We start from the raw sequence: 121,896 nt of genomic DNA, 5'->3' as shown, positions 1-121,896 counted from the left end.
TTCGAGATTAATTTACGAAAGGCTCTGGCTTCCATCTTGCTCTCTGATGGAAGCCACCTGCCATGCTGAGCTGACCTAAGGAGGCCCACAGGCCGAGGAACTGAGGGAGGACTCTGACCAATAGCCAGTGAGGAACTGAGGCCTCAATCCAACAAGCCACAAGGAACTGAATCCTGCCCCAAACCAGCCGAGTGGTTTTGAAAGCCTGTCAAGCCCTAAGATGAATGCAACCCTGGCCAACACCTTGATCTCAGGGTGAGGCTGAGCCAGAGGAGCCAGCAAAGCCAAATCCAGTGGTCGGCAAACTCATTAGCCAACAGAGCCAAGTATCCACAGTACAACGATCGAAATTTCTTTTGAGCCAAATTTTTTAAACTTAAACTTCTTCTAACGCCACTTCTTCAAAATAGACTTGCCCAGGCCATGGTATTTTGTGGAAGAGCCACACTCAAGGGGCCAAAGAGCCTCAGTTTGCCGACCACTGGCAAATCCAACATCCTGACCAACAGAAACTGTGAGATAAGAAATGTGTTTCAAGCTGCTATGTTTTAAGGTAATTTTTTTAACAGCAATAGAGAACCAATACACCTGGGACAAATGAGGCATTACTGCATCACAGCCTGAAAACTGTCTAGCTGCAGTTACACCTTGGGCAAGTTACTTAACCTACGAGGGCTTTAGTTCCTTATCTTCAAATGGGAAGAGCCCGCTCCACCTAATGGATTAGGAAGGCATCTGTTCACAGACAAAAACTGCTTGATATGAACTCAACATATAAAATTTGGTCAAGGAGCAGTTTCAATTGAACTTTTCATAATTTATATTTCCCTACATCAAAAACATGTTCAACCAGTAAAAAGAAAGGATACATTCAAAATCAGGTAAAACCGTGCTCTCCTTTTAATTTATGTTTCCTTCTTGGTCACTACTTTGGTAACATGTAGGTCCCCACCTCTCAAGAATATTGCATCTGAACAGGCTGAGCCAGAGCCAGTGTGAACACAGGCCCCAACCAGGTCTTCTGGAATAACAAGAACAGCAAAACCAGCTTCTTCTTTTAAGAAAGTGTCTGTGAGTCGAGGGTCCAAAGCTCCACTCGCTAGAAAGAAAACCTGGGACTCAATATAAAAACGGAAACCAAAATGTATCAGAAATGAAGCATAATACCTCATATACTCAAGGTCAAGATAGTTTCTGAGAAATAAGTATCTGATTATCTGGCCTCTTGTATTAGGAATGGCCCCATTCCAGCATTTTTAAAGGAAGATGTTTTTATTTCTATTTCATTTCCCAAACGGGTATAAAATCTACTAAAAGGGAAATAATGAATCAGAATAAATCAGCTCACTCACAAGAGACACTGCTAGATAATGATTTTTAGTTGCTGAGAGTATTCAGCACATTATTTCAAAGTGGCAAACTTAGAGGTAATCTCAGAGGAGAATTCGAAAGCAGTAGCCACAGTCACTGGTAGAGTTATGTGAGATACACAGACATATAACCCCATGTTTTTCAGTGTATATGTCAAGGGGCCAAAACCCCTGATCATCAAAATAAGTTATTTTGTACATTGCAGTGCACAGAACCATAGAGGGAAAGACTTTCTTGGAGAGTGACCGAAAGGCATCTGCAAAAGGTTCATGTCACTCTGAGTGGAAGGCCAGGAGCCAGCGCTGCAGCACGGCCTTCATTAGCTTGACCCCTTCTCTTCTTTGGTTGCAGTGGCCTCAGCGGGAGCTGCCTTTTCTAAACGTTCTGCTGGCTTCTTCTCTTCCCCTTCCTCTTCCTCCTCATCTTGGGGATAGAGATCTGGGTACTTCTGCATGCATTCCTGCATGGCCCGGAACTGGTCTACACAGTCTGATCCCTTGAGATCCTCCGTGCTATAGTGGAAGCAGGAAAAGGCTGACTTGAATTGTTCCCCACAGGGGCCACTAGCCATTCCCCCAAGGCACGGGCAGTTCCAGTTAATGTCTCCATTGGGCAGGATCAATCCTGGAACAGGAAGGTGGGTAAGGAAAATGTGAGAGATGCTCTTGAAGGTTTCAGAACAAGCAAAACCAAGTCCTGTCCTCCCAGGCCACGTAAGAGCTGAACAGTATGAACTGTTGCCTGGCAGGCACTTGCCTGAGGACCTATCTCTTATATCGGGTTCAAATGCCTGGAGCAAATCCAGCAATCCGGGCTCAGCTGGAGAAAAGCCACCATCGGCTACTTTCTCCACGTGCAACACTAACCTATATTCTAAGCCACGTCCCATACTGTGGCTGTGCTCTAAGAACTACCTACTGGAATCCATTTAGTCCAAAGTAGAAGCCATCACTTGGATGGTTAATGAGAACCTTTGGAAAGCCCAAACACTTTAACAGGCTGAGGCCACAGCTGACCTCCTCCTTCCAATCTCTGCTCCCCGCCCATGGGTGCTGCTCCTCAAGCCCCTCTGGCTCTGTGGCTGCTCTCAGAAGTCACACACAGTGTGAGGACTGGTAAAAACCAGAAGTTTGATCCTTCTGTGCTGACTGGGAAGATGTCCAGGACATGTTTTACAAGGAAAAGGCTAGTGGCGTACCAAAGTGGTTCCATTCTTATAAAAATGAGAAACTTGGAGGGAGACTAACTACATTAACCAAATTGTTGCATTGTATACGTGTTGGGGAGAGTTTGAGGTTTCAGACGGATTTTCACTTAACTTTTTAACTTTACATTTTTTCTCATCTTTGAACTTTGTCCACATCTAAATAGTATTTCCTAGTTTTCCAAAATGCTTTCAAGATGATGGCTTAACTTCAGCTTTGTGACAGACATGGACAGAAATATGATTCATATAGAATTCTCTTACATAAGTTGACTACAGAGACTGAGAGCACTCTTTAAGAAAGACTTGCTCAGCTGGTGTGGCTCAGTGGTTGAGCGTCGACACCTATGAACCAGGAGGTCACGGTTCGACTCCTGGTCAGGGCACATGCCGGATTGTGCACTCAATCCCCAGTAGGAGGTGTGTGGGAGGCAGCTGATCGATGATTCTCTCGCATCGTTGATATATCTACCTGTCTCCCCTTCTCTGAAATCAATAAAGATATATTAAAAAAAAAAAAAAAAAAAAAGACTCTTAAGGGCCCAGTGAAATCACACATGATTTTTCACTCCAGGGAAATACCCAGGTCTGGCGCTCTGAGCTAGTGTCCGAAGTCCTAGGCCCAGGCTGAACCCTGTCTCTTAATTCTACCTTAGAAACTTCAGTGATCAACAGATCTGCTGCTGCGGCTCCTCACTAGTAAACAGGCTAACAGAAAGGATGGCAATGAGACTGGCAGGCAGTTCACCACTGGCACCAACGACAGCTGCGATGCACATTTTTGTGCATTAAGTTACATGTGGTTAATCACATGATCCTTTTGGCAACCTGCTGCAGTGGGTGTTTCTAATTCTAGTTTACACATGAGGTTTCTAGGGTTCAGTGGGGTCTAAGTCAGGACTACAGCGAGGGCCCTTAGGATCCCAGAGCCCATGCTCTTTGCTCCATATCTCACCACCGCTCCCAATTTCGCAGGCCTTGTCAGCGCTGGAAGCATATACAAATGCTGCCCCCTGGATGCTCAACAATGCTAACACACCTGCACAAAGAGTTTGCAAAAGATATATATCATAATGCTAACATTAAAAGCAATAGTTCAGCCCCGCTGGTGTGGCTCAATGGTTGAGCGTCAACCTATGAACCAGAAGGTCAGGGTTCGATTCCTGGTCAGGGCACATGCCTGGGTTGTAGGCTCGATCCCGTGTGAGTGTGCAGGAGGCAGCCGATTGATGATTTTCTCTCATCATTGGTGTTTCTATCTCTCTCCCTCTCTGAAATCAATAAAAATATATTAAAAAAAAAAAAGTAATAGTTCAGGCCCTGGCTCGTTAGCTCATTTGGTTAGAGTGTCGTCCCTATGTGCCATGGCTGTGCGATTGATCCCTGGTCAGGGCACATACAAGAAACAACCAATGAATGCATAGATAAGTGGTACAACAAATTGATGTTTCTCTCTCTCTGTCTCCTTTCCTCTCTATCTAGTTAATTTAAAAAAGGACTATTACTATTCTTTAAAAAAAGAAGTAATAATTAGGTCTGAAGGAGTCCTTGTACCACTGTTTATCAGAGGAAGGTGAGCTAGAATGCATTAGTTCTTCAGAGGACACTATGAAGCCAATTTGCACTTCAGGAAACACTGTAAAAACACATCATTGGTAGCTTCAACATGTTAAATTAAGCGTAGATGCAGCATGTTTTAAAACTAGTAATTTTGCAACTGAGAGCTCAGAACCTGGGTCCCAGAGTTCTCTGTTTTATATACCTCCTCACACAATTATTCACAAGAAGGGGTTGCAAAGGCAAATACCTATAGGGTCCAAGCAAGCATACTGTCAAGAAAGCATGACAAGCGGGTAGGAGAAAAAAACAAGTGTAATGGTAAAGAAATATTATCATAATGCTAACATTAAAAGTAATAGTTCAGGAAGTACGGGAATGCACAATCTAAAAGCAGACACATTCAGTTTTTATAAAAACACTATGAGGCAGACAAAACCAAACCTGATTTATCCTGCAGGCCCTACAGAGTCTCAATCAATTAAAGAAATGTACTTAACCAATATGGACCTAAAGACAGGCAAAGGACTAGAATTTATGTGATTTACTTTTCTTTATAAGAGTACTAGTGACCCAGTGTACGAAATTTGTGCACATTAAAAGGGAATTAATTAGAAGAAATATTTTAATATTGCTATTTGGTCCCTTTCTCTATAATATAAGTGTCAGAGATCAAAGAAAATTAGTAAATTGTATATGAAAATCTTCCTTCTGTCAGAGTCTGGGGCACACCATGGGAATCAGAGTCGACCCCGCCCACCCACATGCGCCTCAAAATAGTGCAAGACCCAGACCCGGCTGGCCCACCTCCATTGGGCTAGATCCAGACCCGGCCAGCTCCACCCCAATTAAGCCCCACCGGGTGGGGGGTGCGGCCTGAGGTCCCCCAGCATGGGCTGGGGCAAGGGGCATGCCTTGAGGTCCCTGTCAAGCCCTGGTCCCCCGTCAAACCCTACCAGGCGGGGGGCACAGCATGAGGTCCCCTGTCAAGCCCCACCAGGCTGGGGGTGCAGCCTCAGGTCTCCGCTGATTGCTCATTAAGGCTCGTTATGGGAACTCAGCCTCCGCTGTGGGCGCAGCCATCTTGTGTTACGGGATCCCTGCCTCTGCTGTGGGCACAGCCATCTTGTGTTATGGAATCCCTGCCTCTGCTGTGGGCGTGGCCATTTTGTTATGGCATAACGGTCAATTTGCGTATCCCCTCTTTATCAGATAGGATGATTTAAGATTACTCCTATATCTGTGATTCTCAGAAATCTAACACTTTGTATAATGTTTGCACTTCCCACTGTCCCCTTAAGCTGCTAGATAACGCCTACTGAGCTTTCCTCTAATCCCTAGGAGCAGGCTGGGTAGTAAACAGTGACCTACCTAAGAACATACACTTTATTCTTAGCATTTGAAAAATTCCAATCAGGAGCCCATACTCTACAGGCAGCTCCTTCAAGCTCTTTCAACCATGTGTATCACCAATCAACACTAAAGGCTTGTTTGTTATCACCAGGGATGTCAGAAAAGGCTTTAGATTGGTGGAGTGAGTACTATTTATGAAACTTGGACTATGTATGAATACTGCACCTACACAGCTGTCTTACACACAGGCTGGGTAAGTCCTAGTGAGTCCAACGGTCCAAAGTCTTTGGAGTGATACCCAAGTGACCATTAACCGAGTTGTGTGTAACTAGTTAGCTGAATCCTGCTGCTAGAACAATGTCCCTCTATCTCAAGTGAGTTTTTCGGGCAAGGTGCTTATTGGGGAACTTACCAGGAGAAAGTACCTCACAGAACAAGGTGTGTGGCTATTAGGTACTTGCTTGCTAATAGTCTGCAGATGTGGCAGAATTCAGTGCGGTAACTTGTTTGAACAGGGGGATTCCTGTCACCTTAACCTACCTGGAACTGCTAAAATCCACTGACACCCTTTCCCCAAACATAGTCACTGGGAAGCATCCAACCAGCAGCTTTAGCCAATGCAAAAACTAAGAAAAAGAAGCAGAAGACTTCAGTAAGGAGAAAATCTTAGGTTTTAGCCTAATGGCCAGGGAAGTGCATCAGAACAAGGGCCCAAAACAGCCCCTTACAATTCTGAGAAAGATGAACCCACTGTCCTGAGAGATGGTCCATGGCTGAGATGCATACCTGCCTTGGCTAGGGCAAAATGGGAGAACATTTTTGAACAATGAACTTTTCCCTCAGTACATGTCCGTGGGTGCCTGGGAGGCCCCACGTCACTCACCATGCTCCTCATATGGATCATTGGGATCGTCAGCCACCAGCTCTGCATTGCTTGGAGTTTCATGGTCTTCTTTGGTCACAAATATAATTCGATCCTTCCCTAGTGTTTGAGGGCAGAGGAAGAAACTTTCACTCAAGAGCAGTGAAATCAGCCCTACATCCAAAACAGGCAAGCACACCAAGTTTGAAGAATGTCCCAAGTGAAACCCCAAAGTTAGGTGACCATCGAACTGCTCTCCCTGGGCCGAGTCACTGACTGCACAATGCACAGTTTAGCAGCTGCTTTTACTGAGTACCTGTGGCTGGAACGAAAACTCCACCAAGGTCTTGGGTGAGGATGATAGCAAACCCTGCCCACCATAGGTATCCTCCACGTGGGAGATGAGATGCCCCAATCCTAACAAATGCAGCTGCTTTTAGTCCCCAAATTGGCTGACATTCCAGTGATGCAACAAATCTTTCTTCTTCCCATCAAGAAAGGAGCAGTCTAACTGTCCATGTTATTTCCCATCAACCTGTGAGCCCCTCCTCTACTTCAACTTTGTCCACATCTAAATAGTATTTCCCCCTCCTCCCAGACCTTGCAGGGATCTTCGAGCAGCCGGCGTTCAGATAATACTTGTGGCATGATGACGGCTTACTAGTTCAGGGATGCTGGGAATGCCTGCTGCTGGGCACCTCCACCTGATACACAAGCTGCTCTCACTGTGCAGGGGTGTGGGTGTGAATGGGTGGAGCATGAGGGCCAGAAAAAAAGCCAAAGAAAAAGAAGAGGGTTCAAGATGATGATATAGAAAGAGTCTGAACTCTCCTTCCCCCATGGACATACTGAATCTACAGGTTCATGTGGAACAATTTCCTTTTTAAAAAACCTGGGCTGGAAAACAAAAACAAAAACAAACCTAGGCTGGCCTAGCCAGTTTGGCTCAGTAGATAGAACGTTGGCCTGTGGACTGAAGGCTCTATTCCGGTCAAGGGCACATGCCGAATTGTGGGCTCGATCCCCAGTAGGGGGCGTGCAGGAGGCAGCCGATCAATGATTCTCATCATTGATGTTTCTCTCCCTTCCTCTCCGAAATGAATAAAATATATATATATATATATATATATGTGTATTTTCAATAAAAATACACTAAAAACACACACTGAAAAACCTAGGCTGGCTGGTGACAACTGCACATTGGGCAAAGAGAAGAAAACTGCATCTAAGTGAGCAGGAGAGGCAGAGAGGCCTGGACACAATCTCGCCATAAATCCTGCCCCCATCACAGTGACCCACAACAGGGAGAGAACTCAAAACCCAGAGTTTCTCCTTGAGGAGCGAAGGGATGGACCCACACTGAGCATCCCAACTTGTAAGACACACACTTGAGAGATGAGCCCTCCAACATCTAACTTTGAAAACCAACAGGGCTCACCCATGTCCCAAGACCCATAAGATTATAGTGTCTGAGAAACTACTCTTTAAAACCTGCAACCCGGGCATGTGCCCTGACCTCGAACCGGTGGCCTCTGGTTTCCTGGGTGGATGCTCAACTGCTGAGCTACACCGGTCGGGCCAAATGCATTTTATATGAGGTTCTCCTCAAGGGAAGCACAGAAAAGAAGATCAGAATGAACCAGGATGGGTGTATTCCATGGTTCACTTCAACTAACCTTTTGGTGAACCTATAAAGTTTTATGGCCCTGATTTTACAGCATAAAAAGCAAAGCCCAGAGTGGTGACTCAAAATCAACCAGCAAGGCAGGGACCTCACCTACTGGACTCCTTCCTCTACGCCTTGTAGCTGCTGGCACTTGACCTCACTTTCCTAAAACCTGTGGCCATCAGCTAACTACACAGCAGGTATCTCTCCGATATTCCCATGGTGAGTGGGGAGCACCTTCTCCTTAGAGCCACACATGCTGCATGGTCATCAGTTGGCTCTGCAGTCCCTGGAGGGCTGGCCCCTCTGGGTCTTACATGTCAGCTAGCTCCTGCCATCTTGTCATTACCTCACAGGAGACAGCAGGAGCCCCATTTAAAAAAAAACAACCAATGTATTTTTATTGATTTCAGAGAGGAAGGGAGAGGGAGAGAGAGAAACATCAATGATGAGGGAGAATCATTGATCAGCTGCCTCCTGCACGCCCCCTACTGGGGATCGAGCCCACAACCTGGGCATGTGCCCTTGACCAGAATCGTACCTGGACCCTTCAGTCTGTAGGCTGACGGCTCTATCCATTGAGCCATACAGGCTAGGGAAGGAGCCCCATTTTAAGGTGAGAAGTGATTTGCTCATACAGGACTGGAATTTGAATACAGCTCTGCGACTCCAAAAGCCACACTGTGGAGATCCTTTCCACACACCTACACTGTCCCCAAACACACAAACATAAGAATAGTAATGACAGCCTGACACTGAGTACTCAGCATCACTTGGACTCTATCCTGAGATCTGTGTGCTTTGGGCAGGAATAAATGTTCTGCACAATAAATACTGACCCAATTCCTGACCAAGAAGCTTAGAATTAAGTCAATGAATGTTTGCTGAGTGCATAAATAAGTTTTTTTCTAAGCTACTGGTACCCACCTGCTGAAGGGAAAGACAAATTCTATAGCCCTAACTACCCCCCGTGACCCAGGAGATCTGAGGGAATGGGAGATGCCTGGCATTTAAGACTTCTCCAGGCACCATCCAAATGTGCCCTTGGACAAGCCTTAGTCAGTGGCCTGGAGTGAATTAGCTACTGTGGGAGCAGAGGCCAGGCCTGCAGAAATGTGGCTCTCTGAGAGCTGCTGGCATTTTCTCTTACTATTTCATACTTTTATTTGGGGGTGGGGGCAAGCTTGGGCTGCCACATTTAAGAAAGAGGCTTGGGGTGACAGCAGGAAGCAGAACACTTCCAGGGAAAAGGACAGTTGAGGGGACAGAGGAAGGCACCTGGGTGCTTCACATCCTTTCCACACGGGGTAACAGTACCAACAGGTGACCCTCGGCGTGCAGAGGGACTGGACCTCAGCCTACCTGAAGTTTCCATGCCCAGAGCTGGTCTCTGCCTCCACACCTCACATTTTATCCCAGAGAAGACTGCTTTCCCCACGTGGCCTGGGAAAGGATCTGGGCCAAGCATCCAGGGCACATTAACTAACGACCCTGGTGGTCCTGTCGTTTTCAAAACACTGGAAAGCAACCTGCAAAAATGCTGAATGCTAAGCAGAATAAGCTGACAGCAAATTGCTCAGCTCAGCTCTGACAGTTTTGTTTGCCAAGACCTCAACTAGACCCAGACCAATAATGAGGTCCAGAGGCCAGGCCTCACCCACGAAAATTAAATCAAGCTCTCTGGCATGTTCACATTGCTCCCTAGCTTCACAGGTAGCTGTGATACACAGCCAGTGTGGGAGTCCCAGGCCTAGTACAGTCCCACTGAGAATGTTCCAGGTCCCTCCCACAGGGCTGAGTCCTCGCAAGCATCTTCTTGGACATCCCTCTTAGAGAGGTTATGCTGGATGGACGGATGTGATACTGTGATTTATAATAAGAAATATACATGTTCCCAGGCCTTTCGCTTCCTGGAATGTTTAAAAGTGAATGCCAGGACAATGCTTACTTACTCCTAACAGTCCTAACTGTGAAAGAAAGAGCCAAGCCTGAGCATGCCAACTTAAAACCAGTCCCAAGAATGCCAACTAGTGGGGTAATCAGGCACCTCCTTCGGGGATTCAGAAAAACAGGCCCCTCACCAGCTCAGCCTACCTACCATGGTAAAAAAGAAAGTGAAACAAGTTTCTGCTTTCAACTGAAGTCCCACTCAAATGACAAGGATAAAATGGCCAGGAAAAGAGGCAATCAGAGGCGAGAGATGTCAGTAGTTTTAGACATGGACAAGCTGACAGAGAGTGTCTCTGGCGCAATAAATGGAGACGCTAGACCCAAGGCTCACAAGGAGAGGCAGTCAACTAGAAGAAAATCAATCCCCACTCCAGGACCCTAGGAAGGGTGGGAATCCAAGGACCCAGGGGTCTCTCTGAAAGCAGGACTTTAGAGTGGGGCTGAGAACAGGCCTGGTCAAGCAGTTGGATACCAAGATACCCTAACTCTGGAGTTTTACTCTGTACAGCCACCCTCGACTCCTGTCTTCTCTCACAATTCCATCATCAAATGAGGTTGGTTCTAGCTTTAGTACCAATATGTCTAGAAAGATCTGCATCCCTCACATGACCTCATCTTTTTTTTTAAAAAAATATATATTTTATTGATTTTTTACAGAGAGGAAGGGAGAGGGAAAGAGTTAGAAACATCGATGAGAGAGAAACATTGATCAGCTGCCTCTTGTACACCTCCTACTGGGGATGTGCCCACAACCAAGGTACGTGCTCTTTTTTTTTTTTTAAAAAAAAATATATTTTATTGATTTTTTTACAGAGAGGAAGGGAGAGGGATAGAGAGTTAGAAACATCGATGAGAGAGAAACATCGATCAGCTGCCTCCTGCACGCCCCCCACTGGGGATGTGCCCGCAACCAAGGTACATGCCCCTGACCGGAATTGAACCTGGGACCCTTCAGTCCGCAGGCCAACGCTCTATCCACTGAGCCAAACCGGTTAGGGCCGTGCTCTTGACTGGAATCGAACCTGAGACCCTTCAGTCTGCAGGCCAACACTCTATCCACTGAGCCAAACTGGTTAGGGCATGACCTCATCTTCCACTACTTGCTCCCACATTCCAGCACCTTCCTGCATTTACTTGAATATGCGGAGCACACACATCCCTCTGGGCCTTTTGCACAGGCTCCCTCCTCCACTAGCACCTCCCTCGCATGTCTTCATACCACCTGCTAGGATGCCACCTTCCCTGACCATTCTGCATCTCTGTAATCCTGCTTTATTTTTCTCCAAAGCACTTTTCCTCCCCTAACATGTTATATATTTATTTACCACCCATCTCCCTCAGTGAAATGTCAGCTCCTTAGGGACAAGGGTTTGTCTTTTCCATTCATTGCAGTACCCCCAGAGCCTGGAACAGTGCCCAGAACATAGTGGGTAATCAATATTTGTTGAAAGAGTTAAGTGGAGAAACTGAACTCTGGATTAGAACATGCAGCAGAGGGACAGGAAGACAGAACGATTATCACCATTAAGCACCTAGACAACCTATTGGGTGGGTGGCCTCATCTTTCCCCGGAAGGGGAGCATGGATATGCATTGGATCATTGCATCAGAATCTCTGAGCATATCCAATCCAGGAGTGTCCACCAGGCCATGGAGGCAGATTTTGTCACCTGTGGTCACTCACTACTAACATGAAGTAGATGGCATGTCACAGGGGTTCAGTAAATGCTTGCTGACTGAACAGGAGAGGGCAGGCTTAGTGTTAGAAAAGGAGGAAACTAAAGAAAGAACAGGCAAGTGTGGGCTGAGCCATGCTGTGAATGCCTTGAATGCAAGCGAAGGCCTTTAACCTAAGGCTGGGAGGTGAAGTAAAATTGCACAGGCAAGTGATTCAATAAGAACAGAGTGCAGGTATGTGCATGAGTTTATTCGATAAACATTTGAGCACCCATTTATAGACCAGGCCATGTGCTAGATCTTGGGAATATGGCGAATATAGCCCACCTAAATTCTCTTAGCTTTTAAGGCCTTACAGGGCAAGGAGTTGGTGATCATTTTTCTAAGTCCCAGGAGAAGCATAAAAAAAATTGGTGGGTAGAAAAACCCCAAAAAGTTGGGGATTTAGAGACAGTGGGTATGGATAAGATAAAAACTAGATTAAGAGTGCTTTTAATTCTCATCCCTAAACTAAGAGATCTTTGAACTCAGAAAGGATAAGGATCGATGCTTTGGTGGAAGAAGGAACCTACCTCTCCTTCCCAGATAACCTGTGATTCCTAGAAATCCTCAAGGGCAAGGAGGGGTTTTAATCTGCACAGCCTCATCATACCCAAAGGCTCAAAATTACTTGAAATGAGAGATTCAGAGAAAGAAAATTAAGAACAGGAGACCCATTGTTTAACGGAGTGGCAAGGGCAGTGGACTTTTATCCACAGCACAGTTAAGCACTAGTCTACTTAAATCGTACTCATTAGCAACATCAATGATTATCATGGCTTTATGACCCAGGAAAGAAGGAGGAATCTAGAAGCAAGGTGGGGTGAGGAAAAAGGCTTAACATTTTAGACTGTTTCCCTAACTTGATTTATGACCTTGGGTAGGTCATCTTCTCTGGGCTCGATTCCCCGAATTAAACTGAAGGAGCCGGACTATTTATTCATTCACCAAAGAATTTCTGGGTGAGTTCCAACTCTTTCTGTAGCTTCTCAGGTGTCCACCATCCCCATCACCTGGGATCAAGAAGGTTCTTCATGAATATCTGCTGAATGAATGAAGACCAACTTCTTTTAACTTCTCATTTTACAAGTTTGGAAACAGGCTTGGAGGCTTCTGAACTCTAACTCTGTGTGTGTGTGTGTGTGTGTGTGTGTGTGTGTGTGGATGGGGTGTGGGGGGTGTCCTCCCAGAAGAGGGCTCCCTGGAATCCACTGGGCACCAGATTGGATGGTGCAGTTCTGGAACCAGACTGCTAGGGCTTAAACCCCAGCTCCAGGACTTACCCATCACGTGGCTTTAGCCAAGTCACTCTCGGTCTTAACTGAGCCTGACTTACAAAGGTCGCTGCGAGATCAATGATAAACCTATAAAGCTCCTTGAAGAATGCCGGATAAGTAGTTGGGACTCAAAAAAATGTTCTTGTTGTCCTAGCCGTATAGTTCAGTGGACAGAGTGTCCGCCTGCGGACTGAAGGGTCCCGGGTTTGATTCCGCTCAAGGGCACATGCCGGGTTGCGGGCTCGGTCCCTGGTAGGGGCGTGCAGGAGGCAGAGGATCAATGATTCTCTCTCATCATTGATGTTTCTATCTCTCTCTATCCCCTTCTCCCTTCCTCTCTGAAATCAATAAAAATATATTTTAAAAATGTTTTTGTTGCCGGTACTTCTACCACTCTATCACACCTAACCCGAATGACTTTTCAGGACAGTTACAAGGCGCGTGCAAATGGTAACACGTGGTGTGTGGTAAGAGTGACAATAAATTCCCAATCTCGAGCCAGAGGAAACGTGCTCAGCACTCCCCTTACCCGCTCGGGTCTAGTTTATGAACTCTCCCGCGAGCCGGCACCTCTGAGGTCCGGGTTCGAGCCTCTGTGTGACCTTGGAACAGCCTCGTTCCTCCCAGTCTCGATTTTCTCATCTGCAAAACGGGGGTGTCAACCCCGCCGCCCAGCCAGCTCCTAAGGTCCCCAGGAGGATACCCCGGGCAGCCTCGGGTTGCCCGCACCGGCAGTGAGGTCGCCGGGTGCCCAAGCGTGCGAAGGCAGCAGACCCCGGCAGGCCCTCGTAGGCCGGTCTCCTCGGCAGCTCACCCTCCCTACCTTCCTGCCGGCAGTAGGCCATGGCTGCAGCCTAGCGCTCAGACCTCGCGGTGGTAGCGGCGGCAGCGGCAGCGGCGGCTTCACGCCGTGACCTCTTCTCTGGTAGGGCGGGAGGCTCCGAGGCCCACGTGAACCCGCCCCCTCCAGGCCTGCCCGCCGCGCGCCTGCCTCCGCGCCTTTCCAGCCCCAGCCTGGAGACTCCTCAGCAGGAACTACAATATCCAGCAGGCCGCGCGCCGACGGGCACTCTCCGGGCAGTAGGAACTACACTTCCCAGAAAGCCTTGCGATACGCAGGCGTATCAGTGACATACAATGCATTTTGCAACTTTGTGGAGAAAGTACCTGACCCCGGACTACGTTTTCCAAAAGACCTTGCGGCGCGCATGTGCAGAGAGGCTGGAGATCACGGGGCGGTAACATTGTAGTACATCCCCTCCGGTTCTGGGCTTCACGCGCGTTTTCGCAATTCAGGCAGACAAGAGGCCCTCCGCACTCTGGCCGTAAATCCCTTTCCTACCTGAGCAGAGCGAGCCGGGGCGGCGAGCCCGGCCCCACCATGGCCGCGAATGTGAGTGTCCCCTGGTCTGTCGGGCCACACCCAAGCTTCGCCGTCACGGGGCCTCTTTCCTCCCGTGGGTCCATTTTGCTTGTCCGACTGACCCTTGTCTGTGCGCCCCGCTGGCTCCCTCTGCATGCTGTTCCTATGCCTTCCGGCAGCTAATCCGTCTATTCGTTTCTCTTAGCCTGTCCAGACTCCAGGCTCCTTTTGTCCGTATTCTTTGGGCGCCCTTTTTTTGGGGAGGGAGACTCAGGAGGTGTTGCCCCGGACATTGGGATCTACTTGCGTGCGGCACCTCCCAGCAGCCCCTCCTTCATCCCAGTTACCGCCAGGGGCCCTTGTTCCCAGATTTAAAAAGCTAGACGTGACCTCAGAGAGAGGGGCCAGTCCGTGGGAAGGGTGGGGAAGCCGATGCCGCCCAGGCGGAGCTGTCCAGCAGGGACATACAGGGCTTTCTGCGCTGGCGGTGAGCTCCCGCCCTAGGAGGGGTATGTGAACCGAGGCTGTGATGCTGCAGAGGGGCACAGGTCTTGCTGGGAGCGGAGGAGTTAGGATGACCGTAGGAGGGCGCATTTCCCTACTGTCTGGCCCCTCAACCTCCTAGCGTGGGTTTGGTTAGAGAGGTCCTGAATGAAGGGGATTCCAAAGGCCGCTGGCCTCTTCTCCCCGCAGCCAGCTTTTCTCAAGAACCAGTCTACTTAAGTCCAACATTCATTCAACAAATCGAGTGGCCCTTTCCACCAGGGTGCTGCATATGGGAGAAGCTAGTGACTCACCACGCCCTTCCTCCGTGAGAGTGCTTCTGGAGCCAGCTGGGGAACCCAGCCAGCCCCAGACACTCCCTCCCCCTGGCCCTCCCTCTGTGGTGGAGTGTCCTACCCACTCTCTCCTGGCCTGTCACACCCTCTTTCCAGGCCCCTGCTCTGTCTCCAAGGATCCTCTCTACCTCCCACACCCTCTGAGAGGCAGAGTTTGTGTCACTCACAGCCCTAGCCACTCTGCCCCAGATTAGAGTTGTCTTTGAGGCCTAGAGGCCTTGAATGCTGCAGCTAGAAAAGCCTCAGAGGTGGTCCATGAGACCCAGGGTCTGCCAGTGGAGAGGGCAGTCAGGAGACTCACTTGCCCCCAAGGGTGGACTCCTATCTGCCCCATACCCCCACCACCACATTTTACAGATGGGGACTTTCCCCAGCAGGGGAAGGCACTTGCCCAGGTCTCACAGCCAGCTTGGCAGGTTACATCAGGGGAAGGTGCCGAAAATGGCAGGCTTTGGAGTTAGGCAGACCTGGGGGCAAATCCACTTTCCTGCTCTCTGTAGTGGTGTGGCCCTAATCTCTAGTGGGATGAGTTACTGGGAAGTTTAAGGGAGGCTATGCTTTCAACAGTGCCTGGTGTGAAGTAGGAACTTAATAAATGAAAAAAATTCTTCACAGTGTAGGATGGTCCATCCTGGTGGGCAGAGACCATCTTGGGTATGTTGGGACCTGACCCTTGCCAAGGAATGTCGATGAATTTGGGTATCCTCTATTGCCAAGTCTTTGTTGCTTCTAGAGGTTACCCAAATTCATCAACATTCCTTGGCAAGGGTCAGGTCCCAACATACCCAAGATGGGTCTCTGCCCACCAGGATGGACCATCCTACACTGTGAAGAATTTTTTTGTAGCCTGGTGTGTATTTAGGGGAGGAGCCACCAAGCCCTGATGGGGTGGAGCAGGGAGGACACAAGAGTTTTTAATCAGTGTAACCACTGTCCTGTCACAGGTACGGTTTACCATCTCCATTATATAAACTAGTAAACAGGATCAGAGAGGTAGAGCAACTTATCCAGGGTTTCACAGCGAGTGATTTTCAGGGCCTGTATGTTGACCTCTGTTCCCACCTCTCATTACTTTTGAGCCCAGAGTGCTGGGACTGGAAGGGTATGTGTCACTGAGGATACATAGAGGTATTCAGCACACATTATGCAGCCAACATCAAGATGACTTTGAAGGGAAGGAAGAAGGCTCGGGAAGGTGCCCTTCAGGTTAGGATAGGTGTAGGGGTGGGTAGTGAGGATGAGCAGAGGAAGTCTCCATCATCCTGTTCATAGGGAATTTGATTCAGAATGTGGACTGGGGGTGTCATATCTCTACTCACCTTACCAACAAATAGTAGTTAACTCTGGGAGGTGGAGAGAGGGAGTATTGGCCAGAAAGGGACCCAAAGAAACTTTTTAGGGTGATAGACATGTTCTGTATCTTGTCCAGGATGTTGGTCAGATGGGGTATGTATTTGTCAAAACGCATCAAACTGTACACTTATTTACCATATATATTAAAATGAAAACTGAGTATAAATAATGAAATTTAATTTATTTTAAAAACTAAATTTTATTCTTTTTTTTTTTTCTTCAGTATTCTACTACGAGTAATAGAAGAGAACATGTCAAAATTACGACTGACCCCCAGCCAGGCTTCCTGGAGCGGCTGAGCGAGACCTCGGGTGGGATGTTTGTGGGGCTCGTGACCTTCCTACTCTCCTTCTACTTAATTTTTACCAATGAGGTAAATTGTTCAGGGTCTGTGCAGAGTGAGGGTCCCCATAGCGTCAGGGGGCAAAGGCTGTGATCCAGAGGCTGGATTTAGTAATAAGGACTTAGATTTTACACTAGAGAGAGGGGGATGTTGAACTCACCAGAATTCTTTGTGATTTGACACACACATCCCACCCCAACCGAGATAAGCGAGAAGGGAGTGGATAGGTTAACACACCTGATATACGGGGAGCAGCACCAGCTTTAGGCATGGTTGCATCCAAGCATTTATGCTGGGTCACCAGGAATCTCCATTTCTTCATCTGCTGCCTGTGTTTCTCGTTGTGGATTTTTTTTTTTTTGGCAGGCTCTTCCTTTGTGGTGGCAAAGGAATTCCAGGGTAATATCCAGTCAGCTTAGCGGCCCCAGAGAACGAAGGAATCATCTTCTGAATGATTTTAGCAACAGTTGCAGGGAGATTTCTGAGTCCTGGCTTGGGTCTCAATGTTCACTCTGAACCAGTCCCTGTGGCCAATGAACAAATGTTCTGATTGGCTAGGCCTGGGTCATGTGATTTGGACTGACACCCAAGTAAATCACATGGACTGAGTAGCGAAGGGGAGGAGAAAGCAGAGGAAAATGGGGAAAAGGGTACCAGACAGACAAAACGGCCGCTAGCTCTAGTATGGAGGCCGTGGGGTGGTGGGAAGAGCTCTGCCTGGGAAGGCAGGAACCTGGGTTTCAGTCCCAACACCGCCGCTTGGTAGACCTCAGTTTTCCAACTGCAAAAGGGGAAGGTCAGTCTCAGTGCTCTCTGAGGCCCATGCGGCCCTGAGATGCTGTGTCAGGCTGCGCCTGAGCTGTTGAAATGCTCACTCGCCTTTGCTCACAGGGCCGCGCGTTGAAGACAGCAACCGCTCTGGCTGAGGGGCTCTCACTTGTGGTGTCCCCTGACAGCATCCACAGTGTGGCTCCGGAGAACGAGGGGAGGCTGGTGCACATCATTGGAGCCCTGCGGACATCCAAGGTGCGTTTCACGATGGTTGCTGACCCCCTGGAGGCGTGCGGCACATCACTAGATATTCTTCGATTGAGGATTTTGAAAGCATGGACCCACATGGGTGTGATTACTGACCCCACACTCAGCAGCTGTATGGACCCATCACTTCTGAGTCTCAACATCTTCATCTGTAAATTGGGGAGAAAAATTGTAACAAATCGGGGGGCCAGTTTTGAAGATTTGGTGGGATTAAGTAGCTAACGTCCTGGCACAGTGCCTGGCATGTGGCATAAGCTTTACAAATAGGTGCTTTAATGATTATGATTGGCATGTGTGTCTAGTGCAAGGCTATGAAGGTACTCCGGTTATTGGACCTTTCCAGGGCTGTGAGGCACATGTCACAGTCACTGCGTGTTTAGAACTTGGGGAAGGCAGCTTCACTCCATTCTCCTACATGAAGCAGCCATAGAGTTCCGTGTCCTGTCCCGTCCTGGTCTTCTATCTGTTTCTTTTCTAGTCCAGCTTCCCCTGAGCCAGGCATTCTGGGCTGGTGTGTGTTTTGTTCTTTATGTATTCATTTTTGGTTTGTTTGATTCTTTTTGAAGCTCTTGTCTGATCCAAACTATGGGGTCCACATTCCGGCTGTGAAGCTGCGGCGGCACGTGGAGATGTACCAGTGGGTAGAAACCGAGGAGTCCAGGTGAGGTACCAGTGAGTGAAAATCAGCTGGGGTTAGAAGAGGTGCAGATGTTAGGATGAAATGCAGGTGACTTTCATTTTGACACTTCTGAAATTTAAAGTATGAAATCTATCAGAGAAATGTCAAATTATCCCAAAGTTATTAGTGAATTATCTTTTGTTTGGAGGTGGCAGAAATCCAGTGCAGAGTGGCCTAAGCTTAAGGCATTACTGGTTTCAGGCCACAAACAATTTTTTCCCATGTGTTAATTCCATCTTCTCTCCCATGAGGGGACAGAAGTGGCCTCCTGACTTACATCCTATAAGTTAAAAAAATGTTATTTTTAATCCTCACCTGAGGATATGTTTTTATTGATTTTTAGAGAGAGGAACTGGGGGGGCAGAGAGAGAGAGAGAGAGAGAGAGAGAGAGAGAAACATACATCCCTTGGTTGCCTCCTATACGCACCCTGACCAGGGATGGAACCCGCAACCTAAGTATGTTTCCTGACCGGGAATCGAACCCACAACTTTTTTAGTGCACGGGACACCACTCCAACCAACTGAACCACCCAGCTGGCAACATTCCATCAGGTTTTTAAAAAATATATATTTTTATTGAATTCACAGAGGAAGGAAGAGGGAGAGCGAGAGATAGAAACATCAATGATGAGAGAGAATCATTGATTGGCTGTCTCCTGCACGCCCCCCTCTGGGGATTGAGCCCACAACTTGGGCATGTGCCGTTGGCCAGAATCGAACCTGGGACCCTTCAGTCCATAGGCCGATGCTCTATCCACTGAGCCAAACTGGTTAGGCCAACATCCTATCAGTTTTAACAGACGTCTTAGGGGAGAATCTCATTGGCCATGGTGGGGGTCACCTGGAGCTATGGTTGGGGTCAGCCCCACCTGAGCCAAATGGACCATGAGTTGAGGGGTGGAGAGGTGGCTGGGTGAGCCGGAGCAGCTCAAGCTCAGCCTGGCGCAGGGCACCTGCAGAGGGTCTCCATGGGGCTGTCCTGGAGCAGAAGGGTACAGCCAGATCTCTGAGTCCAGAGAGAGGAACTGTGACCCTTGGTGTGAGCCAGGCAGAGGCAGATTTCAGCTCCAGATGAGAAAGCACTTTTCTCGGGTCAGGGCCTTCAAGGGCTGGAGCTGGCTGTCTGCCAGGGAGTGAGCATCCTGTCTGGGCTGGTGCAGACAAGGCCTGCTCCATTTGGGCAGTTTGACTGGGTAGCCCCAAGTTGCTTCAGCTGGAGATGCTTAGAGATGGGAATGTCTCAGGAGGGATGGGCTGACTCTGGAACTGCTGTGCTTTCCCTGCAGAGATTATACTGAGGACGGGCAGGTGAAAACAGAGAGGAAGTACTCCTACAGTGAGTATAGGCCCCTGTTCTCCAGGGCCACATCCCAGGCCTGTGGGCAGATGCTGGGCACATCCCCGCAGTGGGGAAGGGCACGGAACCAGGTGTCGGGACCCCTGGGTGCTGGTGCTCAGAGCCCTGCTCTCCCATCCATCCAGCGAGGCTCCAGGAGCTGCCTCTCCAGCCCTAGAATGGTCACAGGCTTGGATAAGTGGACCTTGGACATGTGACCACTGCTACCACAGTTGCTGAGTTATTCCCTCTTCCCACAACAGACCCTGAATGGAGGTCGGAAATCGTCAACAGCAGAAACTTCGACCGAGAGATTGGCCACAAAAACCCTAGGTGAGGTTTGGGCCCCCAGGCCTGAGTGCAGCCTTGGCTGTCACTGGCATGTCTGCAGCCTCAGCTTCCTCATCTGAGTAATGGGACTGAGTTACTTCTGCCTCATGAGTTGATTAAAGTGTTGGACATGTGGGCTACACTGTGGTCTGGGATGACCGCCCACTCCCTGGCACAAGTCTGGGTGCCAGGTGGGACAGCTCCTGGGCACCAGGAACAGAGGCGTGACCCAACTTCCCTGACCCCAAACAAGCTACCCTCAAACAAGTCATGAATTTAAGACCTGGGCTGAGTGCCCGAAAGGATTTGCATGTGTAGTACCAGGGAAGCCTTTGTTAACCGTTAACCATGTTAACCATGGAGTAGGAGGACAGTCAGGAAGGGCTTTCAGGAGCAGTGGCATTTGATCTGGGCCTTTGTAGGTTTTTGGCAGGTGGAGGTTAGCTCAGGGACATGGGGGTGGAGCAGGCCTGATGTGAATGTGCACAGTGGGCTTAGATACTACCTGGGGCTGGGGTCAATGAGGGTGTGAAGTCCATGGAAGGTCCATTTGAGGGCTGGGGGTGGGACAGGCTGGTAGGGGTCTAGGCAAGCGGGTATGAGCTCTGGGAACAGGAGACAGAATGAGGATGTTCCATCCAGGGAAGGGGGACTTGAGATCATCCAGGGGGTGCAGTTGCTGGTAAAGACAGATGTCTGCAGTGCCTGGCTGGTCTGGACTTGCAGGAGCCCCCTGGGTAGGGACTCTCCCCAGCACAACCCAAAGGAACTCAGATACTCCCACCTGGTGTCCTGCTTCACTGATAGCTCCCTCTCTCCCACAGTGCGATGGCCGTGGAGTCGTTCACGGCAACAGCGCCCTTCGTCCAGATTGGCAGGTTTTTCCTCTCGGCAGGTAAGTCTCTGGCCCCTTCGGGTGAGCCATTGCCAGCCCAGAGGTTCTGTGCTTCCATTTAGCCACTGGTGCCTCCAGCACTCAGCCCTTTGGTGGTTAAAGTGGCTCTGCTGCCCTGGACATGGGATCAACCAGAACCTTTCCAAGGATCATGTTTTGGGCTGGGGTCAGAGAGAAGGCAAATCTCTAGGAGGCAGGGACTCATGTAGAACACCCCCACCTCGTGCAGGTTCCTCTGACACCTGGATTATTCCAGAGAATGACTGCCAGGCACTGCTGTGGTGCTGGTGCCTGTTCTGACCAGACAAAGCCGAGAGCCCTTTCCCAAGGGGTCCTGAGCCAGTAGTAGAGCCAAGGCTCTCCCTGAGGGCTCCACTGCTGAGCCCCACATGGCAGCTAGCCCTGTGCCAAGGAGTGTGTGGTTCATCCCCCGCCCTGCCAAGTTATTCCAAAGAGTGTATTTCAAGGGACAAGGCAGTATCACGAGCCCCTAGTAACTCCTGGGGCTCTGTCCCTGAGCTTGACCCAGGAAGGTGGGAGAGAAGACACTGAGGACCCAAATAACCAAGGTGAGGGAGGAGAGGCTGGGATCGAGGGCTTGGCCTGCTGCCATCTGCTCTGTTGCTCAGCTAGTGCCACCAGCCTGGCTTCCAGTGGTCTCCGTGCAGCTTGGGAGCCAGGCTTGGGCATGGGTAAGAGCGGGGGCTGGAGAAGGGCATTCTGCATGGGGGTCGTGCGCTGAAGGCCCTGAGGAGAATGAGCCAGGAGGGGGCAGCTGGGCATGGCTGTGTGAGGGTGCGGTGGGAAGGATGTCAGGCTGAGGGGTTTGCAGATCAGGGGTGTTTCAAATTGCACACCATCATCTCTAAACACCCTGTTTCTCTCAGGCCTCATTGACAAAGTTGACAACTTCAAGCCACTGAGCCTGTCCAAGCTGGAGGACCCACACGTGGACATCATTCGCCGGGGAGACTATTTCTACCACAGTGAAAACCCCAAGTACCCAGAGGTGCACAGAGGGACTTGGATAGTTCAGACAGTACAGATCAGGCCATCTCCCAGGAATACACAGCAGTCAAGTTCTCGCTTAAGACTGATTCGGTTTGGTGGAATCCACAGCTGCACTTGGCCAAATGAATTGGAGGGGAGGGAGTTCTAGGTGATGCAACCACCTGGGAAAAGCTATAGGGGTGGGAAAAGAGGGTGAGTGTAGGGGCTTAACAGTGCCATGGACCCAGGCCCAGGCTGACTGCTCCTGGCCTCACTCACCCCACTTTCTTCCACCCCCCAGGTCGGAGACGTGCGAGTTTCCTTCTCCTATGCCGGGCTGAGCAGTGATGACCCTGACCTGGGTCCAGCTCATGTGGTAATGTAACTTCTCCAGGGCAGACTAAGGCAGGGCTTCCCAGTCTCCCTGGGCATGGACACAGTGGACAGCGTTGGGAATGTGGCTTTGGACCCTCCCTCTAGGAACTGTGTTCGTATTCACAGTGAGGCATGCCTTTGAGCAGTTCCAGAGGTCTGTGTCCCCTGAAGCCATCCATGGATATTCGTAGACTCCAGGTTTAAGAACGGGGATGGCATCGGTCTCCTCACTCATTTCCCTAGTAGGCACACAGTGTAGAGGGGTGCTGGAGCGGGTGGGCTGGTCACTGTCTCAGCTCTAACACTAAATTCTCTGACCAGGTCACTGTGATTGCCCGGCAGCGGGGTGACCAGCTAGTCCCATATTCCACCAAGTCTGGGGACACCTTGCTTCTCCTGCACCATGGGGACTTCTCAGCCGAGGTGAGTTGCTGCTGTCTGCCTCTGTGATGGAGGGACTGGTGTTTCCCTCTCTGCCACTTTTAAAAAGGTTATTAAATAAGCACCTACTTCTAGAGGTCATAGCCAGTAGTACACTGGGCAAAGCAGATTCCTTCACTGGCATCCAGTCTTGTGGGGGAGAGTGAGTCACCAGTAAAACAAGTAAGGGCACCTTGTGCCGAGTATCATGAAGGGGAGGCAGATGCTTGGAGATAAAAGGGCATAATGGGAAATCTGCTTTGACAGTGTCTAGAAAGGCCTCTCTGAGTAACATTTCTGCTGAGTGCCGAGTGAAGAGAGGGGGTCAGTGCTGAAAGTCGTCCAGGCAGGTCAGAGTTCACCTTGTTGGGAACATCAAGAGTGTCCGTGTGGCCAGCACCCAGAGAGAGTGGTCAGGGGAAGAAGACTACTGAGCAGGCAGGACCCCTTGTGAGGGGGTGGATTAGGTGGGCAGTGAAGGGATTTGAGCTGCGGAGTCTCAGGACCAGGTGAGGGCAGGCACCCCCTTCCCCTCTGTAGAAGGAAGAGGGTCATGCTTCTCAAGTCCCAAGGAGAAGGGGTACAAAGATGTACCAGTTAGTTCAGTTAGCCACTCTTCTCTAAGCAGGAAGTCCTTCTCTTTAACAGAAAGATACAGCTTTTCCATTGTTGAACATAGTGTATCACTGTACACAGTCTGTGCTTGCTTTGAATAGGATTGCTGGGTTTTGCATCCAGAAGGTCTTGAAAAGGGTAGTGGCAGGTGTTGGCTTAGGCCCTCAGCTGTCATGCCTCTCACTTTAGCACCCAGCCCTGGAGTGTTGCATGGGCCCAGCCTTCACTAGCCAGGACTAGGGTGTGGTTGGGCTGCAGCTCAGGAGCCCGGTTACCAACCTCAGGGTGGAGCTGCCACCTCCCAGCCTGACATGGCATGAGTCACCCTTTCCTCCAGCAACTCTCAGGGCCCCCTGGGTAGTTTCTAATATTAGGAAGCCCTGTCCAGGCCTTTCCCTCTCTCCCAGAGCGCCATCCCTGTCCCCAGGCTTCCATCCTCCTGCAGGCAAAGGCGGGTGTGAGCTGCCCCCAGAGGAGTGGTGGGCTCATGGCTTAGATAACTCCCCAGGAGGGAAGACGGTGACAGTGGAGATGGGCAGGAGCTTCCTGATCATCCTGGGCCTCCAGCACAGGGTCTGGGGTCTGTTAAGCAGGGAGAGAAGGCCCTGAGCCAAGGAGGCATCCTGGGCCCTTATAAAGAAACCCTGGGAGTCAGGCTGTCCAGCTTTTAGTCTGGGGACAGGAGAGTGCAGTGAGGACAAGCATGGGCACTGGAGATGGCCCCATCTCAAGCCCTGCTCTGCCTTCCGCTGGCTACGGGACCTTGAGCCAGTTGATTATCCTCTCAGCCTGTTGGCCCCTCTGTAAAATGGAAATTAAAAAAAAAGATTATTGCAATTATTCCTACCTTATTTGGTTGTTGTGAAGATGATCCATTTTATTGAGCACCACGGACATAGGGACAAAACAGACATGTCCTCAAGCTCATAGCTTAGTTAACTGCTTGGGTGAGACCCTGGGCATGTCACTTACCCTCTCAGATCCTCAGTAAAATGGAGATAAGTGTGCCTACCTCATCAAGTTATTTTGAAGATTAAGTAATACTTGTAAAGCACTTAGGACAGTGACTGATAAATAGTAAGCAGTAAGTGCTAGCTATCAGTTAGCTATCATAATATTATTATAGATAATGACTAGGTAGGCTCTCTGAAGAAATGGCATTTCAGCCAAGACTAGAATAATGTGTAGGAGCTGGCCAGGCATAACTGGGCAAACATGCTCTCAGCAGAGCAACCGCATGTGCAAAGGCCCCAAGGCAGAAGGAGTTTTGACCTGTGTCCCAATGGGGCTGAGGTGCAGCTGGCTGCATGGAGAAGGTGGTGGTGGTGGCAGAAGCAGGGAGGCCCATGGGGAGGAGGCTACTGAAGGGGCCCTGGTGAGAGGGGTTGACGGTGGTGAGAGAGGATTTGAGGAAATGTGGATGAGAGATGGTGAGGGGAGGAACAAGCCAAGTTTGACACCCAGGTTTTGGCTTATGCAGGTGGGTGGGTGGTACCATTTGCTGAGATGGAGATGACAGAGAACAGGTTGGGTGGAAACTCCAGTGTCGGTGTCAGATGTGTCAAGACATGTAGTGGAGATGTCACATAGGCTGTGGGAGCCATGGGGGTGAGGCCCAGAAAGATACACTCCTGGGAGAGGGTGTGGACTGAAGCAGCCAGAGAATTTCAGCATTTGCAGGGGTCCTCAAACTTTTTAAACAGGGGGCCAGTTCAGTGTCCCTCAGACCGTTGGAGGGCCAGACTATAGTTTTAAAAAAAAACTATGAACAAATTCCTATGCGCACTGCAGGCCCGGGACAAGTCGGCTGCTAAGCAGGACAGGCAGCGGCACCCGGCAGGCCGGATAAATGTCCTGGCCGCAGGCCGTAGTTTGAGGACCCCTGATTTAGAGGATGGTAAGAGGGAAGGAATGGCCCGGCAGACTGAGGAGGGAAACCAGAGAGGTCCCAGATGCCATGAGCAGTGTCTGAGATCAAGTCGGATACCATACATGAAGCATTTCCCATAGTGCCTGCAGGCACACTCAGACGTTCCCACTGTCATGGTTGTGGATAAACGGCCCCAGAAAGGTACCGCTGTAGTATGAGGGAGGGTCAAGTTTATTCCAGATGAGTTGGTGGGCTGAGGACTCTTGGAGGTGTCCTGTGACCTGAGGGCCCATACCTTCCATAAAGATGTGTGTGCACACCTTGCTTTGCTGTGCTAGGTTGGGGAGGCACTTAGACCTGGGAGGGAGATGCGCCCTTACCTTCCTCTGGTCTGTTCAGAAATGGCCAATGTCTCCTGCTTTGTTATGGCCCCCTCAGCCACCTGCCTGCTTTGTTCTACAGGAGGTGTTTCTTAGAGAACAGAAGAGCAACTCCATGAAGACATGGGGCTTTCGGGCTGCTGGCTGGATGGCCATGTTTATGGGCCTTAACCTCATGACACGGATCCTCTATACCCTGGGTAGGTGGGGGAGATTGGGGTGGGAATCTTGCTCGCCCTCTGTAGCCCCGTATGTTTCCTCCATGCTTCTCACACGGTCTGTCAGCTTTTCTGGCCTGATGGTATGCAACTTGGGGCAGGGAGCAGGCATTTGGCCATCTCTGAGTACGTACTCCATAGCTTTGGGATGAAGGGCCAGCCTTTGCAGTGAGCTGGACTTGAAGTCTTATGTCAGAGCTCTAGACCTTGGGCCATCCTCTTTCTCGTGTTAGCTGCAGTTATCTCACACCTCATTTGTAGTTTTATGAAATATTTGGCAAATAGGAGACACTAAAATATTGTTATACTTCTGGGCTAGGTTTGGGATAGCCAGCAATTCTGGGGCACAAGGGAGAGTTTGCTGGGCTGCTCCCATAGCCTGAGGTTGGCACCAGTGAGCCCAATAGTTGCCCAAGTGACGCAGCCTGGTTCAGGACTGAGTGCCCGGCTGATTGAGTAAGGGCGGGTCTAGACTGTTGCAATCAGAGGAATGGGAGGATGGGACTTCAGAGGACTTTCCATCTGAGCCTTTACCCCAGTGAGTCCCTGGCCAGTCAGATGATTCAGCCTCCTCTGAGCCCCAACAGAAACCTTTCCCCCACTTACCCATTCCAATTTGGGAGAGATCTGGCTGCGTATATCCCAGACTATCAGAGCAGGGAGCGCCACCTGCCTCATTTTACGGATGGGAAAACAGGTGCAGGGAGGGGAAGGACACTTCTCCAAGGTTTTCTTTTGGATAGATGATTTGTGCTCAGAAAGGCACTCAGCCCTGAACCAGGCTGGGTCACTTGGGCAACTACTGAGCTCCATTCAGGAGAGATCTGCATTTGAACAGAACCCTCCATCTTTTCCTCTGCACTAAGCCCATCATGGGTGGGTGACCTGGACAGGCCTTTTTTCCTCTCAGAGACTCTGTTGCCCCAACATCAAGATGAGAAGGTTGGAGTCTCTTTCAGAGGGCCCTTTGAATCTCTGACTGCCTGTGCTCCTCTGATTCTCTCCATATCTGAAATGCTGATATTCCAGATTCAGAACAGACTTCAGAGGATGGAGAGATCCAAAGTGCAGGGCGAGTGATTCAGGAGCCTGCAACACAAAAGCATTCATTTAGTAAGAATTTACTGAGCGCCTGGAGTGTGCAAGACATCGCTCTGAGCCCAGGAGACCACACAATGAATAGGACAGACAAGGTCCCTGTCCTTTCAAGGCTCAGAGCCATGGCTTAGAGCTAAGGTTCTGGGCTCAGACAGTCTCAAGTTTTTTTGTTTGTTTTTTTTAAAAAAAATATATTTTATTGATATTTTACAGAGAGGAAGGGAGAGGGATAGAGAGTTGGAAACATCGATGAGAGAGACACTGATTTAGTTGCCTCCTGCACACCTCCTACTGGGGATGTGCCTGCAACCAAGGTACATGCCCTTGACCGGAATTGAACCTGGGACCTTTCAGTCCGCAGGCCGACGCTCTATCTACTGAGCCAAACCGGTTAGGACAAGTCTTGAGTTTTAAGTCCTGGCTCTGACGCTTTCTAGCTGTAAGACTTAGGGCAAGTTAAACTCCCTGGGCCGTGTGACCTTGTGGGTAAAATGAGGTGATGAATAGCACCAGCCTTCCATTGGCTGGGTGGCTCAGTTGGTTGGAATTTTGTCCACACCCAAAGGTTGGGGGTTCGATTCCCAGTCAGGGCATATAACCTAGGTTATGGGGTTGATCCCTGGTTGGGGCACGTATGGGAGGAAACTGATCCATGTTTCTCTCTCACATTGATGTTTCTCTCAAATCAATAAAAAACATATCCTTGGATGAGGATTAAAAATAACACAAAAAGCCCTAACCGGTTTGGTTCAGTGGATAGAGCGTCGGCCTGCGGACTGAAAGGTCCCAGGTTCGATTCCAGTCAAGGGTATGTACCTGGGTTGCGGGCACATCCCCAGTAAGAGGTGTGCAGGAGGCAGCTGATGGATGTTTCTCTCTCATCGATGTTTCTAACTCTCTATCCCTCTCCCTTCCTCTCTGTAAAAAATCAATAAAATATATTTAAAAAAAATAACACAAAAATAATACCAGCCTTACAGGGGTTAGGCCTGTGGGTTAGAAGAGATGGTACAGGTAGTGCCTGACACATGGTCAACAGTATAAAACGTGAACTGAACTTATGAGGGCCAAATAGGGGTGCTACCTGAGAGGAGACAAAGATGAGCTGTGAGGTGGCCTGCAGGATCCTGTAGTCAAGACAGGGCACCAGGGCTTCCTCTGCAAACCAGTGGCACCAGACCACTGGGGCCTCCTGGGAACTCAGTGGAGATTCCCCCAGTGCAGTGGTCGGCAAACTGTGCCTTGTGAGCCACATGTAGCTCTTTGGCCCCTTGAGTGTGGCTCTTCCACAAAATACCACGGCCTGGGCGAGTCTATTTTGAAGAGGTGGCATTAGAAGAAGTTTAAGTTTAAAAAATTTGGCTCAAAAGTAATTTCAATTGTTGTACTGTTGATATTTGGCTCTGTTGACTAATGAGTTTGCCAACCACTGCCCCAATGGATAGCAGCCACGGGATGCTAGACAGGCCAGGGACAGGGTAGTTCCAGATGGATTTAGCCGGATCCTAGACTTCATACTGGGCCTGTGAGATCCTTGAGGCAGGGGCCAGCTGAGGCTAATTTGTTTCCCTCAGTCCTTGCAGAGCTAGGCATGTAGATAATTGGTAACGACCTGCTGCCTGAATGAACAAACACTTACAGGAGTGGCTGAGGGGCCCAAATTGGTGCCTGTCTCCTTTGTGAGTGTACAGCAAATGGTATTTGCCACTGTTACAGTCGAATGTCTTTTTGTTGTTAATCTCACCCAGATGTTTTTTCCATTGATTTTTAGAGTGTGGAGGGGGGCGGAGAGAGAGAGAGAAACATTGATGTGAAAGAGATACATTGACTGTTTGCCTCCGCATGTGTCCACTGGGGCCAGGGATTGAACCTGCAACAGATCAAACTTGTGACCCTTTGGGGTGTGTGTGTGTGTGGGGGGGGGAGGGGGTGGCACATACTCTAACCACTGAGCACACCACCCAGGGCCATTTGGCTTTAGATTGATTTCAACATGCAGTTTAAAGTTCACAAAGCACTTATACATGCCTTTTCCCTGGAACAGTGTGCAGCGGGTGGCTCAGTCTGTGCCCAGCCATGCAGCTCAGGAGGGAGGGCTCCTCTTTTGGATCTTTCAGCCCTCACTAGGAGGTTATTTGCCTTCCACCAATGACTCTCTCCTCCCCTTACTCACCTGGCATCAAGGGCTCATCCTTGTCTAGAGACAGGAACCATCTGCTGACTTTTGAGACGTAGAACATGGCGTCCTCGGAAGCCTCACTGCCTTTCTTTTCTTCACAGTGGACTGGTTTCCTGTCTTCCGAGACCTGGTCGACATTGGCCTGAAGGCCTTTGCCTTCTGTGTGGCCACCTCACTGACCCTGCTGACCGTGGCTGCTGGCTGGCTCTTCTACCGGCCCCTATGGGCCCTCTTCATTGCCTCTCTGGCCCTGGTGCCCATCATTATTGCTCGGACACGGGTGCCAGCCAAAAAGCTGGAGTGAAACAGGCCCTGGCACCCATTTGAGTTTCAGGATCCAGGTCTCCCCCGCCCCCTCCTCTAACCCTGCTCCATACCAGAGCACGAGTCCGCACTGGTTTTAGATTCTGCACTTGCTCTACTCTTCAAGGGGCCAGACTTGGCAGTGTGCACTTACGTCAGGTTTGGTGTTCACCTGTTAACGTCTCTCCACCCCTTTCTTGTCAGTGAGCAGCTTTGATGGGCAGAAGGCAGCTCCTGTCTGGCAGCATGACAAGCATTCTCCCACTTGTTTCCCCCTTCTCTTGGGAGTGTGTGTGGCTGGTTCCATGCTTCATCTAGCCGGTGTCTTCAGATATCAAGGTGGCACTCAGAGACCTGCTGCCCTACCCCCTACTGCGTCTGCTCCTTGGAGATGAGTCCAGGTTCTGCCACACCACTAGCCACTCCCTTGATACTAAAGGGCCACCTTTATCAGCTAATCGGTGCTGTATTGGCAAGACAGACGAAGCCCATACATACCCTGCAAAGCAGGGTCACTATAAACCCAGTTTGTGGCTAGAACTGGATTTGATACTTCAAAAAAGCAAATCCACTGGCTGTCCTGAGGGAAATGGGACATTTGTTGGGCTTTACACTTTTTATGGTTTGGCAGAATCTTCTTAGTGTATAGTATCTCCAAAGGCTCTGAGTTTTTATTGCTTCACTTCATGTGTACTCTCCTACCCCGAGGGAGTTGTTAAAAATGAGATTTGAAAAGCAAAACAGAAAACCTCCTGAATGACTATCATTTCAGACTGTTACAGAAAAAGACATCCTTTAACCTGTTAGTTGAGGTTAATTCAGAGCACAGAAAGGTGTTAAATGGGACTGTGACTTACCTGGTTAAAAAAAAAAAAGTTACCGTTGTCAGTATTCTGGGTCACTGGGAAGCTTTAAGATGCTTTTGAAATAAGTGTTACAAAATGATTTGTCTCCCCTGAGAGGAGTTGGGGAATATCTACAAGGTAAAGCGTTTCCTTTTATCCTATGGCATCAGACACTACCTGTGTACTTGAAGAGTTCTGAGTTTTTAGTCAACTATTAAAGGAAAAGGTTGGAAGCTTTATTATCCTGCGCTCCTTCATATGACCCCATCAAAATCAAGCTTGGAGGCCTCAGGCTTGCTACAGATGTGAGTGCTCTTGCTGGCCTCATTACTTTCATCATGGAGGACTTCTGATATAGTGGCTGGGCCTCCATGGCTGCTTCTGCTATTCGTTTTATCTGTTAAGTGTCTGCCACTTTGTTCCTCCAAAATAAAATCTACCCACACTTAATCAACTTATTTCCCAACTACTCTCACACCCTTTGAAAGATAAAGAATGTAACCTTGATGTCCTAAAAAATTCTTTGTATAGCTTTTACTTTATCTTTTACTACTTGGAAATTGTTCTACTTTGCTGGGAGTGGTTGCTTTAGCAAGTAACTATCTGGTAGTTGAAAAGGGGTCAGAACTTCTGAAAATAGTGATCTAATAATCTCTCCTGTAGTCCTGGTATATCTGTTACAGATTCTTCATGGTAAAGACAGCTGGCCCCACAGATGATTTATCTGGGTTTAAGGTCTGAAATAGTTCACTGCAGTTTCACTGAATCTCTAAATCGGGTGGAGAATGTCCAGCCCACAGGCCATATAAGGCTTGAGAAATCATTTGGTCTGGCCCTGCCAAGGCATTAGGGGTGAGTTAATTAAATGTTTGACCAAATATAGCAGGATAATTTTTAAGTTGATACTTTTGTGTGGCCTGCAAATGATGTTATAAATATTCAAATGGCTCTTGGCAGAAAAAAAGTTTCCCACCCCTGCTCTAAATCCTCAAAGGATGCTTTTGGAAAATACAGTACAGTAAACCCTCGATTTAACGGATTTAAAGTATTTAATGGACAAAATTTCCAATCTGTATGTCATGTGAAAATTAACATCCTTTCAATTAAAAAATGCTTTTAACCAAGAGTTGCTTACAATCAACAGGTTATTTTTTTGTTATTCACTGTTATTTTTAATAAATTTTAGTGAATAGGTCATATGCTAGAAAAAACACAAGTAATTTTGATGATATAAATATTACATATCTACAACTATAATCTACATATTTAAATTCAAAAATCACTGCTTGTAAACAATGTTTGGTGAATGATGAACATGTGATCACACCACATGGAGCAGTAATTAATTTTGTTGTCGCATGGTGTCACTTTCTGCAGCAGTTTTAACGCCGAAATTCCGACATACACTAAACCACATCCCAATTGTGTGCATCTGTTTACTTGTGGAGAATGGGAATGTACACATTTACTAGATCTATTCAGTATAAATTTAAAATTACAGTAATACATGTAGAAAACTTCTGTGAAATTAAAATTTTCATATATACTTAATTTTAATTAAACTTGTCTACATAAAACAGGTAAACTAATTTGTCAGTTTTTTAATATATGCATTCGGGAAACCTATTTTATTATATAATGGGCTTTCAGCTTTAATGGACACACCCTTGCCCAAATTAGTCCTTTATATCGAGGTTTTACTGTATATACAAAATCTTTGGGATTTGGTCTAATTTTTCCTAGCATAAGATTTTAAATTACTGCCAATTTCAAGTGTTCTTTAGGAGCAAAATAATGTTAAGAAATATTTGATGCCTTGGAAAAAATCATGAAATTTTTATTCTTTGTATTTTTTGTAGAAAAATCAAAATAAATTTCTAAGTATCTTTTATAGGACATTGCCATTGTTCCTTTTGTTGTTTCTATATTCTTTCTGAAACTTATTCTTTCTGAAAATTCTATCTTAAAGAATTCAGCCGTAAAATTCAGTACAAACCATATGATTTTTAGACTCAGTTCTAAGTTGTTTCTAGTGGTTAAAAAATATATATATTTTTTTAAAAAGGGCAAATCAATATTTCTAGCACTTGGAAGTCTTAAATATCAAAGCCTACTTTGTTTTGGATGCATTTAAAGTGAAGGATTCATACTTCACCCATCTTCAGAATTGTGCTAGAAGACAGGATGGAGCCACAGTTCAAAAGGCATCATTGGCTTTGGGTTGGCACAGACCTGAATTCCAGTCTCAAGTCTGCCACTGATTGGTTATGTGATGTTGGGAAAATCAATACTTTGAGCCTCAGTTCCCTCATCCGTAAAATGGGAACAATGCCATTGTACCCCCACAAGTTTGCTGTGAGGACTGGCAGAAAGCCCATGAAATGCCAAACACGTGACATTAACTTCATTCTTTTTGCCTCCTGTTCTGAAGCGATGGACTGCTGCTAATTATCCACTCTTAAGTTAGCAATTTGAATAGTTCTTTTTACATATTACAAGATTTGAAGCAGGTGAGTGATAACTTTCCAAAACCTATTCTTGTGTTTCAAAACTGAGTTTTATTTGACTTCCGTAGTGCCTCCTAGGAGCTGACCTCTGCCTGAAAAACAGGTTGGTTTGGGGAGACAGGATGATGCTTGACTGAATTCCCAGAAAGCAAGTCGCTTACCTCTAGGAGAGGAAGGGTTCTGGTGCAGGAATAGTGAAGCTCTGCAGTGTCCATGGCAACCTGTTTCTCAGCAAGAGTCATCCTGCCTGGCTTTTTTGCATGAGTCATACCTCCAGTGTTTTGTTTGTTTCCCTTGGATAAAACTGATTCAAATTTTTATTGGCTCCTGTCAAAGATTAAATAATACCTCCTTGCTTAAACATAGAAAAAAAATCCATGTGTGTAAGCCCCCAGCCTACAAGAAAACAGAACTTATCTTCAGTCTTGACATGTATACAAATCACAGCATGTTTTCTTAGCTGACGCAAAATCTGAAAGAAAATGTAGAGCTGAGTCTTTTTAGATAAATGCTTTATTTTTTTCTCAAAATGTTATTCTAAATACCTACAGTGCCATAGAGCTTTATAAATTTATCCAGTAATGATTCTAGTCTTCTGCCATCATGAAATGTAACTTCGAAAAGTGGATCCCAACAATACCAGAATCCGAGTTGACCTGAGCTCCCCATGCTATAAAGAGGCAGCATTAGGCAGTATTAATAAACCTGATTGAGGGAAAATGAGTGGCCTGCAGAGAGAGGGTCTGAAGTCTGTAAGAGAGGCGAGAGCACCAGTGTCTGACAGATGAAGAATCTGGAAGAAAGGACTGGTGTATTCCTAATGTACCATTATCCGAAAATTTCCCAGGGGGTCTCTATAAAAAACGGACTCATGTTTCAAAAGATGGGAAGAAGCAGGTCTAAGTGCACGAGGGTCTCCAGGGAATGGTTCCATAGCTCAAAACATATGGTGTGGGAGCAAGAAACTTTGAAGGCCCTGTGCTGAGTGAATCTGAGAAGGACTGGGGCCACACTAGACCTGCAGCACCACCTCAATTTGACCCTGCTGTCCCACCACCTCAATTTGACCCTGCTGTCCCCGGATCCTTGTCTGCAACCCACGCTGCTCATTTGCCTTCTCCGTGGAGATACCATGGCCTCAAGGCCTGGGTAGGTGTCGGGCCCAAGGGCCAGATCCTGTCATGAGATGGCCACTCACATCATAACCTCTCAAATGGAAACAGGTGGGAAGCCTCTGCCTTTTCCCTTTTGGTTTTCTTAGGGCACTTTGGCTTCTGCTCTTCTTTAGCTTCTCGGTTCTGGGGCCAGGAAGCAGCCAGGATCTTGGCCGCTTCTGCTTGCGAGCTGGTTCCTTCCTCTTCATCAGAAGAGAGCCCACCTCCTGCTGGGTGGGGAGTTTCTGCTCCACTCTGGAGAGGTGGGGGCAGTACATAGGCCACAGGTCAGTGACCAGATAGACACGAGGAAACACCCTCACGAGGCAGTAAAGCTCCTAGCAACAGGCTGCCTGGAGCTGTATGGCTTGGAGGACAAGGGTACTGCATGGGGCTGGGGAAGAACTAAGGCCTGTCTTCCTGTGTCTTCCTCAGACTGGGGACTCATCCAAGCAGGTACTGATAACTTACAAGCTGAGGGAACACCAAGATGTCTAGGCTGGGCAAGGGGAGTGTACAATCAAATCTAGGATATCATTACTGACTGGTGCTTTGCATGTATTACTTCACTTCTGAACAAAAGTGCCCAGTGCTCTGAGGAGGTACTCCTTGAGCCTGGGCCGGCTGGGGCGGGGAGCTGGATGCAGAGGGTGAGACCACAGTGCTAGGAAGGAACCAGTCAGGCATGAAGCCCAGTGAAGAGGTCATTGATGGGATTTGAGGGAGAAGCATGTGGGGTAGGTGATGTGTGGTCACAGCTGCTCCCAGAGCATTTTTCTGCTGTATCTGACACAGTACTGATCACACCACGTGACTGTGTCGGGCCTGCATGTCAAATCCGCACCTGTGTCCACAGGCTGGCCTGCCACATGGCAGGTGCTGCGTGAGTATTCCTGTCCTGAGGGATGATCGCAGGCACTGAGAGCACCACCAGGCTGAATGGTGGGTCACACGCAGAAGTACAGACCTCGTCTCTTTTGAATGGGCTTAGCACCAGAGCATGCACCTCCTCACTTGTGCAGATAAGAGCGGAAAAGGGGATATTGGGGCAGGGCTGGGGGCCAGAAGAGGCAGCTGAGGCTGACTCCAAGGACACCTTCCCCAACAAGGTAAGCGGACAGGTCTGTGGCATCAAAACATAAAGCTGATTGATCTATGACTTGACATCTAGGCAGAATGCGGGTCAGTGATTCTGAGTACCCCTTTCCACCCCAGGATTGTCTTCTTTATGAAGGCCCCACACTCACCTTGGCCCCATAGCGAAGCTTCAGCCTCTCCCTGATGAGCAGTCCCTTAGCCAGCAGCTTCCAGTTCTCAAGCGCCCGCTTCTCCCTTTTCTGCAGCAAAAAAACGACATAGGTAAGCATAAAATGTTGAGTACTGCTATTTTCAGGAAAAATAAGATGGAACCTGTGAAAACACACACACACACACACACACACACACACTTTAGGTTAAAAAAAAGTTTCTTAACTGTATCAAGTCTCAGTTTTAAGATTGGAATGATTTATAAAAGGCATGACAGGCATAAAAAAAGCCCTTTTTAAAATTATTTTCGACTCCAAAATTTTTAGGGGAGGTTCTCCAGACCTGGACCATAGACAATTCCTTTTAACAGAGGCAGGTATCAGCAGCAGGGAAGTTGTCCCTAGAGCTGAGATCCAGGCAGATAGTAGATTTTGATGTGTAGGAAGGATTGTTTTTTTTCCAGTGCTGGCTCCCTAGGGGGCCTTCCATGGAGTTGGAGCCAGAAAGAGCTTCAGAGTGCATAGACTCTCCTTTATAGTTGCTGTAAGTGAGGCACAGCCCGTCCAGTGTGCTTGCTTTCCCCTGCCATTTTGCTTTCCCATTCCAAGCCCCACCCAGGCCAGCCCTTGCCAGACTGCTCACCTCCCTCTCCTTCTTTTCAATGAGTGCCTGCTCATTTTCCCAGGCAGCCAGGAGCACGTCTTTGTATTCCTCGCAGACTATGTACCCGTCAGTTCTGTGGGGATGCAACAGGGGGTGGACTTTCGCCTTTCCTCCTCCCACTGTGGAGGACAGTAGGCCGCTCCTAAGCTCTGAAGGGTTTCCTGAGTCAGCTGGTCCACAGTCCTGGCCATAGCTGCTAACAGATGCCACTCATGCAGAAGGAAAGCCTGTGGACCTGGCACTGCTTCTTCCGGGCCCTGCCTAAGAGCTGGGATAAGAGCCCCTGCCCACCCACCTACATGCAGGACAGAGGTCACCAACCAGGAAGGACGCTGACCCCATTAGGTCACCTGTGACCACCCCCAGAAAAAAGTGTTTTAATCTAACATTATTAGGGGCTGGTTTCACTGGTTTTGCTGCTTTTCGATAGAAGCTAGAGTAAGAGTCAAAGCGTAAAAGGTAAAGTGTTAGGCTGAATTTGCAAATTCAGAGTAAACCCTGGAAAATCAGAGCCACTGGACCTCTCCCTCCCCCAGTCCCACACCAATTTCCCACTCACTTCACCATGACCTCCCGCCCTCCTTCCAGTTTCTATGGAAGGCCCCTCACGCACATGGGATGGGAGTATCCTTTATGGAAATCAAAGCCGGTGACGGCCGGGACACAGTCGATGCCCAGCTTACGAGCCACGCGGTTCAGGTTGGGCAGATTCAGTTGAACACAGCCAACAGGCATCATGCTGGGCAGGAAGAGGTACACGTTCCCAAATTCATTCCGGGGGACCTGCAGAGGTTGGCATGCCAGGTCTGGCCAGCTGCAGAATGAAGCGGCCTGGTCCTGACCCACTGAGCGCTGCCCTTACCTTGCCGTCCACAGCCACGGGTGGCTGGTATTCCTCTGTCTGCCACTTGCCAAATAGGCCCAGGTCATTTTGGTCCTGTAGCTGGGGCTCAGCAAGGCGGGCTCTCCGGGCCCGGTTGGAATAGCCTTTCACCATCTACACCAGAGGGAACAGCCAGTTTACAACGAAGGCTACTACTTCCTGAGTGCTTACTGTATAGCAGGCCTTGTGTTCAGTGCTTTGCACCTGTTACAAAACAAACAAACCTGGGATGGGTGTGCTTTTTATCCCCTTTAGTACTATTAGCACGAGTACCACCAGCTAACTTCTACAGAGTGCTCACTGTATCAGGCATTGTTCTCAGTGCTCTATGTGTATTTAACATTTTCAGACTGTGATTGATTGTGGGTAACAAACAGCAGACAGCAAAACCACAGATAAGGGGAGGATTACTATACTTTGTTCAATACTTTCATCACTGAAATGGAAATTGGAACTCAGAAATGATGTCACTTAAGATCCCATGGCTGGGTGAATGACAGGGCCAGGATTTAACCCTAGAAAACTAACTGTGCCATGGACTCTGGAAGGCACTGATAGTTTGGGACCCTGAGCACCCTACATTACTGATGTCTAATGGTCAATACCAAAATTTTCACTGGGAAGTGAAGGGGTAAAGGGAGCAGAGAACTGGCAAGGAGGAAAAGATTGTGTAATTTCTACGAGGAGTGGCACAGGCGTGGGCTAAGGATGGGCTATTGGGCCTGGGCTGCTTTTAGTGCAGGGGTTGGCAAACCTTTTCTGTAAAGGGTCACATACAGCCTTTGTTGCATATTCTTTATTTCTCCCTTTTTACAATCCATAAAAAAATGTAAACGCCATTCTGAGACAGGACCTAGGTTGGATGTGATCTGCGAGCTGTGGACTGCTGACTGCTGTTCTAGTGGCCATTTCTGCCAGGGAAACTGGGCACACCATCTCTGTCACCCTGTGGGAACGACAGTCCCTTTCTCAGGAAGCCATTCATCCAATGCTGTTAATTAAGTAAAGATCCAACGAGTATCTATTACAGACACACGGTGACACCAGTCGTTAGGGGCAGAGAAAGGGCAGTCTTTGTTCTTAAGGAGCACAGGCTCCTATGGGGAGACAGAGAAGACTACAATTCAGTGTAAAGAATATAAGGCAGAATGGCGCCCACAGGCAGGACCCCTTGCCCAGCCCTGAGGAGGGAGAGGGTAAGACAAGCTGTTCAGAACAGGCCCCATCTCACTGAGTCTCAAAGGGCAAAAGAGGGACTGGTTAAGTGAAAAAGGACTGAGAGAAAGGTGTTTGGAACCAAAGTATTTGGGACTGCCGAAGTAGTCTGGCATGCAGGAGGAAATGTGGCCAGAGAAGAGGCGAGTATCAGAGTAGCACAGGTTTTGTGCTTCATGAAAGACATGACTCCGAGTAGGGTGAGGGTGGGCTACCCAGGAGGTGTCACATGCAACTCTATGTTTTAGAAAGATCCCATGATGGCGAAATTGACAGTGAACTGAAGAGCTGAAGGTGGCTGTGATCCAAGCAAGAGAAGATAGGGAGCTGGACAGTAGGTTTCAGAACAAAAGGAGGACTTGAGATTTGGGATTATGCTAGAACTGTGCTATTATAATAGCCACGAACATTTGAAATGTAGTAGTCACAACTGAGATGTATTGAAAGTAAAATATTAGATTTCAAAGCCTCACTAAGAAAAAAATGTAAAATATCTCATTAACATTCCAAAACATGTCATGTTGAAATGACAAGATTTCAAATATATTTGAAAATATTTAAGTACTAGAAGCCCGGTGCATGAAATCCTTGCATGGGGGTGGGGGTGTCGGTGGGAGGGTCCCTCAGTTCAGCCTGCACCTTCTCGCAATCCGGGACCGCTGGCTCCTAACCACTGGCCTGCCTGCCTGCCTGATCGCCCCTAACCCCTCTGCCTGCCTGCCTGCTTGATCGTCCCTAACCCCTCTGCCTGCTTGATCACCCCTAACCACTCACCTGCCTGCCTGATCGCTCCTAACCACTTACCTGCTTGCCTGATCACCCCTAACTGCTCCCTTCCTGGCCTGATCACCCCTAACCGCCTCTGCCTCAGCACCCACCCCCCCAGGACCCAGGCTTCCCTCCTCCAGCCGGCCACGGGCACCTGGGACCCGGGCTTCCCTCCCTCTGGCTGGCTGCAGGCACCTGGGACCCAGGCTGGCTTCGCCGTGGCTGACCAGAGGCGCTCAGGACTGGGGGCGACTTCGCCTGGCCTGGCTTTGTCAGGGAGGACGTCGGGAAGACGTCTGGTCTAATTAACATATTACTCTTTTATTAGTATAGATGTTAAAATATTAAAATATTTAAATATGGCTACTAAAAATTTTAAATTTGTGGCTCCCCTTATATTGCAATCAGACAGTGCCATTTTAGAATGAAGAGACTGGTTATTTGATATGGAAACCCTAGCGGTCCATGCAGGCAGCATAATGCACTCAAGCCTGCTTTTGGCAGTGACCCGCTCCCAAGAACTGCAGCTCTTTCCCACCAAATTGAGGTGTCTCCACTCCCTGCCAAGCTCCCTAGTCTCACAACCCAAAGGGCTCCTTTTGGGTTCTGACAAAAAAGAACAAATGTGTCTCTGTGACCGGCTATGTGTCCTGTGACAAGCCTTTGTGGTACTATAGTGAATCCCTATTTCTCGCAGGCAGCTGGCCTGGCTGAGAGCAGGAGCACAGAGGGAGAGAAATGACACTGGAGTGGAGGCAGGGCCTGGATTGTTGTCTGGGCACCCATTTTCCTAACTGTAAGGCCTTGGACAAGTAATTTCTCCCGTTTCCATTTCTCATATGTAAAATGGGCATCATAATGCTAACTCCCATGGCTGTTGAGACTCAGTAGAGAGCATATACATACAAAATGGTAAGTTGCCAAGCGGAAGGACACTGATGACTGGCGTATGTGTCTACATAAAGCAGGGCTTTGGCCGCTTAGAGCAACTCAGTAACAGTTCCAATCTACAAGGCCTTTGAGACACACACACCAGGAGTCTGAGGGCTGCTTTTTGGTGTAGATTTCTTGCACGCTCTGGACAATCCATCTCTTACAAATTCCTCATTAAAGTTAGACATAATTTAAATGCTTTTCTCCTTCTCAAGCTAGGAAAGCAGACCTGGGTTGCTATCCTGGGCATACACTCAGCAGCCCTCAGTCTTCACTCCTTTGCACTCAGCTGTTCCACTCAGTCTTGGTCCTGAGTCTCCCGATGCCCTCCTCGTCTGAAGGGTGCCCACCCAGCTCCGGTTACCTTGTAGGGCACTTCTCCAAGCCTCACCACTCTTCCTTGTTTCAGCCATGTGTCCCTGGAGTGCAGGGTTTGCACGCAATCCCTGCCGGAGCCAACAGAGGGAGACAAAGGAGAAACTCAGTTCACACCCTGATGGAGCACAGTATGGAGAGGAACCCTGAGGACCCGGGTGTTCATATGACCTCCCAGGAGGAAGAGCACAGCCTGTGTACTCTTCTCGGGCTCTGCTCTTGAGAAAGCCAGGGGACCTGCCTCAGGCAAAGAGTAAACTTGGACTTCCCATCTTAGTGGGTGTGTGAGTTCACTTACAAACCCTAAACAGAATTACACTTCTGTCTTAGGCTTCATGCGGTACCATCTCCTCTCCTCCCATAATGAGAGTCCCTTTGCAGCCTATAGGGGAGAGGCAAAAGTCACAGCACTGAAGGCACATTTCCTCACCACTGAGCACATGTCTGCCCAGGATCTGGTCTGCTGCCAATACCAGAGGGACAAGTGTCCAGGGAAGGGGTGGTGAACCCAAAAGACTACATGGAAATTATAATTGCGTTAATAAATAACCATGGAATTAAGACTTATGCACGTGGAACGGTCAAATAATTCCTGGCGGCCTGTGTTTATGGGGAGAGATCCTCTGGCTTCACTCTCCTTCCAGAGCTAAGAGCTATCCCCCAGCCTTGCAATTCTACTTTCCAACACAGACCCTGAACTGAGGGTCCAGGGTGACTCCCTGCAGGACTGACATGCAGGAAGTGGTCCCCAGTCAGAGGACTCAAACCATCTCCTCATGAAGTTTCCCTGTATCTCCTTCTTTTCTCTCTCTTTTCACATTTCTTAAGAACATCTATTTTTTGGTCTTGTATTTTAATAATTTAAAAAATCTTTCTTTTGTGTTCTTTCTACTGTCATTTCTTAAAAGCTCTGCTTCTACTTTTATTTTTCTTCACCTTTTATTTATATTAAATATTTTCCTGTTTTAATTTTGTATATATTTTACATTCATTTCCCACTCATTCTCCCTTCACTTCTTCTTCAGTATTTCTACTGTGGTAAAACATACATAACATAAAAATGTACTATTTTTGCCATTTTTAAAGTGTATGGTTCAGTAGCATTAAGTACATTCACATTGTTGTCAACCATCACCACTAACCATCTTCAGAACTTTTCATCTTCCAAAACAGAAGCTTTGTACACATTAAAATATCCAAGTACTTTAACTTTCATTACCAAATCATTTATTTCCTTTTGTATATTTTTAATTGATATTTGAGGGGTGTGTTTATATTGCTCTATATAATCCTTACTTGTCCTATTTTTATTTCCCCCTATAACTTTTTCCCTCCTGTTTATCTTTTATTCCATGTTGTTTTAATTTCCAATCTTTAATCTCTTCTACCCATCCCCACACACAATAGCACATGCACACACTATAAAACTCATCCTGTCTGATAAATGATATTATCAGCCCCTTGCCCCAGGAGGCTGATAATCCCAGGCCATCAGGAAGCCCACTAGGCCACCAGACGTACCTGGAGTAGACAGCTTCTCCACGACAATACCCAATGATGGCGGCTGTCTCAGGATAGATGGCCTCGTATTTCAGGAGATGCCTCTTCAGGGCGTACAGAGGGTGGTTCTTATATGTGCCAATGACAGTGGGCAAAGGCTGGTCCAGGTGCTTTGCCTGAAACTGCAAAGGCCAGAGAGATAATGCTGAGCATGTGGTTTAGAAGAGGAAGTGAGGTCTGATATGGGCAATCCTCAGACCAACTTGTTTACAGACTGCGAAGCAGGTTTCATGAGCACCAATGATTGTAACATTGCCTTTGTAGCTCTGTTGTTAAGGAGGTTTCAGATAAATCAAAAGCTATTAAGAACCAAGTAATTCTGTGGCTTATAGCAACTTTGTAAAGTCATCTAACTGTTCCTCAGTGAGTCCTAGCAGATGAGTGTCCACTCTACTAAGGAGTTCCAAGGAACAAAAACAGTTTTCTTTAGGAAAGAGGTCTTATCTCCAAGTGGCATCACTATTCTGCAATGTGGGTTTCCTTGACTGCTCACAGGAAATAAAAATGAGTTGTTCACACCTTGTGACTTTTTTTAGTCTACTATAATACATGTTCTTTTAGCACTTCTATAAGGAATCTGATTTTTCTGTTTTTAATACATTTTTATTGATTCAGAGAGGAAGGAAGAAGGAGAGAGAGATAGAAACATCAATGATGAGAGAGAATCACTGATTGGCTACCTCCTGCACGCTCCCCACACTGGGGATTGAGCCTGCAACTCAGGTATGTGCCCTTGACCAGAATTGAACCTGGGATCCTTTAGTCTGCAGGCTGACGCTCTATCCACTGAGCCAAACCGGCTAGGGCAGGAATTTGATTTTTCAGTGGACAATGCCACTGCTGTAATTCACATCTGATTCACCAAGGTTTCGTGGGTAGTTCCTTAGCAGTTCTTGAAAACTCCCAAATATATTAGTGAGGACGGGCAATAAGGAGTAGCCAGGAGTAGGATAGACTCTCCACATGTTTAGCTTCCAGTACAGACTTCATTAGGTTAGTCACAATGCCATCTGCACAATTCCCATCTACTATGACATTTTTCAGTAAAATGAACCAGAACACCCCCAGAGGAAACTCTCAATGCAGGATGAACTGTACGATACAGAGAATGCTAAATAAGCCCATGGTTCACCCATCTGAGGAACTGGGAACAATTCGCCAGCAAATCTGGGCACGTTCCCATGTGGAAATGCTGAGCTCCACTCAATGCCACCACTGCTGTGCATAGGAGCTCAGGCCTCCTCCTAAAACCAAGCGACACACCAGGTCCTTTCAGTCTAGAAGTCAGCTTCCCAGTGTGCCTTCTCAACAGACTGAAGGTATTCCTCATCCTGAGTCCCCTCCTTCCCAGGAGATGAGTGTTCTAGATCCATGGAGGGTTGTGTATGTGTTTTGTGAGTGGGTACGGCCTGAAAAGGAGGGCAGTAATCATATTAATGAGTTTTTTCTTCTTTCCCTCAGTATGACTTGCATAAATTATTTTAAAACTCCAAAATAACTGGGCAATAACTACAAGTATACAGGCTTCAAAGCCAGATAGATCTGGGTTCAAATGCCAAGTCAGTCAGTCAATCGCTTCAATCCTAAATTCTTAACTGGTAAAAAAAAAAAAAAAGGCAGTAATAGTCCCAGCTTTATAGAATTATGATAACTAATGAGATAAACCCTAAAAATACCCAACATAGGGCTGGGCATACAAAAGTGCTCAAACATGGGAATAATTTTAATAACTTGATTGAGTCTTTGAGCCCGTGGCAGCCGAGGCCTTACCTCCAAGTCTTCTTTCTTTTCCCTTTCCACCAATGGGCTCTGGTAGGGTCTCAGGGTTTCAGCCCACCACTTGGCATCAACCCGGCACTTGCGGGTCGCTGTCATCCAGGCTGGGTCATACCTCTGGGTAACATCCCGGACCCAACCATCATTGTCAAAGCCCACAACGTAGGCCATGGGCTTGGTGGCGTATCTGTAACATGTCACAGCCTGGCCCACCACACCATGCACACAGTCCACACACACCCATTTTTCCTCCCGCTCACAGAACACCTCTAGCCACTGGTCCACACCAGCTGTTTTCCCTTTTTCTGTCCCCTCACCATCACTGGACATTTTCTTGCCTCTCTTATTCTTACTGCTTGAAGAGCTTGTGGATGCTGCTGGAGAGTCAGGATGCTTAGGGTGGCTCCCATGTCGGGTCCTGGAGTCACTTTTGGACCCTGCCTTTGTCCTCTGAGGGGCCGGGGCCCTCCTCTGCCTCGAAGGACCAGGCTCAGAATCCTCATCAGATGGATGATGGGCTTCCCCACTGGAGAGCTCGAAGTCAGAGCCACTGTTGGTCTCGTCACTCCCACTCTCCTCTTTGTAAGACACCCTAGAGGCCACCCGTCGCTTCCGGCCATGCAATTGTCTCTGGGTTTCCTCCTGCTCTTCCACCTTGCCCTCTTCTCCCCCACTGGAGGAGGGCTCTCTCCATTTCTTCCCCACGGCAGCTGCCTTACTCTTCCCTTTGGCACTTGGACTGTTGGTGCCTTTAGAAGAAGTGCCCGCTTTTCTGGTTCCTCTGCCGGTCTTTGGTTTGGTTTGATTTTCTGAGACTTGGCTGGAAGTCTCTGAGGAGCCTTCAGGACCCTCTGTGGATCTATCTTTAGGCTTCTTTCCCTTAAACAAAACAGAAATTTTCTTTTTTGCCAATGATAAGATAGAGACCCTGTAATCTGACCATTAAAAACAGTCTAATGACCAATTTTTAAAAAGTATGATAATTTCTCACTTCTCCCTGACCAACTACCCTTTTCTCTGGAAGCCCCAAGAACCTCACCTTGGCTACTGATAACTTCAGAGGAACTGGCTGTAGAGACAATACGAGTCGGGTTGGGAGCTGCAGGGCCCGGAGCATCAGTAAAAATATCTGTAATAAAAAAGGATAACACATTTATCCTCAGAAAGGATTAAGGGTTTAATTAATTAAATGTTGTTGTGGTGGTGCTCATTTATAATAGGGAAAAGTTAGAAATAACCAAAGAGTCTGGAACCCACAACACTATTAAAAACGATGTAACAGAGATCTATATTTGTAGAAAAAACAGGAAAATGTTCACCATATAGTAAAGAAAAAGAGAAGTTTGTGTTTAAATATATAATGCTAATTTCTCTAAGAATAAATTATACACAAATATAAACATATATGCATATTTGAAAAAGGATCTACCTCTGTATATATTGGGTTATGGCTGTTTATATGTGGTGTTTTTTTTTTTTTTCAGCTTACCTTTTATATGAAATATCCAGAATATATATATCATTAGACAGAATGCACATTGGTGGTTGCCAGGTGTATGAGGAGGTGGGAGGAGGTAGAAGAAGGAATAACTGTTTAATGGGTACAGGATTTCCTTTTGGATAACAAAAATGTTTTGGAAACCGAGATGGTTGTCAAACAAAACTCTAAATACACTAAACATCACTAAATTGTTCATCTTTAAAAAAACCCCACTATATTTTTTTGCTTTAAAAACACCCTCACAAACAAAACCAGTATACTAGTATATGTACACAAATACACAGGAACAAAGTTTGGGAGGACAATACTAAAATATTAATGTTTTCCTCTGGATGGTGGTATTACAGCATAATTACTGGCCATGCCAGGTATCTCAGACTTTACCAAGCCAAGTCAGAAGAGAGGTAAAGATGACAGGCACTTAGCCTGTAAGATTCAAAAAGTCTGGTCAATTTCCCTAAACAAACAGGGAATTTGAGGCTCAGGCACAAGTGTTATGTATTCACAGGAATCTTCCAGGGATTAAACCAAATACCTAGCTCTGTTTTTGTTTTATTCAGACAGAGCCCTACCTGAGGGTATTTTCAAGCCTGTCTACACATAAGACTCTTCACCAGGACTCCTTTTGGTAGATATAACTCTCCTCACTGCATGGCTGCCTGCCAATGCCATCACCCAAATTGGAAGGCATGGAAACACTTTCTTAAGGATTTCACAGCCAATTTTAAACATTTCCTTGGAACTTCTGAACACAATTTCTAAATAGTTAAAGGAAACAATTCTAGGGCACCTGACCAAAAATCCACAAACGAGGACACCAAGTAATAGAAAGAGTGTAGGCCTTCAACTCACACGCTGGTCCCAATCCTGATTCCAATGCTTGTCAACTGAGTGACCCTAAGAAAGTTACTTAGCCTATTTGAGCTGCAGTACCTAGTTTTACTTTATATCTGGCACATGACTGCCATCGTCATTTGCTACAGTAATAAAATTAGTGCTGCCAGGAAGCATCACTCACATGGACCAATTCTTCATCATCTCGTGCAGAGTAAATCGCAAATCTCCTTTCCAACGTAGTTTGCAGGCCGTCTTGCTCACTGATTGAAAGGTCAGAGTTAACTGTAAATGTTCCAATGAACCTGGAGAGAAGCCGGGCATTCCCTTGTGTGAGAAGTCAGAGCAAAGAGGAACTCTGTTCTTTATAGACAAGAAAATCGGAAGGGGCAGTCTGAGAAGGAAATTGTGAGCCCTGCCTGCTTTTGTTCTACTTTCCCCACCTGTTTGGGTAACTCTTACTCATCATTAAAGACTCAATTCAGACTTTACCTTGCTCTGGAGCCTTACCAGTGCCCCCAGCTGAGATAAGTGCCCTGGCTCTGTGTCCGCATTGCCAAGCACACTGCTTTCAGAGCAATGGTCACACTAATTACCTGGGGGTATATTTATCACCCAGACTCACCTGGGAGCTCTTCCGGGACAGAGATCATGACTGACAATTCTCTGACTTTAATGCTGTGCCCACTGCCTGGCTTACAGGATCACCTCAGGGGATATCTGTGTTAAGTGACTGTTCCCAACCTCTGAGAGACACACAAATCCTACACTAAGGCTGTGCAGCACAGGCCAGAGGGCCATACCATTTCACCAGGTTTGACAGGTAGCAGATGTCCACGTCTTGCGGAGGCACTTTGGTAAAGTGAATCGGGATGATGGAGAGGCTAATAGCCTGAAGATCGAGCTGGTTACAGATGTGATTTCGATAGAAGCCATTTGCTAACAGACACAGAAGGTGAACCTGGAGAGAAAGAGAAAAAGGAATACATGAAAGAAAAGCTGAACATTAGAGGGGGATTTTTGCTGCTGAATTAAAAGACATTTTGTAGGCAGGATGTATTTGTTGATATTTCTGTTTTGAAAAATATGCTTTTATTGATTTCAGAGACAAGGTAGGGGGAGAGAAACATCCCATTTCCCAAGATTTTGCTCTTTTTTAATATTAAAAAAAAGCTTTTATTGGGAGAAAATGAGTTTTATTTGTTTTTTAGCAATGGCGTCATTGTGGGTAAGAACAACAGGGGCATGGGAATCAAATTCCTTTGGGGGAGGCTCAAGCTGCCAGAATCCCTTGTCCCTCCCCACTTTTGGGCACTTGGGGGGGAGCGGGGGAGGGAAGGGAAAGGGCAGGGCATGATTGATAAAGCTGAAGAGTCACAAAAGGCATTGGTGGGCTATAGTGGGGCCGTGGGAGGAAGGACGTGGGCCAGGGGCTCTTTGGCATTCAGGCCTGGCCTCTAGTCCTTTCCCTTCCCTTTCTTGGCTTTGGCCTTGGCGGTACAGGGCTTGGTTACGCGGATGATCTCCTGGCACTGGGCATTGTACTGCGCCTTCTTCAGGGTGCCTTGGCGGGCTTTGGTGCCTGAGCTCCCATCACACGACCCCCAACTCTCAAACTTGTACTTGCAGTCGGCTCCAAACTCCTTCCAGTTGCATGGCACGCTGCACCGGATGCGCTGAGTCTGGGCCCCGCAGTCCTTGCTGCTAGGGGTGCAGGGCCCTCAGGTCCACTCAGCGCATTCGCTCCCCGGGCCACCCTTCTTCACTTTGTCTTTCTTTTTGGCCACCACGAAGATGAGCGCCAGCAGGGTGAGGAAGGCGAGGAGGAGGAAGCCTCGGTGCTCCATCTTGCTTGCTGCCCGTGATGCTTCGCTCCCTCCAGCGCTGGCCCATCCGCTCCCTAAGATTTTGCTTTTCAACCCCTCTTCTTCTAACTACTCAAAAGAATCTCAAATCTCAAAGCTCCAAAATACAAACTTTTTTCTTCTTCTAAGAGGCCTTGTCTTTTATTTTTTATTTTTTAAATATATTTTTATTGATTTCAGAGAGGAAGGAAGAGGGAGACAGACAGAAACATCAATGATGAGAGAGTATCATTGATTGGCTACCTCCTGCATGCCCCCTACTGGGAACTGAGCCCGCAACCCAGGCATGTGCCCTTGACGGGAATCGAACCCAGGACCCTTCAGTCCCTAGGTCGACACTCCATCCACTGAGCCAAACCAGCTAGGGCAGAGGCCTTGTCTTTTAGATATATACTGAAGGAATTATGGAGGAGATGCTACAATGTTTGGAGTTTGCTCAGGAGGGAAAATGGATGGAGGGAAAGAATAGCAAGACTGCTCACGGGCTTGTAACTGTCAAAGCTGGTGGATAGCATGGGCTCACTGTACTGTTGTCTGCATTTCCATGTGTGCTTGAACGCAATCTCCTCCACTTTAGACCCCACACCTGTCCCATATCTGACCTCCAACCCCACCCTTCCTCAACCTACTGAAGTGATCATGTGACTGTCTTTCCTTTCTCTCACAGCTTTGCATCATTTTCACTTCAAAATCGGTCTTCCTTCCTTCCCACTTACAGCCTCCCTATTTCAATTAATGGCACTGCCCTTCTTCCCTCACATCAGCTTCAAATCTCCAACACCAAGAGGTAAAAGAAACAGAGCTATCTTATTTATTTCCCAAGGCCACTGTGAGGTGGGCCTCACTCCAGTTCCTGTAATTCAAAGATGTGGGCAAATTGGTTGTCCTACCATTCCCTCCATAACTCAGAGACAGCAATCTTTCCAGACTCTGTCCACTCCCATCTCAACGTACTGTCTTTTCTCTTAGACACAGCTCCAGTCCTTTCTCCTAAATAAAGCCTTCCTCAGCTACTCAAACCCACACTAATCTCTTTCTTTTAAGTCTTGAGTTTCTTTGTTTTGAGGTCTTTCATCAGAAACCCTTTAATTGTAGAAAATAAGCTTTATACAAGTCTCTCTCCCACAACGCCAAGAACCTTGCTAGGTCCAGAATACGTGTTCAATAACTACCAGCTGAATTCAAAAACCAGCAATTTTAGCTGAGATCAGAATTAATGTTATTAAACTGTGGAAAGAAGAGACTGAGAGTCTGTTTTTTAGCCCCTGCTCCATGCCAGGCATTGTACTCTGTACTTCACATGTGATATACATTTAATCCTCACAACCACCCTCCGAGGAAGACACTGTTATTATCCCCTACTTCAAAGATGAGGAAACTAAGCCTCAGAGAGAGTAAGAAACTTGCCAAGGTCACATAGTGAGTGGGAGAGCCAGGAACAAGACGTAGGTTTCCTTGACTGCGAACCCCAGCTCTTTCCGCCACCGCACTCTGCCTCAACAGAGAGGAGCACAGTCCCCTCCCTTCACTTCCTGCCCTTACCTTGTGTGTGTCCTCATGGACTTCTTTATTGAAACGCTTCATCAGTCTCCGAAGAGCGGTCTCAAACTCCATTTGTATTTTTTCACTGTAATGCATATTGAAAATCCAAGAATGAACTGGGAAACTGAAACCTGACTTCATTCCCCCAATTTCTTTTACTTCTTAATTGCATGTGATTTACTCTCCTTGTTTTCCTGCACAAGACTGTACTACTCAAGTAAATTTTTAAAAAGCTACCTATTTCCTGATTCTTCTCACCTTTCTCACCTACAAATCGTAGCTTAGGACAGTCTCTACCTAGACTGACCTCCTCTCAACCTGCACCAAATCATGCCTCATGAACATGAGTCAAAGTTCTCTTCCTCCAGGAAGTCTTCTCTGACTGCCTGACCTTCCAACTACCAATTCCAGCCTTAGCAACCACCACTGCCTTTACATTCAATTAATGTACACTCATTTGTATTTTACTGTTCTGATGTAAAATCTCTTTCATGTATGTGTCCCATGCATTTTTAAGATGCTTCTTAAGCCCTGACCGGTTTGGCTCAGTGGTTGGAGTGTCAGCCCGGAGACCAAAGGATACTGGGTTTGATTCCCTGGCAGGGGCATGTACCTCGATTGCGAGTCTGCTCCCCACCCCTGGTTGGGGTGGGTGCGGGAGGCAGCCAATCAATGTGTCTCTCTCAGTGTTTCTCTTTCTCTCTCTCCCCCTCCTTCCTTCCTTCCACTCTTGTCTGAAAACGAATGGAAAAAATATCCTCAGGTGAGGATTAAAAAACACACACAAAACGATGCTTCTTGAATGACTTTTATTATCTTCCTTAGGCACGGCAAATAATGTGCCCATCATAGAGAGGAACTCATGAACCAGTCAACTACCAGGTGTTGAGCTCCATATTTCCAAGCCACCAGAAGCCACAGAGGTACTGGGTATATTGGGATGAAATGGGGGCTCCCTACCATGGTGGGGCACTGATTAAGACCTGCAGAGTTATGTGGTGGGAAAAGCATAACTTGCAAGTCAGCCTGACAAGGATTTAGATCTTGGCTCATCCACTTACTGGCTGAGTGACTCCTGAAATGATATTTAACCTCTCTGAGCCTCTGACTCCTCATTCATATACTGTTCTAGACATTAAGTAAGATAATGGACAACCTTGGCATACAGAAGTTGGTCAATATATAGGAGTATTCTCTCCCCATTTCCTGCCCCAGCCAGGATTCAAAAGTTTCTCACTCAAGTCTTAAAGTTGAGCCCAGGGTTCTTTCACCCAAGGCTCCTGACCACTTTGATACTCAGCCCTGGTCTCCTATGTATTTCTCAGAAGTTTTCATTAGTTGCCAATGGCATGTGATAGGAATGTAGAAGCAAGTGCCTAATCTTACCTTCTTTCTCTTGCTTTCGCCTGCTCCGGTGTTTCAATCTCTATCTCCACTGGCTTCATAGGCAGAACAGATTGAGAGAAGGTTGCATTTTCTGCCGCATCACCTGGCACGAGCTCACTAAGTTCTATCAACAGTAATTTTAAAAAACCAATTAACAGCAATTATAATAATAGCCACTCTACTGAACAAAATCAAGGTTTTGCTGGGAAGGAGGAAGTGAGGAATGGATGTGAGATGGAGAACTCACAGAGATAACTACTCCTTCCATGCTTTGAATACCTAAAAAACCAACAACAAACAAAACAATAAAACGCCAGCACTGCGCTGTTTTACATTTATTTGTCTCATTTAACCCACACAGAAACCCACAGAAGTAGTCCTGGTAGAAGAAGAAAAGGAAACTAAGGCTAAAAGATATTGACTTGAATTAGACAGAGACCCTTGCTATCAAGGAGCTGATGCTCATGTGTGTTTTAGTAGATACTTATTCTTTTTTAAAAAAGCCAAATTAGAACAATTTTCTATCTTTTTATTACTACATAATACACAGCGCAATTTGCTTTGTATGTAGTGATGATTTCAGTGTTTTTCAGTCTTAGTTGTAAACTTGTAATGACAAGAAACGCATCTGTTTCATCTCTTTATCCCCTAGTGAATACTAGCTGAAATAAACTGAGTTTTTTGAACTGGATCTAACTGTTAACTTCGTTGGCAAAGGGCTCTGTTAAAGGAGCTTTAGGCCTGGAAGCAATAACACCTGCTCAGCAATGAAAACATCTAATGCCAAGATTTTGGTTTCTATTTACCAGTCCCCACTAAAATGAACCAGGGCTTCTTGGAGAAAAAAAAAGTTTATTCCAGGTCTGGAAAGTATAAAGTGAGCCTGAAACAATTTGTACCAGAAAGCATAAATGTTCTAAAAAACTAATGGGGTCATGCCAAAAAGACATGGGAGGGTAGCTAGCTTAAAGGGGCTTCCACCAGCCAAATTTGGGACAATCTGAAGCTCAAGTATAATGATGATAACTGGTAATATATGTAATTAAAAAAAATCTCTAAGTTCATAGTGATACTCAGAGTAAATTACTAAATAATTACAATTCCTGAAAGGGAGGTAAGATTAGGCACTTGCTAAATATATACAATTCCTTCACAGATCAGTCAACTAATAAATGTACATAAAATGATAGAATCAGATTATTACCATTGTGCAATCCTCAATATAATAATTTTTGATCCAGTCAATATCATTACTACATGCTAAAACCATTAAGTAAAAAATTATTGCCCTAACTGGTTTGGCTCAGTGGCTAGAGCATCGGCGTGGACTGAAAGGTCCCAGGTTCGATTCCAGTCAAGGGCATGTACCTTCGTTGCGGGCACATCCCCAGTAGGAGGTGTGCAGGAGGCAGCTGATGGATGTTTCTCTCTCATCGATGTTTCTAACTCTCTATCCCTCATCTTTCCTCTCTGTAAAAAATCAATAAAAATACATTAAAAAAAGGTAAAAAATTACTGGGGAACAAGATATTCACGCAGAATCAGAGTACAACCCCAGAAAGTTAATTACAAAGGGAAAATGCACCTTTACATTGGCACAATCGGGCAGTACCAACTTACACGATCAACTTTGGCATCACTAGAAGGACAACCTGACAGTAGATGTCTCTTAATGCATTAAAAAGCATCACCTATGAAGTATTCTTGGGTAAAAAATAGTTTCATCTAAATTCAATCAAGTCTTTGAACTTAATTTACAACTTATAAGAAATACCTGGGAGCCCTAGCCGGTTTGGCTCAATGGATAGAGCGTAGGCCCGTGGACTGAAGGGTCCTGGGTTCAAGTCCGTCAAGGGCACGTATCTCGGTTGCAGGCCCCATCCCCGGCCCTGGTCCAGTTGCAACCAACCTATGTGTCTTTCACTTTGATGTTTCTCTCTCTCTATCTCTCCCTCTCCCTTCCACTCTCTCTAAAAAAATCAATGATGAGGATTAACCAAAAAAAGGGGAAAGAAATACATGGGATACTGAAACAACTGTAACAACATCATGAGATGTTAGATTATTTATCAGACAGAACCAGAACCTGAAACATTCTATAAAACAAGAGGCCAGGGCACTAAAAAAAAGCTGTGCTATGAAAAACAAAACAACAACAACAACAACAACAACAACAAAAACGGTGGGTGGGGGGTACTGTTCTAGAATAAAAGAGACTAGATAGACAACCAATAGAAGGCTTACACCTTGAATAGATCCTGGATTAGAAAAAAAGGGGGGAAAACAGCTATAAAGGGTATTTGTTTTTTAATTAAAAAAAAACAAAATCCACCAGAGGATATTCTTCCCATTGATCTTGAGAGAATGGAAGGAGGCAGGGAGGGTGAAACTCCACTGACAGCAAAGGAAGAGAATACTGATGTCCCCCAAAAATGTATATACACTCTAACAGCTGATAGCTATTACATTTTGAAAATGAAATATATTTTAATAAACACTGCCTTCATAATTATTCGAAGTGTGTATACATTTTTTTGGGACACCCTGTACACAACCTGCTCTAGTAATCTGGTGTTGAATTTTTCATATCAAAAGCAAGTTCCTATTGCAACCTTATCGTTAGTCTTACTAGTTTCAAAAGAAAACAACAGGATTGCAAATAAGTGACATGACTCTAAACAGAATCAAACAGAAAAACAGGACCAGACAGTTCTGAAAACAAAGAAAGATGCTTTACCTTCTACCTCTTCCCAATCATCTTCACTTTCCTCCTCATCGTCGTCTCCTTCATGGCTGTCTTTGTCCACAGCAGACTCTCTCTTTGGATAGTGTGCCCTCTTGCAGGCACTTGTAAAGTCTCTGGGTAAAGGCCACAGGAAGGAAGATGAAGAAGGTGCAAACATCCCAGTATTACATTTAAACTAAACGGAATTTTAAGGACACCTTCTATTTATTGAAAATTGGTTGCAATAATTTAAAGTTCATTTGTGAGCTCTGAGCCTCATTTTCTCCATCAGCTTGAGTCTCAAGTTCTCATCAAGATGTGCTCTGATCATTAGTCTAATACTAGATTGTGCTATCAAACAGAAAGAATACTATAAACCTACAGCCTAGAGCTGTGTGAAGGAAAACAGCAATGTCAGGAAATGGCACAGAAAAAACTAGAAGAAACCACAATAATAATGTGAGTGCTAGAAGTAAAAGCTGTGACATCTGTGTACATACAGTTGGGCACCAGAAAGAAAAGGGAATTCACATTAGCTGATCCTATGATGGCCCAACTCAGAAGATTCCCAACTCCTGCCCCTCCCCACCTTTTAAGAAATATGATGTGCCCTGGCCAGTATGGCTCAATGTTTAGAGCGCCAGCCTGCACACCGAAGGGTCGGGAGTTCGATTCCCGGTCAAGTGCACATACTTGGGTTGCAGGTTCAAACCCAGCCTTAGTCGGGGTGCGTGAGGGAGGCAACCAATTGATGTGTCTCTCTCATGTCGATGTTTCTCTTTCTCCCTCTCCCTCCCTTTCACTCTCTCTAAAAATCAATGGAAAAAAATATCCTTGTGGGAGGATTAACAACAAAAACAAAACCAAAAAAGAAATATGATGTAAGGAGATTAAAGTTGAAGTCTAACTTCACTATAAGTGGGAATGTGACTATACACAGGTATGTCATAAATACCAACATAAACCTGGATACCTAGCTAGTTAAATAGATAGCTACATATCAATTTAAGACGAAATGGTTGCTAATGTGTAATACAGATCTTCCTCAACTTATGATGGGGTTACTTCCCAATAAACCCAACCTAAGTTGAAAAGATCTTAAGTCTGTAGATGGCTTCTGATCTGCATCTTCAAGGTGGAAGAAAACATTTTAGGTAGAAGGAGAATATGAGCACAACTCAGAGATAGCAAAGTATGAGCATGTGCCATGTGCAGTCCAGCTGGGCAGGAGTCGAGTGTGCTTGAGGAGAGTAGTACGAGAGAAAGCTGGAATGGCAGGTAAATACTTTTTAATACTTTTTATATGTAGTATCTTTGTATAGTACAAAGAACCCAGGATCAGGAGTCAAAAGACTTAAGTCTTATCCTGGTTTTTGCCATTATCTAGCTGTGTAACCAAGAATAAATCACTTTCTGCAAGCTATCATTGTTCTCACCTGAAACGTTTGGGAGGTAAGTATATAATCGCTAAGATTCTTTCTAGCTCTTACTAGTAGTCTGAGCTCTATCTAGAAGAGTTTAAAGATCCAGTCTTCCCCATGGATCCTAGTGACAAGCAAAAAGAGCAGGTTTTATTAATCACATTTCTCTGACAGGAGTAATCAAGACCTCTCACCTGAAATCTTCCCCATCACTGAAGACTTCATCCTTTTTAACCTTGAGGTTTTCAGATTTAACAGCCACCTTGGCCACCTTCTTTTTTGCTGGACCATCTGGTGAGCCCCCAGGATCATGGCAACCCCTCTTCCTCTTTCCTTGTGAGACTTTTGAGAGCAGACTCTTCTTTGAGGGTTTCTCATCTTCAAAGACATCTAGATGCCCACATGCAACAGGTAAGGGACAATAGAAAGGTGGATGCAGTGTGGTTTCAGGGTCATGAAAACTCCTCTTCTGTAACCTCCTTCCAAACCACATCTCTACCACCAGCTCATCATGCCATTTAGTCAACAAGCAGCTTTCAGCCTCTTCCCACCTTCAGTCCAGTCTACACTCTGTGCTCACAGTAAAAACCATTTCCTTTATTAGCATTTTATTCAACTCTTCCTAAGACATTGGAGAGGCCATCATATCTAACATTCAAAGCTTAAGTTTCTGCTTAAATCCAGTAAGAAAAATCCATTGATTAACCCCTTGCTTATTTACTACCTGCCAAGATGATTGATTTTAGAAATAATCCACTTCTACTATGTGAAATATTTTGAGTTCATAAACACAATCAAGTTTTGCCACAACCTTATTTCTATGTATTTCCGCCATCTTTCAAAATCAAACTCTGCTCAAAACTCAGACTTTATGAAATCTTTCCAATCTAATCCAAATGGCACTTGGTATACTAACCATCTCAGCAAGCTTAGGGTTAGAATAAGATAATAATAATTATCTTTACTTTCTTAAGATAATTATATTTTTGGTGAAGGGCAATATAAAAATGCATAAGCTGTTGGTTTTAGTTAAATTAGGGTATCTAAAACTATGGTTTATTAACATAGAAATATATCAATATGTTAACTTGTAATAATAAAGAATTAATGAATAACTTGGCAAAAGAGGATTTTTTTTTATTTTGCAAATCTATTCATGAAAATAATCTTGAATCTAAAATAAATCATTTTTCTGCCTTTGCATGACTCTGCTTGAACTAATTTTGGAAAACAAAAATACTCTAGCCTGTAGTGAGATTCCAAAGGAGCTGCAATATTAACCTAAAATATCAAATGAATTCATTCCTTTCATTTATGGTTTATCCTGATGACTCTCTTGGGGTATTTATATCCCTCAAAAATATACTTTGGCATGGGAAGAAGACTCCCTTTTGATCTAAAGTCATAACTTCATTTTAATAAATTTCACATTATAGGGGCATTTAAAAATATATATATTTTTATTGATTTCAGAGAGGAAGAGGGAGAGATAGAAACATCCACAATGAGAGAGAATCATGGATCGGCTGCCTCCTGCAAGTCCCCCACTGGGGATCGAGCCCACAACCTGGGCATATGCCCTTACCAGAATTGAACCTGGGTGGGACCTTTCAGTTTGCAGGCTGATGCTCTATCCACTGAGCCAAACCAGCTAGGGCTAGGGGTATTTGTTTTAATGCTTGATAAAAATCAATGGTTTAGTTCGGTTTCTTTCAAATGTTTTATAGAAGGAATTTATGTATTCCCTTGGTTTAAACATTTCAATGGAAACAAAATATTTCAAAATTAGTTATTTAGAATATAGAAACAGATTTCTTATTCCAAGGCCAGAGGCTGATTAAAGGTTTATAACTTGTCAGTTTGAGTAGGGTGCCCTTAAAATCAGGATTTCCGTATCTTACAATGGTCTTTAGCCCTCTATCAATAAGCAAAGATGCAAAATAGTTCATTTTCACTGATCTAAAAATGCAGGTGGGAGGATACTTCAGAGGTACCATTTCTTTCTCACCAAATTTATTTGGTTGGTTAAAAGGCACAGCTGTATACTTTTGTGCTTTGAAGAGAGAAGTAGAAGAGTTAAAAAAGATGAAAAGGAAACAAAAAACTGAATTTTAAAAATGTTCATGGTATTATTACTTATAATATAAAAAAATTTAAAAATCCAAATGTCCAACCATGAGATGATCATTAATTCCAGTATAGTAACACAATAAAATATAATTCAGTTATCTTTTAAGACAAAGGAAAATGATCTAGGATAAAATGTTAAGCATGCAAAGTTGTTTTTACAGTATGGCTTCTACTATAGAAGACAACACAGACTAAAAGGAAATATACCATTATTTATTGGTGGTTATTTCTGCATGGTAGAAATACAGGTGATTTTTTCTTTATTCTTTGCTGTGTTTTCTTGGTCCTAGAGAATCTAGAGGCTATTTTCCAGGACTTTCCATGATCTAGGGCTATCTAATATGGATAACCAGCCTCCTTGAGTTCAATATCAAATGAATTCAAAATAGTTGTTTAGAAAGAAATCTTGATCGCTCATGTACACCACACAGTTGGTACACAGTGGTTATTTCAGCAGGGCAGGAATTACCACTGTGGTTTGCTTGGCCATCTATTGAGATTTAACAAGAACACCTGCTTAATCCACCAGCGGCATCTCAGATCACTTAGAATAAAATACAAACTCCCTAACTTGGTCTCTAAACGAAGGGCTCTGCCCACCTCTCTCACCTCAATTCCCCTCTCTCACTGTTCCAGCTAACTGGCCAAGCTCATTCCCCCTGAGACTTGAAACGTTCTCTCTGCCTGGATCTCTTTCCTCCCAGAACTACCTATGAATGGCTCCTTCAGGACATTCAGTTAACTGGCTCAAAATGTCCCCTCCTCACAGAAACCTTCCCTGACCAGTGATTCTGACTTAGCTGCTTCTTCCCCAGCCTCATGCCAGTTTTAAGACAGTAAGCTGTTTTACTTTCTTCATAGCTCTTACCACCATGTGAATTTATTTTTTTAATATATATTTTTAAATTTATTTTTCGAGAGAGAGAAACATCGAAGTGAGAGAATCAATCAGTTGCCTCCTGCACACCCCCTACCTGGGATTGAGGGATTGAGCCCCCAACCCAGACATGTGCCCTAACAGGAAATTGAACCAGCAACCTATGGTGCATGGGAAGATGCCCAACCAACTGAGCCACACTGGCTAGGGCTTATTTTTAACTTTTTATTGTCTGTCCTACCTACCCCTACCCAAAGATGATAAGAATCTTGAGAGTAAGAACTTTGCCTGTCTTGTTCATTACTATAATTTCATTGCATGCACCGAGGTGCTGTTAAAACCTACACTATTGTACTATTAGAAACACCAGGCACCACATTAGCATCACCTGCAGCCCAAACCACACTTGTTCCTCTACCCAACCACAGAAAAGATTCTAGCTCTTCAGATCCTGAAAGCTGCTTTGAAAACTTACTGCTAGCTCCTCTGGCTAACAGTCTGAGTTAAGCTCGAGTGCATCCTAACCTACATTTAGACTGAACTGATATGAGCTAGCCCAATGATTGGCAAACTGCGGCATGTGGCTCGCGAGCTGTGGTTTGCCGCTCTGTTGACGAATGAGTTTGCCGACCACTGAGCTAGCCCAACTGACTACCTAACATGGACCATGCCAGGGACTTTATATGCTATCTTACTGAAAAATCACAACCACCCTGCAAGGCAGTATTATGTTTCACAGACCAGGTTCAAAAAGGCTAAATTATTTGCCCAAAATAATTTACCCAAGTGCATATAACAACTGAGTGATGGAGCTATACCAAGCTGGTGCCAGGGGAAGTGTTAGCTGGAAGAAACGCTTGCCACATATTCAGAATACGTTCCCTCTGGCTAGAATACCAACCCCCTCTCAAGCCTCTTGCTAAAATATTACCCATCCTTAAAAGCACAGATCAGACAACTCCTTCAGAGAGCATTTCCCAGTATCTTCAGTCAAACTTGATTATTCCTTCGGAAGCCACAAAGCCCTACATCTACTTCCATGATATCACACTTTGCCTTGGATATTTTTTGTAAATGTCAACACTACTATACTCTAAGCTCCTCCAAGAAATCTTGATCTCCCATGTCACTTAGCTCGTGTACACCATGCAGTTGGTACTCAGGAAATATTCAAATGTTATTTGAATAAGTAGTAAATGAATGAAATGGAACTCATAGCAAATCACCTTTTAAGTTTAGAAACTGTTAGCATTTGACTACTTCCCAATAGATGGAGAACTTGACAATATATAAAGAATCACAGAATTGTTGAATTTTCTGTCATAGGAGCCCCTGCTGGTTACCTAGTCTAATCTATTACCCAGTTTTTTCAGGAGTCCTTCTACAGCAGGGGTGGGGAATATCCAGCCTGCGAAATCATTTGGTCTGGCCCTGCCAAGGCATTAGGGGTGAGTTAATTAAATGTCTGACCAAGACATATAAAGTCCCTGGCAAGCTAATTTTTAAGTTAATTCTGTATGGCCCTCGAATGATGTTATAAACATCCAATGGCCCTTGGCAGAAAAAAGGTTCTCTACCCCTGCTCTACAGCATGCATCTTGCGATTATTAAAAATATTTATTGAATGCCCTGGTAGCTGAGTTGGTTGGAGCATCATCCTGATAAGCCAAGGTTGCAGGTTTGATTCCCCAGTCAGGGCATATACAAGAATAAACCAATGAATGCATAAATAAGTGGGACAACTAATCAATGTTTTTCAAATCGATGTTTCTCTCTCTCTCTCCCCCTTCCTCTCTCTAAAATCAATTAAAAAACTAAAAATATGTATTTATTGAGCACTTAGTTTATGCAGGGAGAGGCAAAAGAGGATACAGAAAAAAATTAAATGCTTTAATGAAGCTTAAATGTTAGTAAGATGGGCAATCAAAAAGGAAGCAAATAAATTAACAAGATCATTACAGATTGTGACAGAGGCTGTGAGGGCCTCTGTGACAGGGAGTACCTGGTAAAGGCCACTTTAGGGCATTCAAGAGTATCTGAGACCGGAAGGAGTAGAACAATCAGTCATGGCAAGAGCCATGGAACAACATTCTAGGCAGAAGGAACATCAAAGACAAAGGTTCAGGGTAAGAAATAACATGGCATGTTTGAAACACAAAGGAGGCCCGTAAGGAGAGTATCTGTCCAAGAAAAGAGGGGCAGGAGACAACAGGTAGGTTAACAACAGCCAAATCATGTAAGGTCTTGTAAGCCACGATGAGGAATTTTGAATTTTACGCCAAGAGCAATGGAAAGACACAGGGAGTTTGAAGTACATCATGTTATGATATGATTTTTTTTTTTTTTTAAAGATCACTTGGGCTCCCGGGTGAACTATTGCGGGGAGGGGGCGGGGGGAAGGTCAGTAGGGAGACCAGTAAAGCGGCAACTGCAGTCGTTCAACTGAAAAGTGATGGCTTGGGCAGGGTCTGTGGCCATGAGAATAAAGAGAAGTGGAGAGGACTGAGATATAGCTCTGAGATTGAACTGACAGGACTTGCTGATGGATTGGATGTTTGCGCTTAAGGAAAAGGAGATGTTTGCTGTAACTAGTGGGTGAAGGTATCACTTATTGCGGTGGGAAAAAGTGGAGAAGAGACAAGCTGAAAGAAGAAAACCAGGAGTTTTGCTTTGCCCACGACAAACATTTGATATCATCGTGAAGTCAGGTTGGATCCGAATCTTGTACTCTGGAGTGAGATTCAGCTCACGATATTATACTGGAAGTCAGCACACTACAGCGCTCTATGTCCTGGGCCACCGTCTTCTGGGGCACAAAATAACTGCAATGCCTTTTCCCTATTTAGCCCTTTGCATCTACCAGGAGGATGGACTTTATCCTGTGTAGACAAAACAGGGAGCAAAAAAGAGGCTGCGTGCGGGAGCTCGTGGTGAGGCTGAGTTTCAGGGGAACCGCTCAGGGCGCATCACTCCTCGCGTGAAGACAAAGGCAGAGCGACGTCGGGGAGGACCCAGGCAGCAGCACAACTACTTGCCCGGGTAACGTCGCTCCGTGGCGCAGAAGGGCGCGGAGCAGCCTCCGCCCCCCACCTCCAAGGGGCCGGCCTCCCCGCTCCCGCACCCGGGCCAGCTTCCGGATCTTCTTCAGCATCTCCCCCTAAGTCCAGCTTGGCCTCGCTCTCACCTGCCTCCTTCTCCTTGCCCTTGGCTTTCTGGACGCGTGGTTCGCGTCCCCGAGGGTCCCTGCCAGCGGTCCGCTTCCGAGCCATCTTGCTCGGGCAAGACTCGCTTCGCGAGTGACGCACCACGCCGCGGAAAGCAGCTCGAGCTCGGGCTACGCCCCCAGGCGGGAAGAGGCATGGCCACGCCCCTGCCTTTTATAGCCCTAGCGCACGCTTCAAGATGAAACTCCGCCCCAAAGACCAGTGCACACTGCGGAAAGCAAGAAAGGGCAAAACAGATTTCTCTTTACTTCCGGTGCCTTGCGTCCTCGCGTTTCCGGAGACTGGACGGGCTAGAGAGATATCGCGAGAGGCGGGAAAGGGCGCAGGGTTTGAAACATGGCGGACGACGTGGACCAGGTGAGTGTCTGCTGAGGAGCTCGCTGCACAGCAGCTTCCCTGTTTGTCTTTGTGTACCAGGGCTGCTTTCTCCAAGGCAACCGACCATGCCGACTCTCTCCGGGTCTCACGGGCTCAGGCCCTGAAGGCTTTTCTTTGAGAACTCCGCCGGAAAACTTATTACTGCGCTCGCTCGCCATTTCCTTTCTCTGAGTCTCACTTTTATCTATAGAAGGGGATAATTATCCTTGCCTGCCTCACGGAGCTGTCCAGATTCTTATGGAAAGCGTGACAGTAAAGTTAAGGAATTTTATCATTACTGAGCGCACCAATTATTACTCATTCAACAAATGCTTAGGGAACATCAACTCTGTATGGTTAGACACCGTTCAAAACACCAGGGACACCAGCATTGACATACGTGATCACTGGTCCCACTTGGAGTTTGTATTGTGGGGGAGGACAGATAAAAAGTAAACATAGACATGTGGGATCTATAGGAACTGTGATGTGGTAAGAAGGAAACAAGCCAGGAGCGGTATGCAGAACTGATAGTCCTACAGGCTTTGTCACCTGCTCTTCCTTTTTCCCAAAATAATTTTGCTCAGGTATCAATGTGGATCAGGCCACAACTTATATCGACATCTCACTTCTCATCAGAGAGGACTTTTTGCCCACCTACATAAAAGAGCACTCTTCCAGTCTCTTTATCTACTTCATAGCATGTTATTTATTCATATTAGTATAAGCTTTGTTTAATGTATCTCCTGCCCCTCCCCCCAAAAATGGATTTCTTAAGAGCAGGAGTTTTGTTTTGTTCACTATTCTGTCTTCCCGGTTTAGAACAGCACTGGAAACATTTAACACATTGATTGAATGAAATGGGAGGCCTCTTTGAAAAGGAAATATTTAAAGCTACAGAATGAAAAGGGTAGACTGCAGGCATCCCAGACTGAGGCTAAAGTAGGCTTCTGTCATGTGTATATTCTTATCTATATCTATATATATAAAAGCCTAATATGCTAAGTGTCCGACTGATCTGTCGAGGGGTTGGTCAACTGCTCCACCAGTTGCTGTGACACACACTGACCACCAGAGGGTGGATGCTCCGACTGGTAGGTTAGCTTGCTGCTGGGGATCAGCCGATGGGGACTGAGCGAGATGGGGCTGGGCGAGAAGGACTGGAGCCCTTCCACAGTCCCTTCCTGGCTGGCCGGCCCCCATTGGCCCCAATCGGGACGGGTGAGACAGCCCCGATTGCCATCCAGGCTGAGGGACCCCACCTGTGCATGAATTCATGCACCAGGCCTCCAGTAGTGTTATAATTATTTATATGCCTTTCTTGACTAGAATGAGCTTCTACAGGGCAGGGACTGACTTCTGTATCATTATAATCTAGTTGGTTAGATGGTTCTAAACAAACACCTGTTGAACTAGGGATGGGGACCAGTTGAGCTCAGGATATTTTTTCTCCCCTCATCTAGCCTTTTCAGACTGTAGAGCCTGTAATGTTCAGTCACCTTCCAGTGGCCTCATGTACTCACCGAAGAAGCTCTCCTTGAATAATTTTATCAACTCTTCTTCAGCCATCCCTTTCACATGGATGATCCCAAGTCATCATGGCCCTGATCTCTGAGACCTTTTCCAATGGTTCTTTAATAGAAACAATGACAACCATTTATAAGTACTTTCTGTTTGCCAGCTACAATGTTAAATACTTTAGCTAAATTAAAAAATATAGATTTTTATTGATTTCAGAGAGGAAAGGAGAGGAGAAAGAGATAGAAACATCAATGAGAGAGAATCATTGGTTGACTGCCTCCTGCACATCCCCCACTGGGGATCGAGCCCACAAGCTGGGCATGTGCCCTGACCTGGAATCGAACTGTGACTTCCTGGTTCATAGGTCAGTGCTCAACGAATGAGCCACGCTGGCTGGGCCATTAGCTCAATTTTTTAAAATGTGTTTTTATAGATTTTAGAGATCGAGGGAGGGAGGTGGGGAGAGAAAGAGAGAGAGAAACATCAATGTGAGAAACATCGATCAGTTGCACACACCAGGAATTGAACCTGCAACCTGGGCATGTACCTGATGGAATCAAACTGGTGACCTTTCAGTGCATGGGATGATGCTCAACCAATTGTGCTATACTAGCTAGGGCTGTACATTAGTTAATTAAATCCTCATAAGAGTCATGATGGGAAGATTGTGGCTTCCTTATTTTATAGACCAGGAAATAGAATTAGAGATGGTATAATCCCCCCCCCCCCAATTTTTATTTATTGACTTGAGAGAGGGAGAGAGACAGAGACAGACATTTCACTTACTTTTACATTCATTTGTTGTTTCTTGTAGTGCCCAGACCCAAGGTTGAACCTGCAACCTTGGTGTATTGGGATAACACTCTAACCAACTGAGCACCTGGCCAGGGCTGAGATGGCATAATTTTTTTTTAAAATATATTTTATTGATATTTTACAGAGAGGAAGGGAGAGGGATAGAGAGCTAGAAACATTGATGAGAAAGAAACATCGATCAGCTGCCTCCTGCACACCTCCCACTGGGGATGTGCCCGCAACCAAGGTACATGCCCTTGACCAGAATTGAACCCGGGACCCTTCAGTCCGCAGGCTGACGCTCTATCCACTGAGCCAAACCGGTTTTGGCTGAGATGGCATAATTTTTAATCTCAATTCATAAGTATCAAAGTCAGGAGTTGAACCCACACTGTTTGATTCCAAAGCCAGTGCTTTCAGCCAGTGTTCTATACTATTTGCTGAATGTATTACTCTTATTGGCCATTTGGCACCCAAAAGTCAGCCTGCCCTATATGAACTTAGTCTTTTCTCAAACCATCTCTGCTTAGCATTCTGACTAGTGTATAGTAGTCATTAAGTGAATGCTTTTCAAATTACTGTACTAAATGATATTTGAGATAAGGCTAATGTCCCTGATAGTGACTCCTTATACCCTGAAATTGGGTCAGACAATTTGTGCTGTGAAGGAACAGAGTACAGTCGTGATTATATTGCTAACGCCTTCCTGTGTATGTATGTTTCAGACCTCATTTGTATAGCACTTACTTTGTGTCAGGTACTGTTCTAAGCCTTCATATATGTCATGTAATCCTTGGTATTAGGTAGGCACTATTGTTATCCACATTTTACAAATTATGAGACTGAAACATAGAGGAGTTATTTGCCCACATCACACAGCATGGCATTGATTTGAGTGCTGCATTCTCTCTAGTAATTGTTATTACTGAGCCTGCTTCTTTTATCAGCAACAAACTACCAACACTGTAGAAGAGCCCCTGGATCTTATCAGGCTCAGCCTGGATGAGCGAATTTATGTGAAAATGAGAAATGACAGAGAGCTTCGAGGTAGATTACATGTAAGTAATCATATTTTCTTGTCATCCCTCGCTACCCTAACCCCTTGAAATGTAAAAACTGTCCACTGTAGAGGAGCCTTTTGAATATAGAGGAGAGCAAGGTGGAAGGCCTCATAAGTCAAATACAACTGTATTTTATTCATATTTTTAACATTTTTTTTCTCTTAACAGAAGTGATGTGTTTATTAAAGAACATGTTCATTTCTTTCATTTTGTCCCTTTTGTATACTTGCAAATAACATTTTTCCATTCTTATTTAAATGTTCTTTAAATTACTGACATATACATAAATTTGTGTTTTCTTGTGAAAAAAATTAAAACAACACAAATACTTAGAGTAAAAGGTGAAATCCCATTTCTTCTATTGGTAACCACTATTAAAAATTAAAAATTGAGTCTATAGATTTTTTCATGTATATCCTATATAGTAAAAGGCTAATATGCAAATCAACTGAATGGCTGAATGACCAGTCGCTATGATGTGCACTGACCACCAGGGGCAGACGCTCAACACAGGAGCTGTCCCTTGGTGGTCAGTGTGCTCCCACAGGAGCGGGCCTCAGCTGGTAGTTGGATATCCCCTGAGGGCTCCCGGACTGCGAGAGAGCTCAGGCCGGGCTGAGGGACTCTTCCTGCCCCCTCCCCCCCGAGTGCACAGATTTCATGCACTGGGCCTCTAGTATTTATATATATATATGTCCATATGCATATATTTGCACTACATACACACACACACATACACACACACACCCCATTCCTAAAAAAATAAATGAGATCTTGCTACATAAACTTTTGAGTGCCTTTCTATTTCACTTAATCTTTTTGGAAATCATTGATCATGAGTACATATAAATCCTTTATTTTTTTTGTTTTGTTTTTTTGTTTCTGTCAACCCTCAACCGAGGATATTTTTTCCATTGATTTTTTTTTTAGGGAGAATGGAAGGGAAGGAGGGAGGGAGGGGGAAGAGAGAAACATGGATGTGAGAGAGACACATGGATCGGTTGCCTCCCGAGCACACCCTGACCAGGCTGGGAACACATCTGCAATCCAGGTACGTGCCCTTGACCGGGAATCAAACCCTCTACCCTTTGGTACGCCAGCTGACATGCTAACCATTGAGCAACACCAACCAAGGCTAGCAAGATTATTTTTTATTTGCATACTAGAGGCCTGGTGCACAAATTCGTGCACGGCTAGTTGGGCTGGGCTGGCCCCGCGCCCTGGTCAAACTCCGGTTGAACTCCGGTCAAGGGGACAATTTGATTATTACCATTTAATTATATAGGATGATAGAAGTTGGTGGTATAAGAATTATATGTGTTACTTGTATTGAGCCATTTGCATATTGTAAGCCCTGTTCATTGTTTCTTAATTTATTAAATTTCTTTGTCCCTCACCCTCCCACTTCAGGCTTATGATCAACATTTAAATATGATATTGGGAGATGTGGAAGAAACTGTGACTACTATAGAAATTGATGAAGAAACATATGAAGAGATATATAAAGTAAGTCACACAGTTCTATTCATTGTTTTTAAAATGCCAATTATTCTTAACATTCAACAGCTTAACACTTGTTTATAGCAAGTCTATCATGTTTTGACTCCTACTCATGGGCTCAGTAGAGTATAGCAATTAAAATCAAAGTCTTTGGGGTCAAATACTGGTTTGGCCACTTCATACTGGGGTGCGTTGGGGAAGGGAATTAACTTTGCAGGCTTAATTTCCTCATTGGTAAGCAGGAATACTATGATTCAATGCAATATGACAATGTAAGAAGCCTGTGTGCACTATTATGTGACAGTAATACTGGATAATGCTTTTTTTGTTTGATATGGACTTGATCTATCAATACTTAAACTTGTAAATTTCAAAAACATTTATTAACTCATTAAAAATAATAAGCTTATTATGTTAATATAAGTAACATTTTTATGACTATTTTCTAAAATACTGCTTAGTGAGAAGTATCTTTGTTTCACATTTTTGCAAATGTCTTTTATTGTGTGGCTTAATGACATCTAGCTTCTCACAACTTTTTTCTGCATTTAATGTGTTGTGATATATTATAATTGAAAAAAATTTGACCTCTCACAGATAGATAGTAGGAAAAGGGAGGGGGTATTTTTTGTGGTTATTTGCCTTTGATGCTATACCCAAACTCAAGAATGCTGGTTTCCTAAATGTTAGTTGCAATGTGGAATCTGAAACCATGTTCATGAACTTTTCATACTCTTGTTATATGTAACTTAATTGGTCTACCTTGCACTTGGAGTGAATCTTTTATACATGCATGATTTTATAACATCAAGCACTGGTAATTTGGAAAATATTAGTTCACTGAGTTATGCAGATCTTCCAAATGTTGGCACATTTCATTCTTCAAATATAAAAAAAGAAAATCCCATTTGTTGTTACGTATTTTAAGTATTGGGAAGCCAGTCTCTAGCCCTCTTAGAGCATAGTGGTTTAAATCTGGTTCCAAACCTTGACTCCCTTGCTTACCAGCTATATAGTTGTACCAAATTATCCATCTGTCTGTGTCTAAGTTTCTTTGTAAAGTGGGGATAGTAATAGGACTCAGTTAATACAGCTGTTGAGGATTCACTGAGAGGTTACTTGAAGAGCCTTCAGATTAGCAATAGGTACATAGTAAGTGTTCAAATGTTAGCCTTTGTTGGTAGTTTTGCTTTATCATGGCTTTTTTCTTCTCTTCAACCATTCCGACTCTGGTGCTAGTTTTCTTTATTTCTCTCTCTGAACTTGGGCTTTATTTTTTTAAATCTGCATTATTTCCCCTCAGACATGTCATTAGTAACTATTGTATGTTATCAGCCATCTACACTAATAAAAGAGAAACATGCAAATTGACCATCACTCTGCTACACCCACCAGCCAATCAGGAGTGAGTATGCAAATTAACCCAACAAAGATGGCGGCGGCCATGGAGCTGGAGCGAGTAGGAGGTTTGTGTTGCCCCCGGCGACGGAGGAAGCCAAGCTTCCCACCGCCCTGGCCGCAACTGAAGGAGGGGCTGGGAGTCTGGGTCGCTGGGGGGCATGGCCAGCCTGAAAACAGCCCTCAGCCCCTTACCCAGGCTGGCCACACCCCCATGGGGTGAGGGTCCCCATTGTGGGGGGCTTGGCCAGCCTGCAAACAGCCATCAACCCCTCACTCAGGCTGCCCGGGCACCCCAGTGGGGACCCCCACCCTGAAGGGGGTGTGGCCAGTCTGAAAATGGCCCTCAGCCCCTCACCCAGGCTGGCCACGCCCCCCAAGCGGAGACCCTCACCCCATGGGGGTGTGGCCAGCCTGCAAACCACCACAGGCCCCTCGCCCAGGCCCCCCCATGCCCCAAGGGAACCCCCATCCTGATTTGGGACACCCTTCAGGGCAAACCAGCCGGCCCCCACCCATGCACCAGGCCTCTATCTACTAATAAAAGAGTAATATGCTAATTAGACTGGGAAACCTTCCAGACGTTCTTTTGGACAAAGCCATGGTGGCGGGGCCGAGGTAGAGGCGGTTAGAGGCCAAGAGGGGAGGGCAGTTGTGGGTGATCAGGCCAGGATGGGACAGCAGTTGTGGGTGATCAGGCTGGTTGGGGGGGCCCTGTTGGGGGTGATCAGGCTGGCGGGGGGGCAGTTGGGGGTGAGCAGACCAGCAGGGGGGCCAGTTGGGGGTGATCAGGACAGTTGGGGTGAGCAGGCCAGTGGGGAGGGAAGGTGGGGGCGAGCAGACCAGCAGGGGGGGCAGTTGGGGGCGAGCAGGCCGGCTGGGGGGACAGTTGGGGGTGAGCACACTGGCACGGGGGGCAGTTGGGGGTGATCAGGCCGGCAGGCAGAGTGGTTAGGGGCAGGCAGGCAGGCAGGCAGGTGAGCAGTTAGGAGCCAGCAGTCCCAGATTGCGAGAGGGATGTCTGACTGCCGGCTTAGGCCCGATCCCTGTAAATCGGCAGTAGGACATCCTTTGAGGGGTCCCAGATTGGAGAGGGTGCAGGCTGGGCTGAGGGTCATCCCGCACTGCTCCCCCCCACCCCCCCGTGCACAAATTTCGTGCACTGGGCCACTAGTGAGTCTATAACAGTAATCAATACAGCATAAAAGCTTGGGCTCTTATTAGATCTAGGTTGAAATCCTGGCTGCTGCTGCTGATGATGATGATGATTGACTTTGGGAAAATTATAGAAACTTTCTAGTCCTCTGGGACCCCCTCAGTTTTTGTTTTCCTTTAAACAATAGTTTATTGATTTGATAGATAGGAAGGAAGGTGAGAAACATCCATTGACTGCCTCCTGCACGCCCCCTACTGGGGATTGAGTCTGCAACTTGCAACCTGGACATTGTGTCCTATTTGAGAATCAAACTGGCAACCTTTTGGTGCATGGGACAAGCCCAACCAGCTGAGCCACCCCGGCCAGGGTGGGAACCCCCTCTGTAAAATGCCAATATCTGTGTTTGCCTCTCAGGATTATAATAGGATACACTGAATTTGGTGCATGGAAAGCTGGTGGCATGTTGTAGTAGGATTATACATAATCATAATTATACATAATTATGATTATATGTAAATCCATCTTCAGTTTCCTTCCTGTTCTGAGTTTCACTCTTATTTCCAACATTCTTATTGAAAAATTTTCCACTTTGGATGTTATCTTAAATCTAGTACATCTAAAACTAAACTCTTGGTGTTTTTCAACTTCAAAAATTCCCTATTTCTGTATATGATTTTTCTGTTATTTAGACCAAAAATCTGGTTACTTCCAGTCAGTTTTGTGGTCCAGTATCCCTAGTCAGTGTTTTTTCCTAGACATAACTTGTAGATGCCTTTATTTACTTCCTCACCTCTATTCCTGTCCCTCAAATTAACGTTCACTACCTTGAGGCCACTTGCTAAAGTGAGTTTGGGTGGGAAGCAATACCCTTAATCTGATCTTTATCTAGGGCTGAGTTTTTTGGTTGTTTTCTTTTTTTCCTTTAATATATGTTTATTGATCTCAGAGAGGAAGGGAAAGGGAGAGAGATATAGAAACATCAATGATGAGAGAGAATTATTGATTGGCTGCTTCCTGCACGCTCCACACTGGGGATCAAGCCTGCAACCAGGGCATGTGCCCTGACTGGGAATCAAATCACGACCTCCTGGTTCATAGGTCGACACTCAACCACTGAGCCACATTAGCTGGGCTGTAATTTTGCTACTGTTATGAATCGTAATGTAAATATTTGTGTTTTCCTATGGTCTTAGGCTCTACAGCAGCGGTTCTCAACCTGTGGGTCGCGAACCGCTAGCAGGGTCGCCTAAGGCCATTGGAAAACACAGATATTTACATTACGATTCATTAACAGTAATTCATTCGTAGCAAAATTACAGTTATGAAGTAGCAACGAAAATAATTTTATGGTTGGGGGTCACCACAACATGAGGAACTGTATTAAAGGGTCGCGGCATTAGGAAGGTTGAGAACCACTGCCGCAACCTATAGGTTTGGGAGGTCCTTGGGCCACTTTCCAAGTCATTGCAGGCAGTCTTACCATGTGTTTCCCAAGGCATAAGAATATTTCAGACATTCCATATCTGTTTCATTACTGCCTAAGGTTTGACACCTAGGCAGACAAACACCCCAAGGTATCTATTTCATATGTTTGAGTGTGGTAACAACATGTAATGCACAATAGAATTTTATTTCTCCCCTCATAACCATCCTGAGTGAAGTTTTAGGTCAGTACAGTAGCTTTCTTCCAGATGCTCAGTCAGGGGTCCAGGCTTCCTTTATCTTAGGGTTCTGCCATCCCATGGATTCTCCAGCAGTGGGAGGAAGACCATAGAAGGAAATTTATGGGAGGTTTATGGATCACTCAATCACTTCTATTTACTTCTCATTGGTTAAAACTCAATCTCATGGCTATATCTGGTTGCAAGGGAGTATGAGAAATATAGCTGTGTGCCAGCAGTGTGCCTGAATGTAGCTGAATGGATACATTCAGAAGAGGGGAATGGATATTGGTGAATAGTGCCGTCTCTGCCCCAGTTATTGATATTCAGGAAAAGTAAACAGTAAACAGATAGTTTTTCTTTTGTACTACAAAGGTAAGTAATCAGGTTTTTTAATCAATTTGTTTGTGTTATAATGAATCTGTGTTTGTTTTTTGTTTTCAAATTTCTCTCGTGAGAAACAACAAATAAACAATACTACTACATATTTGTGTAAATGTGATCTGTTTTGTTTTGTTTTTTTTCTTCTTCCAGTCAACAAAACGGAATATTCCAATGCTTTTTGTCCGGGGAGATGGTGTTGTCCTAGTTGCCCCTCCATTGAGAGTTGGTTGAAACAAAGAATATATCCTGTGTGGAAATTAGGAGACTTTATATGATTGCGTCTTTAAAGGTAGAAGATATTCAAAAGAGAAACCTGCGTAAATTTTGATATTAATAAATGACCAAGGATTCTTCTGCTCCTGAAATGAGTTTATTTGCACATAACTCACAAATTCTTAAGCTAAATGGCATTTTTATTTTTCTCCAACCCTTCCAATAAATGTGATCACTAAAATGCAGTCCTCTTTTTTAGGCGTTAATTTGCTCCATTGTTTTTTCCAGAAAATTTCTGATTTTTTTAATTTAAATTAAATTTGATGTTTTCTTTTTTTTTTAATGCAGTCTCCTGTCTTTTGAATTCTTTAAAGTAAGCACATGTCTTATATTCACTGTATTGGTACACATCTATGTTTGAGGTGCCAGGCTGAGTACTATCAATATGCTTCTTTCCCTCCAGTCTTCTGAGAAGGCAGTTGTTTAAATCAATAATTGCAGGACAGTGAGATTAGTGCTGATAGAATAATGCATATATAGGATCCATAAGACACAGAGAAGAATTCCCAAATCAGAAGGGGGTGGGTGTGGGGGAGGTGATGTGTCACTAAATGTTAACATTACAGTGAAGGATGAGCATGTTACTTCTATCTGGCCTGATTTATTTCTAAGGTTAAGTGTCAGTGGTTATATGCCTCTGTGGTTCAGCTTGATCATATCTACCAATGCTACACATATTTTATGACTCAAACCATTTTCCATTCTTGGATCACAGGCGATTGATGAGAGGGCTAAAACAACCTCAGTGGCACAATAAAACAAAGAGGCTAAAAAAGCAAACCTATTTTTATTTCTAGCTCCAGTCAGTTAGCACTTACGCTCAAAAGATAGAGGAAAGTTAATGTATGTGTAACAATTTCGAAAACTTTATTAAGACATCTAGTTAATGCATCCAACTCACATATTTATCTTTTTGTGTGTGTGAGAACATTGACATCTTTAAGTAAGCTGTACCATTTTGAAATAAAAGAAAATTTCATATGTGGATGTTCTGTCAATAAATATGCTGAATGTGTGTTAATCCAGTATAAGGCACGATGTGCCAATATGCACAATATTTTAAGCCATGTGCAAGAAAGATGCTTTCGGTAGACATAAGTAGGAAGTTTTCGTATTCATTATTTATTATTTACCTGTCCCTGCAAATTAATGGAGAAGGCAAAAAAGAACAAGTGTGGGCGAGCTGATGGGGTTTTATCTAATGCAAGTAGACAGGAGAGAACTTCCTTTCACTTCTGCTACCCCCATACTTTGTCCTTAGGCTTATTAGTCCCAGAAGAGGGATGTCCTATTGTGTGAGCATTTGCCAGCTATGAGCAATGCTCACTTGCTTTGGACCAGGAAAGTAACTGAAAATCCGGGAGTCATCCTGGCAGGATCAAGAGGCTTGATTGATGTTTCTGTAACTCAGCTGTGCTGAACTATGTGGGTCTCATTCTTGCCCAAGCACTACCTGGTAGTAGATTTTACAACCTAACTGCCTGCAAACTGCAGTGGTCTCATTGTCCTCGATTGGTTCATGTGCCAGTTCGTGTCTAGTCATGATGGCCATGTGAATGTAGGGCTCTTACTGGCCAGGACTGAGCCACATGCCCACCTGGAACTAAGAGTGAGATTATTTCCATTGAGCCATATGGTCTGAGTTTGGAGAGGGGCAGTTTTCCAAAGGGAACCAGGGGAAATAATGGATGCGAGCTGGAGACAAAGAATGCTTACTATGAAAGGCTAACTTGTAGTCTCCTCTAATTCATAGAAAATAAACCCCTTTGAGATTTGATTATTAGTAACGAGTTTCTTGGAACATGCCTCATAGTGGAAGTTATGATTTAAAGCCATTGCTCTGGAATCTAGTAGGAAGCCCTGGAGCACCCCGAGGAGGGGATCAGTGTGGATGGAGCTTAGATTTGTTTGATGACTGAGTCTGATGGTAGCTGGGTCCTCTAAGGGTAGGAGTGGGGGACCTGTAACATAGGAGGGTGATAGGCTGAGAGTAGGTATTGGGGTCTTTAGAGCTCTTGAGGAAGGTAGGATACTTGCATAATGTGAATAACACAACTCCACCAGGTACAGTATTCACAGATCCTGGCCAAGAGTTTGTCCTCAGTAAATGCTGGATGACTGAGTAATTAAGCCTTGAGAAAACCAGCAACAACACTGGATGTAAGGGGCAAATGGTACTTTTTTCTTTAGCTTTATTGAAGTATAATTGACAACGTTGTAAGATATTTAAAGTATACTTTGTAGTGATTTGATACACATTGTGAAAGGATTCTTACCATCTAGTTAATGCATCCAACTCACATATTTATCTTTTTGTGTGTGTGAGAACATTGATGTTCTTGGCAAATGGCAACTATATAGTGTTGTCAACTAAAGTCACCATGGTTTTTACATTAGATCATTAGGTCTTATAAATATTATACTTGAAGGTTTGTACCCTTTTACTATCCTCTTCCTATCCCCCTTTTCTACTCTGTTTCTAAGTTTGACTTTCTTTTTAAAAAATCAGATTCCACCTTGACCAGTTTGGCTCAGTGGATAGAGTGTCGGCCTGCAGACTGAAGGGTCCTGGGTTCGATTCCGGTCAAGGGCGTGTACCTTGGTTGCGGGCACATCCCCAGTAGTGGGTGTGCAGGAGCAATGTTTCTCATCGATGTTTCTAACTCTCTATCCCTTCCACTTCCTCTGTGTAAAAAAATCAATAAAATATATTTTAAAAATCAGATTCCACATATAAGTGATACCATACAATATTTATCTCTGTCTGACTTACTTAGCATAATGCCCTTAGGATCCATCTATGTTGTTGCAAATGGCAGGATTTCCTTCTTTCTCATGGCTGAATAATACTCTATTGTGTGTATTAGTAATTTCTTTATCCAGTCAAGGTAAATGGTACAGTCAAAGGTGAACTTTGCACATTGTTTTCCAGGTACTTGTTTTTTTTTAAAATATATTTTATTGATATTTTACAGAGAGGAAGGGAGAGGGATAGAGAGCTAGAAACATCGATGAGAGAAACATCGATCAGCTGCCTCCTGCACACCTCCCACTGGGGATGTGCCCGCAACCAAGGTACATGCCCTTGACCGGAATCGAACCCAGGACCTTTCAGTCCGCAGGCCGACGCTCTATCCACTGAGCCAAACCGGTTTCGGCTCCAGGTACTTGTAATGTCCTCCCACAACTGGACAATGCTTCTCATATTTTTTTGCCTTTCTAACTGTTGTCCTCATTATCGTATATACCTGAGAATAGCAGTATATGCCAAATGTAGATAACTAGTTATCAATACACATGGAAAAGTAACACCAAGAAATGAGGAAGCCAACATCAAGTGTTTTAAATTCCTTTTAGCTCCATTTCTCAATTTTAATACCTGGAGCATGTAGATCCTTATTTTCTTGGCTGCTTCTAGAGGCTTCCTGGATGTGGAAGCAACATGCCCCTCTGCAGTTTCTGATACTGATTACTCTAGAGCAGTGGTCGGCAAACTGCGGCTCGCGAGCCACATGCGGCTCTTTGGCCCCTTGAGTGTGGCTCTTCCACAAAATACCATGGCCTGGGCGAGTCTATTTTGAAGAAGTGGCGTTAGAAGAAGTTTAAGTTTAAAAAATTTGTCTCTCAAAAGAAATTTCAATCGTAGTACTGTTGATATTTGGCTCTGTTGACTAATGAGTTTGCCGACCACTGCTGGAGAGGAATTTCTTTCTTGATGCTCATCCCACACACCTCTGGTGCTGTGGGGATCTGAGCTCTGGGTGTTGCCTTGGGTTGGAAACTGACCATTAGATTTTGGAAATGTGGTCAGAAAACCCTGGCTTCAAATCCCAGCTGAGCCATGTATCAGTGGGCAAATGACTTACGCCCTAAGATCAGCTGTAAGGAAGCCTAGGACAGTGCCTAGAATGTTACTAACACATCATGAACACTAGGTTCAGAAGTCACAGACGTGGAGGCAGTATTAGGAGGCCAGTTTGCTAAGGTCATTCACTTATTCTAACTATCTGCATTCATTCTCTCCCCAGATAGTTTTCTTGAGGTTCATGAAATAAGTTAATTCAGTCAATTAAAAGTTATCAAATGTCTACTAAGTGTAGGCTCCATCAACAGAGGACTGAATAAACAGAACACAAAGCTAAGTGCTATGAAGGACATGGAGGATATGACAGCAGCTGGGGACAGGGCACATCAGAAGAGCTCAGTGTAAGTTTGTCTAAAGAGCAGGCATCTAAACAGCAGGAGGGAGCCAGCCCTGTGGGGATTTGGCAAAATGGCATTCATTCATGCAGAGACTGAGGCAAGAACAGATTGACCCGGTTAAGGGTTAGCAGGGAGGTCAGTGGGCTGGAGGACAGTGAGCCAAAGGAGGGCAGTATTAAATGAAATCAGAGAGAGGCCAGGTCAGGGATTTCAGAGGTTCAGGTGTAATTCAGCACCTTCCTGGCATAGATGGGGAGGAAAAGGCCAAGGGAGTGAAAGAGGCTTGCAAATTCAAGTTAATCTAGTCCAAAATCTAAGTTGAAGCCATTGTCACTCAACTCCAGCTCTCTGCTCACACCGTAGTCCCCAGAGGTATGCAATGTGTATTTGTGCTGTTGCACAGTCCCTTCCGATTGCACGTTAACATTCCCTTCCATTTTCATAGGAAGGGGTCTTCCTTGTGAATACCGGCAGCCATTAGGATCATATATAAACTGGTACTCCATGTTCATAGGATAATGACTGTCCTCTCCTCTCCTCAGTTGGGTCTCATTAAAAGAGCACAGAATTGGAAACACTGAAGATTCAGCTCTCTCCCCCCTGGCTTATGAGTTTTGTCAAACCTCTCACCCTTTCTGGGCCTCAATTCTTCACTTGAAGGGAAATGTAGGGAGGAATTTTACCCCTAAGGGGCTTGTGCTATTGATCCGTGCTTCAGAGAGAGCACACCTAAACTTGTATGTGCTAATTGTCAACACCAGGTGGTGCTGTGCTCTTTGCTTTTCAACTTCAACTTTTGGTTTGCAGTCAAAATACAGTGTATTAATGTTGGCTGGCAAACTCTGTGTCATTTATTTCATTAAATCCAGTTTGTGAACTCCAACCCAACAATATCTACTGCTGTCAGGAGGAAAGAAGGAAAGAAAAAATAATGTATTGTTCAGGGAGCAAGTTGTAAGGTAAAATGCCCATCTAATTATGCCCATATCCTGTTGAACTAAAATGAGATTGTCAACAAGGCCACATTCCTGATAAGATGGCTTTTGTCAGCACTCTGTCCTGTGCATGTAGTTGACTTTGGTTGGATAGAGCTTTTGTCAGGATTTGAGGCCAGATTCCACCATTCCATTGAGCAGATCATTTTACCTGCTCGTGACCTCAGTGTCTTCATCTGTACAATGTCCTTCCAGTGTAAACATTGTGTGATGTGGGGAGAAGGCCTGGGATCATTCTATTACTGATTAAAAGAGTCTAAATTTGGAGCTCTTGAAAAACTTTTGGTTAAAATATATGAAAGCCAATGATTGTATGTGCTGGGTAAGGAACACAGACATGGAGTCAAAAAGCCTCACATTCATATCTCAGCACCAAGGCTTACTCACTGAATAACAGTAAATACATCCATGAAATGAGAATAGCGGCAGTGCCTGTCTCATGAAGAAGGGCTCAGGAGTAAATGACGTCCTAAAGGATCTAGCTCGGGGCCTGGAGTGCAGGAGGAGCTCAGTGTATCTTTGTTTCCCTTAATTAAACCAGCAGCTCCACATACTGTAATAGCCTCTGTATTTTGTCCTTAGTATGAGAGGCCACTCATAAATATTCATCTGTCTTTATGACAAGGATCAAAGCTGTACTTTATGAGTTCATAGTTTCTGCCTTGCTGAGACTACGGCAACGCTTAAAGAAATAATCTCATTGATCTCTTCTTGCACTGCTTTTCCTTTAGTATGACTTTTCCAGTCTGAGGACTCCTAGAAACTGGTCAGATAAAAGCTTATCGTGATAAGGGTTTGGAAATCAGATGAGAGGGCCCTGGGGGAGCTCCTCTTTGCAGAATCTCAACCCTTGCTCTGCTTGATTCTCGGCAATGTTTTTCTCAGTTCAACTTTAGGGTACAATAGTAATGAGTGGAAGCAGCTCAGTGAACAAGGTCACCCAGCAGCATCACAAGATGATGACATCACTGTCAGCTCCTGCCCAGGAAAAACCCACGGCTCAAATAACAGAGAAAGGGTAGGTCATCTTTATGGCAGGTTGACAGATGGTTGCAGGCCACCATCAAATATCATGCCTGGGAGTGTTGCTAAAAATTACCCAGGTGCCACACCTGCCTCTGCTTAGTTTGCCCCAGGCAGCCTTGCAGCCCTCACATGCTCAGAGCAATAGAATATCACCAATGAGGCTTTTCCTCCCCATTTCCTAGAAGAAAGGTTACCAACTGCCAGAATCAAAATAGTATGTGAATCGTGTCACAGGAATCCTGTCCAATCTAAGAACACTCATATTGTGCAATGGCCTTGAGGGGATAGAGCAGATAGCAAAATCTCAGTTACTCACTTTGTTGGATTTGACATTGCAGAGGGGATAGAGCAGATAGCAAAATCTCAGTTACTCACTTTGTTGGATTTGACATTGCAACTCTAGTTGGCCTCCCTCTCCAGGCTAGTTGTTTCTGCAGTGTTATGTGTCAAGTGAATCATGTTTTTAGTGTCCTATAGGGATACTGTCACTTAGGCGAACCTGATGCTAAAACCCTCACATAAAGTATCCTTTTGTTAAAGTGAGTGGTTGTCCCCAACTTTATTCATTTCCCAAGTTCATGGTTTTATACATTTTTTAATTCTTTGCATAAATCCTTTATTATTATTATTTTTTTCAAATTATAAGAGAAAGTTTATTTAGAAAGTTACAGAGGTAGTAGAAGTGAGCCAGCTGCGCTGTGTAGGCTCAGGAAACAAGTTACAGAAAGCAAAAGAAGGGCCCTTGGAGCTTAGGAGAGAGAAGGGCAAAGGTAACACACCTGAGGAAAGGCGTGGGTGTGCTCCCGAGAGGGAGAGCATGCCCTTTATTTTTCTTAACTAGAGGCCCAGTGCATGAAATTCGTGCACTCGGGGAGGGGCGTGGTCCCTCAGCCTGGCCTGCGCCCTCTCGCAGTCCAGGAGACCCTGGGGGAGGTCCAACTGACGGCTTAGGCCCAAGTGGGCCTAAGCCGTCAGTTGGACATCCTTAGCTCTGCTACGGAGATGGGAGAGGCTTCCGCCACTGTGGCTGTGCTCACCAGCCATGAGCTGGGCTTCTGGCTGAGTGGCGCTCCCCTTCGTTGAGCGTCTTCCCCCTGGTGGTCAGTGTGTGTCATAGCAACCGGTCATTCTGCCATTTGGTCGATTTGCATATTAGCCTTTTATTATATAGAATCATATAATTTTCCATATGGTAGTAAAATACTCATAGTAACATTCCTGAAGAACAAGTCAAATTTAACAAATTAAAGAATTTAGTGTTTTGCAGATTTGTCATTCATATATATGAATATTATATTTTTAAAAAATTGTGGTAAAAAACATAACATAAAATTTACCATCTTAACCACCTTTAAGTGTACAGTTCAATAGTGTTGCATATATTCAGTTGTTGTGCAATATACACTGAGTGGCCAGATTATTATGATCTCTGAACGCATAATAATCTGGCCACTCAGTATATATATATATTAGAGGCCCGGTGCATGAATTCATGCATGGGTGGGGTCCAGCCAGCCTGGCCAGGTGGAGGAGACATGGGCGGTTGGCTGGCCTGCCTGCTGGCCGAACTCCTGGTTGAGGGGACAATTTGCATATTAGCCTTTTATTTTATAGGATATACACTGAGTAGCCAGATTATTATGCGTTCAGAGATCATAATAATCTGGCCACTCAGTGTATGGTAAGTGTTCTTAAAGCAAAGCACTCCTGGATGTCTTTATCAATAACTAGAGTCCCCTACCCACCAAGTCCTTCGCCCATAACATAATTGTTTATTACTATGACAAACTTGCTTTTCAAGGATTCCAAGCTTGGAAAGTATTTCTAAACAAAATCCATACTTAAAACATGGGGAGCACTTGGAGAAGGCTGTGAAGTTATTTCATCCTTTCTTTATCACAATTCAAACTCATTTGGGTAGAAAACACCTGTGTAAGGGGAGAAGAGCTGGCCTTGAGACTCTTGGACGAGGGTCATGGTTAAGGCATTCAGGTCACTTCATCCTTGCTTAAAGCCTCCAGTGGTTTCCCATCTCACCAGAGTAACCTCTACACACCTGATCCATCTCATTCCCTCCTGATCCCATCCCTGCCCACCTCTCTGACCTCACTTCCTTCTGCCCAGCCACCCTGGCCTCCTAGCTGGCCCTGGAAAATATCAAGCTCATTTCCTCTTTTTCTAAAAAAAATATTTTTAATTGATTTTAGAGAGAGAGAGGGAGTGAGAAAGAAAAACAACAATATGAGAACAGAACATTGATCGGCTGCCTCCTGCACACCCACTACTGGGGATTGAGCCCAAAACCTGGGCATGTGCCCTGACCAGCAACCTTTTGGTGCATGGGACGATTCCCAACCAACTGAACCATTCCAGCCAGGGCAAGCTCATTCCCTGTTAAAGGACTTTGTATTTTATATCTCTTCCTAGAATAATCTTCTCAACTTGTGCTGAGCAATAGAACCACTTATGGAGCTCATAACATTCTCAATGTTCAGGCCACATTTTATACCAATTAAATCATAGATACACATCAGCTAGTATCTAAGACAAACAAAAATCCAAAAAACTCCTCAAGAGTTCCAATGTGTGGCCATGTTTGAGAAGCCATGTTCTACCTCAGTGGTTCTCAAAGTGTGGTTCCAGATCAGCAATAGCACCATCACTTGGGAACTTGTTAGAAATGCACATTCTTAGTCCCTACTTACTGAATTAGAAACCTTGAGAGAAAACCCTGGAATATGTATCTTACACCTTCCGGGTGATTCCAATGCATGCCTAAGTTTGAGAACCATTGAGAATCAATGATGCCTAAGTTTGAGTCCTAGATCCTTGGTGCTTAAGATGTGGTTTGCAAAGACCAGAGTCAGCATGGAAGCTTGTTAGAAAAGCAGAGTCTATGACACCATCCTAACAGGTAAATCTGTCCAACCGAACCAGAATCTGCACTTTAATAGTATCCCCAGTGACTCATAAACACATTAAAGTTTGAGAAACTTTCTAGCTCTGTCCCCTGAAAGAGCCTAGAAACAATAATACATTGGTAGTAGGACCCCACATGGCACCTAGATCATGAATTCTAATTATATTATTATTATTATTTTTAAATATATATATTTTATTGATTTCCAAGAGGAAGGGAGAGGGAGAGAGAGATAGAAACATCAATGATGAGAGAGAATCATTGATCAGCTGCCTCCTGCACTCCCCCTACTGGGGATCAAGCCCACAACCTGGGCATATGCTCTGACAGGAATCAAACCGTGACCTCCTGGTTCACAGGTTGACGCTCAACCACTGAGCCACACTAGCCGGGCTAAAATTCTTCTTCTTTATATATCTGTCTACTTTATGATCTCCCACTAGAATGTAGACTTCATTAGCATGGAGATCTTTTTCTGTCTTGATATATCTCCTACTATAGTGCCTAACATCTAGAAGGCACCTCTGGTGTATATGTTAAATGAATGAACAAACAAACAAATCTACATATCTGAGTCTCAGTTTTCTCATCTGCAGGACAGGGGCTCTACAATATAATACCCAGACTTCTTCCCAGCCCTGACACTGAAGGAAAAGCCTGGCAATATAAGAACTACTGTTTAATGAGCAATGTCCAAGGCTTTGATTTGTAATCTCTCATTTAATATTCACAATGATCCTGCAATACTAGTGATACTAGTGATGGTACCATTATTTTATTTAGCAGATATGTACTGAGTGCCTGTTCTAGGCATTAAAGAAAACACTAATTAACACAACAGACATAGTCCTTACCCCCATGGAACTTGCCTGTTAGCAACTGGCTGAGAAATCCAAGACTCAGAAAGGTTGTTCAACCTGGCTGGTGTGGCTCAGTGGTTGAGCATGGACCTATGAACCAGGAGGTCATGGTTCAATTCCCAGTCAAGGAACATGCCCAGGTTGTGGGCTCAATCCCCAGTAGGGGGCATGCTGGAGGCAGCCAATTGATGATTCTCATCATTGATGTTTCTATCTCTCTCCCTCTTCCTTCCTCTCTGAAATCAATAATTACATTAAAAAAAAAAAAAAAGAAAGTTTGCTGAATTTGCTGAGATTGCACAGCAAGTACATGGCAGAACTGGGAAGCTAACAATCTCAGTCCAAAGGCCACACTCTCCCACTGCTGGTGACAAGCTGGCTCAAAGGAGGAAAGCTGCTGTGAGTTGGTCCACTCCTCAGGTGGCTCCCTCAGAGCCAGCATACCACCTGTGCCCTTGACACTAATCCTCACTGTACCCTTTCCTCAGCAGAGAAACATAATGTTCTATATTCAGCCATTTCTGATTATGTTTTGATTATTCCATGGCCTTTTGGTCCCATTTACTTCTGATAAGCAAGAAGCTGTTCTGTTTCATTGGGCAAAGGTCAAGTTCAATTTAGCCTGAGAAATAATCTAAGTTGGAGATGTGATAAATAACCTTGCTAGAAAAATAACTAAAAAGCAAAAACTAAGAAACAAAATAAAAACCCACATTAAAAATGTTTAATGAAGAGACTGAGCATGAAGAATTAAAACAATGTAAGGGAGTGGGAAAACTTCCTAAAAGATGTTTAATTTTGCTTCAGCCCATTGATCCTTTCCCTCCTTGAAAGCTTTCTCTGCCAATTAATCACTCAACTTATTACCAAGCCCTGTTTTCCTGTTTATAATTTTGAGCCTCAAGAATCCCTCTGTAAGGACCACAGTTAATCCCTAGTTAGCAAGACAAACATTTATCTTAGAGGATCAATTACTATGCTGGGAGGTCTTAGATTCCTGGGATTTAGTGCATGTCTTTGCTCTTAATTTGTTGGGTGACCTTCGCTTTTCTGTGTCTCAGATTCTGAAGCTACAGAAGGAAAACAATGTTACCCCTGGAGTCATGTCCTGAAATCGCTCTGGGATCCCTGTTGGAAAGTAGAAGAGAATATTTGGCCAAAGATATGATTTATCTATGCCCATAAAATGCTTCTCTTCCTTCTGGAAGCTAGCTAATTATGTTTAGAATTGTAAATGCATTCTCGTGGGCATCTAAAGTAGATTCCTTACGGGAATGTCTAGTGGGTGGATGAATGAAAGAGACACATTAACAGTTTTGTTATTCTAGAGAAAAATGTCAAATCTCCATTTTTTTTTTTTTTGTGGGCACAAAGTTCAGAGTTGGGGAGCGGGTGGACAAGAAAACAGTATTGTTTTTTGGAATCAATGATTCACAGATGGCATGCCCATGAGATGAGCTTTTTGTTGCTGTTAAATGATTTTTTTTTTTTCAAGCAAGCCAGGCAGCTAACTGGCAACTGGCTGGATCATGAAATGACCCACCTTTGCATTTAGTGAGTTCCTCATCATTGGAGGTAAGTAAGAACAGGCTGAATGAACCCTCAGTAGAGGGTGGGGTAGAGAAAGTTCAGGCAACAGAAGAGGACTTCAACTAAGTACTACTCATTCCCCTCCAAGGGTAAATAGGGTACTGTGTATTTGAGGACACATCATATGTATTTGAGGACATACCTTTCAACAGGAATTGTTGCATGGACCATGGACTCTATAACCTAAAAGGAATTTGGGCAGCTACTGAGAGCCCTCTGGGTGTGGCTTTCAGCCACAGAAGCCCTATTAGAGAGGCAGGAGGAACCCCAGTGCCAAAGACCCAGAGAGGGAGAGCACAGCTCAATCAGGCACTTATTTTAGAGTAAATAACAACCACAATAATAAAAGCTGCCAATTATTGATCATCTACTATGTGCAGGTGTGATGCATGGTTTGCCTCACCTCCACAGTTCTTTAAGATAAATGCTATCTGCCTATTTCATAGGTGAAGAGAAATTTTTCTTGCAAAATGGCAGAGCCAGTATTTAAACTCAAATCTGTCAGACTAGAGATCCATTGTTCTTTCCATTGTGTCAGTAGTGTTATTTAAAGGTAGGGATCATTAACCCCATTTTTACAGAGAAAAACTATGCTCAGAAAGTGGAGGTAATATTGGGCAAACTGGGGTTTAGCCGACTCCAAATCTCTTCTAGGTATCCTGTGAGAGGAATAGTTGTACTTGGAACAGTGCTAAAGCTTGGGGACTGCCCTTAGGGTTTTCTGATCAAATCCTAACAGTCGACAGAGGAGAACCTGGCTCAGAGATGGGAAATGAGCAGCTCGAGGACATGAGGCATGACAGTGGCAGGCTGGGCAAAGAGCTGCTGTCTCTAGACTTTCCCATGTGCTGAGTGAACCGCTTTTGGGTAGAGTGGGACTAGATCTGTGTTGACCTAGGCACCTTCTAGACGCCTTTGCGCCTGGCAGGGATCCCCTGCCCGGAGGCTGGGATAGAGGCATGTCTTGGACTTTGTAGGAAAACCAAAAGACCAGGGCAATGGGAGCTGAACTGACAGGGAAGCTGGCTCCCTGTGTGAGAACATGGACTAGCAGGCAGGGCTCTGGGCTCAAGGAGTCAGCAACCCAGCAGATGCCCATGCTTTTGGACCTGGGAAAGGTGAGGGATCAAGTGAGAGACAGAGAACAAAAACAGGGCTTCATTTGGGGAGGTAGGCCATTGTTCTCTGATGCCCCAGCTCATCCTGCACCTTCTTTAAAGGCTCTGTCTGTAGTGCAAAACCTCCATGAATCTATGTGAACACACTTTTCCCCTCAGGCTGCAAGATCCATAATCCTGCCTGCTGTTTCTAGAAGCCACTTACACACCAGGCCCTGGCCTTGACACGCTACATGCAAAATCTGATATTTAGCTTTTCCAACAATCCTGTGAACCTGAGCTAATAAGGCTCAGAGGTTAAGTGACTTGCCCACGCTCATGCAGCTGATAAATAACAAAGCCAGGATGGCAGCTCTGTTAGGACAGGAATTTCTGACCCTTTCATTCCCAACTCTTGGCACACAGAGGCCACCCAATACATATTCATCAAGTAAATGTCTGATTCCAGTGCTATGCCCATTGTCTTACTCCACTTTTCCTCTTAAAAACTCCCATGACGGGAAAATTCAATTTTGAGTGAACATAGAGGACTTCAGTCAAGAATGAATCCATGAAGTTCTTTTCTATGGGTACTTTTTAGACTCACCAAAATATGACAATAAACCTCTCTGAACAGAATGTCCATTGCACTGTGCACGTTTTTACAATAGTAATGAGGACTGCTGTGGAATTTCTTCCTGGGCAGGTTCAATGAGATGCTTGTTAATTCATTTTGCTTGTTTGCTTTCCTGCAGACGACGTGCACACCCACAGGTCTTTGTTTTTGCTCTCTCTAAAAGTTCAAAACCATTTTGATTTTATAACTCAGAGTCTCTAAGTCACTTTCCTCAACCCATGAGTTTCTGACTTTATATTCAGCCCAGATTCTGGTGGTACAGAAAGAGTAATCTGTGTGTCCTTGAAACTCCAAAGAGGAAACACATGGCAAGATCAGCTTACGTATAGCTCCCTCTGTTGTCCAGCATGGTTCCAGTTCATTGTTTGTTCTGTTTATTGGATCATTCTCATTCATTCCCACTCATGAACTCATTTTCAGCAACTGAAATTCTATAAATTATAACTGAACTCTATCTAAACTTTACTGACCATAATTATTTTTTTCTTTCATGATTCATTGGTTTAGCATCTCACAGAGCCCTAAGTAAAAATAATGAATTTTTAAAAAATATTTTTTATTGATTTCAGAGAGGAAGGGAATGGGAGGGAGAGAGAGAAACATCAATGATGAGAGAGAATCATTGATTGACTGCCTCCTGCATGATCGAATCGAGCCAGCAACCCAGGCATGTGCCCTGACTGGGAATCGAACTGTGACCTCCTGGTTCATAGGTCAGCATTCAACCACTGAGCCACACCAGCCAGGTCAAAATAATGAATTTTTAATTTAAACTCCTCAGAGCTGAAAGGACTCCTACAGATCTCCTAATCTAACTTTTCCTAAATTCTGTTTCACAGAGCCACTCCCCCAAAATAGTGCACCCAGAAAGGTTTTCTTTGTCAAGTAAATTTGAAAACTGCTGTGTGCTGTCTCCCTGTTCAGGAGTTACAATGCACAAGAGCTGACTGAAGTTTCCAAGAAGTCCTGAAATTAAATATACTTTTAACTTTAACTCCTAAAAAGATGCTTACTGGAAAGCTTTGGGAAATATCACTCTAGTCAGACACCCTCTCCCACAACTACCAATTTTACAGATGTGGAAAGTGAGGTTCAGAGAAGGGAAAAAAGTGGTCTGACATTGTGCATAGTTAATGGCAGAGTTTGGCCTGGAATCCTTGCATTTCTTAACTCCTGGGTTCACTATTCTTATCAACTACAATGCCCAGGTAAGATTGGCAAAGGTCTGGAATAGAGATAGCCAGGTAGTAAGGTGGGGACTGACCCAACTTTTATTGTACGAAATCAGCTGGTCCTGAAGCTTACTGTATTGAAGAAGATAACTGTGGAACAAGATGACTTTGAGTCCATCCCAGGCTACTTTTCTCCATTAGGGACTACAGGATCCTAACATGGCTACTCTACTTCTTATCCAGCTGTAGATGACTTCTTATAAAGTACATTTGGAGTCGTTGGAAGATGGGGAAGGGCCAGTGACCAGGGATAAGAAGGCCATCACGTCATCCACTTTGTTGGAGTGACTGATTATTATTGTTAGTAACAACAATCAGCCACTTACTGCACAGGGACAAGATACTTCAGTGGTGACAGTGAGCCCAGGAGCCACACACCCTGGGTTTGAATCCTGGCCCCAACACAGATTAATTGTGTGATCTTGGACAAGAAACTTTTATCTCGCAGGGCCTCTGTTCCTCATTGTGAAAAAGGGATAAAAATAGCACCTACATTTTCCTGGCACTGCGCTCTAAAAGGGTTTTATGCCATGATTTCTCCATAGTGAGCAATGGGTAACAAACACACTAGTTCCTGTCCTAGAAGGAGGAGGTTTTCCAAAGGACGCAAAGAGGCTTGCCTGGCAGCTATCCCCTAAGGCCTGGGGAGTTTGAGCAGATATCCCAGGAGGTGCCTGTGGGTTGGTATACAGTAGTAAGTGGGGAAGGGGATAGTAATTTGTGCAAAGATAAGTGAAGAGACACTCAATTCACACAGAAGATAAAGGGCATTATTTAAAATGATAATTGAGGCAAAGAGCAGTTATGAAAAACAAATGGATTATATTAATGGGGAATATTTTATTGATAATTGACCCCTTTAATAAAAAATAACACCCCAAATTCCAACTGGCTTAGGGGGAAAATTGAGTAGGGAAAGCTGACTGTAGATATGACTGTAGATATAACTGCATCCAAGAGCTCAAGTGATCATCACCAGGAATCTGTCTTGCTCGATCCCTTGCTTCTACTTTACTGAGTGTTGACACTGTTCTCAGCCAAGTGCTCCCTTTATGTGGCAAGATGGCCTCAGCAGCACCAAGTGGATATTCTACAGCTTAGCCATCCTGCCTCCTTCCTGAAATTTCAACAGAAGTCCCAGGATTCTTTATGATGGGCCTGGCCAAGGTCATGTGCCCCTTTCAATTGGCCAGGCCTAGGTCACTTGCTTCCTCCTGAGATGAAACAGATGCTGAGGCCCTCCCTCCTTGACTGTTTCTTTCTATTCACTGACCCTTGCTTTGTCTTCAGTTGACCCACTGCTGCCCAACCCCACCTCGTTCTGGCCCCAGGTAAGAAATGGCCACATCATCTGGGCCAGGGCAGGGGTAAGGTGGGGTTTGGATTGACTTGGGCCTTTCTGTTGCTGTTGGCTAAAAAGTAGATTCAGGAGATGCCAGTTCAGGTAGAGGGAGGCTGTGATGCTAGGAACACATTCATCTAGATTATATTAATGGGAAATATTTTATGGTAATTAACAATAAATGTGTGCACAATAAACACATTCATTCTAAAGAGCTTCTAAAAGATTCAGTGGAGACAGTGTACATAGGTGCTAAGCACATTACACCATAAATGGAGGCTTTGGTTTTTAGCAGAGGTAGAAAGTCATTTCATTTTTCCAGGGTTAAAAGTGTTAACATTGCCTAGGACATCTTAGGACAATTTTCATGGTTTTTAACGTTTTTTGAAAGATGCACTGTTAGTTTCTCACCCTTATTCCATCAGGCCTTAACAGTTCATTGTATCTAGGCCCAATTTCCAGCAGCCAGAATCTGCTTCTTGTTGCCTTTCCTGCCAATAGTGCCTCAGCCAGCACCACCATCTGAGAATTTACAAAGGGTCTGACTTATCTGCTTGAGATTCCATATACCATTTCTTTAACCCAGAGATCCACTTAATGGCAAAGGATGTATGACAATGGGGACATGATCACAATATGGTTGATCATGGGATGCATCACCAGAAGCTACTGTTGGCCTGCTAGAATGTTGAAAAGGCTTCTTAGAAACAAATACACTGACATAGGGGTGATATCTTTCAAGATTGGGGTGCTATAATCCAGTAAAAGTCACATACATAAAATTCACCACTTTGGCCTTTTAAAAGTTACAGGTCTGTGGCTTTTTGTACATTCATAATATTGTACAAATATCATTACTATCTAATACCAGAACATTTTCATAGCCACAGGAAGAAACTCATACCCATTCAGCACTCAATCCTCATTCCTCCCTCACCCAGCCCCTGACAATATGGATTTTTATAACTTTTCTGTCTCTATGGATTCTCCTATTCTGAATATTTGATATCAGTGGAATAATATGATATGTGCCTGGCTTCTTTCATTTAGCACAACGTTTTCAAGATTCACAATGCTGAAGTATGAATCAGATTTTTATTCCTTTTTATTTCCAAACTAGAGGCCCAGTGCACAAAATTCATGCACAGGTAGGGTCCCTAGGCCTGGTTGGCGATCAGGGCTGATCTGTGGGGTGACCGATGGGTGATCTGTGGGCCCCCGCTGGCACCCACCTTGGCTGGCCTGGGGCCTGCAGGCTGGAAGCAGCTCCTGCATGGAGTGTCTGCCCCCTGGTGGTCAGTGCACATCATAGCGACCGGTTGTTCTGCTGGTCGTTCTGCTGTTCGGTTGATTTGCATATTAGGCTTTTATTATATAGGATAGTATGACATCGTATGGATGTACGGCATTTTGTTTATGCATCCATTTATGAATATTAGGTTGTTTCTACCTTTTGGCTATTGTGAATAGTGCTGCTATAAAATTCTTATGGAAGTTTTTGTTTGAACATCTGTTTTCAGTTTTTTTTGGTATATATGTAAGAGTGGAATTGTTGAATCATACAGTAACACTATGCTTAACTTAAAAATATATATATATTGATTTGAGAGAGAGATTAAATGAGAAAGGGGGGGAAAAAGAGAGAGAGAGAAACATCGATTTGTTGTTCCACTCATTTATGCATTCTTTGGTTGATTCTTGTATGTGCCCTGACTGGCGATCAAACCCACAACTTTGGCATATTGGAACAGTGCTCTAACCAACTGAGCAACCTGGCCAGTACTTTGTTTAACTTTTAGAGGAACAGCCAAACTCTCTTTCCCAGGAGCTGTACCATTTTACATTCCCACCAGTGATGTATAATGAGTTCCAATTTCTTGATATTTCACCAAAACTTGTTATTATTTCTTTTTTAAAATTCATAACCATCCTTATGGGTGTGAAGTAATATCTTATTACTAGAGGCCTGGTGCATGAATTTGTGCACAGGTGGGGTCCCTCAGCCTGGCCGGTGATCAAGGCCTATTGAGGGGCCGACCAGCCGGAGGAGGACCCTGGGAAGTTGGCTGGCTAGGGGGAGGGAGAGGCTGGGGGATGTTGGCTGGCTGGGGGAGGGGCTTTGGGAGGTTGTCTGGCCAGGGGGGGAGGGGCCGCGGGAGATTGGCTGGCCGGGTGGGGGGGGTGGGGAGGGGCTATGGGTGGTTGGCTGGCCGGCCAAGTTGGGAGGGGCCACGGGAGGTTTGGCTGTGGGAGCGCACTGACCACCAGGGGCCAGCTCCTGCATTGAGCATCTGCCCCCTGATGGTCAGTGTGCATCATGGCGACTGGTCGACTGGTCATTCTAGTCGTTCGATCATAATGGTCACTTAGGCTTTTATATATATAGATGGTTTTGATTAGCATTTGTCTAACTAATGATGATGAGCATATTGTCATGTGTATTGGCCATTTCTATATATCCTTTGGAGAAATGTCTAATCAAGTTCTTTGCCTTTTTTTTTTAATCCTCACCTGAGGATATTTTTTTTCATTGATCTTTAGAGAGAGAGTGGAAGAGAATGAGGAGGGGGAGTGAAAGGTAGAGAGAGAGAAACATTGATGTGGGAGAGAACATGTTGTTTAACCTCCAGATATTTGTGAGTTTTTCAGTTTTCCTTCTGTTATTAATTTCTAACATCATTCAATTGTGATCAGAGGATATACATTGTATGATCTTGATGTTTTAAAATTTATTGATATTGAATATCAATGGTAATTCAAAATTTTAAAAAATTTAAATAACATTTATTGAGACTTGTTTTGTAGCCTAACCTATGTTCTTTCCTTTATTTGTCTTTTCTCTAGTTGTTCTATCCATTATTGAAAGTGAAGTGTTGAAATTTCCAAGAATTATTATAAAACAGTTTATTACTCCCTTTATTTCTGCTTCATATATTTTGGTTTTCTGTTGTTAGGTACATATGTGTTTATATTTGTTATATCTTCTTGACAGATTGACTCTTTTATCATTGTATAATATCCTTATTTGTCTCTTATTACAATTTAGGTCTTAAAGTCTATTTTGTCTGAAAGCAGTATAGTCACTCCAACTCTCTTTAGGTTACAGTTTACATGTAATATTTTTCCATCTTTTCACTTTCAACCTAGTATTTGTATTTTTGAATCTAAAATGGGTCTTTTGTAGACAGCATGTAGTTTAATAATTTTATTTATTTATTTACTTATCCTCACCCAAGGATATTTTTCCAGTGATTTTTTAGAGAGAGTAGAAGGGAGGGGGAGAGATACAGAGAGAGAAACATCGAAGTTATAGAGACACATCAATTGGTTGCCTCCTGCATGCTCCCTGACCAGAGCCCAGGATTGAGCCTGCAATTGAGGTACATGCCCTTGACTGGAATTGAACCCAAGACCCTTCAGTCTGCGGGCCAACACTCTATCCACTGAGTCAAACCGGCTAGGGCTATTTTGATCATTTAAAAAATTCATGCTGCCTATGTCTGTCTTTTAATTGTAGAGTTTAAATCATTTACATTTAATGTAATAATTGATGAGGAAGGCCTTATTTCTACCTTAATACTATTTTTCATATATGTCTTATATCTTTTATATTCTTCAATTTATTCATTACATTACTGCCTTCATTTGTGTTAGATATTTTCTAGTATATCATTTTGATCCCTTTCCTTTTTAAAAAATATATTTTTATTGATTTCAGAAAGGAAGGGAGAGGGTGAGAGAGATAGAAACATTAATGATGACAAAGAATCATAGATTAGCTGCCTCCTGCAAGCCCCACAATGGGAATTGAGCCTGCAACCAGGGATGTGCCCTGACCAGGAATCGAAGCATGACCTTCTGGTTCATAGGTCGATGCTCAACCACTGAACCACGCCAGCTGGGCTTATTCCTTTCTTTATTTAACTATATGTTTTTTATTTATTGTCTTAGTGGTTGCCTGAGAATTACATTAACATCCTATTTTTAAAAAATCTAGTTCAAATTAATACCAACTAATTGCAACAGTATACTAAACATTGCTCCTATATTGCTCTGCCCTCCATAATAACTTATATTGCTATTGTCACAAATTACATCTTTATACATTTTGTGCCCATCAATATATTGTAATTATTGTTTTATGTAGTTGTCCTTCAAATTACATAGAAAAAAAGAGGAGCTATAAAACAAATGCCTTAATACTGACTCTGTAATTACCTTTACTAGTGTTCCTTATTTCTTCATGTGAATTCAAGTTACTATTTAGTATTCTTTCATTTCAGCTAGAAACCACACCTTTAGCATTTTTCATGTGATTGGTCTACTAGCAATAAACTGTTTTTGTTTATCTGAGAAAGTTTTAATTTCTTTTTCATTTTTGAAGGATAATATTCCTGGATATAGAGTTCTTGGTTGACTGTTTTATTCTTTCAGTACTTTGAATATGTCATCCCACTGCCTTCTGAGCTCATGATTTCTGAAGAGAAATTAGCTGTTAATCTTATTGAGGATTCCTTGTTATGTGATGAATCATCTCTCTCTTGCTGCTTTTAGGATTCTGCCTTTAACTTTCAGCAGTTTGATTTTAACATCTCAATGAAGATCATGAGATTCATTGAGATTCTTGGATATATGTGTTTTATCAAATTTTCAGAAATTTTGGCCATTATTACTTTATTTTAAAAAATATATATTTTATTGATTTTTTACAGAGAGGAAGGGAGAGGGATAGAGAGTTAGAAACATCGATGAGAGAGAAACATTGATCAGCTGCCTCCTGCACACCCCCTACTGGGGATGTGCCTGCAACCAAGGTACATGCCCTTGACCAGAATCGAACCTGGGACCCTTGAGTCCGCAGGCCAACTCTCTATCCACTGAGCCAAACTGGTCAGGGCCATTATTACTTTAAATATTCTTTTTGCTCCTTTCTCCACTCTGCTTCTGGGACTCCCATTATACATATGTTGGTATATTTGACACTGTGCCACAGCTCTGCACCAGGTCTTTCCATTTTAGTGCAAGCTGCCCTGACTTCTATCTGTCAGCACCTGCATTTTTACCTGAGGGCTTTCTCCAGCTGCTGGAGCCTGCTCTAACCACAAGCATGGCAGTCTAGAACTACTAGCGTTTTAATACCTTATCCCCAAAAGCAGTCCTCAACCACTACTCTCCTTGGGTAGGATATCTCTGAAGATATCAGGGTATCACTGTATTCTATGCTGGATCCCAGAGTTCCTAGTGGAATTAAGCTCCAACTGCCCACAGTGGTAACTTGTGTGACAGCACCTGCTTTATTGGCTCCTCCCCTCTGTATCTTAGTTCCCACTCTCCTGCAAGTGCTTCCTGCATGAAATAAACTATTTGCATTCCAATCCTTGGCTTGTGATCTGCTTCTTGGGAACCCAGGGTAATTTACACCGTGTCTGTCCTCAAGGCAGTGTAGTGTCTTGCATCTGTTTTCTTGCCCTTTGAAGCATAAAAAATACTGGGCACTTACATGGACATATGGTTTACTCATTGACTGGCTGACCATTGTACTTGGAATGGAAAACAAAAATCCAAAGCCTTTTTTTTTCATGCCCTTGACTGGAATCAAACCTGGGACCCTTTAGTCCATAGGTTGACACTCTATCCACTGAGCCAAACCAGCTAGGGCCCAAAGCCTTTGTAACACAGTCTACAGGACCCTGCAAAATCTGACCCTATTTTCCCTCCATTCTCCTCTTAGGCCCCTGTGCCCCTCATGAACTACACCCTGCCCCACAGTCTTCTTCTAGTTTTACAATGTGCTATGCTTTATCGCATCTCAGAAAATTTGCACGTCCTTTTCCATCTGAAAAACTCTTCCCATTAGTCATCATTTGGTGAATTATTACTCATCCTTCAGATTTTTTTTTTCATCCTTCAGATTTTAGCTTTAAAGCCTTTTCTTCAGAAAGGCCTTTTCCAAGTCCCTTTTTATTTAGTAAGTACATTGTATTATCATGATGCTGTGCCCCAATAAAATTTTATGCATATTATTATCTCTAAAATAAGTGATTTTTAAAATTTTAGAGTTGAACTTCAAATTTACAATAGCCATTACAATAATGTCATGTCAGACATACTAGTATATTTGGTGGAATGAATTTCCATGAATTGAATTAAAACATCAGCCCAGCCAGTGTGGCTCAATGGTTGAGCGTTGACCAGGAGGTCAGAGCACATGCCTGGGTTGTGGGCTCAATCCCCAGTAGGGGGCATGCAGGAGGCAGCCGATCAGTGATGCTCTCTCATCATTGATGTTTCTATCTCTCCCTTCCTCTCTAAAATCAAGAAAAATATATTTTAAAAAATCAACATAATTGTAACTAACCAATTTTCTATTTGAATCATGTAGTACCATTGAGGTAAAACTATCATCATTTAATAGTTAGCAACTTTCTTCTCCTAATGGAACCAATACTTATCATTGTCATTTTATTTTTCATATGTACATAAGAAAACCGAAAACTGAAAAAGAGTGAAATTATTTTATAAAATATGGACATTTGCCCAACCAGCGTGGTTCAAAGTAGTTGAGTGTTGACCTATGAACCAGGAGGTCACTGTTTGATTCCTGGTCAGGGCATATGGCCAGGTTGCAGGCTCAATCCCCAGTGTGGGATGTGCAGGAGGCAGCTGATCATTGATTCTCTTTCATCATTGCTGTTTCTATTTCTGTCTCCCTTTTCCTTCCTCTCTGAAATAAATACAAATATATTTTTAAAAAGTATGGACATTTGATATAAATGAAAAGCCATGCTTCAACTGGTATTCTAAAGAAATAGCTCATCTCTGACTTCCTACTGACCTCTTTATATGTTTTAAAGGCAGAAAAGCAAAACATTCACAACCTCAGAAATCCTGCTCCTCCTCTTCAAAGCCCAATTCTACTTACAGAGGGCAAAGGGGCCCTTTTTCTTTTCTTGTATACTTGACTCTCAACACTGTTTCCCTGTTGGACTTGGACAACTCCTGTCCTTTTACGGAGTCCCATTTTCTTCCTCTGAAAAGCTTCTGAGGTCTTCCAGCTCTGGCATTCTATGGTCTGTTTCCACCTGGGCAGATGGCCGTGGTACTGATGTTTGACCTCACTGGGAAAACGTGTCAGATAAGCAGGCCCCGCTATCTCAGCAGCCTTCATCTTCACCTCCATTCCTTCACGTAAAACCCCATGCCAGAGTTTCTGGGACAGTCTCCCTCATTGATAAAATGTCCCCTAACATCTCAATGAGCCCACACACTGTAACTGCATTGATAATGAGCTATATCTGGCTGTCCCGGAACCCTGCCCATGCTCTACACAGTGCTATGGCTATCACTTATCTACTGAGCATGAATGACCAGAGGCAGAAAAAGCACAAGGAGCGGGTGCTGGTGAGAAGTGGAAGTGATTAATTCATGCCGCATGCTGCAGTGCTGGGGTCAGCAGTGATAAGCAGAATGTATGTTGACAGCTGCTTTGGAGGTCACACCACACCGTCAGCACTCTGCAGGAAACAGATGACTTCAGGGCAGCTCTCAAGCTTGTTGACAGCTCGAGCTTTCTGATAAAGTTGTCAGAAATGAAAAGGACAGTCCTAGGAAGTCAAGAGTTTCTTGGCCCTGGAGGTGTTCTGGTAGAGGACGGTAGCCGCCGATGGATGGGATGTTGGAGAAGAGGTTGCAAATGTGTTGAGTGGGGAGACTGTCTGTCCTGTTCTCCGTGACGTATCATTGTAATCTAGCACAGTACCTCTCCTCCCTGCTCGGGGGCTCTGGGCCAAGGCTTATTTACTGGGCACCAGTCAGGGCCACGGGTGACAGTAGAACAAAAGGGAGGTTGGTGAGAGAGGTAGGCTAGGACCCAAGTGTTAGGAAGGCGTCAAATCCAGAGATAATCAGAAAGAGGGAGGAGTTCAGGACAGGGAGATAAGAATTCACAAAGGGGGAGATGAGATAAAGTGGAAATAAATCAAGATCAAATAGGATTGGAGGACAGAGATGCTAAGTGGCCATGTTCATAAGCCTGACAGGCTGGTGCATTGGCCTTGGCTTAACAAATGCCTAAAAGTAGGGTGCTTGTTGTGTCTTGCTGATAACACTGCACTGTAGAGCATCAGTGAGTACCTGTTCAGGAAAGCCAGTTCAGAAAAGGAGAAATGCTTAAGGGTCACCACTTCCACCCCTCACCCTCTCCCCTCCACCCACCCTGCCTAAATGAAAATACCTTTAACTCCCATGAAAAAAATAGATATTCTTCTAACTTGGATTATCTACTTTACACACCAGTTAGATAACCAGTACCACTTTTAACCACTTTGATGTTATTTTCTAGGCTTATTTGAGAAGAAGCCATAAAGTGGCAGCTTTCTAATCTTTTATCTCAGTATAGCCCAAGCAATCATCTACATGAGACCTGTGCGGGCTGTCCATGGGATCTTATCTTTGCTGAGGAATTTAATCTAGTTGACTTGCAGCAGAGGAGAAAGCAATGTAAACTATATGCTATATGGTTGCATGAGGAGTCCGCAGCTTTAATACTACCCACTTGGCTTACTTGTTTTCTTGGCAGCTCCACCCCTAATCGTTTTCACTTTGCTTTGCATGCAGTGTTTTTTTTTTTAATTGAATTTATTGGGGTGGCATTGGTTCACAAACCATACAGGTTTTGCAACTCAAACCATACAAATGTGCAACTCAATAAAACATTATCTGCATACTCTGTTGTGCTCCCACCATCCTAAGCGAAGTCTCTTTCCATTCCCATGTTCCCCTGCTTTGTCCACCTCCACCTACCCCCCACCCCCTTCCCTCCAGCTATCACCACACTGTTGTCTGTGTCTATGTGTTATATATATATATTTTGCTTAATCCCTTCACCTTCTTTCATCCAGTCCCCATCTCCCCGCTCCCCGCCCCTCTGTCCACTGTTAGTCGTTCCATGTATCCATGCTTCTGTATCTCTTGTTCATCAGTTTATTTTGTTCATTAGATTTCACATATAAGTGAGATCATATGGTATTTACCTTTCTCTGACTAACTTATTTCACAGATTTGCATGTAGTTTTCAGTCAGGCTAGAAAGAGCACGGAAAGCTCTATGTTCTATGCCACCCCCTGCAAAAGCTCAAGCCCCTTAGACTTTGGCATCAGTCTATAAAGGTTGTGTTCTCTCTTTCTACCCAGAGTGTGTCACAGGAGAGAGCCTGACCTGGGTGGGGTGATTTGAGGAAACTGGATGACTTCCCAGCCTCTCATGAGTCAGGTGTTCATGGCCTCATTCTTTTGTTCAAAGTGAATTCCTGGAACATAAACCGTTTTCTGATATCAATGCAAAAACACCTTCAGTGCCAAGTGGTGTCCTTCGGGGTCACATCCATGGACCCTCCAGGCAGCCTGCTCTTTAGAATGGGAGATGGGCTGGGAGAGGCAGGCAGGTGTTTGTTTTTGCAGGGCCTTTGGGGTAATGGTGAGGAATTTGGATTTGGAGCAATAAGAAGTTATTAGTGAATTTAAAGCAGTTGCAGGCCATGATCCGATATTCATTTTTCAAAGATACACTGTCAACAGAGTGGCTAATGGGATGGAGGGAACGTGAGGATGAGGAAACTGGTTAGGAGGAGGCTACTGAAGTAGCCATTCACTCATTTATTCATTTATTCTCCAAATATTCTGCACTCCAACTCTATGGGCATAGGCACAGGAGATGAGCTTCCCTACCCTCCTGGAGCTTAAGGGCGAGAAGCACAATGAAACAGTAAACAAAGAAAAGAGATCAGCTCAAACTATGATACGTGCTATGCAGAAAATAAAACAGGATGCTATGATAACGAGCGACTAGGGGGGAGGCGATGGTCACTGCAGAGGGTTGAAGGAGTGGCCTTTCTGAGGAAGTGACATTTGTGCTGAGACCTAAAAATGGGAATGAGTGAGTCATGTGAAAATGTGAAGTGGGGATGGGGGAGTGTTCTTGGCTGAGGAGACAGCAGTAAGTGCAAAGGCCTTGAGGCAGGAATGAACTTGACTGTGACTATGGGGTGGTGAGTGAGGACTGGAGTCCCAAACAAGGGTGGAGAGGTCAGCAGGGGCCAGTCCAGGCCTAGGGACCCATGGTTAGGAACTTGGGCTTTACTTGGGGGGATGAGGATCATTGTAAGGTTTTGAACAGAGGGACCCATGAGAGACGAACAATAGCCGGTGGGCCAAATCCAGCCTGCCACCTATTATTTGAAAATAGAGTTTTATTGGAACCCAATCTTGTCCATCATTTACACATTGTGGACGGCTACTTTTATGCTACAACAGCAGAGCTGAGTAGTTGTGACAGAGAACACCTGGCCCACAAAACCTAAAATACTCTGGCCCTTTGCGAGGTAGTTTGCTGACCCCTGATCTAATTGACATTTTCAGAAGGTTATTCAGGCTACCATGTGGTGTAGTGTCATGGAGTAGAGCTAGGAAGCTATTGTAGGACACAGAGGAAGGTGAGGCCTTTTCTTAGCATCAGTCCCTGTTGGCTAATGTCTTCTCCAATATCAGAGAAAGGGAGGCCGCTATCTGGCCAGTGGGCTCATCTCTCTGGGTGCACACTGCTGTAAAGACAGAGACAGAGTCTGGGCACGGGAAGTTGCCTGCTGCACTGTGGCCAGCCCAGCACACGCTGCTTCGCCTGGTGAACTTGGCAAGATGAGTTAATCGCTGCTCGTGGGGCCTCCACCCAAACCATGACTGCCTGTCTTTTGTCTGCGGCACCTCGTCACCAATTTAGAGCTTAGAGACAGTGCAGGCCAAGCAGCTGTTTCCCATTACCTGCTTGTCCCATGTCAGCAGCCCATTGTGATTGCCAAGCATGCCCACATCGCTCCCAACAGACAGCAAGAGACACTGTGAGAAAGGAATCTCATTTCCAAATTTTAGGGCAGATTGGTTTTGTTTTGTTTCTTGAGAAAAACATTAAATAAGTAAAATAGTTGAGTATTGTGTTAAAAAAAAAAAAACTAACCCCAAACATCTGGGTTCTTTGTACCATGGGAGCTTATTTTCATTCCTTTGGTTGTAACTGATAAATATTCACAGAATAATTGAGTTAGTACATTTTTTTTAGAAGGAAAACCATTTGTGTTATGCAAAGAAATGGTGAAGATGAGGGCAGGGACAGGAAGAGAAGATTTGGGTAACAGAGCAGCTATCCCCACATAGCTCACTATAGTCCAGAGGTCAAAATATACTTCAAATTTATTTCGACAAGCATCAATTGTGCACCTACTCCATGCCAACCACTGCAGGGTGCTGGGGAACCTAAGTTGAATAAAATGAAGTCCCTACCGTCCGGGCCTCACAATTTGTTACCAAATATAACAGTGATGATATGACATGGTAACAGAAGCAAAGCACTGCACAAGCTCTTTAATCCCCACAACATCACTCCAGCATAGGTATTATCATTCCAAGTTTAAATTGATTTGAAGAGCAAATGCCAGAATTGGGATTTGAAACCATATCCATTTGCCGTTAGAACTTTTTGCTGCCCCTCAGATTGGCAGAACTAGACCAATCTGTGTAAATTCCAGGAGGTAGGTTTCAGCTCAGAAACAAAAGGGGCTACTTTGGAAGGTGATGAGCTGTGTGTGTCAAAGGCAGTGTGTAGGTAGAAACATGTGGCTGATTCCAGAGTCTCAAAGAATATTGTCAGAAATTTGTCTCTCTCCATGTCTTGTCTCTACTTTCCCCTAATTTGGCTTTTGTATCAACTAGGTCCTTCCCATGGAGTAGCCAGGGTGCCCCCAGCAGCTTCAGGCTAACATTCTGCTAGTAACCTCAACACAAAGAGGGCATCTTTTCCCAGCAGTTCCAGCAAAAGTCCCAGGATTAACTCTGACTGGCCTGGCTTGAGTCACATGCCCATCTCTGAGCCAATCCCTGCAGCCATCAGTGTGGGACTCTCATTGAATAAACCACCCAACTACATAGACGGAGAGCAGTCCTGAGGTTCCTCAGTGCTGCTCCTCCCAATGACACAAAGACACTGGCCCTTTGGGGTCTTCGGATGGGAGGTCATGGTAGCCAGCATAATGGAAGGAGGGTGGGTTTGGAGTTCAACAGGCTTGCTGTGTGACCTTGAGTAAATACCCTCCTCTCTCTAAGACTCTTTCATAAATTGGGTATTCATAGCACCTTTGTTGCTGGTCACAGCCCTGATTAAACTGGTGCTCACCACTGTGCCTGGCCCCAGAAATGATGCCCAACACCCCCAGGGACAGATTTATATGAGAGGAGATATGGGAGAGCCTGGGCTAATCTCCGGGCCAGGGTGCAGGGGTGGGTAAGGTGTGGGTGAGTGGCCAGTGATTTGGCCACATTGATAGCAATGAGACCAGTCTGGCTGCTTGACAGAAGCTGAGTCTCCCTATTGAGCTCCTAGGATAGGGCCACTCGGACAAGAGCTGTTTGTAAAGGCCCAGCCAAGCCTGTTTCCCTCTCCAGCTTCTCAAGCTCTAGCCAGATCACCAGAAAGCAACATTCCCAGAATGAATTGGCTTAGCTTCTTGCAGAAATGCTGCCAGAAAAGGACAATTAGCTGTGGGCCCTTGGCTTTTGTGGGGATCAGCATTAAACACAGCTGAGTGGGAGGAGATGCAAATTCAGGGTCTTCAGTGTGGCACCATTATGGGAAAGGTGGAGTGTTGTGACGGGAAGCATGAGGCTGTGTGGTCAAGCTGCCTGCATTGAGTCCTGGCTCTGCCAGTCACCAGGCATGTGACCCTGGGCAGGGCCTCACTTCTCTCATCTGTAGAACAGAATTGATTATGGTAAAAATAGTATGTGCTGCAAAGGTTTGTTGTAAGGAGTACACAAGTCATAGATTAGCTCAAGCCATTGTTATGCTAGTAGGTAAAAATGGTTGCTATCAGCAATTTCATAGGCTCAACCTAAAGTTCCTGACCCCGAGTAAGTGTTAACTTTGACATATGCTATCTGTGGCTCTCAAAACAATCTTAGGGGAAGCATGCAATTATACCTGTGCTACAGGCAAGAAAGGAGAAGAGCAGAGCAGCCACCATCACGAAGCACATGCCCTGTGCCAACCAGCAGGAAGACAATGCCAGTGAGGCAGATCCCGCCTGGGGGTCACCCAGACACAGAACTGGGCCTGAGACCCAGGCCTGACAAAATTTCTTCACTTACACATTTCTGGCTAGCAACAGGGTTTTTCTAGAAGATATGATCCTTTGTTCTAATCAGAATCCCTTCTCTGAGGATCCAGGTGATAAATTGCTCTTAGAAGTCAGTGCCAGGAGAAAACAACTGTCCCTCCTTAATGGATTGGTACATTTCCTTTTATCAGAGAAACCTACAAGGGCAGAGCAAATATGTGGGCTGGGTGTTCTGAGAGAGGTGAATTTTTGTTATCAATCCTAACCCTAACCCTAACCCTAACCCTAACCCTAACCCTAACCCTAACCCTAGCCTACCATCGTGAAGTGCTTATTATGTAGAAAACATCATGCTGACTGTATCACTTGAACAATCTCAGAGTGTGGTCCATGGACCAGTAGAAATGGTATCACCATTGTGAATTGTCAGAAATGCAGGGTACCTAGCTCCTCCTGAGATGTGCTGAATCCCAATCTGCATTCTAACAATATGGTCAGGTGACTTATAGGCACGTTCAATGATCGAGATCCCCTGCACCCTGGCATTTAATTCCCACTACATCCAGTGAGGTCCAGACTATTATCCCCGTCCTACAGATAAACAGTTGGTTTAATGAGGCGAGTCCACCTGACTCAGGCCACACAGTCTGGATTCTGACTGATTTCGGAGCCGGCACTCTTACCACTACCCAGCCCTTGGAAAGTAGGAGGAAATGTGAGCAAAGGCCTAGAGGTGGACAAGACTCACAACCTCGGGGCAGCCAGATTACCAATGATGTTTCCTGGCCAACTTAAAGTTCTGGGCACCTTTCCTAGAGATTCAAGGAACTTAGACCTGGCAAAACTCCTGAGTGCCCAAGTTCAGGTGACAGTCTACAGCCCTGGAATGAAACCCTAGTGTAGAGGTAAAGAGGGCAGGCTTTGGGGTCAAATAAAAACCTACAGGCCTATTGATACAACCTAGCTGATGTCAGTTTCCTCACTTGTAAATGGGGTCAAGGGATCCACTGTGTCAAATTACTGGGAAGATAAAACAATATCATGGCATAAAATTCCTTTATCCAGTGCATAGACAAGCTTAGTATGATAAATGTTAACTAAAATGAATGAATGAATGAGTGAGTGAATAAATGAATACACACATGGAGTCCTCTTATTCATAGCATGGAGTTCCCAAACTAGACACAAGTAATTTGAAATTGATGTAATATGCTAACTTTTCCCCCCTGCAATGGGAACTGGGCAGCCAAATGTTCAGGTGAAAACTATGACCCTGCTCTTGAGATGCTGGGTGGATGGAGTCCAGCTCCACGGGGTTTCTGCTCTTCCCAGGACATTTTTGTATTGTCTTTGTCTGGTTTGGTATCAGGGTAACATCAGTTTTAAAAAATGAATCGGGAATATTTCCTCCTTGTGATGATCAGTTTGTTTTTTTAAAAATATATTTTATTGATTTTTTACAGAGAGGAAGGGAGAGGGAGAGAGAGTTAGAAACATCGATGAGAGAAAAACATCGATCAGCTGCCTCCTGCACACCCCCTACTGGGAATGTGCCCGAAACCAAGGTACATGCCCTTGATCAGAATCGAACCGGGGACTCTTGAGTCTGCAGGCTGACGATCTATCCACTGAGCCAAACCAGTCAGGGAGTGATGATCAGTTTTAAGTGTCAACTAGCTAGACTGCAATCCCAGTTATTCAGTCAAACACTAGGTATGGTATGAAGGTGCTTTTTATGTGTGATTAATGTTCATAATCAGATGACTTTAAGGAGATTATCCCAGATAATGTATGACAGCCTGCTTCAGTCAGTCGAAAGGCCTTAAGAGTGCCTGTGCTCTCTCCCTCGACCCTTTCCTTCCTTCTCTCTCCTCCCATCCCCCGAGGTGGTCACCTTTACCTTTCTCACTTTTAAGCTCCAAGGGCCCTTCCTTTGCCTCTATAACTTGTTTCCTAAGCCCATTTCTTCTACGAACTGCTTCTACCTCTGATTTTCTAAAGGAATGTTCTCTTATGAAAAAAGAAAAGTCCTGACACTCTGCCTGCTCTGCAGATTTCAGTCTTGCCTGGACAGCCCTCTCACTTGTGTAATCCAACATCTTGCAATAAATCCATATGAGTATATCCCACTGGTTCTGTTTCTTTGCTTGGACCCTGACTGATACAGACTCTGATATCAGAAGTGGCTCTGGAGGAACAGAGCCTTAAGGAAGAGTTTTCTGAATTGGTTCTGTGTGTTCTGGAATTGATTCTTTGATGTGACCAGATTTAAAGACACAAAAGACTCTATTTTCAGTCATAAAGAGAATGCTGGTAGTCCATGGTCTGATGTGGCAATAGAAATATGCAAAATATGACCATTGGATAAGATAAGGAAAAGTATGTCTGGAATACAAGAAATTCATTAGTCTGTCTCTTAGTACTACCATTTCCTGTGATTAAGGTAATGGAAAACGACAACAACTCAATTCAGACAGAACTACTAATGGTCCAGACCCTTCAGGAATGAAGGTTTGGGTGACCCCACCAGATAAAGAACCAGGACAGCTTGGGGCAAAGAAAATATAATAGTAAAAGTAAGTAGTTGTAACAACCACATGACCTGTTGCAGAAATTAAGACTGTGATAGTTGAGTCTTTCTTCCTTGTTTTATTATGAATATGTTTGTGAATATGTGTTAAGCAAATGTTTTTTTCCTTTCATCTCTTACCCCCTTTACCATCAACATAAGATGTATTAATAATAGGTAATTTTATATCACAGTATTAAATTACAGGGTATCAAGGACTTTGCATTCTCTTCTGGGGAAAGGGTTAGTGTGTTTTTAGTTGTGTACAGAATAGTTATATCACATTAGATGGACATCTGATCTAGCTATTCTGTTTTTGGAGATTGAGTATGGTTTAAAGAGATATGTATGGGACCAAGTTGACAAGGGGTAGACTGTGATGGTCAGTTTTATCTGTCAGCTTGGTTAGGCTTTAGTCCTCAATTATTCAATTAAATGCTAAGTGTTGCTGTGAAGGTATTTTGTAGGTGGATTAACATTCATAACCAGTTGACTTTAAGTAAAAGAGATTATCCTAGATTATCCGGGTGGCCCTAATCCAATCATTTGAAAGGTGTTACAAACAGAACTAAGTTTTCCCTGAAATTTTCCTGAAATTCCGCCTTTGAACTGCAGCTTCATGTTGGCCAAGAAGTTCAACCTGCCCTTACTGACAGCCTACTCTGTGGGTTTCAGAGTGCCTAGCCAGCCACCACAATAGGCCCATTCTGTGCAATAAATTATTTTGTGCATTTAATATACTGTATATCTTACTGATTCTGTTTCATTGATTAAATCCTGAAATACTCTCCTCTTCTATTTTCTGGAAGAGATTGTGTAGAATTGGTGTTTATTCTTCTTTGAATGTTTGGTAGATTCTCCAGTGAAACATCTGGGCCTGGAGATTTCTTTTTTTGAGAGCTTTTTAAATTATAAATTTAATGTTCTTAATAGTTCTAGTGCTACTGAGATTATCTAATATTGAGTGAGTTGTGGTAGTTTATGTTTTTTGAGAAATCAGTCCATTGTCTAATTTATGTATGTAGATTGTACTATTCCCTTATTATTCATTTTTTAAAATAAGAGGACATTTATTTATAAAATCACAGAGGTAGAAGAAGTAATTCGTAGAAGAACTGGTCGTAGAAAATAATTTATAAAGGCAAAGGAAAGACGCTTGGAGCTTAGGAGAGAGGAAGGTAATGGTAACATCCCTGGGGAGATGAGGAGGGGCTGGGGAGGGGGAGGGAAAGGCACTGGGGTGTTCCCAGGAGGGTTCTCAATCCTAAGATTTAAGAGTGGAGGGGAGGTCTCAGGGGAGGATCTCAATAGCATATTCATCAGCTTTCCAGGTGTGTCCTTTGAGGGTCGGGTCTCCACTGATTGATTGGTCAGCGTCAGGGGAGGGGGTCATTATTCAATGCAGCTAGTCCTGAGGTCAGCTGTGGGGTCACTTGTCTGGTTTTGCTGCTTTTCTAGGCCTGGAGCTGAAATACAACTGAGACCTAGATGTTATCTCTAGGGAGGAAAGGGCAGGGTGTCCAAACTGCATGAGCATTGATATGCTAGGGGAGGAAAGATCACCCTGGAATGAGGTCTCACTCTACAATTGTCCTTTGCTAGGCACTCAGGGCTTTCCTCCCTGGTGACCTTCTGCACCTAGCCATCGTCCTTGCTCTGCTCATGTCCATATTATTCTTTTTTTAAAAAAATATATTTTTATTGATTTCAGAGAAGAAGGGAGAGGGAGAGAGAAATAGAAACATCAATGATGAGAGAGAATCATTGATCGGCTGCTTCCTGCGTGCCCTACTAGGGATCTAGCCCGCAACTTGGGCATGTGTCCTGACTGGGAATTGAATCCTGTCCTCCTGGTTCATAGGTTGACACTCAACCACTGAGCCACACTAGGTGGGCTGGCCGTTTTATTCTTTGATGTGTTCAGGGGTATGTAGGGATATCTTTTGCTTCATTCCTATGTGCTAATTTGTGTCTTCTCCCCCCCACCCTCTCCGTCAGTCTTGCTAGAGGTTCAAATTTTTTGTTTTCTTTTTCCTGTCTTCCACTTTTTAGAATTCTATTTTGGTTTATCAATAATGTTTCTGAATATATCTCTTTGTATAGGTACTTTTAATGATTGTTCTAAGTATTAAATTGTACATACATAACATCAGTCTATTGATGTCATCATTTTACCAGTTGAAGTACAGAAGCCTTAGCACCCTTTATGTTCCTTTACCTTCACCTATTAATAATCTCTTGGTCAAAGTGGTGTCTTCCAGATTTCTATGCTGTAAAGTTACTGTTATATCCTTCACAATCGGTAGATAATTTATGGAGTGATACTTTGAGACTATGTCATTATCTTCTACCTCATCAAATTTTCACCCACAAGTTTCAGCATCCATTGATGGTTCTTGCTTGACCCAATTGTGACTGATGATTTCAAAAAAATTAGTTTCTCATTTCAACCATCCATTATATATTATTAGTTGACATTTTGTTACAAGGATGTGGTTTCTTTTGTGTACTTTTTTACTTAGAAATTCTAAGGCCTCTTGTAATATTGCAACATAATTTTGGCGCTAACCACCTAGAATTATTGCAGACTACACAGTTTAATGGTACAGTCCTCAACAAGACTTTCTTCACTTCTGATGGCAGCCACATTTCAGGGTTCCCCAGGTCACCCACTGTTATAACTAAACTGCAGATTTTGGGGTTCTCATACCCCCCTCAGGTTTGACAATTTGCCAGAATGACTCATAGAACTCAGGAAAATGCTATACTTGTGATTATACTTGTCTTATAAAGGATATAGATCAGAACCAGCAAAATGAAGAGAGCATTTCCTCCCTATAAGTTCTCAGTGGCATCTGTTTGGTGCCAGGTCCTATCCTGTGTTGGGCAATGGAGGCACAAGTTAGACCTGGGGAGCAGACCCACCGATTCTCACTGATGAGAGGGAGGGAAGACTACCCAGGCAGAGGAATGGCCTTGCAAAGACACAGAGGCCTAAACAACATTGTGCATGATCGGAACGCTGGCTGGAAGCAAGTGACAACATCGTGGAGAATGAGGCTATAGCGTTGGGTGTGTACCTGTTTGCACTTTGTTCTGTGGGCCCTGAGGGAGCAGAGCCTGTGAAAGCAGGTGAGCTGAGGAGTGACAGGATCATAGGGATGTCCCATAATTAGATTTTTGTGCATAGAGGAGGACGGACTTCAGGGAGAGGAGGCACATAGACTGCTGGTTTTTGTTTGTTTAAAAGAAAAAGCAAGAGGTGATAAAGATACAAAGGAAGGCAGAAGCCATGGTCATGGGGAACAGGGGTGGTTCAGGGTGAGGAGAGATGTTCCAAGAAAGGCATCAAGGAGACCACACTGAGATTCTGAACTCCCTTTCCTGGCTCTGGTTCCCACCCATTAGAAGCCCTGTCATTGGCATCAGCCTTAGAGATCAATGTGTCTCCTCTTCACATCTTATCTGGTTGCTAATTGCCCACAACAGGAAAACCCAAAGAAATCCACACAAAACAACATTGTAATTAAACTTCTGAAAACCAAGGACAAAGGAAAATCTTGAAACTAGGTCAGATGCAGTGTAGCTGACTTACAGAGTTAATAATAACTCCGCAAGTGTGTGTAGAGCATCAGACTCTTCATTAATGAGCTATTTTTGCCAGGTTTCAGGTATCAAAGTTATACTGGTTTCATAAAAGGAATTTGGAAGTGTTCTCTTTTCACTGAAATGTTTTAAATAGCATTGGAGTTATTGTTTCTCTAAGGATTTGGTTGAGTTCACTTGTGGGCATGGTGATTTCTTTTTTTTCTTCCTTTTATTTTTACATCTTTATTCAGGTGTTTCCATGAAACTATTTATTACCACAATCAATATGGCAGACATTCCCATCCCTCCCCAAAGTTTCCTCAGGCCCCTAGGCAATCCATCCCTCTTCTACCCCTGTCCCTAGGTAAATCTGACCTGGTTTCTGCTATTATAAATTAGTTTGCAAGTTCTAGAATTTATGTAAATAGAATAAAATAGTATGTTCTCTTTCTTTGTGGGGCTTTGTTCACTGCATAATTATTTTGAAATTCACCCACATTAAGTATATCAATAGTTCATTCATTTTTTAAAAATATATATATTATTGATTTTTTACAGAGAGGAAGGGAGAGGGATAGAGAGCTAGAAACATTGATGAGAGAGAAACATCGATCAGCTGCCTCCTGCACACTCCCTATTGGGTATGTGCCCACAACCAAGGTACATGCCCTTGACCAGAATCGAACCTGGGACCCTTGAGTCCGCAGGCCGACGCTCTATCCACTGAGCCAAACCGGTTAGGGCAATAGTTCATTCATTTTTATTGCTGAGTAGAATTCCATGGTATGAATACACCACCTTTTGTCTATACATTCACCAGTTGAGGAACATTTGAGTTTGGGGATATCAGGAATAAAACTACAATAAACATTCTTGTACAAATCTTTGTGTGAACGTATGTTTTTATTTTCTCTTGGATAAATACTTCAGAGTGGAAAGATCAGGACATATGGTAGATATTTAACTTTTTCAGAAACTACCAAATTGTTTTCCAAAATGACTGTTGCATTTTACGTTCCACCAGCAATGTATGAGAGTTCCAGTTGCTCCATTTCCTCACCAACACTAGGGATACGCCAGTCCTCTTATGAGTTTTTGAGTGGCTGCAATTTGACAACGTTCTCAATTTCTTCTCTTTTTCTTAGGCCAGGTTGTCTAGATGACAGAGTTGGATGATGTATCATTGTAGGGTGAGGGTGCGGGAATGCAGTCTGAGGAAAGTGGCAAGTGAGGCCAGGAAGGAGAGAAAGCAAACACAAGGTGGTACATTGCTGAGCTGGTCACAGCTGCACAAGAAAGCACAGTTGGTCACTCAGCCATGCCATGTCTCTCCAAGAAGCCATATGAACTGGAACACCTTGAAAGAGTGTGTGGGAGAAGGGAAATATCCATTGACTGTTTTCCATTTCCTGTCTTTAATTGGTCCAGATTTGCTCCGTGGAGCTTTAACTCCCCTGAATGTGTTGTGTGGCCCCTTCAGACAGCCGCTGGGGAAGCCAGATCCGACACCCCAGGGCACAGTGTGGACACCCTAGGGCACAGTGTGGACACCCTAGGGCACAGTGCTTTATCTGAGTCTAGAAACTAGAGCCTCTGTGTGTCTAGTAGGGTTTGACAAAGACACTGGGGCAGTGTGGTTCCTGCAGTGAAGAGTAAAAGGAGTCCATGCTAAAACCCAGACAGGACTCTGTGGGAAGCTGAGCCCATAGTAGTTAGGACAGTGGTCGGCAAACCACAGCTCGTGAGCCACATGCGGCTCTTTGGCCCCTTGAGTGTTCTAACGCCACTTCTTCAAAATAGACTCGCCCAGGCCGAAAACCAACTTCTGCGCATGGGCCACGAAGTTTCAATCGCACTGTACGTGCGTGCCTGCACGTGGTATTTTGTGGAAGAGCCACACTCAAGGGGCCAAAGAGCCGCATGTGGCTTGCGAGCCACGGTTTGCTGACCACTGTGTTAGGAGATGAGCTGGGTGTGAGGCCAGGGTTCCCTTTGAACAAGCAAAAGAGGCTGGGGTGGTGGCACAGTTAGTGAAATTGAATAAACCTGGAGAGGTCTGTAGATTGAGTTGGGTACAACCTACTGATTTGTAATGGTTTACATCCATTAGTTCCTCTGATCTTTAACATGGATCTGGGATGTAGTCAGGGATTTATATCCCTGGGTTTCAGATGAAGAAAGTTATGTCATACCCAAGTGACTTGCCCAGGACCATACATCACATTTGGGTCTTTGGACTTTGGGCTCTGTGCTCTCTCCGTGTGCTATGTGAAATCCAAATATTTTCTGATGTATATTTTGGGGGGCTATGTCTGGTTTTAGGGTACCTTCTGGAAGATAGAGCAGAACATCTCAAATCTTGTGTTTGTTCTTTTTTCACCCACTTTGGGGAAGTGATGCAGCAGGAGCTCCAGATAATGAGGCTGCTATGGGAAGGAGGTCAGAGATCTGGGTGTCTAGTCCTCTTGTGTGACCTTGGGCTAATGGGCTAATAATCATTTTTCTGGGCTTCTGTTTACTCATTCAGCAAATATTTAATAAAAGTATATGCACCGGGTGCCAGACATTGTACTCATTGGTGAATGCCAGAGGTGGGTAGTAGTTGGTGGGAGAAATGGGTGAAATAGGTAAAAAAAAAAAAAGTTGCAATTTTAAAGTCACTAATTTTAGGCTACTTTATTACACAGCAACAGCTAACCAGTACATCATATAAAATGCTTAGCACAGTAATCACAGCTTAATTAATGGAAGCCATGATGATGAAGATAATCACAATGACTGTGTCTATGCTCAGGCCACTGTTGGGAATATAAGAAAAGGTGGTTTCATGAGGTCTGCCCTAAAGGAGCGTGTGGCATGACATTATTCACAAGAAAATAAAGGCAACAAACAATTACTTCCAATGAACTCACAGTCACTTATTTATTCTTCAAAATCTTGACCAATCATGAAGACCTTAAACCTCTGCTAAGATTTGATTTCCTGTCCACTGTGAAGATGTGAAGAGCCACGGATAGGGTCTAAGCTGGGAGTGGTGAGATAAGAGCTATTTTAGAAAAATCCTGCAGTTAGCAGGAAGGATCAGAGAGAGGTGGCCTGGGGGAGAGAATGATGATGTCTGTCTCCTTCTTACATCTTCCATAGCTTCCCATGAATAAAACTCCAGACTCTTCAGACTGCATGGCCTAGTGTGACTTGCCCTTCACCCTCTTAAGTCACTCTCCCCTATTCTTACTCTGCCTCTCTTAGGTCCTTAGATATGCCCTGGTTTGTCTTCCCTCAGTGCCTTTTCACATACTGTTGTATTGCCATCCCTCCCTTCCTGTGTCACCTGTGCTTATTCTTCAGATCTCTGTAACTCAAATGTTACTAAATCCTTAATCTAAACCAGATCCCCCTAGTATACCCACCTGAAAACTCTGCGATTTTCTTTTGTGGCTGTTAGCATCCAGGGGTCCTCAAACTACGGCCCGCGGGCCACATGCGGCCCGCCGAGGACATCTATCTGGCCTGCCGGGTGCTGCTGCCTGTCCTGCTTAGCAGCCGACTTGTCCCGGGCCCGCAGTGCACATAGGAATTTGTTCATAGTTTTCTTTTTAAACTATAGTCCGGCCCTCCAACTGTCTGAGGGACAGTGAACTGGGCCCCTGTTTAAAAAGTTTGAGGACCCCTGATAGACTTACATATATAATATATGAGTGATGATTTGACGGGCCTATGTCTCCCCCACTGAACTGTAAGCTCTGCTGGTCTGTCTTGTTCATGAGCTGGGCCCAATACCTGGTGTGTACCAGGCGTGAACAACATAGTTGTAAAATGAAGGGATGCCCTTGAGTGACAACCCTTTTGGGTAGACTATCAATGCTCAACCAGGAATCTCTCCATCCTGAAATGATATAGTAGGGGAGGGAGCCCAATCCATAGAGCTCTTCCTTGGGTAGACAAATTGGTCTTGCCCTGGAAGTGTTGCCCAGGACTTTGGCACCAGTTTTATAGCTGGAGGATATATTTAATCTGGCCAATAAATAATCCATCCCACCAGCCCCGGTGGCTGAACAGAAGGTCCTTAAGGAGAGATCAGCACTGAGGTGGAACATCGAGTTCCCCAACCTCAAGGACACGGAATTCTCCTGGAGGGTTTTAATCATCTATTTAAACAAGGAATGCTTTCCCCAAGCCTTGATTCATAAAGGAGTCTGTGATCAGAGGCAAACAAACAGACCCTGTGTGGACATCTGACATCTGGAATATTTCATCTGGGCAGCAGCAGGGAAACTTCACAGAGAAACACACAGAGCTGAAGGCAGTGAAAACCTTTGTGGCCTTATCCTATTGCCCCCAAGTGGGACAGTCACCGACATCTCTCCCTTTCCTCTTCCAGAATCCCTCTCCTCACTTAGAGCTCCTGGCTTATATAGAGTTACTAGAGGCCCAATGCACAAAATTCGTGCATGGGGGTGGAAGATCCCCTTCAGCCCAGCCTGCACCCTCTCCAATCCGGGACCCGTCTGGGGATGTCTGACAGCCGGTTTAGGCCCGATCCTGGGAATCAGGCCTAAACTGGCTGTCGGACATCCCTCTCACAATCCTAGACCGAGGGCTCCTAATCGCTCACCTGCCTGCCTGCCTGGTCGCCCCTAACTGCCCCCCGCCCCCGCTGGCCTGATTGCCCCTCACTGCCTCTGCGTGCTGACCTGATCGCCCCTAACTGCCCCTCTGCCGGCCTGGTTGCCCCTAATTGCCCCCTGCTGCCAGCCAGGTCGCCACCAACTGCCCCCTCCCTGCCAGCCTGGTCGCTCCTAACTGCCCCCCGTCCCCCCGCTGGCCTGGTTACCCCTTACTGCCCCCCCTGCTGGCCTGGTCACCCCAAAATTCCCCCCTCTGCTGTCCTGGTCGCCCCTAACTGCCCTCCCTGCCAGCCTGGTCACCCCCAATTGCCCCCCCCCGCCAGCCTAGTTGCCCCTCACTGCCCCCCTGCCAGCCTAATCACCCCCAACTGCCCCCCCTGCTGGCCTGGTCACCTCCAATTGCACCCCCCCCACTTGCCTGGTCACCCCTCACTGACCCCCCCCCCCCACCGGCCTGGTCGTAGACAGCCATCTTGTGAGGGTGTGATGGTCAATTTGCATATTACCTCTTTATTATATAGGATTTGTGGGATTATGTGTCCATCTTTCCATCTCCCGCTAGATTGCAAGTTGCGTGAAGGCAGACAGGTCTTGCTTCCCCATTGCTTCCCCACCTATAGCTCCAAGCTTAGCATAGAGCTGGCTCTCCATAAATGTTTGCCGAGAGAGAGAGAGAGAGAGAGAGAGAGAGAGAGAGAGAGAGAGAGAAGAAGAAGAAGAAGAAGAAGAAGAAGAAGAAGAAGAAGAAGACATAGAAAGACACATTACTGCATGTGGCCCCACTGAGGTAGTGATTTTGTCTTTTGCTGTATTTTCAGCACTCACTTTTATATCCCTGTAAGGACCACCAAATGCTGCACTTGTCCTTGAATCTCGCTGACCTCCAGTGAAGACCTTGTGCTGACTTCCTTATGCAACCCTAAAAGTGTCCCCAAAGCTGTGTGGTTATTTCTTCTTTGCGAGATACCCAGGATTGGAAAGCAGGAACCCGCTGTCATCAGGCTGGTCCTCCAATCTTCCACACCTGTCCCCAGCAGGCATGGGTCACTTGGGCCAGTTGATTCATTAGTTCATTTTTCCTAGGAAGTATACAAGGGCATTGAAAGGTACTCACACACTTTGGTTGTGTTTGGGACAATGGCCCCAGCCTCTGGGCTTCCCATTATTTGTGAGTCAAGTGAGAAATTGGTGGGGGCTCTGTCAACCCCTGACAGGGAGCTGTGTTATGTAGCACAGAAGGGGTGGTGAGATCAGGAAGCCCAAGTCAGGAAGCCATGGTGGGTACCCTGTGGGTCCTAAATGGGAAGATGGATCACCCAGTGGGCTTAGAGGCATTTGGAAAGTGAAGCTCACTTGGACAAGAGGTGCAGGGCTAAGACTGTAAATGAAGCAAAGGTGTGGGAGGACCTCTTGGGGCTGTGCCCACGAGACCTGTGGGCAGGCATGGTGTGTGTCTGTTGCACAATTTCCCAGTAGTCATTGAACTTAAGCCGAGTGACCAAAACCAAGATTCTCCTTCCTCCACCTTCCTTCCAAGTAGCCTGAAGGCCCAGGGTCTAGCTGAGTTGATTAACTACTAAATCTTCACATAAGAAGCTCAATTTAAGACTTAAGGGACGGCACCAAGTCTGGATTGTGCTAAAAGTTCTCTTATCCATTGCCAAGACAGTTTCTTTTGAGGACTGTCCTGACCACATGTCAGCCATGCATGCCTCAGTGTGGTTGTCCAGGATGGTTGGGCCCACAGCCCCTTCTAAGGGACTGATGTTTGCCTGACAGCTCCATCCTGAGATCCAGGACTTTTTCATCTTTTTGTTCCCAGATGGTCTCATCTGAAGCCCTAGACCTTTAGGAATGTGTTTTGCCTGGGTGCCGGGGATGACACTAATGAGGTCTGAGTTCTCTTCCATTCCCTCTGGCTGGAATGTGGTTCTGAGTGTGGGTGGAGGAAGTCTTGAGCTTGGTTCTTGTTTGCATCCTTGGGGACCCTCCAGCAAGAAAGGCGGCTGGGACTCCATGTCCGTTCTAATAGAAGCTGCACAGGGTTCTAGGGACAGGGAGGTGGGTCTTTGAAGAAGTGGGGGGGAAGCAGAGCTGGGTTTCAATCCTCTCATCCTTACCTTTGTTCCATACCATTGCATTAACAGCCTGTCTGGTGTAGTTAAAACCTATTTTTGAGCCAGTTCTGCTCCCAACGTTCACTCACTGTGTGTCCTGGGGCCACCCATTTGTCATCTCTAGGCCTCGGATTCCTCACCTGGCTGTGCCTCTCCCAACTTAGTGATTCAAGGCTTCTCTGAGCATCAAACCAGACAGCCACATGAAAGACATCCCACATTTCATTGCTTTTCAAAGACAAAGGACAAGAACCAATGTGCAATCTCCCCTTCCCGACAATGTGAGCCATGGTTTCTCTAAAGGTGGAATTAGCATGATGGTCCCTCCCAAGATGTAGAGAGGAAGAAATGCAGTAACAAGCATAAAAGGGATTTGTAAACTGAATGGGAGATACAGATATTTACACTATCTGTCCCAATCCTTTCCCAGGTACCATGGGCTATATTGTGTCATCTGTCTGCCTGTTTCCCCCACAACACTCTGTCCTTTTCAGATGTGTCCTCCCTCAACAGGGCTAGCTGTACTGACAATCCTTATATTCAGAGAACTTTGGGTACACCTGACCCTGTGCTAACTGGTATGTGTGTGTGTGTGATCACATCTCTGTGATCACTCCCACTTCAAAATGGGAGACTGAAGCACAGAGAGTTTAACCAACATCTCTGCCTGTGGTTCTTATTCCTCCCCACAGCTCAGCTCTCAGCTGTGCCTTGTAGCTGGTGTGTGCATGTACGTGAATGTGTGTTGGGTTGTCTGTGTTGTGTATGTGTGTGTTTGGTGTATGTGGGTGTGTTGGTGTTTGGGTGTATGTTAGAGTTTGTGTGTTTTGGTGTGTCTGTATACTTGGGTACATTGGTGTATGTGTATTGGTGTGTTTGGTGTGTGGGTGTATGTTGGTGTGTCTATGTGTGCATATGTATATGTGTGTATTCGGGTATGTTAGTGTTTGTGTTGGTGTGTGTTTGGTATGTGAGTATCTATTGGTATGTCTGTGTGTACATGTGTGTGTGTTGGAGTGAATATGTGTTGGTGTGTATGTGTGTTGGTGTGTGTGTTGATATGTGTGTGTCTATTTGTGTTTGTGTGTATGGAGTCAATGAACTACTGCATGTAAAGCTTTGGGCCTGGAACATAGTAATTTCTCCATAAATGTGGGTCATTGTGAAGGCTTGGAACTTCTTTTTTTTTTAACCTTATTTTCATTATCAAGATGTAATATTTAGTAAAGTGCATAGGTATTATTTGTAGAGCTTGACCAATTTTTGCATGAGAATACATACATACAACCACCACCCAGAACAAGATACTGGGCACTGCCAGCTCCCCAGCAGGTCCCCGCTAGCCTTGACTTCTCCACTCTTCTGACTTCTATCATCATATATTGGTTGTACCTCATTTCAGACTTCACATAAATGGAACCATATAGTACATACTCTTCTGTGTCTGACTTCTTCAGTTCAACATATTGCCTGTGAGGTTGATCCAGGTTGTGTTTAGCAGCAGTTTTTTTCCTTTAACTCTCTGTACATTGCATGATCTTACCACCATGCATTTATCCATTTTACTGTTCATGGCCATTTCGTAGGTCACCAGTTCTGCTATCATGAACAAAGCTTCTATGAACAAGGCAAAATTTTGTAGCCATGAGCACCAATATCAGTTGGTTTTCTACCCAGAAGAGAATTTGCTGGGTCATAGGGTGTATGCCTCTTTGGCATTAGTAGATGTTTCAAACAGTTTTCTGAAGTAGTTTTAAGTTATGATCCAAACAGCAATAATTAAAAGTTCCAGTTGCTCCATATCTATATGCTTGCAGCCACAGATTGGTTTCTTCAGAAGCAGATGCTGTGATGGAGTTGGGTTGCAGGATGTCTATTAGGGATCAGCACCTATGAAGAGAAAGGGAGGAGCAGGATTGGGCAGAAATAGAAGTTGGTCTGTGATGCAGGCTACTGAAGGCCCAGACAACCCAGCAGGGAGCCCTGGTATGAGTGCTGCCCATCGTCAGTGGGAACCAACATACCTCCAAACCCTGCCTCCTTCAGTCCCCAGATGTGGACTGCGCTGGAAGGGCCAGGGCCTCTGGTAGGGCAGTTTTTAATAGCAGAGGCAGATGTTTAAGGAGCTGATGGCACTCGCTGCCACTGGCCAGAAGCCTTCCCTCGAAGGGAGATCTCTCCGAGTCCACCAGCCATTGAGTGTTGGGCAGGGTGGTGGTGATAGTATCCTATTGAGATTTATATCAGCATTGCTGTAATGGCTCAAGATGCTTCTGTGCTTATTGGCCATTTGGATGTCCTCTTTTGTGCAAATGCCTCTGCAAATCTTTTGCCCATCTTTAAAATTGGGACATTTACCTTTTTCCTATTAATTTATAAAAGTTCTTTATATATTCTGGATATGAGTTATTTTTCATTGATGTACTGCAAAATCTTCTCTCAACCTGTTTTATTTAGGAAAATTTTGCCTACCCCTGGGTATTTTTCTAGAATATTTATCTTTTTACTTTAGTCTATGGTTCATCTCAAATTAATATTTGTGTATGGTATGAGGTAGGTTCATTCCCCTCGTCCCCATATAGACATCCTATTCAGCTAATGCCATTTACTAAAAATACCAACCCCACTGGATTGCATCGTTATTGTAAATCAGGCGATTGAATATGTGTTGGTCTCCTTCTGAACTCCCTATTCTGGTTTATTTGACTATTATTATGCTTTACTACACTGTCTTACTGCAGCTTTATCAAAATACTCTTTTTTAAAAAAATCTTTATTGTTCAGATTATTACAGTTGTTCCTCTTTTTTCCCCCCATAGCTCCCCTCCACCCGGTTCCCACCCCACCCCATGCCCTTACCCACCCCCCCCCCACTGTCCTCATCCATAGGTGTATGAATTTTGTCCAGTCTCTTCCCACACCCCCCCACACCCCTTTCCCCTCGAGGATTGTCAGTCCACTCCCTTTCTATACCCCTGATTCTATTATATTCACCAGATTATTCTGTTCATCAGATTTTTTATTCACTTGATTTTTAGATTCACTTGTTGATAGATATGTATTTGTTCTTCATAATTTTTATCTTTACCTTTTTCTTCTTCTTCCTCTTCTTAAAGAATACCTTTCAGCATTTCATATAATACTGGTTTGGTGGTGATGAACTCCTTTAACTTTTTCTTATCTGTGAAGCTCTTTATCTGACCTTCAATTCTGAATGATAGCTTTGCTGGGTAGAATAATCTTGGTTGTAGGTTCTTGCTATTCATCACTTTGAATATTTCTTGCCACTCCCATCTGGCCTGCATAGTTTCTGTTGAGAAATCAGCTGACAGTCGTATGGGTGCTCCCTTGTAGGTAACTAACTGTTTTTCTCTTGCTGCTTTTAAGATTCTCTCTTTGTCTTTTGCTCTTGGCATTTTAATTATGATGTGTCTTGGTGTGGTCCTCTTAGGATTCCTTTTGTTTGGGGTTCTCTGTGCTTCCTGGACTTGTAAGTCTATTTCTTTCACCAGGTGGGGGAAGTTTTCTGTCATTATTTCTTCCAATAGGTTTTCAGTATCTTGCTCTCTCTCTTCTTCTGGCACCCCCATAATTCGGATGTTGGTACGCTTGAAGTTGTCCCAGAGACTCCTTACACTATCTTCATATTTTTGGATTCTTTTTTCTTTTTGCTTTTCCAGTTGGGTGTTTTTTGCTTCTTTGTATTTCAAATCTTTGACTTGATTCTTGTGATCCTCTAGTCTGCTGTTGGATTTCTGTATATTATTTTTAATTTCAGTCAGTATATGCTTAATTTCTAGTTGGTCCTTTTTCATATCCTTGAGGGTTTCACTAAATTTATTGGCCTTTTCTAGAAAATTCTTGAAAAACCTTATAACCGTGGTTTTGAACTCTATATCCAGTAGTTTGCTTTCCTCCATTTCTTTCATTTGTGACCTGTTTCTTTGTCTCCGCAGTTTGGCTGCTTCCCTGAGTTGATAGAGTGGCTTTGTGTGCTAGGTGTCCTAGCAGGACCCAGTGGCTCAGCCTCCCCAGTTACCTGAGGTGGACACTCTTGGTGCACCCCTTTGTGGGCTGTGTGTACAGTCTTGTTATAGTTAAGCCTTGATTGTTGTTGGTATCACTGGGAGGAATTGACCTCCAGGCCAATTGGTTGTGAGGATCAGCTGTGTCTACGATGGGAGAACTTCTGTGCTGGAGATACCCTTATGGGGTAAGACTTGCTTCAGTGGGGCTTTGGTGCTCACTGAGTCTGCCCCCTGCATGTGTCCCTTATGGATCTAAAGAGTTGTAATCTGGATGGTCCTACTCTGACCCCTGGGTACACTGGCTCTTGGATCTCCAAGGAGGTGCTAATTTAGCCTCTGCCTGAGGCCACCCAGCAGGAGCTACGGAGAGATCTACAGATTCCTCTTCTTTGTTTGGGGTTTGGAGGTGCCCAGATGAGGCCCAGCTGTGAAGCAATGCAAGCTGCTGTGGGGCCTTGGGCCTTCTTTTGGATGTTCTGGGTCTTTCTGACTCAGCTGCAGTTTGTTAGGTAAGTTTAGATTTCAAAGGACCAGGCCATTCATATGCAAAAGCCTCTGCACACAGCTTTGATGGGGCAGAGTCTCAGGGCAGAGCAAACAGCAATGGCTTCCCGTCAGCCTTGCCCAAAGAGGCCCCTGGGTCTCAGCGTCCCTTGGTAGTCGCTGCAAGCACCTCTGAGAGAAAGCCGCCCTCGAGTTCCGCCCGCTGCCAGACAGTCCAGTTTCCCCCTGTATGCGTCTGGGTTCCCAGAGTCTCACCCGGAACTGAAGTTCAGAGCAGTTGGGAGCTTGTGTCTCCTTGCAGATTGAAAAAGCCAGCTGCGTACTCAGTTGCCAGCCCTTTCTGTGCACGTGCGCCTCCGTGCCTCTGGACTTTACTTTCACAGCTCCTCTGGGTCTCAGTGTGCTTTTCTCTTCCCTTCTAGTTGTAGAATTTTCACTTAGCCAGTCTTCCTGTGGTTCTGGATGACGTCCGTTTTGTCTTTTAGTTGTAGTTTTGAAGTGGTTGTGTGCGGCAGCAAGTTCACGTGTTTACCTATGCTGCCATCTTGGTTTCTCCCTATCAAAATACTCTTGATAGCTGATAGTGTAAGTCCTCCAGCTTTGTACTTTTTTAAAGATTGCCTTGCCTACAGGGTGGGTCAAAAGTAGGTTTATAGTTGTTCACATGAAAAATAAAACAAGAATTAATACATAATCATATAAGAATAAACTCTGTGTTTCACATACTCACAACTATAAACCTACTTTTGACCCACTCTGTATTTTAAGTCTTTTGAATGTTCATATAAATTTTAAAATCAGCATGCCAATTTCCTCAAAAGTACTTGCTGGGATATTGATTGGGTCTGCATTGAATATACAAATTATGATCTCAATATTATTGAGTTGGTCAATCAATCAATATGCATTTGTTCTCAATTTATGTAGGTCTTTAATTTTTCTGCAGTGTTTTGTAGTTTTTAGCATATAGATCTTGCATCTCTTTCATCAGATTTATTCATAAGTATATAATGATTTTTGATAAAATTTAAATGAAATTAAAGAATTTCAGAGCAATCCAACAAGAGGATATAAACCTTGTAAACATTTATGCACCCAACATAGGAGCACCTAAATATATAGAGCAAATCTCAGTGGACATAAAGGAAGAGATTGACAGTAACATATGTAGACATATGTAACACCCCATTGACCTAAATGGATAGATTTTCCAGATGGAAAGTCAACAAGGAAATATCAGAATAAATGATACACTAGATCAAATGGATTTAATTGATGTATTCAGAGCATTTCACCCCAAAGCAGTAGAATATACATTCTTTTCAAGTGCACATGGAACATTTTCTAGGATAGACAACATGTTAGGACATAAAACAAGTCTCAATAAGTTTAAGGAGATTGAAATCATATCAAACTTCTTCTCTGACCATAATGATATGACGCTAGAAATCAATCATAAGAAAAAAAAACTGAAAAACACACAAAAGCATGGAGGCTAAATAACATGTTACTAAACAGTGAATGGGTTAACAATGAGATCAAGGAAGAAATCAAAAGATACCTTGAAACAAATGAAAATGAGAACACAACAATCCAAAATCTATGGGACACAGTGAAAGCAGTCCCCAAAGGGGAATTCATAGCATTACAGGTCTACCTCAAGAAACAAGAAAAATCTCAAATAAGTAATTTAGCTTTATACTTAAAGGTACTAGAAAAAGAACAACAAACAAAACCCAAGTGTGTGTGTGTGGAGGGGAATGGGTATAGGGTGGAGGGGGTCAATGGGAATAAAAAGGGGGACATCTGTAATACTTTCAACAATAAAGATAAATTAATTATTTACTTATTTTTGTAATCGTCACTCGAGGATATTTTTCTATTGATTTTTAGAGAGAGTGGAAGAGAGGGGTAGAGACACACAGAGAGAAACATTGATGTAAGAGAGACACATCAATTGGTTGCCTCCCACATGGGCCCTGACCAGGCCAGGGATTGAGCCTGCAACTGAAGTATGTGCCCTTGACCAAAATTGAACCCAGGACCCTTCAGTCTGCAGGCTGACGTTCTATCTACTGAGCCAAACTGGCTAGGGCTAAAGATAAATTTTTAAAAATGAAAGTTAGAAAAATAAAACAAAAATTGCAAGGAAGGTTTTACTCACTGGGAAAACCCCAATCTTTTATACATCTTATAAAAAGAACTGTCCAGATTATTCTGACACATTATTAGTTGTGTTTAGATGGGAACGTTTTTTTTTTTTAATATATTTTATTGATTTTTTTACAGAGAGGAAGGAAGAGTGATAGATAGTCAGAAACATCGATGAGAGAGAAACATCGATCAGCTGCCTCTTGCACACCTCCTACTGGGGATATGCCCACAACCAAGTTACATGCCCTTGACCAGAATCGAACCTGGGACCCTTGAGTCCGCAGGCCGACGCTCTATCCACTGAGCCAAACCGGTTTTGGCAAGATGGGAACGTTTTAGTAGAAGAGTAGCTTGACAATCTTAAGAAAAGCAGCATTTAATGAATAAAAATACATGTTAGCGTTAGCATTAGCATCTCAGTGTTCTACTCCTGTTTCTGCTACTGATGATCTGTTTGATGTCTTGGAAATCATGTAACTCTCTAAGTGTCATTTGCAATATAAGGAGGATGCAAAGGATGATTTCTAAAGTTCCATTTTATGCTCTAATCCTGAGCTACCTTGTAGGGTAGCCACTAGCCATGTGTGACCATTGAGCACTCACAACATGACTGGGAATAGAGATAAAAAAAAAAAAAAAGAAAGAAAAAAATTAAAAAAAATACAAAAGATCAATAAAACCAAGAGATAGTTCTTTGAAAAGATAAACAAGATTGACAGACCTCTAACCAGACTCATCAAACAAAATGAGAGAGGACCTAAATAAATTAAATCAGAAATGAAAGAGGAGAAGTAACATTTGACACCACAGAAATACTAAGGATTGTAAGAAAATATTAGGAAAACTATATGCCAACAAATTGGACAATCTGGATGAAATGAATAAATTCCTAGAAATATACAATCTTTCAAAACTGAATCAGGAAGAATCAGAAAATCTGAATAGACTGATTACAACTAATGAAATTGAAGCAGTAAAAAAAAAAAAAAAAAAAAAAAAAAAAAATTCCCAACAAACAGAAGTCTTGGACCAGATGGTTTCACAGGTGAATTTTACCAAACATTCAGTGAAGAACTAACACCTATCCTCCTCAAACTGTTTCAAAAAATTCAAGAGGAGGGAAGACTCCCAAGTTCATTTTATGAGGCCAGCATTATTGTAATTCCAAACCAGGTAAACACACTACACAGAAAGAAAATTATAGGCCAATATCCCTGATGAACATAGATGCTAAAATCCTCAACAAAATACCAGGCAACAGGATCCAGCAATACATTAAAAATATTATACACCATGATTAAGTGGGCTTTATTCTGGGGATGCAAGGTTGCTACAATTATCTGCAAATCAATAAATATGACACACCACATAAAATGAAGGATAAAAAATCACATGATCATATCAATAGATGCAGAAAAAGCATTTGATAAAACCCAGCACCCATTTATGATAAAAACTCTCAGCAAAGTGGGAATAGAGGGAACATACCTCAACATAATAAAGGTCATATATGACAAACCCATAGCCAGTATCATACTCAATGGACAAAAACTAAAAGGGTTTCTCTTAAGATCAGGAACAAGACAAGGATGCCCGCTTTCATGACTCTTATTAAACACTAGAGGCCCGTTGCAGGAAGATTCCTGCAATAGGGCTTCCTGTGGCGGTCTGCTTCCCTCCCTTCTCCCTCGCCCTGCTTGCTTGCTTCTCTGCAGCTTCGCTCCCTTCTGCAGCGCTTGGCTTCCTTCTACACTGTCTTCAGTCTTCACTCTGCGCCTGGATATGCAAAGTAACCGCCAGCTTGGTTGGGTTAATTTGCATACTTGTTCCTGATTGGCTTGTGGGCGTAGTGGAGGTATGGTCAATTTGCATGTTTCTCCTTTATTAGATAGGATAGTACCAAAAGTACTAGCCACAGAAATCAAACAAGAAGAAAAAATAAAAGGCATCTAAATTGGAAAGGAAGAAATAAAACTCTCATTATTTGCAGATGACATGATACTGTATATAGGGAACCCCAAAGATTCCACCAGAAAACTATTAGAACTGATAAATGAATTCAGTAAAGTAGCAGAATACAAAATAAACATCCAGAAATCAGTTGTACTTTAATACACTAATAACTAACT

The 121,896-nt window shown here is 44.6% G+C and overlaps 4 protein-coding genes and 1 pseudogene across 7 annotated transcripts; 2 read left to right on the top strand and 3 right to left on the bottom strand.

Moving 5' to 3' along the window:
* Positions 1-786: 786 nt before the first annotated feature.
* CHCHD4 (coiled-coil-helix-coiled-coil-helix domain containing 4) lies at positions 787-13,988 on the bottom strand. The gene is made up of 3 exons (XM_080674118.1): positions 13,779-13,988; positions 6,369-6,467; positions 787-1,995 (listed from the first exon to the last, which is right to left on the bottom strand). Exons 1-3 carry the CDS (start codon positions 13,798-13,800, stop codon positions 1,691-1,693), a joined length of 426 nt encoding a protein of 141 aa, XP_080530244.1. The 5' UTR covers positions 13,801-13,988; the 3' UTR covers positions 787-1,690.
* A 185-nt stretch (positions 13,989-14,173) lies between these two features.
* Positions 14,174-32,316, top strand: TMEM43 (transmembrane protein 43). Its single transcript, XM_080676081.1, has 12 exons — positions 14,174-14,348; positions 16,734-16,883; positions 17,745-17,879; positions 18,458-18,552; positions 19,858-19,907; positions 20,171-20,240; positions 21,062-21,132; positions 22,020-22,141; positions 22,424-22,498; positions 22,819-22,920; positions 25,865-25,982; positions 29,379-32,316. The coding sequence occupies exons 1-12, from the start codon at positions 14,337-14,339 to the stop codon at positions 29,579-29,581; spliced, it is 1,203 nt and encodes a 400-aa protein (XP_080532207.1). The 5' UTR covers positions 14,174-14,336; the 3' UTR covers positions 29,582-32,316.
* Positions 32,317-33,433: 1,117 nt separating this feature from the next.
* XPC (XPC complex subunit, DNA damage recognition and repair factor) lies at positions 33,434-61,133 on the bottom strand. Of its 3 annotated transcripts, none has more exons than XM_080672373.1 (16): positions 60,973-61,133; positions 54,976-55,171; positions 53,373-53,494; positions 50,636-50,759; positions 49,250-49,334; positions 46,646-46,803; positions 46,027-46,147; positions 44,547-44,636; positions 43,502-44,386; positions 41,693-41,853; positions 40,161-40,242; positions 36,860-36,994; positions 36,611-36,780; positions 35,977-36,070; positions 35,334-35,423; positions 33,434-34,341 (listed from the first exon to the last, which is right to left on the bottom strand). In XM_080672373.1, the coding sequence occupies exons 1-16, from the start codon at positions 61,055-61,057 to the stop codon at positions 34,132-34,134; spliced, it is 2,808 nt and encodes a 935-aa protein (XP_080528499.1). In that variant the 5' UTR covers positions 61,058-61,133; the 3' UTR covers positions 33,434-34,131. The 3 variants fall into 3 exon arrangements, 2 of the variants coding, with proteins under 2 accessions (XP_080528499.1, XP_080528500.1); XM_080672374.1 differs by having other exon boundaries at positions 43,502-44,380; XR_013960820.1 differs by lacking the exon at positions 36,611-36,780 and having other exon boundaries at positions 33,435-34,341.
* LOC308250096 (midkine-like) lies at positions 47,300-47,689 on the bottom strand (annotated as a pseudogene). The gene has a single exon. The product of its transcript is annotated as a midkine-like (transcript).
* LSM3 (LSM3 homolog, U6 small nuclear RNA and mRNA degradation associated) lies at positions 61,122-72,104 on the top strand. The gene is made up of 4 exons (XM_080672375.1): positions 61,122-61,369; positions 64,633-64,743; positions 66,157-66,252; positions 70,996-72,104. Exons 1-4 carry the CDS (start codon positions 61,349-61,351, stop codon positions 71,074-71,076), a joined length of 309 nt encoding a protein of 102 aa, XP_080528501.1. The 5' UTR covers positions 61,122-61,348; the 3' UTR covers positions 71,077-72,104.
* Positions 72,105-121,896: the final 49,792 nt, after the last annotated feature.

The sequence above is a fragment of the Plecotus auritus genome (assembly GCF_963455305.1).
Source record: "Plecotus auritus genome assembly, chromosome: 6".
NCBI classification, from domain to species: domain Eukaryota; kingdom Metazoa; phylum Chordata; class Mammalia; order Chiroptera; family Vespertilionidae; genus Plecotus; species Plecotus auritus.
The sequence above is the reverse complement of the archived record's forward strand: the minus strand, read 5'-3'. Positions and strand labels throughout refer to the sequence as shown.

Coding starts and splice junctions, on each gene's coding strand:
- CHCHD4 (XM_080674118.1), bottom strand. CDS start 13,800: ATGGCCTACTGCCGGCAGGAAG. Junction 6,468..13,778: donor GGCCTACTGCCGGCAGGAAG/GTAGGGAGGGTG, acceptor CTCAAACACTAG/GGAAGGATCGAATTATATTT. Junction 1,996..6,368: donor TGATCCATATGAGGAGCATG/GTGAGTGACGTG, acceptor TTCCTGTTCCAG/GATTGATCCTGCCCAATGGA.
- TMEM43 (XM_080676081.1), top strand. Junction 22,921..25,864: donor ATGGGGACTTCTCAGCCGAG/GTGAGTTGCTGC, acceptor TTTGTTCTACAG/GAGGTGTTTCTTAGAGAACA. Junction 25,983..29,378: donor ACGGATCCTCTATACCCTGG/GTAGGTGGGGGA, acceptor TTTTCTTCACAG/TGGACTGGTTTCCTGTCTTC.
- XPC (XM_080672373.1), bottom strand. CDS start 61,057: ATGGCTCGGAAGCGGACCGCTGGCAGGGACCCTCGGGGACGCGAACCA. Junction 46,804..49,249: donor TCCATGAGGACACACACAAG/GTAAGGGCAGGA, acceptor CTTTCTCTCCAG/GTTCACCTTCTGTGTCTGTT. Junction 36,995..40,160: donor TTGGAGAAGTGCCCTACAAG/GTAACCGGAGCT, acceptor CCTCTGGTGTAG/ATGGTGAAAGGCTATTCCAA.
- LSM3 (XM_080672375.1), top strand. CDS start 61,349: ATGGCGGACGACGTGGACCAG. Junction 64,744..66,156: donor AGCTTCGAGGTAGATTACAT/GTAAGTAATCAT, acceptor CTCCCACTTCAG/GCTTATGATCAACATTTAAA. Junction 66,253..70,995: donor CATATGAAGAGATATATAAA/GTAAGTCACACA, acceptor TTCTTCTTCCAG/TCAACAAAACGGAATATTCC.